The 143065-nt window shown below is 41.4% G+C and overlaps 4 protein-coding genes and 1 long non-coding RNA gene across 14 annotated transcripts in view; 1 reads left to right on the top strand and 4 right to left on the bottom strand.

The window, feature by feature from the left end:
* The first annotated feature begins 176 nt into the window (after positions 1-176).
* Positions 177-7816, top strand: LOC129181695 (uncharacterized). The gene is made up of 4 exons (XR_008570479.1): positions 177-260; positions 5271-5308; positions 7562-7637; positions 7744-7816. It is a non-coding gene; the product is annotated as an uncharacterized LOC129181695 (long non-coding RNA).
* A 16388-nt stretch (positions 7817-24204) lies between these two features.
* On the bottom strand, positions 24205-59241 carry LOC129181582 (filamin-C-like). Of its 2 annotated transcripts, XM_054776954.1 has the most exons (46): positions 58578-59240; positions 54222-54470; positions 50595-50692; positions 48795-48945; positions 48536-48654; positions 48390-48467; positions 48142-48304; positions 47320-47520; positions 46422-46559; positions 46141-46267; positions 45933-46069; positions 45660-45853; positions 45471-45584; positions 44773-44916; positions 44521-44644; positions 44149-44309; positions 43976-44066; positions 43713-43882; positions 43505-43622; positions 43066-43328; positions 42390-42987; positions 41967-42140; positions 38863-39025; positions 38452-38780; positions 38246-38369; positions 37242-37398; positions 36982-37171; positions 36601-36624; positions 36271-36512; positions 36092-36191; positions 35885-36025; positions 35347-35475; positions 35103-35276; positions 33230-33394; positions 32946-33149; positions 32720-32872; positions 32511-32633; positions 31709-31957; positions 31351-31620; positions 31154-31291; positions 30911-31026; positions 28947-29079; positions 27616-27792; positions 27324-27542; positions 26812-27048; positions 24205-24782 (listed from the first exon to the last, which is right to left on the bottom strand). In XM_054776954.1, exons 1-46 carry the CDS (start codon positions 58945-58947, stop codon positions 24595-24597), a joined length of 8127 nt encoding a protein of 2708 aa, XP_054632929.1. In that variant the 5' UTR covers positions 58948-59240; the 3' UTR covers positions 24205-24594. The 2 variants fall into 2 exon arrangements, with proteins under 2 accessions (XP_054632929.1, XP_054632930.1); XM_054776955.1 differs by lacking the exon at positions 36601-36624 and having other exon boundaries at positions 58578-59241.
* Positions 59242-64304: 5063 nt separating this feature from the next.
* LOC129181339 (coiled-coil domain-containing protein 136-like) lies at positions 64305-105914 on the bottom strand. 6 transcript variants are annotated; one of them, XM_054776413.1, is made up of 11 exons: positions 105791-105914; positions 105359-105454; positions 105183-105251; positions 85327-85620; positions 82080-82154; positions 80338-80640; positions 78904-79021; positions 78013-78274; positions 77811-77942; positions 72206-72318; positions 64305-69039 (listed from the first exon to the last, which is right to left on the bottom strand). In XM_054776413.1, the coding sequence occupies exons 4-11, from the start codon at positions 85580-85582 to the stop codon at positions 69027-69029; spliced, it is 1272 nt and encodes a 423-aa protein (XP_054632388.1). In that variant the 5' UTR covers positions 85583-85620; positions 105183-105251; positions 105359-105454; positions 105791-105914; the 3' UTR covers positions 64305-69026. The 6 variants fall into 6 exon arrangements, 5 of the variants coding, with proteins under 5 accessions (XP_054632388.1, XP_054632390.1, XP_054632385.1 ...); XM_054776415.1 differs by lacking the exons at positions 105183-105251; positions 105359-105454; positions 105791-105914 and adding an exon at positions 97783-97950; XM_054776410.1 differs by lacking the exons at positions 105183-105251; positions 105359-105454; positions 105791-105914 and adding an exon at positions 96105-96461.
* A 1335-nt stretch (positions 105915-107249) lies between these two features.
* LOC129181460 (transmembrane and coiled-coil domain protein 3-like) lies at positions 107250-130665 on the bottom strand. Its single transcript, XM_054776703.1, has 4 exons — positions 130448-130665; positions 110762-111708; positions 110503-110638; positions 107250-110429 (listed from the first exon to the last, which is right to left on the bottom strand). The coding sequence occupies exons 1-4, from the start codon at positions 130514-130516 to the stop codon at positions 110127-110129; spliced, it is 1455 nt and encodes a 484-aa protein (XP_054632678.1). The 5' UTR covers positions 130517-130665; the 3' UTR covers positions 107250-110126.
* Positions 130666-132908: 2243 nt separating this feature from the next.
* The window catches only part of nr2c1 (nuclear receptor subfamily 2, group C, member 1), a 10863-nt gene continuing 706 nt past the window's right edge, over positions 132909-143065 (bottom strand). For 3 of the 4 annotated variants that reach the window (XM_054776698.1, XM_054776700.1, XM_054776699.1), the window contains 13 exons: positions 142404-142542; positions 140852-141046; positions 140654-140732; positions 140390-140569; positions 140152-140302; positions 139960-140056; positions 139334-139518; positions 137789-137942; positions 137581-137702; positions 137366-137511; positions 136693-136830; positions 136514-136619; positions 132910-134271 (listed from right to left, as the gene is read on the bottom strand). In XM_054776698.1, coding sequence (XP_054632673.1) covers positions 134100-134271; positions 136514-136619; positions 136693-136830; positions 137366-137511; positions 137581-137702; positions 137789-137942; positions 139334-139518; positions 139960-140056; positions 140152-140302; positions 140390-140569; positions 140654-140732; positions 140852-141046; positions 142404-142478 — 1800 coding nt within the window. In that variant the 5' untranslated portion in view covers positions 142479-142542 and the 3' untranslated portion in view covers positions 132910-134099. Of the gene's footprint in view, positions 134272-136513; positions 136620-136692; positions 136831-137365; positions 137512-137580; positions 137703-137788; positions 137943-139333; positions 139519-139959; positions 140057-140151; positions 140303-140389; positions 140570-140653; positions 140733-140851; positions 141047-142403; positions 142543-143065 lie in introns of all 4 variants that reach the window. The other variant, XM_054776701.1, reaches the window with a different exon arrangement.

Here is a 143065-nt window from a genome sequence, read left to right as displayed (position 1 = left end):
CTGTTAAAAGTCAGATTTTCAGTGCCTGCTTTTCTTTATTTTGTTTAAACACCAGCCTTGCTCTTTATTGTGATGTTTACACCTGTTTATCGCCCCCTGCAGAGCGGAGGAATACTGCACTTCTCCAGTTAGACTGAATGGTTTCATTGTCGGGGTGATGTTTGGTGGGCTAAATGAAAAGCATCGGAGAGGCAGATGTGGCCTGCGGTCTACCTATTGAAGATCCTGCTCTAGGAACATTCAGAACTTATTGTCCTGAGGTAAAACCTTATTGATTTTGAATGATATTATCTAACACAACATGCATCTCACTAAATATTCCTGATGTAGCTGAGGTCAAAGGTCCTTGCACTCTAATTTGGACTGGTACAGTATATGTGGTCTATATGATGGCTATATATTGAGTAACTCCATCACAATACAATCATGTGGAGAAAATATTGATAATATACTGTACAGTATATATCTGTTAATTAGCAGTAGATTGACAATGCACTGACAACTGCGACAGTTTCATAGTTTTCGAAGTGCTTTTGATCACAGCTGTGCACAATTTTGTGCTTGTGCAAGCTTTTACTGATGATGTGTCGCACTTTATTACTGATGCATCATTTGATGGCTGACTGTGGCTGCAAGGAAACAGCACAGTGTGGCATTCTGCAGCATAAAACCAAGTCTCCTCGATGTCATATTGCGCTTTCCTTGGTGTGTGATGCTGTGAGGCACCGACCTCCCTTTAAAATGAATCTCCAATGTAAGTTTCATGAGTGATTAAATATTCGTGTACCTCCAGGAGCGAACTGCAGTTGCTGCCAAAGCGAAGGCGAAGGTATATGTACATAGAATAACTGTGGACAGACAGAATTACTGTAAAATCACGTAATAGTTACAGCCAGCATTGCGCTCTTGCCCCGAAAGCTGTCACATGTGACGCACGTAAGCATGCATGTGTGAAGCTTCACAGTGAATTGCCGTGTCTTTTGATGTGCAACTTTGAAATACTCACTTCCATAAATAAAGCTGCCACATTAAATAGCAATCTTTTCGTGCACTAAGTCGTGTGTTTTCTTACGCGCTAAGGAAGAAAATGCTAGAGGGCGACGTGGCGACTTTGAGTGTAGCTCAGGGGTGACGCTGTCAACACCACACTCAAATATTTTTCCATTTTTTTCTTTTTTTTTTTTTCCTTGTTGTTGACTGGAAAGGACGAATATGGCAAGAGCTCTGCTGACGATACTAGAATTATGAACATATTTGGATGCTTTCCTAACTACACTTCAGAAGATCAGAGCAGCTTACTGACACCCTAAACTAGTTGCTGACACTTGCTAGCAAGTCAAGCTAGCCGGCTAACTGCTGAAGTTTGCCTAGCAACAATGCCAAACACAATGTGAAATGATACTAGTCCTGAAAATGCGGATTCAAGTTCAGGAACTGGCCCAGCCTGGCTGTCGAATGAACGACGATAACTCGCATGTAAAAACAGTTTCAGAATTGGCAAATATTCTCGACAGCAAAAATGTTATATTATTACACGCCTTGGAGAAGAACATGAAAGAGCTAAAAGAGCGAACTGCAGCACAAATAGAAGAAGATGGAAAAAATACAACAATGAAGTGCAAAACAAATAGATCGGGAAATTAGGTGCCTGAATGTACAGTCAAACTTGTCTATAGCGGCCACTAGAGGGAGTCTGCCAAAGTGGCCGCTATAGACAGGTGGCCTCTATAGACAGGTTGGCGTCCAGTTTGAATGTTGACCAGTCGAGGAAAAAAAAGAAAAAAAGGGGGAAAAAATAATAATAATAATAATAATGTTGACCAGTAGAGGGCACTGTGGACTGCTGATAAAAGTTGTACAGCACTACTAGGCTTGTTATTATCATGGTTCATGGTTCATGGTTTTAATCCTGAACATGCATGAGTCAAACAGTAGCACATCACATAGTACAATTCACAATTTTGCATGTCCAAAAAGGAGTAGGAAGAAGCAAAGCTTATTTAATCCTACCCCTCATCAGTTTCACATCAGTTGCAATACATTTATTCACCTCTTGTTCTTCCAAGTGTACTTTGTAGGTCTACATGACAATGTAGTGCAATCATAGCCAAGGTTTTTACTTACTAAAAGGAAGCTAGAGGCTTAATAATAACTGATAGAATATATCCACGACCCACAGAACAAATCTGTGCTAGTAATGTCTTACGCTTGTTTTTTATATTTTACTTTTTATACGGCAGAGTTGTCATTACAGCTTTAGTTCATCAGGAAGTGACGGGAAGTGACGGTGAGCGTCCCGAGCAGGAGAGCTAGGCTCAGTGCTAGCTGTGAGTTTCGAGAGAGTTGGGAAGTGTGTTTATGTTGGCGTGGATGTAAAGTCCTGCAGTGTTCTCCGCTGTTAATAAAGCCATTAAAGTGTGCATCGGCGACGTGAGTCTCTCCTTCCCCACAACAAGCGGCATTACAGTATTGACCAGTGCACACCAGGAAATAAACGGTGTCATTTCTTACAGGCATTGGCTGGACAGCTATGTAGTGGGGCTTGTTTAACCTTTGCCTTGTGGGCAAGCAGGAAGGAGAGACGATGCTGAGAGATGTGTGTGTGTTCTGAGCTGCTGTCTGGTGGCCCCGTTCAATAAATAAAGTTGGCCGAAGAAACAAGTTTCCTTCTTTGCTTCGGAGCTGAATAACACTGTCAAGTTAACAGACTATTAGCGAACGGAAAAGAAGACGGCTTTTTTTGTGTTGAATACAGAAGATGAGGACTTTGATGGATTTGTGGATGAGGATTGATGAAAAATAACGTGAGTACATTCTAAAATACTTCAATTAAGTACAACCGAACTCAGTTTTGCTCCCGCTGCCGCATGCATGCTAGCGTATGTTTTTTTTATTGTAGCGTCGCTGGGAGCACGTCCTGTTCCCAGCCTACTTTGCGGTAATGTTTTGGTGCAAATGCTCTTAAAGTTACATGTTTGACCAGGAAATAGCAAGCTCAAAAGAAGACGGCTTTTTTATGTGGAACAACTGACAGTTTGTGTGGATCTTGTGAATGATTGTGACTGAGCTAGGACTCAGTAATTAAAGTCTACACACGACGGCTTCATTGATTGAAAAACGAAACTTTTTCGTGCATGAAGCTTCTACTTGAGTTGGTAATTTGGCCGCTATATGCAGTCAGATATTGACCAAGGGAGACAAAATGGGTGGCCGCTGGCCGCGTTGGACAGGTGACTGCTATACACAGGGTCTATAACATGTAAATTTGCTGCGGGGGATTTTTCAGTGGCTGCTATAGGCAGGTGGCCGTTCTATAAAGGTGGCCGCTAAGACAGGTTTGACTGTATAAGGAGGAAAATAGATCTCTGAGCAAGGATACCAAGGCACTAAGACAACAAAACGTAGAGTTGCACGATGAAACTGCTGCCTTGTGCGCTGCTCTTAAAGAGGTGCAAAACCATAGGGAAGAAAATTGATCATTATGCAAGGGTTCTGCAGGATGACATCAAGGCATTATTGGAAGATAATGTTGCCTTGTGCGCTGCTCTTAAGGAGATTAAAAACCCTGTGGAAAAAAATAGACCATTATGCAATGATATCAACGTTCTTCGGGACGATATCGAGGCACTATTGGAAGATAATGCTGCCGCGCACGCTGCTTTTAAGGAAGCAAAAAAACCTATAGAGGAAAATAGAGCATTATACAATGATATCAATGTTCTACAGGATGATATCAAGACATTATTGCAAGATAATGCTGTCTTGCGCATCACTCTTGAGGAAGAGAAAGAAGCATCTGACAAAACGCAACACTGACATCGCCAAGAAAGCACGAGACTTGAGGAAGCAGGGAAAGATACAAAGCACTTGGAGCGCCAACGGAAAAATGGACACCAAGCTGAATGGAGGACCAGGAGAAGCAAGATTTCTTGTTGTCAAAGATATCAATGATCTGGATAAATATTAAAGATCATATTATTGTGAAAACAAGGAATATAGAGGATACAACTCATGAAGAAAGATCCATGCAGTTAGAAGGATTACATTCAATAACGTTTGACATTTGATATCATTGTTGCAAGGGCCTGCTCAACAAAATCACCGGAATGATATTAACTGCTTTGATTGTACAGAAGAGGCCGCACGGTGGCCTAGTGGTTAGCATGTGGGCCACACAGTCAGGAGATCAAGAAGCTCTGGGTTCAGATCTCCATTTGGGCATCTCTGTGTGGAGTTTGCATGTTCTTCCCATGCGTGTGTGGGTTTTCTCTGGTTTCCTCCCACATTCCAAAAATCTGCCTGTTAGGTTAATTGGAGACTCTAAATTGTCCATAGGTATGAATGTGAGTGAGTGTGATTGTCTACATGTGCCCTGCGATTGGCTGGCGACCAGTCCTGGCTGTACCCTGCCTCTCCCCCAAAGTCAGCTGGGATAGGCTCCAGCATACCTCTGCGGCCCTAACAGAAAATGGATGAATGGATTGTATGGAAGAATAAACAGTGAATTAGTGTATGTTGAGTACAGGAAGTGAACATATGTATTAGCAATTAATGTGATAAGGAGAGGGGGTAGGATTAAATAAGCTCTGCTTCTTCCTGCTTCTTTTCCGACATGTTTCATTGTGGATTGTAATATGAAGCACTCAATGTAAACTGTATGCATTTCTGAAATGAATTAAACCATAACCATAAATAATAAGGGGTGAGCGACCTGATCTGAGCTGCTGATATTTGCCACGGTTTGAATGCAGTGTTGCAATGTTTATAGTAAAACCACCCCACCTCTTTAATTCTCTATTAGATAACCATTGTCAGACCGTGCAATGCAACATGTATTCACCTGTGGCGTTTTGTTTCTCCCGCTAGCACAGGACTCAGCACGCCGTTGTCTAATCAGCCCCTTTCACTCTTTCAGCTTGTTACCGCCTAATCACGCTCATTTAAAAATGACTCACATGAGTAATTACTGTCGTCAAGCGGTCCCGAGCTGAACAGGTCAGCTTGCTTCGAGGGGCCTGGGCCCATTACGGAGAAGTTATGATCATCGCTGTAGGCCAGCTGTGGTGATACAACCCGCGGGAACATGCGTCAGCCCTCCACAATGGGGAAATAAGGTGTTTGTTTAACATGAAAGAGGCGGGTATAAAGACACTACCATTAGCATAAGTAGTGGCCGTCATTTGCGGCTTGTCGGTGGCAGCTGTTTTGTAGCCTGACCGCTTCTGCAACACGTCAGTTGTGACTTTGTGCTTATGTTCTTCTTCTTCCAGTCATTTTCCATGCCACTTGTCCTCACCAGGCTGCACAGGTGAGCCCGCACCTATTTTTACACATTTAGCCACATTCGGTACATCATACAGCCACATTCACACCTATGGACCATTTACAGCAGGGGTCTCAAATTTGCACCATATTTTGTAGCCTCCTACTTGACAAATCCTTGCTGGCACTCTCTAGGGCAAGTCAAAACTAAACTCTCAGTGAGCTTATCACACAGCGAAATGAACAAGGGAACAGACAGGCGGTCACTCGACAGAACACTAACTACAATCATAGTGCCAACACAAAAATGACAGCACATACAGTATAACTGGTAAGTACACACGCATAGGGCAACTACTACTACTATGGGGAATAATAAACAACAACTATGTCAACTCGAAACACAAAACTTTAGCAACTATTTACAAAACAAGCACCGCAGAGCATGCTGGAAAGCTGAAGCTCTCTCTGGGACAGGAGTGATGCCAGCTCCCGACTTGTTTTGTAAATAGTTGCTAAAGTTATATGATAGGGTTAAGTTGCTTATTATCCTCCACTAGTGGTAGTAGTTGCCCTGTGTATGTGTTATCTCCCTATTTTTATGACACCATGAGTCTGATTGTTATGTTGAGTTGAGTCATGTTAAAGTGAATTATATTTTGTGAGCTTATTAGCTTGAAGAGAAGGATATTTGAGTGATGAATGGTTTACCTTAGCCAATGTCTATTTGTTGTACATTGTGTTTGTTTTTTATACACTGAGGTCCATTTTGTGTTGAGCTGTTTAAAAAAACACCATGTTTAATAGACAAAAAATTCCATAAAGCAAACATATTATCCAGTCCCATGTTGATAGGTGTATTAAAAACTTTAAAATGATCTTTCAAAGTTACACTTATTACAGTATATATAAAAACTTCCTTCTATCTGCGATTGATTGTAACTAGTTACGAGTTAACTATAGACAAAATGCGATTTATCACGATTAAATGTTTTAATCGATTGACAACCCTAGTTAAAATACATTTAAAATACTAAAATGTAGGTGTATGTACTGGATACATAGATTTGCTTTTGCAATGTGGGAGGAAGCCTGAGTACCTGAAGAGAAACTATAGCCACTAACAAGAAATTAATAGGGGCTGGCCTTATCACGTTTTAATACATTCCGGGACATGAAGCACCACTAATTGTACAGTGGAACCTTGGTTAGCATTTCCACGGTTAGTGTGTTTTTCAGTTTATGTTGAAGAGTTACACCAAAATTTTGCCTACATTTTCTACTTAGCGTACGATATGGATATGGTGCGTTGGTCTTGTTGCGTTATTAATACACTACGTGAGTCCAACTGTGTTCATAACGGATTTTTATCACAAAACATTCTTGTTAGCAGCCTATTAGCATGCTAACAAAATGGAACCCACAACTAGAAGTCATTGTCCCCCAGCTCCGTTTCCCGTCTATGATGTCATCAGCAGTTTACTGTAGTTACTTGGTGACTAACACAGTTCCTCGACAAGTCTCTGTTTTTAATATTGATCACGGCTGCAAAAATATCCACAACGGAGCCAAACAAAGTTGGAAGTGCCATTATTTTGATAAAGAAGGTGAAAAACAAGATTGAATTTAAAAAAATAACTAAAAAAAAAACACAAAGGTGTTGTCCATGTGGATCTCTCTTCTCCTCCTCCTCCGTGCCTCATAGCCATCTCTGTCAACATTCAAGGTAAAAGTGATGTTATGTTAAATGTTCTTTTATCTTTTTCATTCGTCATTTATATGCAATATATTTATATGTATTTTGAAATGTTTTCTGCATGTGTAAAACTGTAATTGTAAAACTATAAAAAAAAAAACTGTTTGTGTTAATATTTTTGGCTTTCTGCAAAAGATTAATTGGATTTACATGATTTCTTATGGGAAAAATTTATTTGGTTGGAGTACGTTTTGCTTTGAGTCTGATCTTCTGGAACCGAATGACAATAACCAAGGTTCCAATGTAGACTTCTTTGTCTTTTTTTCTTTCTTCTTCTTTCCTCTACACATAAGTGTGTTGTTGAAAGCTAATGATGACAGGAAGCTCATGCATTTTTCTTTCATTTTAACTTGGGGGTGGGGGGATGGTGCTTAAGGGATGGATTTTGGAAGTGTCTCGGCATACCTTTACAAAGACACTTCCTACTTGGGATGCAGAGAGCGTGGTGACACTTTAGGGGATTAGCAGCACCATTTTTCCATAGAGCAAAAGCCCTCTCAGGATACCTTTAAGTCTCACTTTCTCTATTCCTCTCCCTTGTAGTTCACCTCATTGCCATATACCCAGCAGCAGAGAAGAGGAAGAAGAAGCACTTCATTGATGAAAGACTTGAAAAAAGGTGAAGATCCACACATTTATAAGGTGTATGTAGAGTGGAACCTCTGAAGTTGAACACGATCTTTGGAGAAATATTTTTTTTGTCTGTAGTTTATTTGTATTTCTAGTTCTGGTCTGACTGTTTTGAGTTGCTGTGAAGGCACCAGGGGTTGGGGCGTGTCGTTTTGGGCATCAGTTGAGGAAGAGCCTCGGTTGCTGGTGTGCTTTTGGTGGCGTGGTTATGGCCGACAGCAGCCATTATTGCTTGCAATAAAAAGCTTGTTGATCAACCACCTTCTAGTGGCTTTAATAGCGTTATAGTAAACTGTATATTTCCAATTGATTTTTGCTCATATTATTGCACTGAGCAGCCAGACCCTTTCATAAGTTGCAGTAAGTTCCATTTCTAGTTCTACGGTCATCATCACACTTTTACTCTTTGCAGTCAGTGGTACAGGGATACAAAGCACCCCCCCAAAAAAAACAAAAAAAAGCAAAATCCACTTGTGGAATTAAATTGACGCATACTTAGGTGAAGTTTCACGAGATCACACATTTGAAATCCAAGTACTTGGAGACAGAACATTTCGGTTGAACTCCAAATTGTACCACTTCTGAGGCATTCTGCTGTAATTTGTGTGTGTGTGTGTGTGTGTGTGTGTGTGAGGGAGACAATGGCCAGATTCCTGCGGGCTTTAAAGTGTTAGAAAAGCGAGCATATACCTGCAACTGGATAGAAGCCGTATTATGTCTGCTTTATGGGCTGTGACCATCCAATCAAAGCTCTAATTAAAAAAAAAGGCTGCATGAGTGTGTGTGAGAGGGGTGCGAGTGCAGCGCCTCATAGCCCCCCGCCGATCTATTGTTGTTTACAAGAGTAAAAAAAAAAAAAAAAACGACGGCCACGCAATGCGGCTGCCTCTGCGTCGTGTTGACACGGCTGCGCTGTTGATGTTATGAGCAAATACGCTTCCTCCTCAGCTTAAAAAGAGACTCGGCAAGGTAAACCCAGGAGGCTGTGCTTTCTATTTCTCTTCCATTTGAGGAACAGTGTGGAGGAAATGACAAATGTGGAAGGCCTGGTGAGGAGCCTTCAGGACAGCAATGGAAATTACAGATATGAATCCTCTTTTTCCCAAACACGTGCGCTAGTGTGTGCGTAGTTCAGACACCGTCCTTTGAGCACAAAAGGGTGCTTGGAAATCTGCAGTTGAGTAGGCAAGCATCTGTGTGTGTGTTTGGGTTGGGGGCTTTCCCTCTGAGGCGCCACCAGCTACTCGTAGCTGACAGCAAATAGTTAAAGCAGAAGCAATTTGAGCTTGTTTTGCAGCCCAGGTTGATATACACGCCACATAAGCCAGTACTAACCCAGTGGAAGCAGTCACGACAGCTGTGCCGCACACAAACAGAGGGAAATATGATAATTACAATGTGTCAATTCAGACTTTATCAGCATCATGGGAAGAAGTGTGGAAGCCATACACATCTCGTTGCTGGTCTAATCACAACCAGGGAAACTAATTTGCAGCTTGGAAAAATACGACCTGACAATCGATCCACCGTTTGTAGGCACAATTAATGGACAATTCCCTCTGATGGGAACAACACACAAAATAAAAGACAGATATTACTCTCTCACATGTCATAAATGCCACAATTAAAAGCAACGAGGACCTGTGTGTACATTACATTTTCTCTCAGGGGGCAGCTTGACATTTGGACAAACATGACGCGCTTTCTCCCCGTGAAAGGACATAGACAAGATGTATCATTGGCAGCACTAAGAGCTTACGCATTGCAGCTTTTATTTGTTCGCTTACAATAATAAAGCGAGGCGGCACACGCATTCATAGCAGCCACAGCCACCAATGTAGGCTTTGTCATTGACAGCAATCCATACATAGAGCTGATCTGGGCTGAAGTGATGCTGGTGGAGGAGCACACACCAGCTGTCAGCGCCAGGAACGAGGAGAAAATAGCTTTCATGGCAGAAGGGAGGCGACTGTCAGGCCACGGGGAGGCTGAGGCTGAATCAGTCATACGGTTTCAAATAAATTCACACGGGTAAACTGGAATGTGACTGCGGGGATGCATGCTTATACTCGCAGAAAATCCGATGCCGATGAGAGTAAAACAACAAATTCTTATTTTCAGCTCACACAATTTCACGGTGTCTAAACCTGATTAACTGGATCATGGCGGAGTCCATAGTGGGGACTCCTGGTTGTTTTATACAGTGGAACCCACTTCAGTTGGTCCCTCTAATGTCGACAACTTGTATATGTTGACCAACTCATCATGTCCCGGTCCACCTGGTTGTTCTTATTACTAAAAAGTGTTACCTTAAGTTGATCAACATACGTGGTTGACACCCAGAAGCCTCATTTCTATAAAAAATGTTTCTGTTTATTTTGACATGTGTTGTAGTATTGTCAACTTCCTCATTATCACGAAGCAGCATGACACGACAAAAGCAACATAAATACCGTCATCCCTCATTTATCGCAGTTAATTGGTTCCAGACCCGACCGCGATAAGTGAATTTCCACAAAGTAGAATTTTCTTAGTTTGAGCAAAGAATACCTGTTTCTGACTTTCCAAATAAGTTTTTTTTTTCCATCATTAGAATCCTGTAGACATGAACTAACACCCATATAGTCACCTTTACACTCCTTCTTTCTTTACACCACATAGTGCTACTATTATGTGCATGCTATGACATCATGGTACAGGGACACAAGAGACGGCCACCACTTTAAGGACAACATGCGACCGAGCTAACAAGTTAGCCTCCACTTTATTTAGTCTAAACTTAAGAAAGGGTTTCAAATGGAGTGGAGAAGAAGGACTAAGTAAGAAGCCAAAAACGTACCACTTCCACACGGAATGGGAGGAGAACTTGTTTTCACTATGTTATGTTGTACATAACATGGCTGACTCCATGTAGTGTTTAGGTAATGTTTCATCAATGTAAGATTACTGACACATGGTGATCAGAATACAGCCCCTCGGACTGGCTCACTGATGTCGACATAGATGGGTAGTGGAATTGGAAGTGACTGCAGCACTGCCTCATACTGAATCACCGCCACTGCGTTAACATAAGCACCGCCTTGTCGCTTAACTTATTGTTGATGGACAAAATTACAGGATTTGACTAAGAGGATTAAAATGACAGCGGTTAATGAGACACAGCTGGGACTGGATCACAGCAAACAACAGTGTAATACCCCATCCCCCCACATCCCTTGGAGTTATAAATCCATAAACTCATAAACAGACACGCACACACGGGTGTCCACATGTGCTCTATCTCGTCCCCCCGCCCGCTTTAAGGTACACCAAGAGGCCAGGCGGCAAGCTGCCACTCACTTGCATGCTATTACACGCACTTTATGAAGCAATTCAAATGAACCCAATTAATTCACATCTTTTCATCTGGATTTGAAGCTTTTAGCCCCAACAGGACGCAGCGGGAATAATGGCATAATTGTAAGCTCCCCCTCTCTTGTGTCAAGTGGGGAAACTGTGCCTTTAAATGCGGGTTAAGGAGGCTATGGGTGTTATAGGCGCACGCTAATGAGGCTTCTGATGGAGTAAATTAATTTCAAGGTTGATTCCCGTCACATTACCGCGTTGAGGATGTGGATTTTTACCTTTTGGCTAGAAAATGAATAGGAGTATGTTTCACTGCAAAAAAGAAAAGAAATGACAGCATCTTATCTGCGGTCTGACATTGATTTATCGCAGATGCTTCAAGCAGTTTTTATCGACTTCGTTGGCCACCGCGAGGCATCGGAATAACCTGTATGCATTATGTATAATTTATCAGGCAACAGATAGCGATTTACACATCCAGTAAACAGAGAGAAATGTTGGCAATCATGTGTTTTAGACTTCCCGGTAAATCCAATAGTTACTTTTAACTTGATTATCTCGGACTGGAGGACATCACTGACAAAGCAGCACTATCCTCCATGTTCTCCATATCCAATATGTCGCTAACTTGCTTTATGTCCACCCTGCGCCACAAATAGAGGATACGCTTATGGCGACAGAGGCAAAAGTGTGAATTTTTTAACAAAATGCAATCAGTGTTGTGCAGTCAGGGGCAGCAAAGCCTTCTCTGCTGGCCTAACCACTACCAGAGGCACTGACCTACAGTTACAACATAAATTCTAGTATTGTTTCATGACATTGTATTCATTTATACTCAACAGTATTATCTTCACTTCGTTTCATTTGTCTCTTGACTCACTGCTTCCAGTACACGTACAGTAGTACCTTGGTTAATGTCCGCCTCGGTTAGCGTGTTTTGTCTTATTTATGTCTTAAATGGCTTATTTTATGATTATCTCTACTGTATTGGGTAATTTGTGTTTAAAGGTAACTATAGGGGTGTTATTCTATATCTAGAGGTCTCTAATAATATTAAAAACTATGGGTCATAAACACGTTTTTTATGCTCTAACTACCAAAATATTGTATTTATAAATAAAGAATCCTGCTTCGAGGGATTATTGTGTATATTTTATATATGTCAGCCTGGGAAAAGGTTTATTCTCCACTTCCACAGGAAGTCTTCCAGACCAGTGCTTACAGGTGAGTGGTGCGTGTGATGTGTGTTAGTTCATTTTCGATTTTTTTGTCATACTATTAGATAAATATTGATTCTGCTCCAGATGATGTAGTATAGAGTTTGGAGTTGTTAAGATAAAAAATAATTTTCAAAAAGAAAGTTGTTTAGATGTATTAGATAAAGGGTTAACTGGGTTTGTTGCTTTAGTGATAATGGTATTCATCCCCAATTCTGGAATGCCATTGCATCTGAACTCTGAGCATCAATAAACTTCCTCATCCCCCTGACAGACACACATTGTTATTTAGCATTTTTGTATATTATTCATGGCTTATATAGTTGTGACGTGACAGTGGTGGTATTAAGAGGTGGATTGGGTCGCTTAAGTCCCCACTGAAGGCCCAGGTACCAAATACACGACCCACCACTGAATACAATGTATGGACCAAGGTATTGGGACAAAAACTGAACATTTATGTTCAAAGCTCCCACTCTTTTACGAAGGCAATATTTATCAATATAATATCCATCCATCCATGTTCTATGCCGCTTGTCCTCATTAGGGTTGCAGGTATGCTGGTATATACCGTAACTGTTCCAGTTAACACCCCTATTCAATTAAAAGCAGTTTTTCATATAGTTTTTTGCACAAAAAAAGATGGCTGGACTCACCCTAAGATAGAGGTTGAGGAGCTCAGCCATCCGGGAGGAGCTCAGAGCAGAGCTGCTGCTCCTTCACATCGAGAGGAGTCAGTTGAGGTGGTTCGGGAATCTCATCCGGATGCCTCCCTGGCAAGGTGTTCCGGGCATACCCAGCTGGGAGAAGGCCCCGAGCAGACGAAGGACATGCTGGAGGGATCATATCTCACAGCTGGCCTGGGAATGCTTTGGGGTCCCCCGGGTGGAACTGGAGGAAGTTGCCAGCGACCAGGAAGTCTGGACCTCCCTACTGACACTGCTGCTCCCTCGACCTGACAATGGAATGGAATGGTTTCTTATAGTTGTAGAGTGCATGGTTTACAAATGCACATAACCGCCAGGGTCTCTAATGAGCAAAAAACATTGGCATTAACAGCTGTGACTGTAGGCAACCTCTTGATGTAGTTCCCACGAGATGGCAGTTTCTGCAAATATCAGGAGAAGTCAGCAACCAGTAGCTTTATTTACCTCTGCATGTGCTTTAAAATGTCAGTCAAAGTTTAAAATGTCAAATGTCAGTTGCACTGCTCAGCTGTTGGTGTGTAATGCTTGCGTGTTACACTTGCCATACTGCTGTTTACAATAAACTCGTCAGCTCTATTAATGCTAGCACCTTATCGCTATTACAACATTGGTTCTGTTGCTGCTGTGTTGTGCAATGTACTTGTTAATAAATAACAGTGTGGTCAAAGACCATAAGTCTATATAGACATAAAGACCATAAGGAGGAGACTCACATCCTCATTGTGGAGGGCTTCCTGCTTTACACCTACCAACCATTGATCGACGTGCTGAACCAGCGTTACTTTATTTCCATCCCGTATGAAGAATGCAAAAAGAGGAGGTGCTCAAGGAACTACATGGTACCAGACCCCCCGGCCTGTTTGACGGCCACGTCTGGCCGATGTACTTGAAACATAAGAACATCATATGTTTATCATATGTCTATATGTTTTCCTTTCCACTTTCTCATGCACTCCAAATTATTACTAAAGTTAACAATTTAAGTTTTTATTACAGCTGTCAGTCAATCAAAATATTTAATTGTGATTCATCCCAATTGATTTGTCCATAGTCAACTCATAATTAATCGCAGACAGAAATACGTTTTTATCTGTAATAAGTAAGGATGTAAATCTCTTTGTGGTAAACGATTCAACTATAATAACTACATCAAATTTTATGTAAAGGGATATCGATTTTGAAAATATGGGCCATCGTTTTATTCAAAAAATAATATACATTTAGAAATCCCTCAGTTTTTGCATGTTTAATGCGAGCGGCATTTTGTCCCACTTTGTTTAACGGGCCTTGAACGCACCTTCTAACGCTGTACAGATAGACTACTCATATTTGGTCCCAAATGCTGAAAAGAAAAGACTTTGACAGCCCTAGTTTATATATATATATATATGTAGAAATAACAGCTTCACTCCAGTTATTGTTGGCTTCCATTAAGCACCCTGTCTTCTTTACAGTTTTGGTAAATAAAGGCCCCAGGTAAAATGACAGCATTCATGGTATATCAATATGAAAAGCAAATGTGGTGTAGGTTTAATGCTAAGGTTACATGTACATTTCTTCAGGCATATTGTGTCGTGTTCTCTTCTAATGTTATTTTCAGCACAGCCTATGGAGAACCGCTGGCTTTCATTAACTGTTCTTGAAATAGTATCCTACAGTAATGAAAACAATGATTATTTCTGTCAGCGAATACTGTATGCCCTCCAGTTTTTCCCAATAAGCCAGTCTTTCCCTCTTTTTCCTCTACTGTATATCTTTGTAGCCGCCAGTAATGATGGCTGCACTGTTTACATACGCCAATGCAGGCTATGTAATGCATATTTCACATTAACGACACGCCTGGACGGGACATCCTCGTGTGAAGCCTGCAGTAAATCGCATACCTCTGCACACACAGACAACATGCTAGACTAAATTCACACAGCGCGTGATGCAGACCCGCGTGGTGCTAATGTGGCATCAGCATACATGTAAATGCAATATTAATGTTAATAAAGAGGAATCTTGTTGTTGCAAGTCTAAATAATATAAGAGAGACATTATTAATCATGGCAAGGGGTGCATGGAGAGAAGGCTAAGTGGCAGTGAGGTGTGCGGCACGGAGCTATCTCAGCGCATCTGGATGTATTGTATTGGCGTGGGTGTGCGTTGCCTGTGTGCCGTGTTAATCAATGCACACCTCAATGATACAATGATACATTACATTAAAGTGACATTGCAGGTGTCATTCTGCACTGATGCATTGATTGACTACGCTGGAGTCTCTAAACACAATCCGTAGCAGGACAATGCTCAGCCTTCAGATTGTTTCTGTTTTTTCCTATAGGAAATGAATAGAATAAATATTAACTGTACACACAGCTTGAAAGTAAGTGTAAGTGTAAAAATAAGTTAAGTACTGTTGAAACATTCAAGCACAACGTTAATGATGCAGGCGCAACACGAAGGGGGATGACATGTACAAAGGGTAAAATTCTACAGCACGATTCTGGTCGTCCTTCTCACAATCTCCTTACAAAGAAGCCAAAAAAAAAGCAAAATGTGGTTTGAACTTGTGTGAAGTTGTGTGAGACTAGCATCAAAACATACATACGGTGTTAAAGTACAACTCCAGGATGTTTGAATGCGATGAGCTTTGGCTACTTGGTGCAATGCAGATTGGAGCTATAAGCTGCCAAACTCAGGAGGCTAAAGCATCCGTGTGTGCGCGTGCATGTTTTCCGTTGGTCAAGCCTGCAATGGCAGCGTTCAAATCCCGCCATGCTGCGTCGTGCCTGCTGGTCGAAGCTCAACAGCTGAGTGGAGTACTTGTTTTGACTGTAAATGATCGATCTGCTCAAATATTTGGAAACACTTTGGCCCCTTCCCAGCTCAAGGGACACGTATTTAGCATAGCCCACTGCTGTGATGAATTAGTGAATTTTTTTCGGGTGTGCTCTGAATTCCATTACGGAAATATCAGCAGACGGCCCATCTGCGGCGAGAATCAAATGAGATGTATTCCTGTCCAGCTAGTTCTACCAGGTGGTGCAGGGATACAACCACCTGTGCACAATAATTAAGATATATTTCTTCCTAAGAACTCACTGAGATGTAAAAAAAAAAAAAAAAACAAAAAGAAGAAGAAAAACAATGGGTAATCTCTTTTGTTAAAGTGGGTGCAGTGACTTTGAATCCCAACAGGGATCAAAATAAGTTATGCTTCCATTTCAAAACAGCCAAGAGTCTCAGCTCCCACACACGACACGCTTCAGTGGTCTGAGAAATTACAGGATACCACCCCTTCCAATTTCCCCATCAGTGGACCAGGCTGTTGCAGCCTTTTTGGAACGATTACCCCAAGGGGACCACGGTAACCTTGTTTATAGCTCATTGAGCAGCCACAGCTCCTGATAAACACAGGTAATTACAACCGTCTTATTTCCACCTAAATCTTCTACCAAAATTGGTGTCTTGGTGTGGCCACATCAGCCAAACACAGCGTCAGCATGCCCTGGCATCTCCCAGGTGAACTTTACAGTATGTTCCCTCTCCAAGGGTCAGTCAGTACGTTTAAACGCACTAAATTAGTTTGCTTTCTCCATTTCTAGTGAATCTGAAGTGGAGTTTAATGTTAGGTGATTGATTTCTAGTCCCAGTTTACATGCAGTCTCTCTTTTCAAAGTTCCTCTAATATGCTAGGGAGCTACTGCATCGTAGTCATCTCAGCTCATTTAGCTATGAGAGTAGAGAAAGAGGATGCTACATGCCGTCAGAGGCATCAGATCTAACATAAGTTTCCACAGCTCGTGCAGCCCCAAAAGCAACCTTTACGGTCTTCTTCTTTACTTTTCAAGATGACTGTTGAGTCATGTTTTGTTTTTGAGTGTAACATTGTATTGATGTTTAACATTGTAGTCATATTGAGAGAGTAACATTAAAACCTTTGTTTTGAAAGAAAAATTGGGACCAATTGGTGAATCCTGTGTGTGTCGTGGAAAATTTCCGTTAGCACTGGTGGGGAAACGAAAAAAACTGCTGAACGACAGAGCTGTCTTTTTGGGTATTTATTTATGTAAGACAGTTGAAGCAGTTATACAAACATTATCAGGACTTTATTAGGTGCAAGGACGTATCCTGGGTTAATCACAACCTGTTGACATGGAAACACCGTTGAAGAAACTTGTTTTTAGAGACAGAAGGGCTCCAGCAATAGTCAAGCAAGTAGTCACAACACAGCATAGTTTGTTCTGCTAGAAAATCAATCTGGCATTAATGCATATGAGCAGAAATACTGTATTTGTTCAAATCAATTGACGCTAAATGCTAAAATACAGTAGACGCCCCTACACCGCAAACAATCCGTTCCGAGAACGTTTACGTTATAGGGTTTTTATGTTATACGAAGCGTAAAATACATGTAAATAGCCTAATCCGTTCCAAGATCTTCCCAAACTCACCCCTTTGGCCCTTCAAAATATGGTAGGAAAATATAAGAAAACGTTAGCATAAACATAGTAGAGTAACATTCCAATATAAAATAAGGTAATAAATAAGATTACTGTAAATGAATATAACTGAAAAACAAAAACAATCTTACCGTTCACGAGATGTCTTGATCAGGAGCACGCAAGTGGAGGCAGGAGTAGGAGAAGGAGGAGGAGGACTAGTCTGAGTCGAAACGCGACTCAAAGAGTCTAAGAGTCAGCTGGTCTCACAGACAAACGCACACGCACTACACGATAATGCTGTGTGCAAAATTTTAATTTGTTTTCATTTTAAGGGCGACTAAGAAGAGGAAGGGAGGTTGAAGGGAGAAGCCTGTCTCTCACACAAAGTCACGGACGCGCTGTGTAAGTCAGCCAATGAGATGAGAGCGTAGGCGGTGCCCCGATAATTAGCCAATGAGAGCGTGAAGCGTCAGAAGGCATCACCAAGTGTACTCTGTTAGTCGTGGAAAATGTTTCCCTCTCTCTGTTGCTTGCGCTATTCAAATCGAATTTCTGAACTTGCACCGACTTGACGCTTTACATTATATGGAATTTCTTCTGTAATACGATGCAAAAACTTTACATAAATTCTTTACGTTCAGTGGAATGGGTGGGGAAGGCGGCCCTTCAGGATTCTTGTGTATAAGTGGCCAGAATTTAGTGCTAAAACCCTGCTTATTACTTACTAACGGAATACAGACGTGTGATTTTCATCTTTTGTAAGTCAATCCTGAATACTAACTGAAGTTTGGTGTTAAAATACGATTGTTTGATACAGTTCTACCCAACAGGGATGTGCTCAGGAATCATGTCATGTATTAACACTGGCTGTTTCTGCCACTTATTAAAGAGGTAAGTTTTTATAGTTTTTATGATATCCATATAAAGTCAAACCATGTTTTTGTATGCCCCAGTTTTTGTATGATTCGATTTTTGTCTAAAATTGTGTCTCGGTTTTTGCAAGTAACAAACTAATCCGTTTGGCCTGTACTTCCGATTCACACTTCGTGCATTCTGTAGTGACTGCTAAATAACCCGCCTGGGTGCCAAAGAAACTTGCAAGTGCCTTCAATTTGATAATTCAAAAAAGGAGAAATATTAGAGCATTTGATCTTGCCAGGATGTCCAACCCGGGAACTACGTCACTTTGTAGATGTCATGTGACATCAGTCAGCTGACATTAAGCGCCCCTTCTGACTCGCATTTGGCAAACATGAAGTGGTGAGCAGACGTCATAAACTACACACGGAGATGCAACGTTCATCTTTATTATTCCGATGGCTAAACTAACTGAGCGGTAAGATGCCTGTATCTATAACAAAAGTTATCAGTTCAATTGGTGCAGCTATTTATGTAGAAAAAAAGTCAATTTGCGTCGTCCTGAATTCCACTACAGAAATGCGTGTTTTCTGCACTTCGGTTTCTTAAAGTATTTTTTCATGATTAATTGGAAAATGTGCCCCTTGCTGAAACCGTTTAATCCGTTGCCTTGACTTCGGCTGCATTGTCTTTGGCATAATCATTTTCATTTCTTGTATATTTCTAATGTTTGATAGCAAATGCTAATACATAAACTGTGTCTAATGAACACTACGTAGCTGTTTTGACTGACATACTGTATTACCGGTACTCAGTTTATGTACACAACTATTGAGGAATTGTTTGTAATTATCTTTATTGCCACATTGAATTGAATTGTGAATTACTGAATGATATTAAGTACTTTGATTACCTGTAAACTTTGAAACTGTGAATGTGAAATACTAATCATGAATATTTACTATACTGTAGTAGCTTCAAAGTTTACTGGTTAGATTTATATATATGTTGGATGCTTTATAGTAAGAAGCAGATCATGTTGACTCATAACTTGCATGCTGAAAAAGTACGTGCACCTCTGGTATTTATGTACAACGCACATAAATACTCATATGTAGAAATATATGTATTTTCTGTGTTTTAAAAGTAGCTCGCAGGCTGAAAAAGTGTGAGCACCCCTGATATACAAGCACGAGGTTGGTTGGTTTCCAATCGCATAATCTGGGTATGTTATTCTGATCTTTCATAAGTCGAACACGATCTATTTAAGGTGTTTACAATACATGTGTTTAAAAAAGCTGGTTTCAACCAAATTCATGCAATATATATATATATACAGTATTATTTTTTTTGTACATGTAAACGTACTGATTGACCCATCATGGCCCGCTCGCCTGGAACACATCAGTCACACTATTGCACATCTGTCGCCCGGGTCCAACCCACTCCATCAAACCACTGCCGGTGCCTCTCCTTGAAAAGTCCCACCCCCTGCATGAAGAGGACAAACAAGCCCTCTGATTTGCCTTTAATCTGCAGTCTACTCTCAGCTTGGGCCAACGACATCCCGGCACATCAAGGACGAGCTCACGGCAGGGGGGCCCATCCATTAGCACGGCAACCTGCTTTCGCCGTAGTGTGATGGGTGCCGGGGCAGAGGGATATGCTCCAATTAGAGACGCCAACACTGAGACGTTGGCCCCCGACATGTCCCCGCTGCTCCGCGACAGGATCAGGAGCAAGGCTCGTTCGGTCACTCCGGAAAAATCCTGGCTTGTCATTCCTGCTCCCTCGGGCTGTCTATTCATTGCTACTCATGGAGCCAAGCCATTTCTATCATGCTGCTCTTCATGAATGTGAGCCTACAAGCGTGAATGACTGGTCAAGATTATGTGACTGCGTCCTTGGGGAAATATGTTTGTGAGCTTTTGTATGGGTGTGTTTGCTTGCTTGCACCTTAACGACAGAGTGGAAACGCTGCCTCGACCTTTTGGTATGCACTTCTCACCCGATCCACACAAACCCATCTATCTTGAAAGCACACTAACTTAGATACACTACACAGACAAAAATATTAGGACATGTAGTCATGCTATTGTTATAGTAGTAGTAGTAGTAGTAGTAGTAGTAGTGTTATGGTGGGATTGTTTACCGTAAATGCCGGTGTATAAGCCGCACCCATTAAATTTAGAGGAAAAAATAGAGATGTTCATGTAGGAGCCACACGTGTCCACATCATAAAATGACATATTGTAGCACGCACAAGTCCGTGAGGACCAGGCAGCTCTTTATTGAGCTATAAAAAAAACTCACAACGAGCTTGTCAACCCGTTGGAGGTCAGGAGTCTGACTTACGGTTTCCTCTTACAAACAACATTAAACTCATCACACAGCAGCTTAACACTCAAAAGGTTTTGAAAAACCTTCAAATATGTAAAAGAATTGGGATTTAGCTTTGTAGTGGTGGTGCCGTGGAGAGAGGTTTCATGTGGCTGAGGGCTGAACTCGTAACTAGCAGTTCTCTACTAAAGTGCGAGGGGGCAGTGTTTTCCTGATAGTGAGCAATCAAAGTTCTTGTTGACTGTTTAGTTTCCTGTGTAGCAGTAGTGACACGTAATTCATTATATTTTCAAACGTTACAACGCTGTTGCTGTTACCTTGCATGCTCGTGTCTACGATGAAAAATGTAAGATTCATAGGGTGATCTAAGGCGTCTCGTCAACCCCTGATTGATTTGCAAATTGATTCTGAGGTGTGTCCCATGACATTTGTCCGTATTGTAGGTTGGACCCGCCTCATGCTTCAAGCATCCGCATGCCGCGTGAACGCAATCTGCTGACACCCACTGGGAACTCTATCCACTCTATCCATTTGCATTGTTTTCTTTACGCTCCTGTGCGAAGGTAACCAATTTGCAGCCGTCACCACTCTTCGCTTGATTCTTAATCAGGATTTGTGCGCATGCAAGAGAGTTGAGCTGAGCTGAGCTACACAAAATGAAAAAAAAAATCATTCACAACTCCACTCTGTTATGAATATTTAATCATTGTTCTATATGAATAAAACACAACATGACCCTGATTCCGCCACAGGACAGCATACTTTTCCCCGTGTCCCATGTGTACGAGGAGGGATGAGGGCTCAGTGTGCTCGTCCATTAAAAGATGCCAGACTGCACCGTTGGCCTGTAAATGTAAGTGCATTGATCTACATAAACACAGAAAATCTAGTGTATTTGTTTGATTATAGGCTGTATCAAGTATGCATGAAGCAATTACATAGCAGGCCCAAGGGCACCAAATGAATGAATTCCTGCAACAGCTCTCTCTCTCCGCTCTTTCAACACGTCCATTCATTAATCCAGCCAGGCAGCCATTTGTTTTAGCTGTTTGTTTGCCCACGCACTCAGGCATGGAAGTTTTGCCTTCTTCGAGAGAGGTCGGCGTCTTGTAAAACTCTCTTTAGGGATTTCCATTTGAGCTGAAGCGAGCGACTGCATTGGCGTATAAAGGTCAGTGGCAGATGCTACTGCTGCTGCTGGGATGGAGTAGGGAAGGCGCTGAGGAGTGAGACGATGAAAATAAAGCAGCGGCTGTGCAGATTGATCGGAATTTAGAGAGGGTGAAAAAATGAGAGACGATAGCGACAGTGAGGACAGCGGGTGTCGGAATGACAATTTTGCCCCACAGACTTCAAAAGCTCACAGTTTTTACACTTGACCCTGTGTGTGTGTGTGTGTGTGTGTGTGTGTGTGTGTGTGTGTGTGTGTAGTGTGAGAGCGAATGACAGAGATGTTAGAGGGCAAGGCAGCCAACCCCCACCCCGACATCGATCCCCTGTAGTGCAGCATTAATAACGCCATCACCCGTTGCACCAACATGTGTGATTGCTTTGAAGGTTAAATTGCACGCTGCATTAGCATGCTTTCATTGCCTGTGGAGCGGTAATGACTTCATATGCACAGTTTTTCTTTTACACATTCTTCCATCTGGATTCTTTTAATCCCATTCTCTCTCTAATCCACCTTTCTCCCACTATTCCTCCTCCTTCCGCCCCTGTATACCTGAACATTTTTACTTCTCCAAATGGCTAATCTAGTGGTAAATGAATAGGTTTGCACTGGTTAAAGATCCTGTATATGAGAGAAGTGCACTAATGTTTTTAGAGACCTACGACAAAAAAAAGCCCATGAAGGATCCTATATTTGACAAAAGTGCTTTGCTGTGTTTTAGAATCTTCTGCAAAAACGCTTGTCAAAGACCGTGTATGTGTTCAGGAGCAGTCCGCTGTTTTTAAAACCTTACTGGCAAAAACACTAGTCAAAGAGCCTCTATATGACAGGAGCACTCTGCTGTTTTTAAGAACCTAAATCCAGAAACGCTAATCAAAGATCCTACTGTATATGACATCGTTTGTGGTGTTTGTAGGAATCTGCTGCAACAATGCTCCCACGTTTTGAACTGAAATCACAGGTTAGTCTGATGTCATTCCTGGTCCGGGTTTGGCCCGCAGGCTGTCAGTTGAACAGCCCCATTCTAGAAGAACACAATCTCTGTTGTAGTTCATCCACACCAACATGTGACTGCTTAGAATGTTAAATTGCACGCTGCATGAGCATGCTCTCATTGCACGTGGAGCAGTAATGTATTGTTTCTAACCCATTTTTCCACCAGGATTCTTTGAAGCCCATTCACTTTCTAATTCACCTTTCTCCCTCCATTCCTCTCACACTGTCTTCCCTCTGGTTGCCCCCATTTTCGCCTCCCCCCCACACGCCCAATCCTCCTTGCGTCACGCCAGAAGCTGCATCCTTCCACGCCGTTTTTTAATTCACTTGGCAACATCTCGGGATAAACATGCTGTGGTGGACAGACGCCCGACAGACTGCAGGAGCAGGACGGTTGAGGACAGACTGACGTGGGCGGGTTGTGCTCTGGACCAAACGTCAGCAGTGGGCCTGCGCCAGCCCATTTAGCCAGATGGTCCTAAGAGTGGAACTCTCACCACTGCTCATCTTGCCTCGTAATGGCCCCCAGCATCACATCACAGTGGAACTGGGGAAAATTAGCACCTAATTATAGGCTCCTCTCCATGAAGAATGGGGGTGGGTGCTCAATGCTGTGCGTCAGCATGGCTTAAGCTGGACTCACAGGTCTGAAGACCAGGCAAAGGATGCTCAAAGAGCAGACAGGTTACAGAGGAGACACAAGTGAGCATGCTGTAGATATATGCAAGGGACCACACACTCACACACAACACTAAAGGCTGCATCGTCCTTCCTTGTGGTGCAGCCCCTTGAGGATGCAACAATGGGGGAACAAGCGCCATTTCCATTACACACCCAACAGGATTAATTATACACACAATAGAAGGTGACTCCTCCTGTTTTCTCTTATCTGCAGGTTCCCCTGTGTGAAAGGTGGTGTAGTTCATCTTCATTGGGGAACAATGGACGCTTGCCTCTGGTATGTAGATATGGAAGACAGCTTGACTATGCTGCCATCTTGTGATTGCATTTAGACAAGTACAAGATGTAAATGAGATACTGCAGTAGTCACGCTCCGTTCCCGTCACGTTCCTCTGAGAACCTCTCCTCATGAACACTGAGTCCGAGTCTATTTGAAAAGTGCTCTGGGCGTCTGCTATTAAAAGAAAACTGCATTGGGAGAAAACCACGCAAAGGTTGTAAATCACTGTGCCGCTTCATTCACCATCCATTTTCTATAGCACAGAGTCACAGGTGAGCTGGAGCCTATCCCAGCTGACTGCTGGGTGAAGTGGGGTACCCCCTGGACTGATAACCAGTCAATCACAGGCCACTTTTAGACAAACAACCACTCACACTCACATTTACACCTATCAACAATGTAGTGTATCCAGTTGTCCTAACGCGCATGTTTTGGGGATTTGGGAGGAAGCCAGAGTACTTTGAGAGAAGATGCTGTCAGCCTGTAATAAAATATGTTCAATGATTTGCATCTGGAAAGTTATCATTTAAATCTTTATTAGGTCTGCAAAAATAGGTTAATATAACAAAAAAAGGCAATCGTTCCTTCTTAAATCATACAAAAAAGACTTTGTGCCACACACACACTTCAATACTGTCGATTACATTAGCTATTGCCTATAAACATTCACAGATGACACCTACACGACAGGAGGCGAAAAAGGAAGGGCCAAACAAACATCACTCATAAACCACGCTGTTGCCTTCACATCCCTATGCTATGCATATGCTGTGCTTACAGAATTTGGCACACGGAAACTTTAGTGCAGTAATTTGTAATCAGTCAAAAGTAGAGGAGCAGTGCCATTAACATGGCAGTGGTAAGGAGGGAGTGGTTGACGCCTGCCATAGGGTGAAGGGGCGGAACACTGCTTTGGTGCTTTCAGGGTACAGCCACTTTGTAGGGGCTACCAGGGACGTTGTCGTCGCCCCATTTGACAATGAGGGTGTAGCTGCCCTTGTCCTTGACGGTGTAGGTGACGTTGTAGAGCTTGTTGCCCATGTGCTTGACGTATACCTCCTCGCATGGAGCTTGAGGGCCGTGCACGCCCACCATCAGCATGTTGCTACCTATGCAAAACAGGCAAGATGGGGGGAGTTAAACTGTTGCTTCATCAAGGTAGATCAGGCTTAGTGTATGTTTACATGACATTTTGTGATCAGCTATTGTTGTTTGGCTGTGACATACATTTACATGGAAATGGTAATGCTACCTCTTTGGAGACCCCCAGATACTGCATTTGCAAATCCCTGTTTTGAAAGGTGCTATCACTCCGTGGCTCCAAATGACAGAACACACCACTGGCTGGCATATGTTACCAACAGTGGTTTCAGAGAACAGAATGCACAAAAAATATCTTTATTCTTCACAATTATGAGTTAAACTAAAGGAGAGTTGTTGTTTGGCACGCAAAGGGGAGTGGCCTTAATGGAAAACATCATCCACAATCCTTATGTGAGACATGAACACACATCTTTCTCTTTTCTGTGTGTTCTAAACATATACAAACAGCTAAAAAGAGGCAGCTAAGAATATAATGTATTGGAGCGCAACTCTTCCACCTAAAAAGCCTTCTGAAAAAACCTCCAAAAACCACAGACAACGCTCCATTTACATAATGTGACCTGCGTATTCACCAAGCTACAGCCACATCGTTATTATTATTGTCATTAACATTGTTACGGCAAAGAACTACGTTACTGGCGTATTGACACCTCTCCGCTCTCCGCGACTAGCTTCATCACACACTCGCCTGCATACATACAGTACAACACTACATACTGGAGATGCCACCACTGCTGCTGTCTTTTTGTTTTTGAGTTTGAAAAAGTTAACACTTTGTTTCTATGTTGCTATGTGAAATCAATGGAAGTTCTGGTAATGCTTAAAATGACCAAAATACAGTGAAATACTGCATTACATGTTATTATGAATGTACCTGTTACTACATGGTTACGGCGTGTAAGCATGTATATAAAACCATAAAAAAAAGGTTTTCAAGGTGTTTGTGATATCCACTAATATTTTTTGTTTTAACTATATGATATACCTAAAAACTTGTCTGAACATATAATCAATAAGAATACAAAACAAACCTATTCCAACTGCCAACTTTGAACACCAAGAGACAAGCATTCATACTAATACCACTGTGCGTCAAAAACATTCTCGGCTTCAAATAAAAAAGTGTGTTTCCTCCAGGACGTGTGTTCCAATTTCCTCCAAAAACATTGGTACCAAAAAAAAAAAAATTGGGACCTAAAACAAAAAGCCTTAAAACAAGGATGTCCCAAGTCTGCAGCTCCTTTACTCTTGGCTCCACTGCACAATCCGCAAAAACATGGAACACAACAAAGGCATATTAGGGCCGTGATGAAAAGACATCATAAAATGTTAAAAGAAAAACGCCCTTGATCTGTGTTGCTTTGTCTTTGAATAGATTTTCCTGCTTTGTATTTTTTAAACAGGTTAAGAATATCAAAGTAGCCCCCGCATCCTTCAGTTTTTCTGAATGTGACCTTTGGTGGAAAAATATGGACACCCCTGCCTTGAATCAATCAGATCAACCACTATTGGGAAAATTGATCTTCTATCTGTGGATTGCTGTAATAGACTGCTGATGTTCAAACATTCCCAAAGAGGCAATTTCTAGTTTGTTAAATTATGAATTATGTGTGTCCTCACCCCGCAGCAGAAAGGTTTTTCAATACCACCAAGACCTTCTATGAGAAATTGGATAATGTTTACCTGTGCTAATTGGAAACAGCTTGCAAGGAGAATCATTTTCAAACATAGGCGCAAATTGTGACGCCGACTTCTCTTAAGAACAAATCCACTAGATTAATGAGGCCCAATGAGCTCATCTTTGCTCATCCGCTTCCTCGCTTTGTTTGCGTTCAAGGACCTGAATGTGCAGTTCACTAACAACGCCAGCCATAAACTTGCTTCCATCTGTAGCAGACAGCTGTTTTCATAAAACACACACACACACACACAGACACACACTGGAGCAAATGAGCCAAACGTAAGTGCCTTCTGAAATTTTGACTTCTTGATGTGTGAGTACAAGATCGGTGCCTGTGTAGGTGATGACCTCACCTGCTTTGCTGCAGTCGACTGTGAAATTGTTTTTCTGTCCCACCGCAGCCTTGCTCAGACCCATTCCGCGACAAACCACCTTGCTGGCGTCTGATGTCAGCTTGGACGTGGTGGTGGATGTAGAAGAGGAGGACGAAGTGGAGCTGTAGGCGCCGCCCACCTTGGAGGATTTGGTAACGGTTTCAACCAGGACAGATGATGTCTCGTGGAGGCTGTGCCCGCCTGAGAGTCGGGCACCTGCAAGCCAGAGATAGCAGGGTCAGCTAATGTCATTATGGGTCAGCGCAGATGTTGCGCAACCATGAGAGAGTCAAAGGTGCAGCTGATCCTGAAAGGTGTTTCCCTAATTCCTTTTGCCAGGTACTACTGAAACTTAAAACTAACTCTAATTTCTAACCCCATAACCTTAACCTTAATTATATGGTGTATGAATAAAGTATAGTACAAATTGCTGCTCAACAAAGAGAATTGTTGGAAACACTTGTCATCCTCAGACGAGCTGCTAAACGGACCTGTGACTTTAGCTTTGAAAGGGCTGCCCACGATGTGCTGAGGCCCGCCATATTTGATGGTGATGAGATAGTTGCCGGGCGCCATGGGGATGTAGGTGATTTTGTAGCCTTCGGGACACTCGCAGCAGTCCATCTTCACCTTGGATGGCCCGTCGATGTTGACCGATAAGGTGCCAGGGCCAGCGTTGCAGGTGTTGACCACAAACTCGGAGGGTACGCCTGGATAAACAACGCAGAGATGATTAAAAGCCTGCTCACAACTTGGTCACATTCAGTGGCTGGTTATACCCACCTGTTGTTCCGCCCAGCAGGCCGGGGCCGTGTGCAGTTACCATGCCTGGATCTCCAATCAGCCCCGGGTCTCCAACCCGCACATTGAAGGGACTACCAGGAATGTGGCATCCATTGAACTTGACATCTATTGAGTGAACGCCGTTCTCCCGTGGAATGAAGCGGATTGCGGTTTTATCTGGAAGAACAAATGGACACAATGTCAGCTGAACATGGCTCTCTGAAGAGGATTCACACTAGAGATGGATATAATTGGTGTGTCTTTAAGCTGTTGAGGTAAAATGGAGTGCAGTTCTTAGCTACAACCAGCAGAGGCGCTGTTAATTCTTAAGAAGAAGAACATGACGTCAGCGATGGGAAGGTGAGCTACGTCCACGCTATGGCACAACTCCCCCGGCACCAATCCTACTTGCCAAACCCTGAGTTGTCTCTTATATGTCCCGATTTTTTGGGTTGACACATTTTTGGATTTCAAAGTGTGAATTAGCAAGCTAGACTTTTTTTCCTCCGATGGCCCAGCTTCATGGCAAAAATATATGGCATCGGATATCCTCAGGTCTGGATCAGGTATTGATCTTATGTGGATAAAAATCAGATATGAATCGGATATATGCCAGTGTGAATGTGTACACCTTGTCTTTGTAATTTTTCACGTGACTATAAATTCTGGTGCCTTTGATGCGCTGTGCCTGAAATGCTTAGGAAGACATGTTAGCATACATGTGATACGGATATCCTAAAAGTTGTATAATGATTAGACAAATGTTCAATGACTTATGGCCACTTAATTGCAAAGTCTCGCCCGTGCCCCTGTAAAGATGTTTTGCTTGATGGCGGACATGTTTTTTGACCAATCTAGCTAAAATTTTGCAGACATGTGCATGTCAATCCCCTAAAAGAGTGTATCAAATTTCATTTCAACACCCGGAGGTCACAGAGTGTGTTTTGTAGAGTGTATTGAGCTGTGTGAGAAACTTCAAGGAAATCTGACTTTATGGGGTCACACCTTGGGGCTTAATAACAGCGCCATCATGTAGAGTATTTGTCAGAAAATAACAGCACAGGCAACACTGTAGAGGTGCATATTTTGACCTATTTTCACCCCTTTGTGTGCAGCGGTTCAGGAGGAGAAGAGTTGCACCACGCACCAAGTAAAGCTTCAGCCAGACCATCAAATGGGGAAAAAAAATGTCCTACCGTGTCTCTTGTTGTCACTTTCATTTTTGGTGATCAGTAAATGCAGCAAGAATATACATGTAAATCTGATATAGGCACTAAATTGGCATTGGAAAGTTGAAAAAGCTGGAATTGTGCTTTAACTGTTGTGCTTACCACCATCCAGCTCAGTGACATAACATTCCTCGGAGCAGCCGGAGGGGGTGTGCACTTTGGCGTCCACCACGCCACGAGCCCCGTTGCGCTGCACCATGAATGATGCTTCTTGGTTTACCTTCAAATCCTTCTCCTAAAAAAAGACAGGTAAAAATGTGATCATATTATATGTGCGTATGAGTGTGCATGTTTTGTGTGGCCCTCAGGGACGCAGAGTGTGTGATTCATCACGACCGGACGAGAATAGATCAAGCAGTTGGGCGTGAGAGGCAGAAAAGGTCAGAGTTTATAGTGAGGCGTTTAGTGTTTGTGCCCTGCAGGCGGACGAGCGTCCGTAGCAGACATGAGAGGTTGCCTGACATTTGAAATGTTGGTCTGATATTGCGCTTCACCCAGCCTGTAGTGGCTGAAGTGGTGTTTTCTTTCTAGTTGGAAAAAAAGTGTATTTTAATATTGCTGGCAGTGTGAAAGCAAATAAAATGACCATCTGTGAAGTGAGTAGAGCAATATGGTGTGTCACAGGGACCTTTTAAGATCACTCACACTAGTTTTTTCTACATATTTGCTATCTTTACATGGACATTGGTATTCCTCCTCCAAGCTACAACCCTGCAAACTACACCTGCAAACTGCAACTACAATAATAAACATATTACATTTTTGAAGAAGCTGTTGTAGGGGTGTAACGGTACATCTATTTGGAACTGGATCTTTCAATACGGAACATTCGGTACGGTAGAGCTACGTAACGACTTCCTACACGGTACACATTACAAAAGGGACAGGAAGTGAATAGGAATATTGGAACTGCCTTCCAATATTGTTACGCCTCTACTCAGTAAACTAATTCAGTGCAACCCATGGCTAGCAATAGTGCCAAGGGGAAGCCAGAGCTTGAAAACCCTCTTCCATTGTTAAAGTCTCCTGTTTGGGAACAACTAACATACAAAATGTTCATAAACTGAACTGTGACCTCGAAACCGAGGTACGTAACAACCATGGTTATGCTGTGCTTAGACCCTCTGCAGGTAGACCCAGTGTTGGCCAAATTCATTTGAAAAATTATCTACAGTGACTAGTTACTTTCCCCAAAAAAGTAATTCTTTACAAATGGAATTACTCCTTCATAAATGTAATTAGTTATCATGGAAAGTAATTGCGTTACTTTAAAAAAATAATCAAATCTTCAAATATGTCAAATAATTTAGATTTAGCTTTGTAGTGCCATTGAGAGATGTTGCTCACAATGGACACAAACAAACATTTGGCTCAGGGACATAATGTACACTTCACATGTATGTTCTTGCATTTTACATCAAGGACGTTGAAGTACATTACATCCTGAAAAAAACAGTTTTAACTCCACAGACTACTCCGCGTCTCACCATTGTGTGGCTTAGAGATGTGATGTGATCGAGTCTTTTAAACGGCTCTTGTAAGTGAATGATGAGAACCAATTTGCAGATAAGAGTTTAAGATATCGGTTCTTAATGGTCACTCAAAACTCGTTCACAAACGTCACATCTCTATGAGCGAGATGACCTGTTAGTGGAAAACAGTAACACCATTACTCCCAACACTGGGTGTAACGCTGGGTTTGACAGGTATTACAGGTAGGCAATAACAGTGGATTACAAACGATGAAATGCTTTATTGCGCCACAATCCGAATAAGGCTGCGTTGTTGTTGTCCTTGTATCCACTGACTAGCAGAAAGTCCACACATAACACAGCCAGTGCTGCTCCACATGAGCAAGGCACAGTTAATCCTGACCTTCATTATTGGCCAGCTTCATCGTATTGCACTGGTAGACTCTGGTTCATTACCACTTCAAGGGCAAAAGCAGCAGCGACAGCCCTGCATGCAGTGTTTTACACGCCTTTGTCAAACCCTGACACTTTTTCTATATTATTATTTTCAGCAACAAATTAAAATTCTCCATGTGGGTGTGTGGAAGTTCTCACCTGCAGGCTTGTGAACGTGAGCCTGCGGGCTTCGTCTGACAGCGTCGCGATGGGAACAATGAAGGGGCTGTCAGGGATGTGCTCGTTGTTGAACTTAATTGACACCTCATAGTCACCTGAGGGGAACAGATGGCTTATTCACTTTCACTACCAAGTAAAACTGGGGCAGATTAGAGACAAATAGGAGACGGCCACACTTGGATAAAAAATCCAAATAAGGACCATTTAACATGCAAGTTCTACCTGGTTCTTTCACAATGTATGAGACACCACAGGAACCATCCTTCCTGTCCTCAAAGGAGATTTCTGCCTTGCTGGGCCCCTCAACGGCAATGGAAAGCCCTCCAGCACCGGCCTCTCTGGTCCAGATGCTAAATTCAGCTGGAAAGACAAAAAGATTACAACTCTTCCCATCGATCTGGCTCCACACTGTGACTTACAAGGTGCTCCAGCCACGCCTCTCTCCAGGCCAGGACCACCGGCGCGGACCTTGTGTGGCCCTCCCTCCCCCATAGGCCCCACAGTAAACTGGAAGGGGCTTCCAGGGACATGCTGTCCCCTGTACTTGACATTGACAGTGTGCGCTCCCATTTCCTGGGGGATGAAGCGCACGCTGTAGGTGCTGTTTCCTCCATCCACAATATCGGCATCCACTGTCTTCCCACTGGGGCTGGTCACCTGGGCTGTCATGGCCTGTGAGCCCCCCTCAGCTGGAAAGGTTGAACAGGGTTAGAAAACTATTAGTTCAAAGATATATTCTCAAGCATAAGGATGTAAGAGAAAGGTGGGGTGTCTCACCTTCAGGTCTGGCAGTGATGCCGGCGAAGCTGCTAAGGCTCTCTCGGCCCAGGAAGTCTCCAAACACATCTCTGAAGGGGCTTCCCCCTCCACCCACCTGGGTGCTCTCCTCCACCCGAACCTCCCGCTTGGTCTCACCTCCGCGGGTTTTGCTGATCTCTGTGCGCTCGGTGCGGGTGTACGTGTGGCTGCTGCGGGTGAACGTCCTTGTCAGCCTCTCCTGGGCTGACACCATCTGGAACCAGTTTCCTAAAACAAGGAGAAGGTTGAAAGATGACTCGTTTGCAGTGTAGATCGGTTCAGCTCAGTACTGTACATATTTTTTGTGCATTTGCACTCTGTTACATTGCTAGGGTACGAATATAACTGATTTGTACTCCACTATTTGCCGGTGTACTGCAGTGAAATGGTCCCAGGGTCAGTCCAGTCATCACTTCAATCAGCAGGAATGGAGTGAGGACAAATGCATGTTTCCAACAACTACTTCAGTTTGGTTCATTACGGTACACAGTTCAATGCGGGTTCCATCAACAAAAGTTGTGGTACCAAAAAATAAACAGTTTCATACCTGACCCTACCCCTTACCCCCCCTACCCTATGAGTATCAATCAGAATGGCACAGGAAGAATCCAGAATCCTTTTTATTAAACCCACTACCACGCTATCATCATACTACACACCCCACAATGAAAACACAAGCCAGATGTAGTCATAGGCCCAATCCATACTTTGGTGAACTGAACTTTACTCTACCTTTGGGTGGAAACATTTGGTGCAACTTCTCATTGGCTTATGTGCTGACCTGGAATCTTGAGGTTGAGTCCGCAAGTGCTTCCCACTGAAGCGATAGAAGACGCTTGCCTCTTCCTGGTTATACTCTCCTTGATCCTTCCTTCGCCGGTTACCTTAACTGTGAACGGACTTCCTGGAAGGACATTATTTAACAGTGTTTAAAAGGGCTTATTAGTCTTTTCCAGTAAAACATTTGCCAAGCACCCGATTCTATTTTACCTGGGATGTGCTTTTCAGCAAACTTGATGTTAACGGTGTAATTTCCAGGCTCTGTCGGACAGTAGGTCACTCTGCACGTCCCGTCCTCCATATCTTCACAGTTGATATCCACTTTGCTCGGACCCTCAATTGACAATGCGAGTCCACCATAACCTAAAAAGACGAGACTCATAAAGCATTTTTTCAGACTTGTGTTGCTGTTTGAATGAATGTACGGGGCACATACCAGCGTTCCTTGTGTCCACAAAAAACTCTGCCATCTCAAAGGTGTGTGCCTCCACCAGGCCTTTACCAAAAGCCTTAACCCGGCTGGCCTCGCCAATCTCTGACTGTCCAACCATGATTTTGAAAGGGCTGTTGGCTACGTGCACACCGTTCTTTCTCACGCTCACTTCATGCTCGCCAACCTCTTTAGGGGTGAAAGAGATACCTAAGAGAAAAACAGAAGAAAAGTCAAGCAAATGCAAAAAGCTAGGTTGTTACTTCAAATGTCAGTGAATTTTTTCTCACCAAGATGTCTGTTGGGCAACCTTTTGAGCAGGCAGGGTTCCTCGTTGCCCGATGGTGCCCTGATACTGGCACTGAGAGAGCTCAGGTCTGTTTCGGCAATCTTGAGAGACACATCGGCAGCTGTGCCGACGTTTAGCTGGGAAGTCCTGGTAATGGAGTCGTCCCCTTGACAAGACCATAGATGTTTTGTTTAGATGTTTGCCAGATTTGTAGCAGCAGATAAACAGAAGATCTCCGATTTACAATCCTGAATACCAGCGAATGGCAAAAAAACGTGAGTAATTGATCCATAAAAAAAAATGTTGTTTTGACACACAGCTCGCTCTTGCCCCTCCAAACCCTCCTTCTAATCTTGACATTCTCTAAGGATTTGGGATTGATATTTGCAATAAATTGACTGTTATTACATCCAGCTCTTCAATTGCCATTGTTCACTTGTGACACAATCCAAGTTTAAGTCCTAAATATGCCTCACACACTTATTAAACACATTAAAAATATAAAATCTATAGGTACTCACACTAATGAATGATAATGTATGAACAGAATTTGAGTCATGGAGTAGCCTTTAGCCGAGTCGTCAGGCTAGTGGTGGTGGCTACCAGGTTAGGGAAGATGTTTCTCCAAGCCGCATCTACAGTACATAATCCACACTGCTTCTGAGGCCGGATTGACTGTCGAAGGTGGTTTTTCCATAGCCAAACAAACCTTTGTGTCTTACAGTGTTCAAGGACTGCCGAACAAAGTGGAAAATCTCAACACTTGATGAAAAAAACAGTGAAAAATAAAGACATAAACATGTAAAAACGAGGGCTTTCTAACTGTGGTACATGAATGCTATACATTGTACCTGTATTATTGCGTGTTTATATTTGTATATTATTACCGACTTATTATTAGATATTATTACAGGCCTATGGTCAATAAGCTAAAACAGCCTAGTTAAAAAAGCATATACCGTAAATTATATAAATATAATACCGGTGTATTAGCCGTACCCACTAAATTTTGAGGAAAAAACAGATTTGTACATATACAGGCCGCACCGGACAATAAGCCGTACATGTCCATGTCATAAAATGGCATATTGTGGCACGCATGAGTCTGTGAGGACCAGGCAGCTTTGACAGGAGTCCGTCATGAGCTATGAAAAACTCACAAGCTTGTCAACCCATTGGAAATTGCAGGAGGTCATTACTCAATATAACAGTCTGACAGTCTGATGGCTCGTGAGTGGCTCCTGCCAAACAAAGTGCTACCGTTTCCTCACTGACTCGCAAACGGCACAGTATTTAAACGATTAGTAGTAGTTCTGAAGTAAAGGAAATGTCACGACATTAGAATTGAGCCATAAATTAGCTGCACTTACGGCATAGAATACTGTTTACGACCTTCTACATACAGTTTTTAACATTATTAGAGCCCTCAGACATACAATAACACCCCTACAGTCACCTTTATACTCATATTACCCAATATAGTATATATAATAGAGAAAATAAGCCATAAGTAAGCCCTCTGCTCATGTGTGTTTAAATAAATGTGCGGACAGGAAGTGACATCGGCAATTCAGAGTTGAGTTTTATGGCCACAACAATACCCTGTGTTATTATTATGATTGTGATGATGATTATTGTTATTTTTGTGCCTGTTATGAGATAATTAAAATCTGCAAAAATTGTTGCTTGTTGTTACTTGTTGCTTAATTTAAAAAATGTTTTTAATATTGCTTAATATGCATATATTTGTACTGATAATAGGCCATAGTCAACCACAAAACAGTGTTTGAACAGCTATGATAATGGGAGGGCACGATGTTCAAACCGCAAAGACTGTATATGACTGGAGATGACTGTATATCGATTTCCCTCACCTGTAATCTTGGCAGTGAAGGGGCTGCCGGGAATGTGCTTGTTGTCAAACTTGACAATGATGTTGTAGTCTCCGGGCGCCGTGGGAAGGTAGGACACGGTGCAGGTGCCGTCTTTGTTGTCCTTGCAGGTAATCTCTGCCTTAGAGGGACCCTCCACTGCTAGCGACAGACCACCTGACAGAGAAAATAACCAGTTTCTCACATGCACTTTCACTTTAACTAAAGGAGTTAAATTTGATTGTACCTTCCCCTGCGTTCTTGGTGACCACCGTGAAGGTGGCCGCTCTGTTGACCATGCCATAACTCAGACCTGGACCATAGGCTGACACTACTCCACTGTTCACAGCGTCCACATAGAACTGCAGCGGGCTTCCTGTAGGCCAAAAAATGAAAGCGAAGCAGTTTAGAATGACTGTGTTATAATTTTCATTTGTTAATGAGCAATAAATTCATTACTGTTTACTAATGTCTCAAGTAATCATGTTGACAAAGGCATGAAATTGTTAGTGACGCTGCGTTAGACAGTTAATTAAAACAACATTATTACTTAGGTAACCGTTGTTTTATCTTATGCTAATCACTATACCATTTGATGCTGATGACTGTCTTGTTTAAAGTAAAACTGTATGTTAGATATAGAGGTTTTACACTTTTGCCCAAAATATGACTGCAACGTTTTAAACCTTATCTGAGGATGATGACCTACATCAAAACCAGCCAAAAATAACCTCCTCCCTGGTGTAGATAATCACATTTCCCATGACTTTATAGCTTTTGCTGACCGGGAATGTGGTTGCTGTCATATTTGATGTCCATCTCGTGCAGTCCTCGCTCTGTAGGCTGGTATTTGATTGTGATGGTGCCGTCTTTATTGTCGGTGATGTGTGGACGGGCAGTCTTGCCCGAGGGCATCCGCACCTCACCTAAAAATGGCACTTTGGTGAGTACGTGCCTGAGGTTTACTTTTCTTTGGGTGTTGTTAGTCACACCTGATATGTCTCCTTGCTGTGGCGTGAAGGGCACGAGGAAGTTAACGGGTCTGAAGAGAGGATCCACTGTGTCCCGCGGGGCCACTGGCTCATTCGAGGCCTTTCAGAGAGAAGAATATTAGCTGGAATTGTGTGAAAATCTCAGTTATTAGAAAACATTCAGTGATTTGTGCACCCACCACCACATGGAAGGGGCTCTTGGGGATGTTCTGCCCTCCGAAGCGAATGGTGATAACATATTTGCCAGGTTCAGGGGCTGTGTAGTAAATGTCGAAGGTTCCGTCGTGATTCTCCACCACGTCCATGTCCAGCTCCATCCCTTGTGGGGTCAGTACCTTGCAGGTTACCTTGCCCTTGCCGGCAGCCTTGGCGTCCACTGTGATTACTGTATCCTCTGAGGTCTGCAGTTTCTGAAGGCCCGCTGTTCCAAAAAAAAATTAAAAAGAAGTGTGAACGCAAGAAAGATAAGGTTTTCTAGCAAAACCACAGTAAAATCAACGGCTACTTACATACACCATGTCCTCCTATTGACACTGCAAAGTAAAATGTCATGGTAGTAAATCCAGAAAATCTGAAAGCCATCTCAAATAGTATTCATTGAATTCCACCAGGGGGATACAGAGTATTCATTGTTGTCCGTTTTATTTAGATCATGTTACAATTCTGCATGTTTGTAAGTATACTCAAAATGGACCAAACTTTTTCACTTTTTCTTCAATTTTGAGGAGATTCATAGATTCAGTGCCACTCTAAAGTAAATTTCATCTGAGCTGATCATATTTTTTTTGTTGAACAGCTTTTATTCTGCACAGACAATGTCATAAAGTCTTGGAGGATGCCCAGTGGGATACATTGTGGTCGTCTGGTTTAAGATGAATCAATCCACTCACCTGTGAGTCGACACTTGCTGGCGTCTCCTGTGGGAAGCGACTGAATCCGGTAAGGGGAGTAAGGAATCTCATCCCCTCCGTATTTAATGGTGATGGTGTATGGGCCAATAGAGTCCGGCACATAGGACACAGTGTAGGTGCCATCCCTGTTGTCCTGGATGGTGGCATTCTTTGGCTTGCCCTCTGGGTCCTGTCAGTAGATGTTGGATTATTTTTGGATTTTCGTTCAACAACAGTATGTTGTGTGTAGTTTGACTGACCAGAATCTGCACAGTGAGCAAGCCCTCTCCAGCATCGCGAGCATCGATGGTGAACTCAACAGGAAGGCTGGCTGATACACCTTTGCTGTCCAGACCAGGACCACTGGCACGGACTTTGCTGGCGTCATGCCCAGGCTGAGACATTACCTTGAATGGACTGTTGATGGCAGAGATAATATGGAGGGAGATTAATAAACACAACACTTCTGCGTGGCAGAGCACAGACTACAAGCTAGGAAGGCTGCTGCTGCTGATGACAGAGCGTGCTGGAAAAACATACATTAAAGTAGCAATAAGGAACAATGGACAGACTCGACACTCTGGACGTGTTCTGCTATTCTACTTTGTAGAAGCTGATGTACAATCGCAATGTTTTTTAATCTGTTTTAAAGGTCCCTAGTATGCAAAAGTGACTTTTTAATGATGTACTAACAGTAATATGTGTCCCTAAGACCTTATTATCGCTCTCTTGTTTACACCACTTTTGAGCGATAAGATGCTCAAATGATCGCTTTTGCAGTACCTGATTTTCATGATGTCATGAAGGAAAAACCTCCTTCATCACGGACATGATGCCGCCTCTGACCCGACCCTAGCTAAATGACCGACCTGTGTATATATGGCCACTTCTTCACGGAGGACAGCTTTGTAAAAAAGTAGGCTTTGCTACACGTCTTTAAAAAAAGCCCAGAGCTCTGCCATCTATTATCATTTACAGATGTGACAGCTATAATTTTGATCATTTTCATTTCTTAAGTGAATAATAATATTCATGTGCATTGGTTTCAGCACCTCGGCCTGCTTGTTCCATAGAACAACGGCATGGTCATCTCATTCAAAGACATCTCATTCAACCTCAGTCTGTAAAAATCTCTCAATACGTGATAAGATGTACAGCATACATTTATCACTGTTTAAAAAGCCCACAATTTTTACACGTTGATGTCTTTATGCTTCACTGATCAAGCCATTTCCCACTTTTGTTTTCGTAAATTTCCGCATACCTATGTGGGACCTCCTGCTCTGCATATTTGACTGCCACAGTATACGGTCCATCTTGGGCTGGTGTGTAGTGAACTGTGTGGGTTCCGTCGCCATTGTTTTTAACACCGACTGGCTCCATTGTACCTTTGAAGTAAAACGTGGTGAATTGTTAGAGGTGCAGATATATCATGAAACTGCTACAATATTTGGTGTGTTCTTTCATTACCTGTTGGCCCATAGAGTTTGACATCCAGCGGTGCCTGTCCAGCCTGAGTACAGTCCACTGTGAAGGTTTGAGGGATGTGGGCTCTTACTCCAGAACCCAAACCAGGCCCAGAGCACTTCACCTTGCTGGGGTCCACAGGGTCCCTCACTGGCACCTTGAAGGGACTACCGGGGATGGGATGTCCTCCGTAGTTAATGTTGACATCATAGTCTCCGGGCGTAAAGGGGACGTACTCCACACTGCAGCTTCCATCTTTGTTGTCTTTGCAGGATATTTGGGCCTCAGATGCGCCCTCTATAGTCAGGCCCAAACCACCAGTGCCGGCTCCCCTGTAAAAACAACCAACATGATTCATTTAATCATCATTTAATCATGACAACAAGACACCACTGACGAATGAAAGTTAGCTACCTGGTCTCCACTGTGAAACAGTTGGGTTTGTTGGTTACCCCTCCCTCCAGACCTGGTCCATAGGCCCTCACACGGGTTGGATCACATCCCTCCACCACTGACACTCTGAAGGGACTCTTGGGAACGGGCACATCATCGTACAGCACCTCAATCAGATGCATGCCTGCACACAAACACATAATCAGTCTAAAAAGAACATTTCTATTTGCGTGAGTTGGATTTGAATACAGTGTAAATACTCCCTTTGAGGAAGACAGACATCTGTTGATTTAAAGAAATGCGTCAGAGCTCGTGGTGAAAGGCGTCAATTGTGTTCATTATTATTCTGTTACAACATCTTCCTTTTCACTCCATAGGCCTGGGAGAAGAGAGCGTCATCTCTTTATAGATCTCTATTAATAAACCGTGTCATCCCCCGACTGTAGAGCCGGTGTGCTAGCAGCCTTCAGCACACATACCTGCCTGCTTGAGAGCTTCTGTTCCAGAACAGACTATTTATAAATCAGAGCTTGTCTGGCTCCCTGCTCTCTGGCCCTCACATCATTGCACCACTGCATCATTTGGTATTTATACCCTCCCCAAAATCTCTCTCCCTTTCTCCTCATACTGACTTTTCCCACTCTCTGGTCCCCCAATGGCGCACAATACGAACACCTGTTAGTGATTTTATTTTACTCTGTGTGACTGCGTGTACTAATTCGAGCCTTTAAACTGTTTCACTGTAAACATTGGCCACATATGAATCATGGGCAATGTAATGATGGATAGATCAATTCAGTTTTTATTGGCTAGTAATTTAACAATAACCTTATTGCAGTTTTTCTCCATTGGTTTGGCTCATTCTCAAAATTCTAAGATCATTTGGCCAAACAGTCTTACAGTTCAGCACAGTACCATAGCTCACTCACCAAAGCTCATATCTCTCCTAAAACTGTTCATTCATGCTTCAAAGCTAATTCCATTCCCATATAAATAGTCAGTGCCACCAAAATGCAAAGATCCTTCTTAATTGTTTTGCCTCATTTCCTGAAACAGACCGGATTTTATCAACACTCTTGGTTCTTTGAGCAAAATAAACTTGGATGGTTCAAAACAACATCATGTGTCAAAACTAAATTTGTTCTATTCAATTGGAAATTGTGCTAAATGTAGGTTAACTGTGCTAACTGTGGTATGAATGAGAAATTAAATTCTGTTGTGAATAATTGCCAGGTGGTTTGGAGGTTTGGCCATGTTATTTTGAGAATAGAATTTCGGTTTCAAGAAATGAGCCAAACCAATGGAGAAAAACTGTAATGTGGTTGTAGTTTGCAGTGCTGTTGAACTACACTGTTTCCATTCTAGACCATTTTTGGTTACAACTTTTTTAGTAGAAAATGCAGTTCGCCTATACAATACAGCTATACCGTGCAAAAGTCATAGGCCACCATTAGATTTCCTGTTTTTACAATGCTATAATGACCATTTAGAATAATAATAACCATAAAATAGTCATAAAATATTCCTGTTTCGGCAACTTTATCCAGATCCTCACTATAATTGAATTTAATTTAGTTTAATTTGTGTAATTTCCTCCCCTACAAAGTTCACTGCAAACTCCAACACTGTGCAAAAATCCTAAACCAACATTAGATCTATTGTTTTAGCAATGCTACAGTATAATGACCATTCATAAAGACAAACAGCCATAAATATTGTCATAAAATAATTTCCTTTATCTGCAGTTTTTCCAGATCCTCACCAATATTTTATGGGTTCTTCCTCTGCAAAGTTAACTGCAAACCACCATTAGAGTTCTTGTTTTTATAATCCTACAATTACTATATATAAGAATAATGGGCCTCATTCACGAAGCGTTCTTACGCACAAATGTGTTCTTAAAGCCTTCTTAAAAAGATTTTTGGCACTCACGAAACGTGTTCTTAACTCACAGTTCTTAGATCTAAGAACAAATTCTACGAACACTCAGGAGGACTCTTACACACAAGCAAAGCTTGCACTTTCAATGCGCAATCGCCCTCATGATGGATTTTGCAACCTGATCTCAAAAAATGTAGTGCAAATAAAATATCCCAACAATTATTTATCATCAAAACAACTAAAATATACTTCATCGATAAATATATATTCAAATCCCAATTCATCAAAAAAAAAAAAAGTAGCTGGCTGGACGTGCCCTGCGCAGAGAGAGAATGTATAGGGACCATGTAGATTTATTTGCTGAAAGCCACGAATATTTGATGTCTCGCTTCAGGCTTCAGGCTTCCCTCTCCATTGTTGCAGGTGTGCAGGATCATCAGAAAAACATCGCAATGAAACGTGGTGTGTCTATTGCGCACGTAGCACCCCCAGATAACGACATGCGCCCCCAGCTACGTCTTGAGCCAGAGCACGGGGCTGCTGTATTAATTGGACAGCGTCTAATCAAATGTAACCACAGAAAAAATAAATTGTCACACACAAACTATGTATTTTGACTTTATTTTTCCATCATGATTGTGTAAATATTTTCTAGAGTTTCCGAAATGGTTTGGTTTCTGATTGATGGCCCACCTCCCGTTTCCTCCAGATCCCTCCGGTGCAGTTTAATCTTTTTTTTTTTTACGGCATTTATGTTTCCTGCAATGGTGCTCCATGCCGACTCTTTTTGGATGGCCTGATGACCGGTGGATACACTTGGAAATAAGGTGTTCTTGTGTTCGGTCACTCCTTGTAAAAGCACCTCTATTTCAGTAGAATTGAAGTTTTTCTTTCGTTTGTTGTCCAGCTGCTTCTCAGTCTTGCCCTTGCGCGTTGCCATATCCGCCTCCAGCTGCCTGTTGCGCACGGCACATTTTTTACCTTATATAGGAAATAATAGGCGGTGACCTATGCAAATTAGGGCTCACATGCACGGGCATCGCAGTTGGCATTCATCAACCTAAGAACACCGGTGCGAACGATTATCCCTACTTAAGAACGTGTCGTGAATGTGGCGCAGTTTCCAACCCACGCCTTCTTAAGTACACTTCTTAATAGTTTCCCCCTCTAAAAAGTAAACTTTATCTGTCCTACTCATGTAATGTTTTACTGCGTCAAAATGTGAAAATGGTCATTGACCCTACCATCCTCAAACGGCGTGTACTCCACTCTGTAGGTGCCGTCGCCCTTGTCGGTGATGTAGGCGTCCGTGCTGGTACCCGAGGGGTTGGCAATGTGTGCCTTCACATGAGTTCCTCCAACCTTGTTGAGGGCCCTTGCGTCCACAATGAAGTGGGTTGTGACTTCTCTGAGGACGCCTGTAAACAAAAGGGCCCCTTAAGGTGATTTGCCACTGGGTATAAGGCATCGGCATCAGAGCAAAGCCATTGTTTATCTTCTGAGCGATGTCCTTAGTACTTACAAGATGACATCCGAGAGAAGTAAGTCAATATCCTCATCTACTAAGACGCCAATTATTTTTGGATCATGTCACCACACCAGGCTTATTAAAAAGCTAATGTCATGTGCTAATTTAAACAAAGCAGCTATTCTTTGTCTGTTGTTACCTCTTGGCTCCACTCCTGGCCCATAGACATGCACCCCACTGGTGTCCACAGAGGGGTCCACCTGCAGAGCTTTTGGGAAGTGGGGGATCATGTGACCTCCGTACTTGATGGTAATGGTGTGTGCACCGTGGAACGGCGGAATGTACGTGACGGAGAAGGTTCCCTCTGCCGTTTTCTGGATGTGTACCTCAGCCTTAGCCCCGTTCTCTGAAATAATCTCAATGGTGAGATCTGCGTCACCGGCGCGTGTGCAGTCCACGGTGAAGGTCGCAGCTTCCCCCGCCTTGGCCCTCTCCAGACCGGGACCGCTGGCTGTGACCTTGCTGGGGTCGAAGGCCGGGCGCACTGCCGCCTTGAAGGGAGAGCCTGGGATGTGCTTTTCCGCAAACAAGATGTTGATGGCGTACTCTCCAGCCTCGGTGGGAAGGTAAGCTACTGAGCATGTGCCGTCACCGTTGTCTTGGCACTCAATTTTGGCCTCACAGGGACCCTCTACTGTCAGGCCTAGCCCACCGGCACCAGCACCCTTTGTGTCAATGGTGAACGGAGCTGGTTTACCCACTACGCCTCCTTGAAGACCAGGGCCAAAGGCTCGGACCTGCATTATAAAAATTAGCCTATTAGATGATAACTGTAATATCACTTTACATATTTGGTTATATACGTTTACATTTACCTTTGAGGGATCAGCAGGCATTACCGCCTCCACCCCAAAGGGGCTTCCCATGACAGGATTGCCATCATAGCTGACGTCCACCTTGTACTGACCCTCCTCCGGGGGAATGTATTTCACGTTGTGAACACCTTTAGCTTTGTCCGACTCCAGCTTGCAGGGGATTGGTCGGCCCGTGGGTGAGGTCATCTTCACACCTACGTTGCCCTGACCACCTGCACCCTTTGTGTTCACAGTAAATTCTTGGTCCCTTCCTACTTCTACCTCTGAGAAAAAAGGGGAAAACATTGCAAATTTCAAGTACAATACAAACTTTCTGCAACTCAAAATTCAATCAAATTACTTGCGAAACAGCACAAAAGAAGTATTTATGGCCATTTGTTGGTTAGTTAAGGTCTGTGCCATTTTAATCATCATGTTGTTTTTTTGTTTTTGTACTTACTCGTGTCTAATCCCTCCACTTTCACTTTTCCAATATCCAGGGCAGGTGCAACTGTGATGTGGAAGGGGCTCTTAGGAATGGGATCACCTCCGTGGGTCACTGTGATTGCCATATTTCCCTATACCCAGAAACACACCAAAATGATTTTCCCCCCACAGTGAGTAATCTCTGTATCCAGGTCTAATACAAATGGACTTGAAGGCTCTACCTGTTGAAGAGCGGTGTATTTGACTGTGTAGGAGTAATCATGGTTATCGATGATTTCAAAGTCACGGACCGCCTCTCCTGGGCCCATGGCTGCAAAACATACTTCTGGCTTAGCCTTGCCTGCTCCCTTTGTGTAGATGGTAAAGTGGGTTGGCGTTCCCACCTCCACTCCTGTAACTCACATATTGTTTTTTTCAGTCCAACCATCATTTCTATGACAGCGAATTGGAGTCGGTGCAACTAATAGCCTGCTTATAACCTCACCTGTCTTGTTGAGTCCAGGGCCCTCTGCTCTCACCTTGCCGGCGTCGTGGGAGGGGTCAACTTTGACTTTGAATGGACTGATGGGAATTTCCTGACAAGGTAAATCATGAGAAAATTCATTAGTAATCAAAAAATAACCTCTCCAGAGGTGATGTTGCATAAGCTCGTCTTACCTGGTCAGCAAACAGCACCATGATGGTGTAGCGGCCCGGGCCTGGGGGAGTGTACTTGACAGTAAAGGTGTCATTGTCATTCTTGATGATGTCAAAGTCGATGTCTGCCTCGGCAGGGCCAACCACCCCCGGAGCGCACTTGATTCCAATGCTGATGTCTCCTATTAGGACACGACAGTGAGAATAGATCAGGAAGGTCGTTGCAAATCAGATGCTATGAATAAAAAACACATTTGAGCTCATTGCTTCAGTTTTGTCAGTGCAATTAAACAAAGGCTAATTCCGATGTCAGCATTTAGCGCTCTGGTTTCATTAGGATTCACCTGGGCTGTCAAGTGTTTTTATCACCATCATCGTCTTGTACACGCTCACCTTGACCAGCCTCACTGCAGTCCACAGTGAAGTATGTTGGCTCATTAGCCTTGAGGCCCGTCTTCTCCACTCCGGGCCCATAGACCTTGACCCTGTCTGGATGAGAACCCTCTCCGACCAGCACCTAATGAATTCACAGTGTACTTGAGGATAGGGAAGTTAGCTTAGGTAGGACTGCCATAGTCCTTTTGTTAATACAATTTAATTCTCAGAGTCTGTGTGTGTGTGGGAGTGAATGGCCACACGTCTTACCCTGAAGGGGCTGTTGGGCACGTTTACACCGCCCCATGCTATGATGATGGTATGTTTAATGGGCTTGGTGGGAGTGTACACACATAGATATGTGCCGTCGCCCTTGTCGGTGATTTTGATGTTGATGGCGCAGCCTTCAGCATCCTAAGTTGATGCAAAAGCATGTCAACATCACAAACACATACATACAGCAGAACCACTAAAGTTCAATTCAGAACATCAGGCATCTAAAAACAAGGAATTCAAAAGATTAACTGTTTTTTTTCTGTGAAAGCAAATAGGAAAAATACAATGACAACCATACAACTGGAAATGTATGTATACTATAAAAAGACATCTCTGTCCTGGCTGATCAGTACAATATGGCTACAATCTACAGTAAGTCAACAATAACAAAAGAAGAACAGAATGTACACCGTGACGCGACTCGCCTCACAAGCAGTCATCAAAGGGTGAGTAGACAATTTATCATTGTAAGGTTTTCATGTCAACTTATGTTTACACTTTTTTGCATGTACTGTGTTGCGTGTTGTTATTATGTGACTTAAAACATTGCTTGTAAAATTAATATTGTGGGCATGCATTGACACTAGAATGAAACAATTCTATTGGTGTTTTTATTTCTGGCTTATGAGAAAAATGAGGTTCCCCTGTCCAAAATTTCAGTCAATATTAAATAAATAGAAAGTTATCCTTACCTGGGCATAGAGGGTCAGCTGACCTTTCCCAGCCATGCGGGCATCAATGGTGAAATCAGTTGGTTTGTTGACAGTAACACCAGTTGGCTGCAATCCTGGACCATAAGCTTTAACCTGAACGTTTGGATTTATTTATTAATGACGTGAATGCGTCGTGTCATGCAATATCCGTTATGTGGGAATGATTACCTTCTCTGGGAAAATGTCATTGGCTGCGGGGAGGATGTGCGCCATGAAGGGGCTGTCCTTGATGTCTTCATCGTCGCAAATGACGTGAACGGCGTAGTCGCCGGGTTCAGTGGGCCAGTAGCGGACGTCACAGGACCCGTCACCCTTGTCATCGCACTCGATCCTAGCCTGGGAGGGGCCTTCGATGGAGAAGCCTTCACAAAAAGAGAAGGAATATATTCAAATGTCATATTTGCAGTAATTGTAAAAGACTTGTGTTGATGACAGACTTACCCAAAGTCCCAACATCAGTGCCTATGGCTTCTACCACAAAGTCAGCAGATTTTCCCACCATTCCCGTCTTCAGGCCAGGACCCCAGGCCCTCACCTTCTGGAAGCCTGCTTCCTCACCCACCTCCACTTCAAAGGGGCTAAAATAATAATGCAACATGAGCTTTATTGTATTATTTACGACTTCCAAAACACAACAGTAAGTTCTTACCTGCGTGGGATGGTCTGCCCTCCCCAGGTGATGCTGACTGTATATTTACCAGGCTTAAGGGGGTAATACTCGCACTCATACACACCGTTCCCTACATCTCGCACTTTCACTTGCTCCTGTGCTCCAGCTGGGGACAAACAATGCAATATGGATTCTCATCAAGATAACAGTTATTTTATGCATTTGTGTATTTTGCTCAGCATGAGCTTCTTGCAGCACCTGCTGCCAGAAAGAGAGTGAAGCCATCCAGAAATACAAGATGAGAAAGCTGTCTGACTCACTGGGTCCTTTGACCGAGACGTTCAGTGCTCCGCTGCCAGCTCCCTTGGTGAAAACTTTGAAGTCTGCAACCTCCTTTACTCTCACGCCTTTAGGCTGAAGGCCTCTGCCTGTAGCTCTGCAGGCGTTCGGATTCATGGCTGAAAGGAATACCAACGAGGATGAGCAAGATGGTATTTAGTAACTGTGAGAAGCCAGCAGTTGGCAGCAATGTTAGTAGCACGATACGCATATACAGCCGGAATCCCTTACAGCTTGACTGACAAAACCTGTAACTAAAACCTGTAATGATGTCTTATTGCAACTTCATAACTGTACATACTGGAGACATACTGAGCGACATTTTGACAACAGTTCAGTCCGTCAGTCAGAATTGTTTGCAGGCTGATTGATGCAATGTATGTGCGCTTCAAGCAAACAGAGCAAGCTAACAACGTGGACAGGAATGCAAAAAGGGACAGAAGGATGCAGAACATTGCATCTCAACTCTTTTTAAAAGCTTGCAGGCAGCAAGAAGTTGGACCAAGCACTGCTGTGCACCGTGCACCCCCACCATAGAGAAAGCATGGTGCAGACAGTTTGTTTTTTTTTTAGGCTGAGTAATGAGCAAAGTCTCATCCCAGCATCTCGGTGAGCCATACTAACTTGGACGGACAGGTTTTTTAGGGGGGGGGCCCTTCATTCCAGGAGGAGTGCGCACTGACTGAGGGATTATCTGCAATGGAGCTCCCGTGGGAGGAGCAACAGGAGGTGCTAGAAATGACAGATAAGAAGGGTTATCGTCTAAACTTGGAGGCTGCTCCCAGGGAAACATAACGGTGATGGAATGGATCACCCCACCAGCCCACTAAAAAATTCGATTGTCTAAAAGAAAAATAGCGAGTATAACACATGACTCACCCTCGGCGATGTTGACAGCGAAGGGGCTCTTTGGGATCTCGTGGCCTCCAAACAGGACATGGATGGTGTGAGGACCCTCCATCACGGGGCGATAAGTACATCGGAACACACTGTCACCCTTGTTCTCCAGGATGAGCTCTACGGTGTCCTTTTTCCCCTGAGGATCAACAATGACCACGCTGACGTCGCCATTGCCAGCACCTGTAGGGTTGACAACAAGAAAGATTGTAAGCCTCTTTTACACAGAGAGCCAGCAAAGGTGTCGCATCTGAGAAATTAACAAGCCTTTTGCACAGAACTCATTGAAGCAAGATGTGTCTGCAACTTTGATACTACAGTCCGACAACCCACAATTACATAATTAGATGTGCGAACGTCAACGCCAGTTAGTTTGATGCATAAAGTACTTGTCACAACAGGGGTTGGGTATTACACTTCGCAGGCCAGTCCTGGCATGGCAGAATTCCCTTCCACAGAGGCATAATCCTGCCTCCGATACAGCTCTGATACTACTTCTAAACGTGGACATTTGCTGAGATGAGTTGAGTTCTGTCCATGTCGGTGACATTTACACAGACAAACAAAAATGAAAAAGTTGTGGTGTTGTTTTCTGTCCTCAAGAAGCTCAAAATATATATACGATTTTAGAAAACAGCAGTGTTCATGTGGCTTCAGAATGTAGACCAGTCATGTATCTCACTATCGCCCGAGTAGTGGAGCAAAAGGGTATTACAAGACAAAAACTACCCTTGATGGCCTTTAGGCCTTTTCATTCCTCAACCTCTCATCCACTGTATTCATTTTTAATTTTAACATTCTTACCAGCAGTGTAGATGTCAAAGTAGGTGGGTTTGTTGGCCACATTCCCCGTGCGCTCCAACCCGGGTCCTCGGGCGTGGACTTTGCTGGGGTCGCCCATGTCCTTTGCCACATTCACTGCATAGGGGCTCTTGTCAGTGTCTTGGCCTGCAAACAACACCTTGACCTGATGGTTAAAGGGGGAGAAAAACACCATGTCAGCAATATTTTTTTAGAGAGCTGTTATAAATATAGAAGCAGCTTGGTCTAACCTTGTGGAGACCCTCAACTTTAGGAACATAGGTGACGGTGTAAGTTCTGTTTTTGTCCTTGTTGGGTTTGACTTTAGCCTGCAGCCAAAGAGACAAATGATGGGAGAGTTGTGAACTGCACTCTTGCATCTTTAAGTATAACTTACCTCTTCTTTGTGTCCTTCTGGATCCTCCACATAGACTAAGACCTCCCCACTGCCCGCTTCCAGAGTATCCACAGTGAACACAGCAGGGTGCAGCACCTTGTTGCCATGAGGCTCGATACCTGCCAATGAAAACAAAAGCACCACTCACACATTTTGATTCAGGTTGATTGAAGCATCTGCTACTGCCACAAAGTGACACGAAACCCATCCAGGATTGCCGTATTGACTGGTGTGACCTTTTCCCAGGCAAGCTACCCACCGGGTCCATAGGCTTTGACTTTGTGAGGGAAAAGCTGCTTTGCTTTGAGAGGGGCTCCTGGCTTGAGTTTGGCTTTTGGGAACTGAGACAGGTAAGTCATCACCGAGTGCTCGTCCACATCTGGGTCCACTATCTCCTCAGGTGCGATCACCTAAAGAGCAAACAGATTAATCGGCATAATGAATCTAACAGTATTTACAGTCAGTGAATTTTTTTTAAATGTTCATCTCAACCGTTGGGCGGTCTACATGTCAAGCCTTATACGCAGTTAGATTGGTGGTGATGTCACTCAATAAAACACAGATTCTTTGATGTCCTAACCAACCTCACTTTCAACACTCTCTATTATCATTTGCCATTACCTGAAGAGCAAACAGATAAAACACGATACTAAATCGAAAAGTATTTACAGTCAGCTAAAATAACAGATAACGCTTTGGAATAAGTTGTTGGGTGACCCTTTTAAGACCCCTCTCTGATAACCCTAGTGCAATGGGATTTAGCAAGAAATAAACATATCTATTAGCACCACTACTGACTCTTCTCATCCCTCTAGCACTTTGTCTGTCAATCATTTGCTGGCACAAAGCTGTGCCCCAAGCTGGTTATATTTAACCCCAGTCCTGTGAGGTTAAGGATTGTTGCCTTCAATAAGCCAGCCAGGGGGATTTATACTTAGATACTTAGCTAGACCCTCTCCCACATCTCCTTAACACCCCACCCCACCACCACCACCCCGGAGCCGTCAGTCCCATGACATACAGCCTCCAGCTATCTGGCCAATGCGTATAATGCATTACGATTAGCTAGCCTGCCATTTCAACAAACAACTACAGTAAACAACACAGGGATGGGGCATTAAAAATGGACTGCATGGAAGAATGCACCCTTGATCTGTTTACATCGTTATTCCAAGGAACACCGACATATTTACACCTTTTGTTTTAGAGGCTGGCACGAGAAGGTGTTTAAAGGGTTCACATTTCTGAAAGCAGCGAAATAAAACTCCTACACGCTCACTACTACACGTCACCATAAAGCATTCTCTGCTTGTAAAAATCTTCCATTTTAAAAGTGTCTCCTGGTTTAAACAGCTTAGGTATGACTGGTGCTCTTTTAATTATATCAACAGGCTGTAAAGTACAGTGCTTTGCAAAAGTATTGGTCCACCAGTAGCTGTGTTGCATTAACAAATTTTATTTACATTAGTTAGAACAAGCAGACATCTTCTTCTCCCCAAATATTCCTACTTTTTGAGACCTGCAAAACCAGGATTTCACTGCCTCAGTCGCTATGTATTCTTGCCTGCACTGAGGGTTGTGCTTCTGTTCAAGTACTGCCTTCCTGTAGAATTTTAATACTATGTATCGTCATTTATCAGCTTTTCAGGCACTGTTGCCGCAATTATTGGGCAGTCTACATGTCGACTACGCAGAGCACTTTGTAGGATCATGATGTCACTCATAATAACACAGATTCTTTGCTGCACTCTAATTTTTGTTTAACTCCTGCCAGACTTTCAATACGCTCTGCTGTCATTTTCAGTCACTGTTCGCTCAATCATTGGGCATTATCACAGATTCCTTGCTGCCTTATTTACAATATGGCATTGTGGTTATATAGTAATTTAGAGACTAGGAATAAATTAAATGTGCTAAAATCCCAACTCTAACACTGGCTGAAAGTGTGTGTGTTGCCAAACAAAGGAAAAAATCTCGCATTTCCCACCTAGACAAGCCCCACCCACCTTTTACCCAGCTGTGCTTCAGTTAAATTAAAGTTGTCTATCATGTGTCTTACCTGAGGCACTCCCAGCCAGTCGTCAGCCTGTTGCATGGCTTCCCTGGCATTCTGCACGGGCTGGTTTGGGTCCCACTCGGCCCAATCAGGACACAAACCTAACGGAATGCAAAGAAGCCATTAGTCGAAGGCCACTGCACACACACACGTCTGCAGGCTGGCTTCCACCTCCACTGCCATAATGAGGCCCCACTTGGGCTGTCGCCGCTATCTCTACAACACCTCCAGCTACAAGGTCCCATGACCTTACCCGCACACTGCTTTGCTGCTGCACAGTTCAATATGTGCGACAATGAAGGTGTCTCTTGGCTTGACAAAAGTAAACAACCTCGACAGGCGTCCTGAAGCTAACCCACCCCTGCGCTTCTAATAACTAAATTGGATTAGTGGAGAGGGCCTCTCACTGAAAGGCCAGTGCAACCTCAGAATACTATTATCCAATTATTATAGACACAAGAACAGAGTATTAACACTGCTGACTTGCATGTGCTGAGAGGTGGTAAGGTGTAGAAAGCATTGTAAAAGCAATGGGAGTAACGGTATACCAAAACAATCCTACACCAGCCTGTTATTTACAATATTGATTTTATTTCAGTGAAGACAATTTAAAATGTTTTGCACATCTGACTGTAAAACAGAGCTGCTGTGTGTTGTGTCCCTGCTTCACAGCAGAACCTCAGCACGAGAAAGGCTGATGAGACAACACAACCTTGTATGGGCAGCGTTGCAGTGCTGAAAGATGCGTCTCCTCGCCTCTCATGTAAACAGAGTTAAACAAGGTGTTCTGCTTGCCTGCGGCTACCCGTCCGCCTTCCACTCGCCAAAGGGATTCACGAAAGTTCTGTGGGGCGGGGGCAGTCACTGGCGGTGACTCAGCCTTGTATCTCTGTGGCTTTACACTCCTCACTCTGTGACATATCCCTGCCTGGCCAAGCATCCCTTCCACAGAGAAGGAGGAGGAGGAATGGTGGCCAAATTTGGGGGTGTACTTGCAGCAGCTAAAGGCAGTAAAGTCAGACTTTGGCCTCACTCATGCTGGATGACAGCGTCAGTCATTGTGGGACAGCTGGCAGAGACGTGGTCCAGCCATGAGCAACCCTCTCCACAGCCCACTGACACTACCTGGTCTCCAGGGATGGATCACACACAACACAAGCTGATGTCTCAGTGTGTGTGTGTGTGTAGTCACAAGAGAGATGCCAAGGAAGCAAATTCTCTTTGAAGGTGATAATGTTCTAATCTACTGATGGATGCATGCTTGGCCCTGCCTCCATAGCAACCAAGGAAAACTAATACTGTGCAGAAAGGCTGTTGTCACACTTCACACTGTCACAGTGGTTCGGTACCCTGGTCTGGGCCAAACAATTTTTAAAACTTGGTGCGCACTTTGATGCCGCTGGGATAGCGGTCACAGGTATGTTTGCCATGGGACTCAAGGCTGTGCAGCAAAGAACATATGCATAAAGTAAGGACTTGATTGGGCAGCTTTCATAACATATTACATGACGTAATTCAAATATTCCAAACTACAATGTAATCTACTTGGTTGAATTCTATTTTTTTATCTGCTATATTTACCAGTTTAGATTTCATAAAAGCTTGTAAAATATACTTTTAAAGAGCAGTGTTGTCTCACACACACACAGAGGGAGAGAGCAGAGCAGATAAATATTACTTCCAGCACTTTTTCTCTTACATTCTCTTTGTCATTGGTCATGCTTTTTGTTGTTTTTTTGACAATGGTCCGTGTAGCGTTCCCATTTGAGCTCACGTGAAGCGAACCAAATGCACTTGAAAGTGGATCTGTCAAGCGGTCTTGATCCGGATGGGGTTCGAATGTTTGCGTTCAAACTTGACCAAATGATGTGTACTAGCAGAGCAAACGTGCAAAACAACGTGAACAACAGCCACAACACGAGCTGCATCTAGTGTGTGTCGTTTAATCAACATAAACACGTAGTGTGTCAATCCTTATGATGGTGATGCTGTCACATGGGTCTCCTATCTCGCCAGGTGATTTTGAGCAGCTCACCAAAGGGTCAAGGAATATTTCTTTCAGCTCTTCGGAGTTTTTTATTTTATCTGTTGAATTCAGAATTTATGCCTTTATATAATGACAAAGGAGCACAAAATACCATAAAGACGATGGTCACGCTTTTTGAGTGGGGTTCTGCTTGGTAAATAAAGTAGAGTACAATTTAAATGTTGCCAGTCAATAAAACACAACTGGTTGACAGCTATAATAGTGGTGGAAGTTGGAGACCCCTGCAACCTGGACACTGAATTTACTCTATTTTAAGTTGAGCAGGACAGATTTCTACGTAATAAATAATTATATACCATAATAATGCATAGCTCCTTTAATATGTCATCTTTCACTGTGTGAAGTTGCAGAATTGGCAGTCACTTTCTGTGGACGCACACCATTTTGTGCCATTCCATTTGTATTTACTCTGCCGACCAAACGTCTCAGTGAGTATTGACTGGCAGAACAAAGGCTCTGTGTCGCAATGTGTAGTTTTTTCCCAGAAGGGAATACTGGGTAGGGTGGATATGTTTGAGGTGGGAAGTTCGTTTTGTTGCCTTTCATGTTGCTACCACTTTCGAATACATTTGACATACTGGCTCGTCCGTGTTGATGGACTCACTTTGTTGGCTGTGGCATTTGACTTTGCATCTTTTTCCTTCCTCACTTCTACGTTACCTTACATTGCTCCCCACGAAACTCCACTCTTTGGCTGTGTGTGTATGCTAGCAGCCCCGCCTCCCCCCACAGAGACAAAGCAACTGCATGACTGACAAGAGGTCTAACTCTGTTTGCCGTCGTTATATGAAGCATGTAGGTGGTGAACCAATGCACAGAGTGAACCCTCTTCCTGCCTGTTTGGAGGTAAGAGATGAGGCAAACAGACACGCATGCACATGGCAATATATAGAGGCTGGCAAAATGATCTTGCGAACTCTTGCGAGATCTCGTGACACCCGTATCTATGAGCTCATGACACTTTTACTGTATCCCTGTAATAGTGGTCAAGGAAATCAGACCTAGGATCCCTTGGTTACAGACCACCACATCATTGATAGCGGCCTCTGTTTATGATTGTGGCTGTAGAGAGCTGTTTCTACTATTTTGTCCCTGTCGTGTAGTTAAATATAGTGAACAAAATATTAGAAATGGATGAATGAGGGTGAAATGTTTCTGGTACATTACTATACATTTTGTAGGATGTCTACCTGGGAAATATCGGAATTAAATGTTCAACTCAATTTGCAAAAAATGTGTTTTCACCAAGATTATGCTGCAAAATGTTTTTCTCCACAAAATGTAAGTTACCTGTTGTAAGTGTCACAAATATAAAATGTTTAACTTCCTTGCAATAGTGCCCATAAATTCCAATGGAAGGTTTCCAAGTTTGAAAATACCTGTAATTTGGCATCCTTAGATGCAGTACAGCTCTCCACCCACTGCAAGCGTCAATGAGAAACATAGTTAAATGCATACCTTTTGATAGTGGGAATGAAATTTCAGCCGTATTATCTTTTCTATTGTATTCTTTTGTATTTTTGTATTGTATTTCATTTGACTGTGCAGGTGTACCTAATGAAGTAAACGTCTCTCTCTCTCACCTGGAGCACAGTTGTCCACCAAAGCTCCGAGGGCTTTGCCATCCCTCCAGTCTCGGTTGAAGTTATTGATGGGCAGCTGCGGCACTTTGTTCTGTATCCAGCCCAGCAGGCGCTGCTTGGGCGTCATCTTCTTTGTCTCCTCGTCGTCCTCGTCGTCCCACATGGGCATGGATATGGAGTAGTGCAGGATGAGAGTCCAGATAAGACCCAGGATCAGCTTTAAATTGCCATCAACAATGGCCTTGCTGTCTGTGGAGTGGGAGCACAAGTGTAAATTATTACACACAGAACTTGAAAGTTCGTTTTTTTTGCTTTTCAGCTTAAAATCAAGCCATTGAGATTTAACAGCTACACTGGGCATGTTTTATCAGTTTAGCACAGCAGAGTTGACCAGGCTATTCTGAGTAGGTATATAAACAACCATGATTGACTGCTGAGGGGACAGCAATCTAATGCGTCTACACTGCCCACCCCCCCTTGGCCTGCGAGCCCCTTTCTTCCAGACAGCTGTCTGGCAGAGGACCCCTAACAATCTGTCATGCGGTCACAATGCTACACTGAAGACAGTGACAGCTGAGGATATGTGGAAGTGGATCCCTCTCTGCATAAATACCACTTGGATTTCAATTACCTCCCAAAGTGGGAGAGCCGGCGTGCGATAAATCAAAGGGGTGGAGATTGCTCGCATCGACGGTAAAGCGGTGCACTTTATTTCCTCCCAAAGTTGCCTGGAGGGAAAGTTTGCGGAAAGAGACGCTTTAATTTAGGGGTGCCATCATTTAACCTCAAAGAAGTGCTTGCCTTTTTTTAATGTGGTCAGCAGAGAATTGCCTGTTGATTACCTCAGCCAAGGACGCTATATATTTTTATGTCCGTTTGTTCGTTAATTAACCTTATTAGGCAAAGCTACTTAATTGATTGATTTCCATGAAACTTTAAAGAGGGTGGAGCATGGACCAAGGAACAACTTATTCAATTATGCTATGAATCTTTAGCTGGATTGCTTTTGTTAACAGTGCAAGGACTTTTTTCAACAGTTTTCCTTCATTTCTTAGTGAATAAGACATTGCTCTGCCTTTTGTTTCTTTGGTAGCAAGATTACAGAAAAATACACAACAGACTGGCACATGAGCCTAATAGGAAGCCATTGCATTTTGGTGAGGATATGAATAAAGGTTTGAATACAATATTTGATTTTTACTTCCGGCTGTTAAAGTTCTCGTTCAATGGGGCAGTAACTAATCAGATCCAACAGTATGTCATTTGAGATGGTGCGAATAAATGTGTGGCTATATTAACTAATTTTTTGAGGTTTGCTCTAAGTGTCATTTAAGTTTAGCATGAATTTCTGTGGCTAAGCAGCTGCTTTTCTGTGATCTTTTCATGTGTTGGAGGCTAGAGGCTGTTTGAGTGGCACAGTCAGGTGGGGCAAAAGTGGCACAGTGTGACTCAGCGGCCAACTGTGAGCGCACACAGGCACATATGTGTGACTCGTGGCTTGTGGCTTTTACTGCCTCTGATAGTATGTGCACGGATGAACAGGGCGTTAGGTCAAACAATTCCATGAGCTTTGTTGTCCAGAAGGCCCACCAGACCATTCTGTGTGTCTGGGCAACACACATGAACATGATCCAGTACATTATCCTCAAAGCCTTGTGAGCTGCTGTTGTGACCTTTGCCCTGATCTACTGGGACACACCCATGTAGAGTTGATGTGGCCTTCACAGTCAACCAAGCGAAGCCTCACTCATACTGTTAATTTCACTGAAGTATGGGATCATTAATCACCAAACTATACTTTTACATCATGTTAAACCTTATCTTGTATCTATGCCATAATACTTATGTAATTTGCCAGTGAGTTCATGCCTGTTTGTTAGCTACAGTCATGTCAAAATATTATACACGACTGTTCTGAAAATGCTATGACATGCTAGCATGCTAATACATGCTAGCATACATGTAATACAGATACCCTCAGCGTTTTATCAGCATTATGCCAATGACAAATGATTTATGGACAATTACCTGCTAAGTGCTGCCTGTGCCCATGCAAAAACGTTTTGCTTGATGGTGGCCATGCTTTTCAACCAATGTGTGCTTGTTGCAGTCCCCGAAAGATATGCCATATTTCATGTTGATTGCGCTAAATACCCTCATGTAAGGTACAGTAAGTAAGGTGGTTTTGTAGAGCTCATTGAGCTGTGTGCCAATCCTACTTGGGGGGCAAACAGCACCACCATCGGGTGTATTTGTCAGAAGATTTGATTTTATTTAAATGTGTCAGTTATAAAAACCAACGTCATAAATGTTAATATAAAATCAGTTTTGCTGTGAATGTTCTATAATAATCAAATTAAGACTGTCTGAGACTAACTGCACCCACCTTCAAAAAATGCTCAATGGTTCATTCCACCTGGTAAGGCTGCTTTAAGGGTTGCCATTGCAATCTATTGCTAAGCGGCTCATTCATACACATTGTTCAGCATCATGTCCCCCGCAAAGAAAAATCAGAAGAGAAAGGCCAGACAGGAGTGGGAACAGAAGCTAAAAGTAGGCAGCCAAATGTCAAAGAATGTTAAAGCACATTATGAATGATGAAGTAGCATGGTTTTAATCACAATTCCCAAGTTTCATGACAATTGGGCAGGAATGTGTGTTTGTGGCAAGGAGCAGCTCACACAGCCTCTGCTGCTGTTTGCTGTTACTTCTCATCACATTCTCTTTTCCTCTGTTGTTTATGATGCAATATAGATGCAGAGTTCTAACACTGAAACCTTAAAAGTTCAAATCTTTTGAGACAATTTAGTTTAGGCACATGCAGAATGTTGATATATGCAAAGGTGTACAAGTTGGTGCTGATTTGGTGCATAATAGTGTTTTTGGCAACTACAGGGCTGCTGGATGGCCATTTATGATATGGTGATATGGTAAAGTTGCTCTAAAAAGTGCAAGTGGACGCTCCAAAAGGGCCACACAAGTGAAACCGTGCATTTCTGCATTGACAAATATAGTCACCATTTTTTAATAACGCACTTCCAAATCCAATCCTGAAGCCCCCAGCCAATACATTTGACCCCTGACCTTACAGAATGCACACATCCGGGCTGTGTTTGACCCACTTGCACAAAGTTGTGTCAGGCTCATTAGCACGACCTCGGTGAATTTGCAGCCTGTGATGAAACAAATCGTCGAGGAGGCTTGCGGTAGTGCTGCTCGGCTCTGCTGACCTCAGTGACACCCTGGCGGTAACTTTCCAATAAGATGCTGACCCCTCCCCCTGACCTCCCTTCCTCAGTCATGTCTCACCGTAACATGGCATGTGTTTGTTTAGGTGACTGGAAGAAATACCACTTCTGTGGTCATTATTATGGAATACCTGATATATACCAGATAACCTGAGCATTATAGCCTTTGGAAAGGCGGAATTGGTTCCAATTGTTCAGATATACCTAATATTCTGACTCATGGCTGTATATTTACGAAAATAGAGAAATCTGTGCCCTTAAGGTACGGTAAAATCTACTCTTATTTGGATACGTACTGGATTCCAGTGTGACTGTTTGTACCTACTGCAGGGCCCAAATGGTACAGGCATGTTTTCTGGTTGCATAAATTCAATAAAACACAGTTACAGGGGAAAAAAACGCTATAATTGTACATTAGCTCTACCTATGTGTTCTAAAAAGTACTGTAATCTATTAGTACTCAGCCTTAAGAGGTACTTTAATGTAGCTTGTACCTTGGATTTCGACTGTACCAACAGAGCAGCATGGGGGTTCAGTGCCTCATTTGATCCAGCAGTCTTTTCTTTCTTCTAGTATCTATTTTACATTTAATACAAAGCAGTCCTAGTTTGGCATTTAAAGAACTTCCAGCATCTAACAATTGTTTCTCATTAGGGCACGGGGGCGGTCGTAATTTGGACCTGTGAACTTTGTACGCTGCATCATCGTGAAATAAATAAACATGCCTTTAAATTAATATACAGGTTAATAGATAGATGAAAAGGCCATGAAATCTTTCCATCAGTCCTGAAATGAATGTATTGGCCATGAAATAAATAATGAATTGTTTCAGTAGAATTATTTAAGAATATAGTTGACAATTTAAGTAATTAGTGAAAAGAATTACATGACATTTTACATTGGTAACATTTTTTTCCACCATATTTAAGAATATGTAAAATATTGATTTGGAAAAAGTCTGGACACACCTGGCATAGATCTTTGTTGGTCAAATTTTTCCGGTTGAAAAAAAGCAAACCAAAAAACAGTAATGGCTGAAGCCCCCAAGATAATGGACCACTTTAGGTTAAATCCCCCCAACCTCACGCACCCTGTGGAACTAACTCACCAATGGAGACCAGCTTGATGTGCTCCCTGTCCAGGAACTCCAGGGCGACGGAGACGTTCTCCAGCTTCATCTGCCGGAAGTTGGGCCTGTTGTGATGCTTCCTGTACATCTTCTTCTGGCTCAGCACCTCCAGCAGCGATATGAGCTTGAGGCCGTCGCTGAAATCCCTCTGCAGGTCGCCGATGGTCTTGTTGACGCACTTGAGGTGCTCGTTGCACCACCTGGTGAACGTGTTCTGCTGGATCTTCTTCCACGGCGCGTCCTCGGCCAGGTCCTTCTCCGTGGCCGGCATCTCTTCGTCCTCCTCCTCGCCAAAGTCGGCAGCGGCCTGGTAGTACTGCGGCTCCTCGCTGTAGTTGTTGCTCATCATGGTGGAACTTCTTTTTATTTTACACCTCGCTCACACTTATGTGTTGAATGGCGCGGAAAAACAGTTTAACGCGCACTGGGAAAAGTTTTGAACTCGCGAAGAGAACAGTGCTGTCACGACGCTGATTGATGCAAAAATTCCGAATTCGGACGTCCTCCTTGATTCAATTGGCACCTTCTTGACAAGTCGCTGTGCAAGACCGGTGGCCCCTGCTCGCAGCGTGTTTAACTTGAATGTCCAGAGAGATAAGTGGTGCTTTTATATAGACCCCCCGCCACCACCCGGTGTGGGACACGTCATTCAGACCCTGCGATCATGGTGTATGTGCTCATCCAGAAAGCGACCGGGGGTCCGGCTCGGTTTACTGTGCTTGGGGGGCCCTGATTGGTCCGAGGACAGCAGTCAAAGCATGCAGCTTATTTTTAGGCACTCTTGTTTGGGAGTCTGTGGGCGTGTGTGTGTGTGTGTGTGTGTGTGTGCGTGTGATTGTTGACAGTGTGTCCCTCCTAGCCCCCAAGAGGCTGAACAACCCAGCTCAGAAAAGAAAGTGAGATACTGTATACCTATACACCCACAGGTCACTTTATTAGGCACACATAGACAATCTCATGCAATGCAGCACAGCAGTGTCCTTTACTTAAAGTATGTCTTATATATTCTTTTTTTTTGCATGTTTGTCACACGTAAATAAGTTTTTAAATGAAACGTTTTATTATTAAGGAGGAAAAAAAATCCAAACCTACATGGCCCTGTGTGAAAAAGTGATTGCCCCCCTGTTATAACATAACTTAACTGAAATTAATTGAGATCTATCAGTCTGGAAAAGGTTATAAAGCCATTTCTAAAGCTTTGGGACTCCAGCGAATTCGCAAATGGCGAAAACATGAAACAGTGGTGAACCTTCCCCGGAGTGGCCGGCCAAACAAAATGACCCCAAGAGCGCAGCGACGACTCATCCAAGAGGTCAAAAAAGACTCCACAACATCGTCCAAAGAACTGCAGGCCTCACTTGCCTCAGTTAAGGTCAGTGTTCATGACTCCACCATAACGAAGACACGGCAAAAACAGCGACATTAAGGCTCCTCTCAAGTTTGCCAGAAAACATCTTGATGATCTCCAAGACCTTTGGGAAAATACTCTGTGGTCTGACGAGACAAAAGTAGAACTTTTTGGACGGTGTGTGTCCCAAAAAAGAACATCATACCAACAGTAAAATATGGTGGCGGTAGTGTGATGGTCTGGGGCTGTTTTGATGTTTCAGGACCTGGAAGACTCGCTGTGATAAATGGAGCCATGAATCTGCTGTCTACCAAAAAATCCTAAAGGAGAATGTCCAGCCATCTGTTTGTGATCTCAAGATGAAACCAACTTGGGTTCTGCAGCAGGACAATGATCCAAAACACACCAGCAAGTCCACCTCTGAATGGCTGAAGAAAAGCAAAATGAAGACTTTGGAGTGGCCTAGTCAAAGTCCTGACCTCAATCCTATTGAGATGCTGTGGCATGACCTTAAAAAGGCGCTTCATGCTGGAAAACCCTCCAATGTGGCTGAATTACAACAATTCTGCAAAGATGAGTGGGTAAAATTTCTTCCACATCACTGTAAGAGACCCATTGCAAGTTATCACAAACGCTTGATTGCAGTTGTTGCTACTAAGGGTAGCCCAACCAGTTATTAGGTTTAGGGGGCCATGTAGGTTTGGATTTTTTTTTCCCTTAATAATACAAAGTTGTATTTAAAAAACGCATTTTGTTTTCAGTTGTGTTGTCACTGATTAATATTTAATTTTGAAATGCAAAAAATATCAAATCAGGAACACTTGTATGTATGTTACGTTTTTTTTTCAACCAAAAAATAGAACATCATCACCAGCTAGCATATGTAACCAATGGTGATTTTAAAGAACAGATTGTACAAAAAAAGTCTAGATTTTTCACAATTACAAGTTAAACTTGATCAAAATTAGAGTAAATTGTCATTTGGCTCGAATAATACAATTGGTCACTAGAGTTGTCTGGTGTTCACGTCCATGTCCGAAGCATGTGCACACACACAAAAGCAGTCTCTGAGCGGTAATCAAAAATGTTCAGTCACGCTGTCGTCACGATTACGGTCATACGTTCAATGATAGCTAACATTGGTATCTAAAATTTGTCAAATCGCCACCATTAGCTGACTGATAACGTAACTAGTGCATGTGTGTGTGTGTGTGTGTTACGTCTGGCGTAGCTTACGTACAGACAGGAAGAGGGCGGGATATCATGTTGGTGTATGTGTTGCAGGTTGCATGAGTGCTCATGCTGGTGCAGTGACTCAACAGACAGCACATAAATGCCTGCTTACATATCCATGAAGGTAAGAATAACTGTGACATGCTTACATAGGCATTTTTTAGATACATACAGTATTTTCAGCATACGGGCACATCCAGGTCACCATGTGTATGTGACAACATCTAAATATGCAAATATCGTGGTTCTCTTCCTGTTCTTTATTCCGTCAACAAACTAGGGAGAATGCTTAAATGTGTCTGTACTGGAGTCCTCCATGTCAACGAGTGTAGAATTTTAATAACTATTTGTCACTTTTCTCTGTAAAAGGGGGGGAAATAAATATATTAAATTGCACATTGTGTTTTGAGCAGGTACTTTAACAACTATTAAAAAATCTTTTCTGCAAAAGGAGTACAAATCAAAAGATTAAATTGTATTTGTCATATTTGACCAGGTGAGTTCTATATTTTAAGAGAGGTGATTCATTAAAATCTATTCATATTCAGAGGTGTTCCAGCCTCTTGCTTAGTCTATATTCTCAATTTATTTATACATTATGCAATGTTTGTGTCAGTTTTTTTTTGTATTTATTTATGTATTCATTTTTTGGAAGCTTAAAATGGAAAAATGGTTATTAATACATTCATTAACTTTAATAAGCAAGGTCAGGTAAGTGAAAACAAAGAGATTCAATTGTATATTTAGTCTCAGAGGTGATTCCTTTAAATATATTCACATTAAATAGAACCTGACAGTGGAGATGACCAAATAAACGCTAAAAGAACGCAATCAAATGTCACTCAAACTGAACATTGAATGTATTATAAAGCAGGGGTGTCCAAAGTACGACCCGAAGGCCATTTGCAGCCCGTGTCACGTTTGTTATTGGCCGCCAGCATGTTGTAGAAGTCAAATTAAACACAACAAAAAACAGCAAAAACTGAAAAAATACAGCAAAAATGCACAATGTAAAGAAAAACGCTGAAATGTGTCTACTAATAAATAATAATAATACATAATAATAAAAAAAATACAAATATTAAAGTGGCCCTCGACATCCTTTGATTTTTCTGTATACGACCCCCTGTCACAAAGCCTTAACAGCTGTGAGGCGGCCCTGATGCTTGCCAAATAGTGAGCCCAACTTTTGCCCTACTTGTTTTGCATGCTAATAATGGGAGGACAGATCATTATTTGATCAAGATAAGTCTTCACACACACTGATGCTTCTTTTTGACACTTCAACTATAACTAGAATGTTTTAAACTACCTTTGACCTTGCCAATTAGTGGTCCAACAGTTACAGGTAATTATTCACTAATATGTATTAATGAAATTGTCATCTTCATAAAAGCTTGATTCCTACTGTGTTGTTTGACCTGTGTGGTATTATCTTGGTAGTGTATACAGTACATTATTCTTTTTTATTCATTGTTTAGTTCAGTAAATTAAATATTCCAGGCATGTTTTGGGGAGTAATATGCTGCACGGATACAGCCCAGTGTGACATTTCCACTATTACGTGTCGTAACTCTTAAAGCGAATGAGACAGACATCATTTGCGCTACCAGGCACTGATTCAGCTGTGGTTCATGTAGCAAAACTTCACAATGATTATACCTCCTGCTACTTTTGGACAATTTGCGTCTCTCTTAGTCAAGCCGGAGACATGACAGTGAATGCACCACTTCCCGGCATGCGTAAAAAGGGCCCCCGTGTTTTTGAGCTTATGTCACACCCCCACAGTGAAGGTTATTAATATCTATACAAGCCACGTAACGTGACGCCGGCAGCGACAGTTCACACTCAGCTGGTAACTTCATGAATGGGATTATGCGACATCTAAACCTCCATGAGAGTACCCTAGAAAAGTCAGTCGGTGCTCAGACATCATGAGAGCACATGGTATATTTATTTTCCCAAGTCATTGACGGTAAAAATAGACCTTCAAGTAGTCACAATTATGTCAAAAACAAGTTGGTGAAACTATCAATTCATGGATCAAAAATACAGTGGAGCCTCTAATGTTGGAACACACCTCCAATTTGGAAACTACGATCCCATGAAATAGGGATAATCTGTTACAGGGTCAAACTGTCGCCATACTGTATGAAGTAGATCCTGACTATCCGTGTCAGCTGTTCTGCGATCTCGTTAATAACCCTTTTTATTATTTCCATTCCTATTGCGTTACAGTCGGTTGATGTTTTTGTTTTACATATCGACGATTTCCTTTTTGTTACCTCAGTGAGGAACATGGAGTTGAGATTCCTGTCTTTGATTTCATTCCTTTCCTCTGCTGACAAGGAATTTGGTATCTTTTCTTCCAATTTTGGTCCAATATTTACAAAGTAGATATTGAACCTTTGGACTACCTCGTTCATATGGTCATATCTAATATTTCCCTCTGTAAAATAGTGAGGGTAATCACCTTTCTTAGTACCATTCCTGATAATACTGTTTAGAATGTCCCATGTTGCTCTAATATTGTTTTTATTCTTGTCTAATAATTGACTGTAATATTCTTTCTTCATGAAAAGGCCAAAGAAAAAGCACAACACACATGCAGAGTTAATCTAACTTGTTCCTCGCTTAACGGAACTCTCGCGAGGTACGCTAACATAACGAGTGACGGTGTACAATTTTACTGTAACTAATCAACAAAAAGCTAAAGAAAAAGCAGCACACAGACACAGAGTTAATCTGATTTGACACTCGCTGAACAGGCCATGATAGCGTACTATCTTACTGTAACAAATGGTTTTTATAAAGCCAAAGAAAAAGCAAAACACAGTTATTCCTTTGATGCTTGATGAACTGAGCTCTCAAGAGGTACACGGAGATGACTTCATTTGGGACAGCGTGCCATGTTATTGTAATGAGTGTTGCCAAACAAAAACAAATCACCAAAGGAAAAGCAAAACACATTCAGATGTAATCCTTTCATGCATTTTGAGCTGAGGCGAAAACATTTTTTTTGCAATATTTTCCCCAAAATATGAGTTGAATTCAGGTTTTTCCAATGACCACAGTGGCATTCGACTGTCATTCAAAATGAGCTCCCAAATAAGACGAGACCCGTGTTCTATTGCAGTCAATGGCATGTTTAATTCAGAGCTGATCAAGTAAATACAATATTCTGTTGCAACGTTGTCTTTTCCTAGCTCATGAACACTTTTCATGACAAACAATTTGAACACAGTTTGCAGAATTGAACAGGCAAGACATGGAGTCATATTGCTGGCATCTAAAGTTCAGATCTCAATGCATGCAGCCACAACATACAACTTCTTATCATTTTTATTATTATTCTTTGAAACAAAGTCACCATAAATAGACATTTTACATCAGACTATATCAAATATATGATGCTCTTTTCAAAATAGAACTTTCTACAAAGCCAGTACAAATGGAATTTAGGAAATAGCTCTCCCAGATATAGTAGTACCATATGTCTTATTTACAGGAAATATATAAAGTGACATCATCATGACCTGACATGAAGTGTACTTTACCACCCCGTATGTTTGGACTTGCTCAAGCATGCTTAAAAGAAAGTTCATGTACGGTACATGTATTTGGAATAAGATTGAATACGATTTTTTTAGTACGGAGTGGAACACACTGAGTGAGGAACAGGAAGTGTAACTGCCTCGCGATATAGTCACGCGTCTGCTCCGGAAACAAATACAGTGCAGAGAAGCCTTTCGCGGGGAGGAGGCATAGATAGCAAGGAGAAGCAAGACTTGAAAACCCTTTTCTGTCATTGGCCTTGAAATACGTAACAAGTGTGTAAGACGGAAGCTGTGTGCAGGCATTGTTCAGTAGAGATCGGGAACGTGGCTGCAAGCTGAAACTTGTTCGGCAGTGCTTCTAAAATAGTGGGGCGGGCTACCCCGGGGGGTGAACTTTTGGGGGAGCGTGAGGTCTTTCACTTTTAGTGCAGGCCTGCCAGCATGTATCAGTTTGTCGTACTCAGCATGCAATTTGACTTTTAAATACGCTTGCATGCTTCGCTGCTCTCCATTTTGTTGCATTTCCCTGGTTTCAGTTTCGAGTTCAGTCCGTACAGTGCAGATAAATAGACAGATATTATCAGTTTCTCAATAGTATTTCAAATCGGGGCGGCACAAAAACATTTCTGTCCCCTGGTGGGGGCATGACAGAAAATAACTGAGAACCACCGCTATACAGAAAATGAACGGTGACTTTAAAACCGAAATACGGACCAAACGGTGATTGAACTGATGACACAAAGCTAAGATGTGGATTTCTTCTGATAGCATATTTCGACCTACACTGGATTGGGTTTAGCATCTTCAGTGCACAAAATGTGTCCAAGTGGCCCCACACATCCATCAATTTTCTTGTTGCGGGAAAAAGTTTTGACAGTGTGTTTTGTCATGTGTAAACAGTAGCCTTCCACAGAACAGGTGAACTTACAGTATGTACACCTTTGCTATACGGAAGTTTAAAACCGATCCATCTTGGTTGGTTTGTCTAAAGCAGCTTTTTTTTTTTTTTTTTAAACGCTGAGTTGCCACTAAACAAGTGAATGCAGACTTTCAGCATTCTCCCCAGTATGTACCTGCAATAATTACAATTGTTAACAACGACAGCACACTTAAGCGAGCCATTTAACCCCTGCTTGCGCCGTCAGAACGTTGTCAGGCGTGAAATTAGAGCCCAAAGTAAGAGAAGTCTTAATAGTCGGTGTAAGGCATTAAGAGCTTCCATCCGGCCACAAAGCTGCTGAGATATTTTTCTTACACACACACAAACACACAAAATACTGTGCCCCGAGAGCAGACAAAATTCATCAGAGAACGCCACGCTTACTGCGATCAAGTGACAATTATTTTGGGAGTGGGAGTTGATGATGAGACAACAATGGCGTGAAGGAAGTGAAACAGCCTGCAGCTAAAATGAAACAAAACAGCGGCAGGTGTTTATCCTCACACATACACATTGGGGGTGTAACGTTACATGTATTCGTAATCAACAAGTAATTCAGAAGACCCAATGGAGAAGAACTTTACAAGAGACCCTACCTCACCCGAATATGGGACACCGAGGCTTCACCCTAGAGGAAAGCACGGGTACCTGGTGCTAGAAACATCACCTGCCTGATGGTGAAGGAGCCTGACCTCGTGCGAGAACTTCCGACAATGTCTCGTCGGAACTTCTCAACTCATCTCGATCCACAGTTTATGCTCTAGAACCAAACTACTCGAAAGGAGCTGGACCTTGTTTACTCTGGAGTTTCTGCAAAGGAGCTGGCGTGGGCTTCGTGCAAGGGGTTCAGAGGGTGTCTAGTTTGGGGGCCTTAGGATCTCATTTCTGCTATTTGCGGATGATGTGGTCCTGATGGCCTCATTAAGCTGTAACGTCAACGTTCACGAGTGTGAAGCTTCCAGCATGAGACTCAGCAACTCCAAATCTGAGGCCATGGTACACAGATGTAAAGGGTGGATCGCACCCTTCTAGCTGGGAGTGTGGTCTTGACCCAGGTGGAAGAGTTCAAGTATCTCTGGATCATGTTCACTCGTGAGGGACGGTTGCAAGGGATCGCACCGTCTACAGTAATGTGGTGACTCTACTAGACTGGCTACTAGCAAAGCTCCTACCCTCACCTATGGTCATGAGCTTTGGGTAGTGACCGAAACAACAAGATCATAGATACAAGTGGCAAGAGGATGCCCCGGAATGTCTTGGCATCCCTGGGAAGTCTGGGATTCTCTACTGAGACTGTCCCCTCATCCTGGGTCCAGATAAGCAAAGCAAAATGAATGGATGGAATGGAGGTAAACAATGTCAACAAACTGCTATAGGTTCAAAAATCCTATATTATCACTTATTGTGGCTGCCAGGTGGCCGAGTGGTTAGCATGTTGGCCACACAGGGTTCGAATCTCCGCTTGGGCATATCTGTGTGGAGTTTGCATGTTCTCCCCGTGCGTGCGTGGGTTTTCTCCGGGTACTCCGGCTCCTCCCACATTCCAAAAACATGCATGTTAGGTTAACTGGAGACTCTAAATTGTCCATAGGTATGAATGTGAGTGTGAATGCTTGTTTGTCTACACACTAGGTCCCCAACTAACGAACACAATTGGTTCCAGACGACCGTTCTTATGTTGAATCGATCTTAAGTAGGGGAAAAGGTAATATTACCAATGATATAGGTACTACATGTACGTGTATACATATACAGTATATGTGTATGTATGTAAATATGAGTTTGGATACAGTAGTAATATTAAACGAGGATAATTAATGAAAAAACAATAATAAAAGTGATATAATAATACGTAATGATAAATGTTATTTACCTTTGAAGAGGAGTCGCCGAGCATACGTCGTTGTGGAGGAGTTGGCGGAGATATTGAAAAAAAGGACAAGTCGTCATCGTTAGACTCTTCTAAAAGAGGTAGTGTTCTGTGGGTGGTGTAGAATTAAGCAGGCCTATTAACTCTTCATAAACTTTAATCACACGCTCTGTCCGGTTTGTACAATTTAGCTTTCCATTTAGTTTTAACTCCCCAGCGTCTAACTCTTCCTGTGTTGATCTCATTAGCTCTAAGGCTGCATTAGTAGTGTCACAGTGCCCTCTATTGGTCAAGCATGTACAGTAGCAGTATAAATACTGATTGAGCGACTGACTACAAGGCAAAATAAAATAAAATATAGACCAGTCGGCTTGTGTTCGTATCCGCGAGTGTTCGCTAGTCGGGTGTTCGTAAGTTGGGGACCTAGTGTGTATGTGCCCTGCGATTGGCTGGCGACCAGCCCAAAGTCAGCTGGCATACCGCCGCGACCCTAATGAGGATAAGCGGCATAGAAAACGGATGGATGGATCACTTATTGTCCTTATAGCTGTGGCCAAGGTCACATGTAAATGTGCAATTCGTGGCTACTTTAGATTTTGGTCAAATTGACAGCCGCTTATGTCAACGTCAGTCAGCCAGTCCGAGGGGTGTTGACATAAACAGATTCTACTGTATATTATTTCTTTTTTTAATTTGATAATTGTATTTATTGGAGAATGGCCTTTTAGCTGTTTCATTTTTTTTTTTTTAATCGTCAACACAAAAGCTCAGCAGTTTTGCATTTAGGTTCCCTGTCTGTACCGAAATGAACTGAACAGTGACCTTAAAACCAAGGTATCATACCAAATCGTGATTATGGCATACCGTTACAATCCTAATACATACACATACATGCAGAGTTGGGCGCTTTGTTCGCCACAACTCATCATCTTTGACAATTACAAAAACATTATTATATAGAGCAGAGCAGTTAATGATGGGTAAAGTCTGCCGTCTTTTGCATTTATTGCATTTTGGGGCAAAAAAACATGTTTACGATCCATCAATGAATATGTACACTTCAGTGCATTAAATGCTCACTGCATGTATATTTTCTCACAATATTTAACCAAGCAAATCAATAAATAATGGTTTAACAAAAGGATCTGGTACACACAGAAGGCTAAAATAGAGATAATATTCACATACGAGGAGTGGCTATGTCCTCAGCCCGTCGCCATGGCGGCATCCTCAGCCTCCTCGGTGTGTGCACGCGTCATGTCGTACCTCCCCCAGCCTCTTAACACTTGGGGCTCCGTCATGTTGAGAGGATTCCAGTTGAGTCAACGGACAAGGACGGGAGACAAGCTCTCAGGCTGACGTCCGTCTTTTTTAAAAGTGGCCGGCCACCCCAGTCAACATCGGACGAGCGCCCTCAACAAGCTAGTCATCATTAGCAGCACGGCGGCGGCCGCGGTGACGGTCAAGATGGAGTTCCAACCTAGCTCACTCCCCTGAGGGAAGACAGGGAAAGAACAGTGTTTAAGTGGCATAAAGGACACCTTCCATGTTGGTGCGTTTCCCCTAAATGGTTCCCAGATAGAATGAAAGCCATTTACAAGACAGTCAAAATGTGTAAGTTTGGCCCTAACATTAGGTACACCTGTGCAAAGCAAAATTCAGTTGTGATTGACGCCATCATAGAGTTATTCAGTTAACAATATGCTTATTACTGTGGTGTACAACCACACTGCATCAAAGCTATGAGTGCCCCAAACGTGATTGGGAATTCAGAATTCAACCAGTATTTTCAGTACAAACTGCCAACGTGAAACTTTAATACACAAGAGTGTTTTGTCTTTTCTTTGGCTTTTGTGTCTTTCTTTGTGATGCCAATACAAACGGGTACCAGTGATGGCTAAAAAGAGTAATGTGATGATAACCGTAGACTGTGCAGTTTAATTAAATAACATTTCCATAAGACTGCAATAAGGCAAAAATAATGCAATGCAGTTACATTGAATGTACAAAATACTGCATTAAAATATTACAATACTACAGTACAGTCCGAAGTTTTTTAGTCTAAAAAAAACAAGACTGAAAAATAATAACACTACATTAACAATAGAAACTAAAAAATAAAAATGCTGTAATAATAATAACAGATCTATTGATGAAAATCATGATGACTTTTTGAGACATTTTTACATCACTCATGTATCATCAGAGTTAATGCTGAGTTTTTTTATGCAGCAGTTAATGTCTTTTTACGCTCGCAAGACAGTTGAACGTTTTAAAAAGCGTGATTTATTCAGTCTACAACCTCTCTTTTTTCTGTACTACATGTCCATCACAGGTCATCACAAGTAGTACAGTAGGTTCATATTGTTTTAGTGCTTCTTTTTACACTTTTGTGAGAGTAGGAGTGTTATAAAGTTGCATGAAGTCTACACCAGTGATTCCTGTCGCAGGTAGGGTTGAGCATCGCGTCTCAAGCAATGGGATGGGAATCGGGACTAACATTCCGATTCTCCCGGGATCGTTCAGATGTTTTTGTTTTGATTCCTAGTTCCGATGCCCACTTCTCTGACCGGAAGAAATAGCCGCAAACACCAGAGAAGAAGAAGTGGCTAAAAAGTTTGGTTTAACTTCATTAAAAAAAAAGTGTCAATGCAACATAATCCTATCATGCAAAGGAGGGTGCATGATCAACATGATTAATGTTCACACATTCATAGCATAGAAATAAGATAGTACACATTGATGCGTTACATCGGACTTCCTCTAAGCAATCAGAATCAAGGAAGCCAAACAATAAATGATGTCTGTCTCATGCCAATGTAATCAAGGGGTTCAGCATGCTGGCTGATGTGGAATTTTGGTGTAAATAAAGGATGGGAGCTACGGCCTGGCAAGTTTATTCATTTGCACAGTCAGTCTCTGTTAGCAACAGTCAAGGGGCATTCTCAAATCATCAGGGTGTCATAAAAAATAGCTTACACCAACACTGAGGCAGCAAACAACTACTTTTACAAAAGTAAACATCGTTTGTGAAAATGTACTTCTGTAAAAAGAAACTTCATAATATTTACAGTACAGGCAAAAACTTTCATCCAAAAAGAACTGTGGTTAGCGCCCTCATTTAACCCATGCAAACCTTTATGGCCCTGGCTCTTAAAACCATCAGAATCGAGAATCGTTAGGAACCAGAATCGAAATGTGAACCGGAACCGTTCCAATTCAAACAATGCCCAACCCTACTTGCAGGTCTTTGCCTGAAAAAAAAATCAGATGAAAATCATTTTCTGCTTTTATTCTGAAAGTGTTTTTTTAATGCAGCGGGATGTCGTCTATTAGTACTTGATACTAGATGGCAACAGTGCTCTATTTCTATTTGAAAAATGCTTCCATAGAAGAAGACCAACAAAATTTGTTAGCATATGCTAATTGAGCGGGCCGCACTGTGGTCTGGTGGCCAACACAGTAACAGTCTGGAGATCGGGAAGACCTGGGTTCGATTCTCCTTTGGGCATTTCTGTGTGGAGTTTGCATGTTCTACCCGTGCGTGCGTGGGTTTTCTCCGGGTACTCCGGTTTCCTCCCGCATTCCAAAAACATGCATGTTAGGTTAATTGGTGACTCTAAACTGTCCATAGGTATGAATGTGAGTGTGAATGGTTGCTTGTCTATATGTGCCCTGCGATTGGCTGGCGACCAGTCCAGGGTGTACCCCGCCTGTCGCCCGAAGTCAGCTGGGATAGGCTCCAGCATGCTCCGCGACCCTAAAGAGAAGCGTTATATAAAATGGATGGATGGATGCTAATTGAGCATGGTGAAACACTGGTGAGACACAGCCTAAAGAAAATTTGGATTTTCTTACATTGAGGGCAAACGAGAACAGAAACCTCAAAGTGTTGTGGTTACTATAATTACTATTAATTTAGTGGCACTAAAATGAGGCCAAAATGAGTTACAGCTACACCAAGTTTAACTGTCTTGACGGTGTTACGCTTCACGTAAGAAGTGCTCAGAGGTGTGGAGGTAAGCCTCTCTCATTTCTGGTGCAGCATTGTGATGAGGGAGCATTCTTCATCAAAACCAAACCATTAGAAATAACTCTCAGTGTGTGTTGTACACCACTACAAACTGCAACCACAATAACAACATTAACATTATTAATACTGCTCATAAAAGCTGTCTTGGCAGCAGAATTTTTATTGTTTAATATCTTGTTTGGGGTTTTTTCATTAGCATGCAGACTACAAACTAACAAGGCTGATCACTGATAACAAGCACGTCCTTTAAAAATCAATAGGGTTCTCGCACTGACAAGATGAAAAAGGTTGTGTTGTGCTTTGACAAACTGCCCACCCGGTCCTTGTCCCGCTTCCTTTTAGAACCCACACACCAAATACAATCACATATATAGTAAATAAACAAAAGAAAATGTTTCTTACTTTCAGTGGCATCAAACCATGCAGATACTCAAAATAAATCCAACAAAAATGCTTTAGAGCCGCTTGATACAATCACAATTTCTATGAAAAGGAAATGTGCTACCAGGAACCAATTTCCTTTTGGGTCAATAAAGCCAATGCTGCAGTATAAGTGCATGGCAGAGTACCCCTGGAAGCAATCCTTCTATTCTACGTGTCTGCATGGAGATAAGCTCCTCCCATACCTTGCTCTCTGGGACGCCAGCTCCGACAACCAGCACCAGACCACAGCCACTATTACAATCATTCCTATGAAGGGGATGGAGAGAACAGGGTGCTCAGATGGATGGATGAATCTCTGAGGAGGGAATAAAACAAACACAAGGACCATGGGGATGATGGGAATGAGTGCATGGATGAAAGGATGCAAATAATCAATACAAAAAAAAAAGACACAAATAGGTGTGAGGACCAAAATGGGCCACTAATCCCAGTATCAAAGCGCAACATGATGTGGGAAAACAGAAATACAGTAAAAGGGAGTGGTTGTGATGGAGCCACTGATTAAAATATACATTGAGGTTGCCAGAAAAGAAGAAAAAACATAAAGCGTGAATGTTGAAGTATTTTGCCTCTATCCTCATTCCCCTCCCAACCCCCCCACCCCACCCCACCCCCCACCCCGGCTGAGCACTCATGGACATTCATAGAATAAGGACAGCAGCTGAGACAGGCACGGGTAGACAGTTTGACACAACACAAAGACATCTCGTCACAGATGTTGCAGACAAAACACACCTATGGAACATAGCGCTCCCGTTGCACTGGTTTGAACCCTCATACCCCCGACAGTCACTGGCTAAAAAAACACAGACAGAAGTGCCGACCCATCTCAAAGTTTGCGTCTTAACGCTGACAATGTGAACAAATTGTCTTTGCAGGTCTGTTCAGCCACCGCCAACTGTGCAGGTCTGTGTGTGAAAACGCAAACAAAAACACGTTCTCATCTTTCCCAGGTTGATATTATGGAATCTCACTCTAAATCTGAGTTACAATGTTTTGCATTGTTAGTGTTATGCTGCTATGTAAAATTTGAATATGACATTATAATGTTATGCTATCACCTTTGATATGAGACATTAGTACAGTTCATATTGTTTTGTTGGCTCTTACTTACTCGTTATATCACGTTTTATGCTACATTGTCAGTGTCTAGCATTGTATTTTGTTACATTATAATACCTCATACTAATGTGCAGAGGTGGAAGTAAGTCTCAAGTCTTTAATGTCAAGTCTGGTGTCAAGTCTCGAGTCAAGACGATCAAGTCCAAAGTCCAAGTCAACTCTCAAGTCAAGACAAGACAGGTCAAGTCATGCCCTAGGCTTGAAATTTTCCAGACCTTACAAGTCATAAGCACTGTTTAGTGTCTCCCAAGTAAAATGCTGTTTTTAACAATGTGACAATCCATAAAGTTTGACAAATGCAAATACTGCAATTTCAGTTGTTTAATTTTTGAAATAAAAAGAGACCAGTGTGACTTAGACTTAAGACTTAGTCACAGAAAAAGAGTGCTGACATAACATTCAGGATTTAAGTAATCCGCACATTTGTTGTTTGTTCTTAATCCTGATTGGACGTTAACAGATGCATTTAATGTGGAAGAATGGGAAAATATGTTTTCTTTCTGGAAATCACGTAATAACGATCACAATAGTTAAATACTTTGAATGGGCACACATTTTACTCAACACATTCACTGAAAATCTTAAGTATTTTCAAGTCATCAAGGCAAGGCAAGGTTATTTATAGAGCACAATTCGTAAGGAAGGTAATTCAAAATACTTTACAGAAAATCATTCCATAAAACATAAAGTCATTCTAAAATCACTATATAAAATTCCATAAATCGTTCCCTAAAACAAATAATTAAAAAATGAATAAAAATTGAAGAGTGCAGATAAACTACTTTCACTTGTCATATGCACAGTTGAATAGAAACATTTTCAGCCTTTGAACACTGCCAAAGTTGAGGATTGTCACACATCTTCTGGAAGACTGTTCCAGATTTTGGCAGCATGAAGCTGAAACGCAGCCTCACCGTGTTTAGTCCTGATTCTGGGCACCCATAGGAGACCACTCCTGGAGCTTCTCAGAGCCTGAGATGGTTCATGTGGCTCTAACATGTCAGAGATGTACTTTGGCACAAGTTCCATTAAAAGACTTGTACACAAGCAGAACTGTTTTAAAGTCTGTTCTCTGACAGACTCAGGAAGCCAGTGCAGAGACCTGAGTACTGGACTAACATGGTCATATTTCCTGGTTCTAGTCGGGACTCGAGCAGCAGCATTCTGGATGTACTGCAGCTTTTTTACTGCTCGTTTAGAATGCCCGGTGAGAAGGCTGTTACAGTAGTCTAGCCTGCTGGAGACAAAGACATGGATTAATCTCTCTAAATCTGACACTATTCCCTTAACCTTCGCAATATTTTTAGGTGGTAAAAAGCTGCTGAGTTACTGATTTAATGTGGCTGTTAAAGTTCAGATCCGAGTCTATTACTAACCCCTAGATTTCTAAGCTGATGATTAGGTTTTAGAGAAAGAGTCTCAAGGTGACTAATAAGACTTTCTCTTTGTTTCTGCTGGGCCACAGACATGATTTCACTTTTGTCTGAGTTTAGCTGGAGAAAGTTGTTTTGTATCCACACACTGATCTGTTTGATGCAGTGACAAAGCAAATCTGCAGGACCATGTTTACCTGCCGTCAGCGACACTTAGATCTGAGTGTCATCTGCATAGTTGCGGTAGGACACATTGCAACTGCGTATTAGTTGCCCTAAAGGAAGAATGTACAGATTGAAAAAAAGGGATCCCAGGATTGACCCCTGGGGAATCTCACAGGTCACAGCCATTGGACTTGAACCAGTTGAGAGCAGTACCAGAGATTCCCACCCAGTTTTCTAACCTCTGTTATAAGATCACAAGCTCAACTGTGTGATCAGACTAAAGTGCGAGTCAAGTCCCAAGTCAAAGTCCAAGTTGAGTCCAAAGTCATAAAAATTGTGACTTGAGTCTGACTCAAGTTCAAGTCACGTGACTTGAGTCCACACCTCTGCTAATGTAGTTTTATGTCGTTGTGATACATTGTTACGTTAGGGTGTCACTCATGTCATGCTACGTTACATGTCATGTTTTTATAAGACATTCTAAAGCTGGGTTGTTTTGTCGTTGTGTTACACTATTACGTGAAGTTTGTACTTTATATTATTTCATTACTTTGGTGTGTTATGTATGTTGATATACATTGTTAAATTGCGTTTTAATACTACAGTACATTGTTAAATCACGTTTTTGTACTGCATTCTATTGTTATGGCGTTGTCATTGTTACATCAGATTTATACTCGGTAGTGTTGTGTTACTTTGTCCCAATTCAGTGAACTGACGTCACAGACATCACAATATGTTTCATTGCTTAATCCAGTTTTAATGTGACATTGTTAAATCACCTTTTTATACTACTTTCTAAAGCTGGAGTTAGGTTAGGTTGTTGCGTTACATTGTTACGTTAAGTTTGTACTTGATATTGTTGCGTTAGTTTGTCCGATTGCATTGCTGTGTTACATTAGGTTATGTTACATTATTAAATCTGATTTTTATACCTCATACTAATGTTGTGTAGTGTTACATTAGCTTTATACAGTATTACATGATATAACAAATTATTTTGTCTCATTGTATTGCTATGTTACAATGTTACACTTCACCTTAAACTAAATGCTAAGGTTGCTGTGTTGTTGATGTGTTACATATCACGCATAGGTTTGTATATTATTACTGTTATTGTTCCATTGTGTTGCATGACATTACATTACATTGTGTTACATTGTTAAATCACATTTTATGCTACATTTTAGGTTATAGTGTAGCGTAAAATCATTTTGCGCACATTAAGGTTTTTTTCAGCAAGCACAATAAGCTAGCACAATATTCTAAAACAGTGGTTTATGTTACATTATGTTACATTGTTAAATCTCACTTTTATGCTACATATTGCATTGTAATGTTGTAATCTTATGTCTTTGGGGTTACTTTGCTCCATTAACTTTGTTTGTACAAACTAAGTGGTTGTACGTCTGTTGTTAGGCTACTTTGTCCTATTGCCCTGTTACACCATGTTTTTATAGCAGATTTTAATGTTGCCACTTGAACCATATCCTTTCAATGAGCTGATGATTTAATTTGAGACACAAATAAACTAAATGATGCAGAAATAGCAATCAATTTAATATTATGACTTTGTGACTGTTAATATTTGTGTCCAATATAATGCACATCTTAAAATGATTGTTGTGAAAAACAGTGTGGCGGTATTGATACTCTTTTTGGCAAGCCCAGTTAATTAAGACAACAAATTATCCTTGCATAATTGTAAAGCATGATGATGCATTGCAATTGTTTCTAACTGGAGCCAACATAAGCCTACATTGGCACAGCACACATTCCTTCGTTAATGCTCTCTTGAAGATTTAATGTTTATTGTGCAGTACATTCTAAAGCTTCGCTATCTTACAGAGATTAGAACACAGACACGACGGTGGTCGTAAGGCGTGTTCCTTGTGCTCTGCTCTAGAACGTGACAGCAGGCCGAGCCGGTTAGAAACATACACCATCACCACAGCATGAAACACACACAACAGACAGGAGATACAGTAGGTGTGATGCAGATTTGTGTTAGTTGACGGGTTGTACAGAAATTCATTTGAAGACAAGAAAATGTAAAGACAAAACACAACTTGTTGCTAGGCAGAATTCAAGCCCAACTGGCATGTGGCTGAATGGCAAAGTGCAGCGTGAATGAGCCTTGTCCATTGACGGTCAGGAACAGGAAGTCAGGCAGGCACGCACTAAGGCAATGACTTAAAAAGCAACATTAAATTATTTACTCACACTCATTACGTTCACTACTCTGTATTAAATATAAAATGCACATTAGAATGAAGGAAAACACTGACATCTGCTGGATCTGGTAGGGTATTGTTATCCCTGCCCCTACAAAAAGTTTGAACATTTTACATTCACCTCTACATTGTTTTGCTACTCATTTCATTCACTTCATTAGGTCCCAATATTGGCGTTAATTAGTTGTCAGCATGTCCTGTTATGACATTCAATTTTTTCTCTTGTTGCGTTACATTTTTCACGTTAGCGTTACATTGTTTGTAAACTACAGTCTGTTGCGATGTTGTTACATTCCATTATTACTTTAGGTTCAAACTTTGTATCGTTATCGTTACGTTAATTTGTTTCATTGCGTTGATGTGTTACACTGTGTTAGTTAATCAGAGTTTCCGTGCTTTGCGTAGCACAGTATGTTGGATTTGTACTTTCAGTATATTCTTGTTAGTTTGTCCCATTGTGTTGCAGTATGTTATTGGTTTGTTACATCAAATCCAATTTTCATACCCCATTCTAATGGAATTGTGTTACATTAGGTTTGTACTTTATATGGTTATGTTATTTTGCGCCATTGTGTTGCTATGTTGCAGTACCTTGCGTTACTTTGTTACATCACCTTTTTAGAATGTAAACTAATCTTGCTGTTGTTGCGTTACATTAAGTGTGTATTTTACTTGGTTACTTTGTTCCAATGGGATGGTCTGTTGCATTACATTTCATACTACACATGTACAGTATACTACATTTATGTTGCAGTGTTTTTGTGTAAAATGCTTCTACTCCCAAAAAGGGCATTGTCATGTAAATGAGGGACTTTTTTATGCACGAGCACATATTTTAAAAACAACTCAGGGATTGTACTGTATTGGAAGGAGCGTGACCTAACGTAGCTTACCTGAGCCCCCCCAGACAACTTCTCCAGCTCTTCCTTGCAGCGCTGAAGCTCCTCCTCCAGCTCGTTCCTCTCCCTCTGACTGCTGTCATACAGCTCTTGCAGCTGCTGTAGCTCCTGCTTCAGTCCGTCACACTGGGACAAAACACAAGTTTGTCTTCACCACCACTCCTCCAGCGTACTCAAAATGTAGATGTTGCCTCACCTCTCTCTGAACTTGTGAAGCCTTCTCCTCTGCCTGCTTCAGCTGGTCCCTCAGCGAGAAGATCTCACCGATGCCACCGCTCCAGCCGGTTGGCGTCATGGGCTTGCCGTCAAAGGAGATGTTCTTCTGGATGGAGGCATCCACCAGGCGGCAGTTCTCCGACTGGGCCATGGTCATGTAGCTCTCTGTCATGATGTCGTCTGTGCCCGTCTCGGTGCCCTCTCCAGCATCCTCCTCTTTCAGTGACAAGTACACACTTGAGCTGTGAGGAGAGGGCCAAAGAGTTGGGTTCAATTTTGTGCAAAATTTATCGTACCACAATATGCGCCTTCGAGTGGTATGGTGCACAATGGCCATAGCGAGACACACTACTGTATGTTGATTGACTACCACAGAATCATCAGTGATCATGTAAAGGAAAAAGGATTCAAATAAATTTTTCCCAGCCTCAAGTTGATAAAGCTCGTACTCCAAACAGCAAAAGGTGCTAACAATGTGAGTCTGCTAGCTTATAAATAATGGCATCTCGTGAAGAGACTAGCTTGGACGTTGCTATTGCAGCAATTTTATCAGACTTGGACTTCTTCTTGATTTGACTGGTAGCTAATGAATGTGACACACACACAACTTCCTCCAATCAAGTACCTATCCTTTTCCAAACAGTTTCTATTGACTCTTTGGTGCAGAAACTCAGTATCGATGTACAGTATTTATGTAACCCTACTCATTGGTCCTATCTGTTCCTTCAAACCACGCTAGGTCTCCAGCACCAACGCTCAATCCCTGGCCTAGTGTTACGACAACATCACAACAGGTGGCCGGTGTCGAGGGTCTCCAGTATCCTGGCTAAGCACAGCTGACGAGTGAGGCGGGCGGTCGTTGACCTCTCACCATGTCCTCTGTCTCTGAAGCAGCTGCAGCCTCTCTGAGAGGCGCTGGTTGTCCTCCTTCAGGGTCTGGCACTCATCCCTCAGCATGCGGCACTCCTCCTTCAGCAGGTCCACGTCACCTGGCCGGGGAGGACAGGAGAGGTCAAAGTGGAGGAGGTGAGTCACGGGGCTCTTTACACCAAAGTTAGAAACACACTGTTGGTGATGTTTTCAGTGATTAAACAAGATTAAGTGTATTCCCTCAGTGTCCACTCTTGAGCCCAGTGGTGACATCATGTAATATAAACACACACACTCACCTTCCTCCCCCTCTTGACTTAATGGGCCTGCTATCTTAATTGTGCACACTCCCTGGACACAGCAATCACACTTACTTATTAAACATCCTAAATGATTTATGCTCGACTTTGGAACGCTAATTTGATGTGACAGTTTTTATAAATCAACCCAATGTGTATTGGAGTGTATTGGAAGTGTGCTGTCCAAAATCTAGCCTCGATGCTGGAATTTAGACAGTTTAAAGGTAAACCCAACAGGGAACACGCCGTTTTGTGTGTCTGTAGCTTTAATGCTAATGAGCGGTGTATGTCGGCACCTGTTTCAGACAGTGCGTCTCCAAGAAATGCTATTGTGGGCTTTATCCACTTTTTACATACACACTGTAACTCTGCACTTGTCCAACATAATGGATGCCATATATCACATACAACAAGGACTGGAGTGGGACAGGAGGACACAAATGTAAGCAACACTAACAAAGCTTTGTAAGCTGCAGTGCTAACATTACAGGCACATTTTAACAGCAACATTTGCTAGGTTAGCTTATTCACTGAAGAAAAACAAAATGATCAAACTTACAACTCCCTCATATGTAGCTGACTGAAGGATATTTAGCAGAGCTTTATTTTAAGATATGTAGCAAAGCCTGCTTTTTTACAAAGTGTGAACACATATATGGGGCAGGCTCACCTAGCCAGGGTCGGGTCAGAGGCAGTATCATATCCACAAGGATGCAGATTTTTTCTTCATGATGTTGTGAAAACCTGAACTTCTCTTCTTCAAAAGTGACAGTATGAGCGTCACTTCTCTCAAAACTGGAGCAAACAAGTGAGGCAGCTAATAGATTTTTCTCCCATTTGGCTATAGAGACACATACGGTATTACTGATCTTTGTAAAAATAGGAAACCTTTAATGTGGGTACTCTGCTTTTCTACCACTTCCCCAAAACATGCACGTTAAGACTCTAAATTGTCCAAAGGTGTGAATGGTTGTTTGTTTACATGTGCACTGTGATTGACTGGTGACCTGTCCAGGGTGTACCCCATTTCTCGCCCAAAAGCCAGCTGGGATAGGCTCCAACTCAGTGGGGGAAGTTGACGTGTGTACCACAGATAGAGCTCTAAGCAATGGCCTTCATCATGTCCTCCTCCTCACCCTCCCTCCTCTCGGCCTCCCTGCGCTGGCTCTTCATGCTGATCTCTGCCCTCAGCGTGGTGATCTCCAGCTCGTACTCCTGCGTCTCCTCACTGAGGCGCTGCAGCTCAGCCCGTCGCCGGCAAAGCTCCTCCTGCAGGGAGGCAATGTCGTTCTCGCGCTCAGCTGCCGCCTCCTCGGCCGCCTGCTGGAGCAGGAGCACCTCCTCCTGGGCCACCCGCAGCTCCTCCTGCGCCTCGGCCAGCTCGCTCTCCTTTTCCTCCTCCAGGCTGTCCATCTCCTCCTGCACCGAGCGCAGCTGGGCTGCAAGGGGAACAAAAAATGCATGTGTGTGTGTGTGTGTGTGTGTGTGTGTGCATGTGTGTTGGTGCTGACCAATTTTTTTTCTGGTATTACTGCCTATTTTTAGGAAAACTGAATATTTTCTATCAAGCACAATAATAGCAATACAGTATTATACAAAAACTCCGTCTGTCAGCGAGCATCTTGCAGACTCTTTTTCAGCGTGTAACAATTCATGCATCTCTACAGTCACTAGCTTGTAAAAATTCCCCAAATCCATCCACTGTCAACATGCTCATGCAATCCATCCAAGTACAAACACGCTGGGTCTGCTAATGCCGACGAGATGGTAGTTTTTGACTGGAAATTCTACAAAATGTTTGTACTATTTTATGTATGGTATTGTAGGATTTATTCATTAGAAAAATACTTGATTTGAACCCTTTATCAGGCAAGAAAGCTATTTGGGAACACTGCTTGGTGTCCATTTAGGCCTCATAATATTTAAAATGTCTTTAGAATGGTGTAATCACTATAACAGGGGTCACCAACGTTTTTCCTTGTGAGAGCTACTTTTACAAAATGAAAATGGCCAAGAGGTACTCATTTTTGTGACATTTATTTTCAGAGCTTATTTTAAACCCAAACAAAGCGAATATGCTTGTTTTACCAGAACATTAACAAAATGCTGGTGTCCACAACTCACATTTTGTATTTCAGAATGCATTTCTTTCTACTGTTCTTTCATTATTAACTGATAACCTGAATGAAAAGCAGGCTTGCGGGCACCTCATGTGGTCGTGGGGGGCTACCTGGTGCCCGCGGGCACCACGTTGGTGACCCCTGCACTATAATGTCCAATGATAAACGTTTATGTCCTCATTTTCTATTTGTAGATTTTACATACTCGGTGTATGTGTGTGTGTGTGTGTGTGTGTGTGTGTTTCTTACATTTATAATTATAATTTTATTTTTTTCATTTAAAAATATTTAGACAGTTGATATATTTAAAACAAAACAGCAAAACAAACTAGGGAGAAAAATGTAACTAAAATTCAATGCAATAAAAACAGGGTCATACAGTACGTGATGTTTTTCTATGATGTGTTCTTATTAAAATTGTAATTAGAATTTCATTTATATCATTATTACATTTTTTTCCTGTAAAAATATGCTGACAGTGTATTTATTTTTTGCCAAAAAAAAAACCAAACATTAAATACAGGGAAAAATTCAATATTTTAGTGACGCTAAATACAAGGAGTAAATAAAATTTAAAAAATAATAATAATAATACAACAAAAGCAACAAGCCCGAGGGCACGTGATGTTGTAATTTGTCAGAAATATTGAATTTGGTTAGTTGAATGTACATTTTTAGTTTCAGTAATTATACTGTACATGTTGTTGAGACATTGGTTATGAATTGTTATTAAATCTAAGTGTCTGTTTTGATGCTACCTTGTAGATTCTGGATCTGACGAGTGAAAGCTTCGGCCTGATGGGCGCTGACCAGACGTTCATCCTCCAACAATCCTGCAAGGGGTGAGGAGAGGAGGGCAGGTGAGGAAGTGGGAGAGAGGAGATTTGGGAAATAGAAAGAGATAAGAGAAACATGTCAATTCAGCAGACAGATTGGAAGATGACAACTTGATAAGCTGTTCGCCCTTGAAGCAAAACCAAATGACACAAGCAACTTTTGTGACTCTCTCTCTTTGTGTGTGTATCCATTTATAGAACTGTTACACAAGCGACACACAACCTGCCCTTTCCCATAAGGATCAATGCCACAGTTGTATGCTAAAGCTGAATGTGGTAATACAACATTGTTGTCTTGTTTGTTTAGTCATATATCCAACACATTATGTACTCTTAATAGCAAAACTGATTGACATTCTATTTATCACAAATAATTACTTCAACTTACTTGACCCTTAAAAGGAATGTTTATATGAGGCAAAAGCTGAAATGCAGTAATACAATACAATTGTATTTTAGCAACAGTCACAAATAGCGTTCATATAATCATTATGCTTAATTTGATTAGACACAAATATGCTGATTCGTGTGTTTTTTTCTTGCAGTCTTAATAGCATTTAAGCCAATGGTGTCCAAAGTCCGGCCTGGGGGCGATTTGCAGTTTGCAGCTTGCTTTTTTTCTTGGTATGCAGCACATTCCAAAATTTTAATTTGGCGCAACCCACACACCACAACATAACAAAGCAGGGTTCAGGCCATGCTCAGAAGTCAAATCATGAATAGATAAATGCTGAGATGTAGATTGTTTTTTTAAATAAAGCTTAATGTTTTGGTTTACAATGTTCAATTATTATTATATTATATATCCATCCATCCATCCATTTTCTATTTTCCATTTTCTTGTCCTTACTAGGCTTGCAGGGTTTGCTGGAACCTATCCCAGCTGACTTTGGGCGGGGTACACCCTGGACTGGTCATATTATATAATATATTATTATTATATTTTCGTTGGGCATCTCTGTGTGGAGTTTGCATGTTCTCCCCATGCATGCGTGGGTTTTCTTTCCGGCTTCCTCCCACATTCCAAAAACATGCATGTTAGGTTTATCGGTGACTCTAAATTGTCCATAGGTATGAATGTGAGTGTGAATGACTGTTTGTCTACATGTGCCCTGCGATTGGCTGGGATAAACTTCAGCGTGCCCCCGCGGCCCTGGTGTGGATAAGCGGCGTGAAGGATGGACGGATTTAAACCCCACCCCCAATAGCCGGGATAGCTGTCACCTGCATGCAACATACATCTAAGTCATCCCCTGACAATAAAAAAAACAACACCCCCCCACCCCACCCCCATCCCCAAGGAAGCCCGACAGTTGTCGGCAGGGAACAGCTGAAGTCCACAGTGGGAAGTCTGGAAGCTTCTCTGGAGTGTGCACACAGTTGTCTTGAGGAATGTGCTGCACTGCAGGCCACATATAAACAACTGAGCTCAGCACATCAGAACGCCTTGTCTGTGAGCATGACGCATAGGACGCACGCTGATATCACTACCAAACACTCAAAAGGCCTTGCCCGCTTATAGCCTCCCGAATACTCATCACCTTAAAGAGGTGATGTCAGGGACAACATATAGATGTTTACTCACTGACATGTCTACGTTTGTGTTGAAGAATTGTTGCTTTTACACAAGAGCAGATGTGTTTTTATGTGGGGAAAGTAAGGAGCATGAGCCACTTGTGTATAAGCTACATGACAGGAAAACTACAATACTTTCCTCTATATTTTATTACTACAATTTACAGTATCTTCCAACAGCAGCTTTACAAGTTGCACAAACAACACAAATCAGTGGATTCATTATAAAACTTCACCAATTATAATTAGCAAATGTAGATCAATATACTGTAATTGTTGTCCATGGTCAAGTCGCATGTTTGCATGGACACTTGTTGCTAGGCAGAAATCATGTGCTCCTTCATAATAGGCCTATCAAAAAATAAATGGCATACATGTTAGTTTGGATGACACAGCAGGAACTGACAATACCACATTTAAGTTGGATATTTTCCGATGGAATTGATGGAAATAAATTGAAAATTTGTTAAATTGCAGGTCAGCCCATGACAGGGACATTTTAAAAAAGAAGTAAAATACAAAATCGTGCTTAATCTTGGTTTTCGATAAAGATTTTGCACATTTTGTTGACTATAATGGGATGCGTTTTGCATCCCATACACACTAAAGAAAAACAAACAGCACCAGCTTGTGGGGCACTGCCCCTGGATACCCTACAGAATACAGTGGAACCTCCAAAGTCAAACACAATCCATTCATTGCTGCTGGTCGCCCAATCTGTTGTCATTTCAATCCAGTTATGCCATTGAAATGATTACATGTACATATATTGTGTGTACTGTATATTGCATTAATCCATCCCAGGGTCAAGCTGTGGCCATCATAATATGTTTATTAACTGCACAGGCATTATGATAGCAACATTTCAAAATTATAAAATGTAAAAAGACGTTAACCACAACACTATATTAATGCAATAAAACAAGAAAACACTCATTACTCATTGAGAAGGGCGTAACAAAAGTCTCATAAACTGAGAAAATGCTGACGTTTTGTGCGATATGCAGACGCCACACATGATTGAATTTTGCGCAATGCATATTATGACAAAAAATTGGGGTCAGACTCTAAATTGTACTACCTTTAAGGCCTTGGATGTGGCCCATTGTTGGAAAGAACACATTTTTGAATTGAAATGATTGTATATTGAATTAATCTGTTCCAGGGTCAAACTGTGGCCATCATAATATGTTTATTAGTTATACACGCTGTTTTTGAGTTAAAAAGAACTACAGTATAATATCAATGCAGTCAATAAACTGAGGAACTCTGGTGTCTTGTTTCATATGCAAACATTCACTTATAATGATTCGTGATCGGATTATTCGTTATATTTTGACCGGACTCCAAATTTTACTAGCTTTACTAGCATTGAAGAAAACATTAGTCCCATTGAAATGAATGTATATTGCATTTATCAAACTGAGATGATCATTAAAATCAAGCAATGTTTTTGGTAATAGTTTAACATCTTATACAAGCTTGATGGCATTTGAGCTAGAGGGTCCACTGTCAAACACTTATGGTGTAAAGAAAGATAAACAGCGCCATCTAGACTGGATGTTGTGTATAACATGTGCACGGTGTCTCTCACCTTGGAGCTCCAAAAAGCTCTCCTGATGTTTACTGGACGTCTCCCTGGCGTCCTCCAACTCCAGCAGCAGCTGCAGCACCTGGCCCTTCAGCTCCTCCAGCTCCTGCTCTTCTGTCAGCTTCTTCTCTTCGTCTTCGCCTCCTTCCTCCATCAGTTTCTTCTCTTCCTCCTCCTCCCGAGCTCTCTCCTGCTCCATGTCCTCCTTCTCGTTGTTCTCCTCCAGGACGCCTCGCTCCTTGGCGGTGATGTGCTCCATGTCGGGGCCGCTGTCTGCTTTCTGCTCGCTCAGATCATCTGAAGAGCACATGAAAGTGATGAGCATCTGATGGAGGGAGAGCTCACAGGTGACAAAGCCTCCTCTCATCAATTCTTTCATTCAGTCCAGCTTTGGATTCAGCCCCCATTGTCTTGCTTCTTCTTTTTAAATCAATAGCACCCTCTTGTGATTAAAGACTCTTTTGTGCCGAGGCCCAGATTTGAATATTCAAAGTGGTTGCCACCTTTTCATCATTTGGCTGGAGCGGAGATGTTTGACAGAATGGAGCCAAGAAGGATGCAGCAAAGACACTTTGTTTTGAGTCACTGACACAAACGCACACACACACACACATGTTGTTACATTCTAATAACAAGACTTTTTAACCCCATTCCCCAACCTCCTCTGTGCAGCCTGAGTCATAATATCAGCCCAGCAGGGGGTGTGAGTGAGCTGACAATGCGGAGAAGGGGAAAAGGGGCGAGTTTACTGTGAGTCACCATTCAGCAATGCACCCCTAAGTCAATAAGAACACATGCCACCATTCATAGACCACATATGACAAACACAACCAAAATGTAGATGCCTGAGGAGTATTCAATCAAACGTGACCTCACAAATCGTTGAGGAAAAACAAAAAATCAAGGCCTAAATTTCCGCCAGAGGTAAGGAAAATAGCTTGCTGTATCAGTAGGCATTGATTGAAAAACAACAAGAGTATAATTTAAATGGAGAATATGTTGTGTGCTGGCTGCCAGGGGCACAAATCACTGCAAACTGGCAACAAAATCTCCAGCCACAACACTTTGCAATCAAGCTAAACTCATATAGGCCGTGGCAGTTCTAGCTTGTAACACCGTGGGCAGACCGCCTCCCTGACACCCCACCAAAAACACAAATTCACACACCTTTTTTTTAATTAAAAACATATACAGTCATACATATCACAAACGGTACAAAATAGAATAAGCATAAAGACTATTACCTCATCCTTACACACTCACACAACCGTTGTGTTTACAAATGTGTATTTTTTTCAGTTAAAAAACTACATTCGTACTTCGCTACATCGCAGTTCGAGCATCGCTGCCACACTCTATTGCGGCCTTCCACACATGAATTAATTAATAAACAATCACTGTTTCATGGTTGACATCAGCCTATTATTAGTCAAAAATATGCATATTTAAGCCCAAATTGACGTATTTCAAGCATAAAAATGACTAAATGAACTAAAATATAAATACAGCATAAGCCATTAAGACCACCAATTTGTGGGTGTAATATTCTACATTGGTCACTAGGTGTCACTAATGGTTCAGTGAGACCGCCACCGAAGCACAAACCAACTTGTATTGCAGGTTTAACTCATCTCACAACACGCACAATAATAATAACACCATAATAATAACACAAGTTACTGTTGCGACCATATCACACAAGCTAAAATTCAACCTTGAACCTCCGATGTCACTTCCTGTCCGCCATCGATTCTGCTCCCCCACAAGGTAAACTATCTTAAATGACTTATTTTCTCCGATTATATCGAGAATATTGGGTAATATAAATGTAAATGTGACTATATATGTGTTATTTAATGTCTAGATGGCTCTAATAATGTAAAAACGTATTTAGAAGATCGCGGGTTTTCTACCCTATGAAAATATTCCATTTATAAAGAAGGAATACTACTTCACTTATCACGGTCGGGTATGGCACCAATTAACTGCAATAAACGAGGGCTCACTGTACAACTATAAATAAGCATTAAAAAAACATTCTTTTTAAAGCAAAATAACAGAAAAACTATAAATAAACACCATCCATCTATTTTCTATGCCGCTTGTCCTCATTAGAGTCGAGGGGGTATGCGCCTATCCCAGCTGACTTTGGCCGAGAGGCGGGGTACACCCTGCACTGGTCGCCCGCCAATCACAGTATGAATAAACACACACTAGAAAATACAAAAACGATTTAATACAACAAAGAAAGTGCAGTACACAATCTTTCAAATTCAAACTAGTGCACTTAAATCAACCTGCTAGTCACATACTTTTTTACAATTTGAATGAAAAACAGATTGCAAAGGCAGGGGTGTTGGTACAGCTCTCCGTTTCATTAGATTGTGCATGTACCCAATTTTGTGACCAGTGATGTCTTTATCTCGCACATATTCCCTCAGTTTGCTGAGAGACTGGAAATAGAAAAGATGTGAGGAGAGTTAAGTGCAGCAGGGGACCTTGCAGAGGATTAACTAAAAATCTGCCTAATTAAAAGTGAGTCTCACCGATGTAATCTCGGCTCAGGGGATTCTTGTCTTTCCTGGCATAATTATTTTTCTACCTTATTGTCACCCCCTCTCTTTTTGCAAGATGTAACTTATTTCCATCCCAATTACGCTTCATATTTGCTTCACGTCTTTTGCAGACTTTCCTTTCTTCCAATTGCATAACCATCGTCATTAAACAATGCAGCCCTTGAGAGGCTATGTGAGGTGTTTCATGGGCACTGGGCTATTTTGTCATTAAATTTTCATGCTGGTGTAATGACTAAGTCATAAAAAAAAGTGGGCCACGTGACGGATGGAGAGCCAGAGCTGCGTATACAGCCGGCGGCAGCTGAGAGCCATCAAGATACCAGTGATGAGCTTCCCACTGACTGATGCTCACTTGCCAAGAAGGCTTCAAAGTGCAGCTGAGGGACCATCAAATTCTCCATTGTCACATTGGACAAAATAGCTTCACTTTTTAACCTTTTTTAATCAGTAAGCTTGTAACTTGCGCAGCTACCAAACATAAACATTCAGTACCATGCAAAAGTATTAGACATTACATTACATTACTGTTGGTGTTCTTTATAATGACCTGTGTCAACATAGTACAATAAATAATAGGACACTTAGCAGGATTACACAAAAAGTACTGAACTGAAATTTGTTGAAGAGTGGTACATTGGCCATGGAAGAACCAATTAGATGTTGGTGAAAGTCCAGATAAAGGTGCCGATACAGTAATTTGAGTCATAATGGCATCAATGGAACTAGGGAGTCCCGATCCACATTTTTTGGCTGATCCTATCTGATTTTTTTTTTAGTCTTGATGAGCCGATCCTGATCCTTTTTTTTTTTTTTAATAATATGCTTTTGTTACAAACATGAATTTGTGGAATTGATTAGCTCTTCAAAGTATTAAAAATAATGCAACCAAAGTATTGCTGAATTTACTTTTTTATTACACAGCTTGTTCAACAATATTGTTTGGCTTTTGTAACAAACCTCTGTGAGTCAGGTCCCTAATCCAATAAAAGATCCAATAAGAGTCCATCCAATAAAAGATCAAATTGAAAAAAAATGTGTGTGCAAAATACTTTTAGGGTAGAACTAATCATTTGACATGGTTATCGATAAATTTGTCGTGTGGTTTAGAATATATGACATTTTTTTAAAGAAATTCTCTTCAGCACAATAGTAATTTATTGACTGTCCCTACTATAAACAACTAGCGGTTAGAGCAGCACTTCCCATGCAAGCTCCCCGCACGATGACACAGCAGTCCGGGCACAGTGAGGGGGAACTGCTGCTGTAGCTTCGGAGCCAAATATCCAACGTGAAACTAACTTCACCACGGTACGCGGCGGACATGTCTGCATGGTGGTGTTGCATTTCGTTCTTCTTGCGGGCGGCGGGAGTCAATTGGCAACCACCTTTGAGTCACATTAACGCACCTGCCATGTTGGAATGTGGTCCAGAGTTCCGAAACTTATATGACAACCGGATCGGCCCGATCTCATGGCCGGCGATGATATGCACCTAATGCATAGTCATGTCAAAAACCATCACCTTGAGACACATTTCATAATGTTAGGTTTAAAAAAACGACTGTTGTCATGTGAACGAACAGGCAAAACAACATAGTTTTTAAAGTTTCACAACTGTACACGTCTCAAATAGACGATCATGGATAATTTGGGAAGTCCCTCCTGGAGCGAGGCTAGAGAGAGGAGCTTTGTCCCAGGAACATTCTTGTACAATCTCGATATACACATTGACGTAGCAAGCAGCCAAGAAGCAGCGTTCTTTGTCAAACTCTCTCACAATAGTTGTCTCGGATTAAATTCAGACATTAATGAGGCCAGAGAAAGCCTTTTTGTTAGCTGAGTGTGTGTTCATGTCATTTGCACCATTGTGGATATGAGTAGATATGAGGTTATATGCAAAAGAGTTGTAATAGTTGTGTTTACTCAATTATATCATGACAATAGATTGCGCAGGTGTACCTAATGAAGTGTCCTGTGATTGTGGTTATGCACGAATCCTTGTGTAATACAGTGACCTAGTATTTTAATGAGCCTGTCCACAGTGCAGTGCACAGTGTGTAATGTACGCCGTGTATTCCTTGTGTAGGAGGTCATGAATAATGCACCCCACACCTTTGAAGCCTGCACACTAGTGATGGAGATGCACACTGGCACACACTTTCACAGCAACGCATTATACACAGTGTTGGGGGAGCAAAAAACAGGAACAGGAACAGGGAGAGGGTGGGAATAGAATAGCAAGAGAATGAAGTCATAGCTTGGATGCTTCATCTGCTGCTCGTAAAACTGAGAGGAAAGGTGAAGTCATATCAGTCGCCGTGGTGACGTGCATGGTGCACAAGAGGGGAAAGTCACCCTGGTACAAGGTTCTCTTGCTGTTGTGTGACGTTGTTTTCTCCCCTCCAATCACCCACTCAGGGTATCCACTTCATGAGGTCATTTATGTAGAGGCATATCATGTCTTCTTTGAGCCAAAAAATGAAATGTAGAGTTACAGAAAGGTTAGCGATATTCTCCGATGGAGAATCCATATTTGCACTTCTAAAAAAAAAGTGGGTCAACTGCATCAAGATGCATGCTATCATTTGGCCTCATTAGATGAGAATGCACAAATAAACACGCGTGTTGGCACATAATGTTATTCATCTCACAAAATACACTTTCAGTGCATTCTAGACGCTCCTGATGCAATGTTATTCTGTGTGGGAACATATGAATAGCAAGAGAACAAAGCTGGGACACAAGCTATGCGGTAATAATCCATTTGATCGCAAATCAGCACCTCCCACCTGACACCAATCTCTTTGAAGCTTTTACGTCACCTGTGTGGAAAACAAGGACAACACGAGCGTGTCAAATCCTCAAGGGGAAAAGGGCACAAGAGGAAAAATTAATAGTATTTAATGTGTTTCATATTATTTACAGTGGCGTTGAACTGCACTGAATCACACAGAGTTCTTTCTATTACGGTGGAGCCTTCAGGTTAGGGTTAGGGTTAGTGCTTGGGGTTAGGGTTAATGCCCACACTGACAATGCTCTAGTCTATAGCATTCGAGCTTTGCATCATTCACATGTGCCGTCACGTCATTATACTACATGGATACTATGTGTGGATTATTTTTAAGTCATTCTGATTATTTTTTACTATGCAAAGTGCCGTTTATCATTAATAACTGTCATGGAAAGAGATTGCAATGACAATATGGCATGTACTGTATGTTGCACATGTGCCTGTGCATGTACTGTGGACTTTGACTTAGTGGATTATTTTGAGTGATTCTGTTTACTTCTATAATTCAAGGCAGTGGTTGTCATTAATATCTGGCTGGAAGAGCTATCATATTGCAATCATCTGTCCTACTTTATTAGCGTGCACCCTTGTAGTAACATGAGTGGTTCTGTCCTGGCTTGTTGTACAAATGGCTCAGGCTGACATGCATAATAATTAAAGGAAGAAGCAAATATAGCCTGGAAAAAATGTGGTGTTTGTAGTGTTCATGTAACGGTCTGACTTTCCAGGCACAATCAGTAGCCTCCCTCTGCATGTCAGTTAACTTCTTTTTACACTTGTATGACAGTTAAGAATGTTACAAAGTACAAAGCATAAAGTTGACTGCATTTAGCAAGCTTTTGTCTCCCTTTTCTTTTATGCTTTGCTTGGTGTCCTCAAAAAGAGGGTAGTTATATTTAGTTTCATAAAGTCTTATTATACAACTTATCGTTACACTTGTAGGACAATTAAGAATGTTAAAAGCTGCATGACGCTGACTGCTTTTGGTAGAGGTTTTCGCTCTGCCCTTCCTTAAACGCTATGCCTTGTGTCATAGAGGTCGTGGTTAACTTCTTTTTACACTTGTGTGACTGTTGGAAAATGCCTTGCCTTTCAGTTTCCTATTTTGAAAATTGTTTATGAAATTTCAACAAATCAGAGGTGGACAAGCGTTCTGGAATACATGGACCAAACTTTTGATGGCGCTTGTGCATTAGATCTCAAGACCATAAAAAAGACGAAAAGCCCCGGGGCCTTGGAGGTTTATTTTCACTTGAGCTCCGCTCCATGAGAATCTCACAGCACTGATGTTTTTACAGATTTGTGCTGCTCCCACAGCTCCAAAGTTTGTCCATGGAGTGTACAAACTCTGCTGCTGCTGCTGCTGCTGCTTATTAGTTCCACAGCACTGAAAGAAATTCTGTGTGTGTGCAGCCTCTGGGGATGTCAGCGATGACATGAGTCTGTGAGTCTCACCGCACGAGGGCACACTGGAAAGGAGAGGATGGAAAGAGGAGGCCAGGAGAGGAACAACAGTGTGGGCTGAAGCAGGTGAAAAGGTTGGCGTGAACTGCGTTTGGATTATGTTTGCGTGTGCGTGCGAGTGTGCATGTGTGTGTGTGTGTGTGTGTATGTGTGTGGGCAATGTGGAGAGATGCTCAGTGGTGCTGCATGGTTGCTGGCTCATACACGTAGGAGGTGCAATATGGTGGCTGAGAGCTGTGAAACACAACAAACAGCTTGCAAATGTAAAATCAGCACATTGGCAAGCAGTTCCCAGTTAGATCCAGAAGATGGTGCTGTTTTATAGCTCCTTCTTTCCAAAGTGTACAGCGGTATCCCAGTTTTTGTTATTTATTTGTTCCATGAGGGCTGGCAAAAACCGAAACAACTAGGGATTTTTTTTCCCATAGGAAAAAATGTAAATCCAATGAATGCTTTCCAGGCACCCAAAAATATTAACAACTAATACATTTTATAGAGACGCATTATTTACATACACAAAACAATGTGAAATAATTATAAAGGACGACTGGATAAAACGTATTGTTGATGTGAACATCCCGTACATCCCGGCAAGATAGAATGCAATAGTGTTTCTCATCTTCGTTATTAAATTGCTGGCATTCGCAACTTTCTTTTGCCCCATGGCAGGTTATTTTAGCAGTCGCACTCAATAAAAAATGCACACAGTGAGTCAGCAATGCGTGGGGTGCTTTGTTTGGAGACTCAGTTTAGCGAAACGATACAGTAGAGGGCAAATGGACTATTTTGTCACATGCAATATTGTACGAAAACTGAGACATGGTATGAAAACTAAGGACAAATTTTGTTGAGAATTTTCAGCATCATGCAAAAACTGGGGCATACAAAAATCGAGGTTAAACTGTATTTTTTATTTAACACACACTAGTGATTCAATTGCAATGTTACATATATAAATAAACATAATCCTTATAGTAATGTGTAACCCATAATAGCCATTATTGACCCACAAATTCTGCCTAACAACAAGTAGCCTGGCAAATGTCTAAATAATGGCAGCAATTCACAAACATCACAAAGAATGCAATGTCACAAATAGCATGCTTGACATCATGTTCTTCTTCAGACCAAAAACTGTTTGAAACTGAATCAACAGAGCCTCTACTCCTCGTAGACGAGTTATCACAGTAGTTGCACTCTATTTTGCTTCAACTGATTTACTTTTAAGCGAAGGGGCACTCAAACAGTCGCTTTTGAAGTTGTCATTTTTCATGACGCCATGAAGGAAAAACCTCCTTATGGACATGTGTATACGGCCACTGCTGTGTTTAAAACAATGTTTTTAAAAAGCAGGCTTCGCTACACATCTTAAAAATAAAGCTCACATAGCTATGCTAGTGTTGCTAACGTTTATGTCCTCCTGTCCCACTCTTTAATTCCGGGATGTCCAAGATGTGGTCCTGGGGCCATTTGCAGGTGCAGCTTGTTTTTTATTGGTCTGCGACACATTGTATAAATAGAATAAAATGTAACCAAAAAAAACAGCAAAAACGTGAAAAACAGAGAAAAAACAAAGCTTTGTCTAAAAAAAATATAACGACTTTTTCTTTACCCTTTTTACGAAATTCATTCAGTCATTTTCTCTGCCGCTTGTCCTCACCAGGGTCACGGGGGTGTGCTGGAGCCTATCCCAGCTGACTTTGGGCAAGAGGCAGGGTACACCCTGGACTGGTCACCAGCCAATCGCAGGGCTTTCTACAAATAAAAAAATATATTAAAATATCAAAGTGGCCTGCTGCATCCTTTGATTTTCAGTATGCAGCCCTCAGTGGAAAAGGTTTGGACACCTCTGTCTTAATGTTATGTTGCTGTATGCAATATATGGCATATTGTATATAAAAATGTGCAAATAGACAGATTTGGCTTTCAGAAACAAGGGCTGTAGTTTTCCTGTAATGTAGCATGTATAGTATCAATCAAGTGGTTGGTGCACAAACGCTATATTTTTTTTTTCATTTAAAAAAACCACTGCAAATTCGGCAAACCAATGTGACCACATGTGGGTTTTTTTCCTTTCCTGGCATTTCTTCCACTGGTTCAATCCAAAAACAAAAGAACCCAGCATGCACTTTTTTTTGGCTGCACATCTGTTCTTGTTATGTCACTCACTTAAACGTCACACTGCATTAAGACAGACATTTGCCACATCCCATAAAGTTACATCTAAAAAGAAACCAACCTTGGGCATAGACTGAAAGAGGGTGCCCTGGGAGTTGGGATAACAAGATGAAGCTTGTCGGAAGCAAAGAATTTCTCCTCAATGTTATGAAAATCACAATGGAATTAAAGCAATTAGACCCAGCAAAACACAACATGTTTGTGACAAGTTCACTTACAGGACACCAGTGCAACACAGGAAGAGGAAGCCACATTCTGGACACTAGTCAGAAGGTTACTGACCTGTGAGTTTTTTTTCCTTTTGGACCCTCTACACATACACACTAATAAACATCCTCCTGACACACTCGCACACACAGTCACATAAAGACCCACTCTGTTTGCATGGCTATTACAAACAGATACAGTTACAGCAGTTCCTCATTCACTTGGACCTAAATACAACAACATAGTATGCATTCTTAACTTATCTGTTTATCAGTTGCAAGCACGCACACACACACACACACACACAGTGCGAACTTTATGACACACAAATATGAAGCATATAAATATAGCGACAGAGTAAATTCATTCAAACTTAGTAGCCGAAGCTGGAAAATAATCATTTGGATGAATACCTTCATGAATAAACACTGCCTGCATATGCCTGAATTTTCATGTTTTATTTACTGAGGCAAAAAAGGAAAAATGTTGGTTGTATTCTTACAAAATTTATCAGATTATCATGCACCACATTTTAATATAGTATTGGTTCACTATGTGCCCCCTCCCCGGTATGAAGTTAACTTAAAATCGCCCAAGGCATTTTTGTGCAACTCTGCTACCAAACAAACAGCTATGGAAACATGACGAAAAACGTACCAAAATGCACACAATACCACTGCAACACTCTGCCACCTTCAGATGCACCACATTTTAATGTACTCTTCCTTCATCTGTGAACCTTCCCTAGTATGAGCTTAAGATAAAATCACCAAAGTAATTTGTATGTAACCCTGCTACCAAACAACCATTACCAAAAATGCCAATAAAGTACCAAAACACTCAATAACACTTCAAGAGAAAACATTTCCCAAATTCCCAGATTTGTACCTAATTTTAATAGATTATTTATTCACCTGTGACCCCCCCCCCCCTCCCCCCCCGACTTGAACTTAAAATCAGCTATGTCATTTCTGTGTAACCATGCTACCAAAAAACAAACGGCTATGAAAACACTACCCAAAAAAAGTACCAATACACTCACAATAACACTGAAAGACTCTGCTACATGCATGCAACCCTTACCAAACAACAATTCCCAGATTACCAGCAAATTTTAATAGGTTATTTCTATACCTGTGCCCCCTCCCATGAATAAGGTTAAACTGAAATTACTTAAATTGTTTTTGTGTGCCCCTGCTACCAAACCAAAAAACGACTATGGAAACATGACCAAAAGAATACCCAAAAAGTAGCAAAACACGCACTTCCAAAACACTTCTAGCGCTCCCCGCTGCATGCATTCAGCCTCCATTACCTGCAAGTGTGTTGCCTCCATCAAACATCCACACGTGTCCCTGTCAGCAATTCAACTAGTCTACATCTCCTCATACAGATGCACTTTCACTGTAATCTCCCCACCTCCTGACCACCTGACCTCCTCATCATCCTTCCTCCTCCTCCACCATCCATCCTTCACTCTCCAACAGCAACACTCGGGTGCTAAAAATAGCCAGCGCAATATCACATCGCACACAACAACACTCACGGTGACGAAGCGGTACAGACCTGTAGAGTCCAAAGCCTCCTCGATGAGTGGAGGTAAACGCAATCCATCCATAGCCCGCTTAAAAACAAACGAGAGCGTGTGGGCGACAGAAAGGGTCAGATCTCTACCACCACCACACGCCCACCCCAGCTGCAGGGAGAGAGAGAGAGGGGGACAAATAGGAGGTGCTGAGTATCAAGCACTCCCTCTCTCTCACACGCACACACAGTTCCATAAGCTGCACCTCCAGAGAAATGGGGAGGGATCTTGGGAGCTGGAGCGTGGGAGCGATGCCGAGAGGGAACAGGAGGGTAGGAGCGGAGTGGCGGGAAAAGATGCTGTTTTCCAGACGGCAAGCTCCTCCGTCTTCCTGCTCTCTCTCTCATACACACACTAACACACTCCCTCCCTTGCAGCATGCTATTTTTTCCTTCTGTCTTTTCAGTCCATTTTCTTACTGTTTCCTATTTTTACCACCTGGTGTCTTTGCACTACATTGCTATTTATAAGATGCAACATGACAAAGCATTTCGGTTTAAAGCTATTATTTACAGGTAAACTGTTGATATACGTTGTGACAACCCACCCCATCACGGGGATGGTTGTCACACACCATGGGGTTATTTGTCACAATGTAATTTTAATGGATTTTTTTAAAGGCAAGAAGTAGAACTATATGTGAAAGTTTGATTTCATTGATAAGTTCACAAATACGTAACGTAATGCATCTTAACACAAGACATAGAGGGAACATGACCAGTCAACACATTTTTAGGCCAGCCTACTGTATGTGTGAGGGGCATGAGCAGGACTAATTGTCCAGAAACTAATTGTCCATAAATCATTGCCCATTTATCTATACAGATTATAAAACTTTGGGTATATCTGTATTACATGTATGCTAGCATGTCTTCCAAAGCATTTTAACCACAAACCATAGGAGGCACAGCAAATGCCATTTACCCCATTCAGTCACAACAGTTTGTTCCAACACACTTTGTTTGCGTAAGATATATCTTATAATCCTGAAGCACTGCACACAAAAGCCTGCGCTGTTATTTTTCTGACAAATACACCAGATGTTGGCGCTGTTATTAAACCCCAAAGTTTGACCCCACAAGTCAGATGGACTTGAAATTCTGTATTACATGTATGCTAGCATGTCTTCCAAAGCAGTTTGAGCACAATCCACAAATGTCATGTCAGGTCTTGTGACAAAAACCACCATTGGATGCACGAATTGAAGTTGCTGTTTTTCAACTAATCTTGTTCAAATTTGATAGACATGTGCTTGTCATTCCCTTAAAGGTGTGTACCTATTTTTGTGGTGTTTAGTAGATGGGTGTGAGAAATTTCAAGTCAATCCAACATATGGGGGTTTAATAACAGTGCCATCAGTGAGGTTTCCCAATTTTTCCACATGACTGTGCATGTTTTTGGAATGGGATAGGAAGAAAAGAACCCACACAAGGCCCAACACAAATTCAATGACATGTTGACTTCTTACTGTGGCCTCCATCTTTGATTTCCTGGACATACAATGAGAGCCTATAAGCCAAAATGACTTTAGTCTACAACAATAATGACTTCCACAGCAGGCTGGCAGTAGCAGAAAAACACATTTTCCCTCTCTAATAAGTAACAGCAGCCCGAAACGACTCCATTCAACTCTAACCTCCTTCTGGTTGCTTCTCTCACCTCTTTCCTGCTTTGTAGCTCTGCTCTCCCACCCCTCTCCTTGTCACACATCTGGAAACTTCTCATGAAGGACGTCAGGAGGCAGAAATGTGAGTGAAAAGCCCAAAAAGACGTCAGTGAGGAAGGAGTGTATTTGCGATTCTTAGCGCCCTAGTAAAGAGGAGATTCATACCACAGCAACAGTCAGACAGCAGGAAGTGCTGTATCGACACGTTATACATCTGACAAGTGTGCCACATCTGAAAGAGGAAATATAAAAAAAAAGAAGTGTGACACTTAGTAGCTTGCACCTGAGGTAAAAGCTTTGCTTCTAAATTTTCCACCCCTGTGCAAGCCCCACAAGATGCTAACAAGCACATTGCTGACAAGGTGTTGATAATCAGCTGACAACAAGTGGCTCCAGTGTTAAGGACTGGCAGCAGAGGAATGCAGATATCATCACAACCAAGGACCACCTTGTTACCATCAACTCACTATTTAAAGCTGCACTAGATCGCTAGCAGACAATGTACTTGCACTGGGACAGCTCATATTTCATCAGCTATGTGCCATTATAAGAACCCTAAGCAAAAATGAAAGCATAGTTTCTAACAACAAAACCACTCAGATGAAGTCTTCACACTGTTAGAATAAAGTCGCAAATGTTAAATTTTGCTAAATTTCATTAGACTCCACTGGCTACATTGTCCTCACAGATTGCTGTGGCTCAAGCGTGGATACTGTCACCATTGTCACCTGCGGTAGCAGAGATTTTTTTGATGAAAACACAGGAAATTTACAGGCAACAGGCAACAGGTTTTTCTTACAGGCCAAGAAAAACGGGAGGGTTGATAGGTACTGGGTTCAGCAAAGCTAGGGGAAAAGGTTGTAATGCTACAAGAATAAAGTCACAAGGGTGCACCAATAGACAAGACAAAATTATGCATAAAGACATAAGGGAAGATAATAAAGCTGTAATATTATAAGAATAAATTTGTTATAGAATTAGAAAAAATAATAAAGAATATCAAGAATAAAATGGTTCTACAATTAACTGTAAATTGTCCATACGTATGAATGTGAGTGTAAATGATTGTTTGTCTATATGTGCCTTGCAATTGGCTGGCGACCAGTCCAGCATGTACCCTGCCTCTCGCCCAAAGTCAGCTGGGATAGGCTCCAGCATACCCCCGCGACCCTAGTGAGGACAAGCAGCTTAGAAAATGGATGGATGGAGGGTTCTACAATTAACAAAATTACTAAAAAGTTGTCATTTTAAAAAAAAATGGTACAACAATAAAGTTGTCACGTATGGGGAAAAAGTTGGAATGATACAACAGAAAATCATGTTACAAAAAAAGTTGGAATGTTAGGAACTCGCCAGTCATAATGGTTCTAGAATTTACTTACAATGGTGTGAGAAAAAAGTTAGAAATAGACAATAAATTCACAAGAGTAAAAAAAATGAAGGTGTAATGTTACAAAAGAAAGTCATAATGTTTCAATAAACACACAATGGTACTAGAAGTCCTAATGGTTCTTAAATTGCACAACTTACTGTTTGTGGTAAAGTTCCAGCTTTATTGCTTTTTTCACATAACAGTACACCTTCGCTCCTGTTACATTAATGACTTTTTGTTGTAAAATTACAAATTGATGCCTTTATTCTAGCAAAATTATGATTTTTTTTTTCCTTTTTCTTTCTCGCTCTCTCTCTTCCCAATGTAACCCAAACATTTCTTGGTGTTAGAGACTCCATGTTGCTTCACAACATGGAGTCGTCCAGCACAATATGAGGTCATTCTCTCCTTTTCACTCATAGTAGAGTCTTTGTTTTGTCCGCATTGTCGAAGTCACAGCCCCGGCACCCACAGCCGTTCAGCGTCGGCCTCAGGAATGTTTGTTACATGATCACATTAATAGAAAAACGAAAAATGTCTGCTCTGCCATTCAACATCCCCTCAGTCACACACACATGAACCACTAAATGCTCCCCCCAACCCTCTGTGAAGTTTTGGTTTGCATGCTTGTGTTTGGACATGGTTTAAGTTACTGTAAATATGTCTTTGTTACACTGTGATTATGTGAGGAATTCTAGAAATGTCCTGAGGGAGTTTTCCCTCATTCTTCCCATCGCTTTAGCATGACTGTGACTTGTAGAAAAAGTTGACTGTTCGACTGAGCATTTCATTGTATTATTATAATAAATACTCCAATTAATGACTCTATTCAATTCACCACAGTTTCATGTAGTTGCCAGGTATGTATTATACAAAAGCTAACAACCACCTTAGCCTCTAATTAGCACTGGGTCAAAAACATTGGCATGAACAGCTATGGCTGTAGGCAACCTCTAGATATAGTTTTTTATTAACTCAACAAGATGGCAGAAGCTACATTTGAAGTATGAGCAGCCATCGCAATTCAATATTAATAAATGGATTTCTTTCATTAAGCATAGAAAACCTGATTATGACTTCCTAAATACGCTTTTATCATTATTAGAGCACTGTAGACATGAAATAACACCCCCATAGTCACCTTTACACTCCTATTATTCTTTGTTTACGTTACATTGCTAATGCGCAGGCTACGGGATCACTGCAGGGACACAAAAGACGGCCACGGCTTTAAGCATAGCATGCTACCGAACTAACTATTTAGCCTCCAATTTATTCTAAACTTAAGAAAGAGTTTCAAACAGAGTAGAGAAGAAGGACAAAGTAAGAAGCCAATAATGTACCACTTCCACATGGAATGGGAGGATAACTTTTTTTCAATGTCAAGCAGTGTTAAGGTAATGTCATCTAAGGTGAATGTCTCGTCAATGTTTTGTGTCATTACTGATGCCTGGTGACCAGAATACTACATACAACTTGTCTTTCAATAGGCCATAGTCAACCACAAAACAGCAATCATTTAGTAATTAATAAATTCTTGAAAAAACGCGATAGAGTGAGGGAGTGAAGTTCAAACCGCGATGTAGCGAGGAATGACTGTATTAACGTTAGAAAATTAAGTTGTATGTATAATGGGATATATACACTGTGTGTATGTATATATATATATATATATATATATATATATATACATACATACACACACATATATACATACATATATACATATATACATACATATATACATATATATATACACACAGTATATATATATATATATATATATATATATATATATATACACACAGTATATATATAGGAAATAACATTTCCACATGAAAACCGGCTTTAACACCAGCGTTTATGGTGCAAAAAAAAAAAAAAAAAAACAATGAAAATGTCATTATTAATATTTCTAACACAACTTCTTTACATTGTGGGTGACAATGTAAACACAACACAACACACATTTACAACACAACATTTACAGCTAAATGACATCAGATATCAGTCATTTCTTGCTATGATATGAATAATTTGGGGCTTAACTGACCTCAAAGACCTCAGATTTGCAAAGTTTATTAAAAAATATATACAGTATATATAAAAAATGGACAACCCTATTCCATTTAAATCTCTAGTTAGCTGTGCTACAGCATCATTCACATAGGATGACTACACTATGAAGTCACTGAGATGATGCACCACCCTGCATAATTACTCTGCAGTGGCAGTGTATCATTGCCACTGTCAGCTGGCCATGTAATGGAACCTCAGAGCCATAAAAGACAGTGATTCACCCCGCCATCCCCTTCACACGCCAGCCAGCCAGCCTTTAACTCCGAGCAGCATCACTGTGGCGCACTGCGGTTGCCTAGCAACTAAAAGAAATCGCAGGTGCCTTTTATAAAAGGTGTTTGTTTTTTTTTAGGTGATTTATAACACATATATACATCTTGACATTTTGTTCATCACTGGAATGTTGCACGCAAGCAGAGAGGTATTACTCGGACTCATTTTGAATGCAGCACAGTTTTATATAGTGTTGGAGGAAGGGATTATGGCCAATTGCCATGGCACTATAAACACGAAGTAGGAAGAGAGGTGTCTATAAATCAGACTGGAAGTTGCCGGAAGGGGTCAGAACATTCCCATAATAACCTTTAATATACAGTAGCCCAAAACAAGCACACATACCCGTATAAAAATAGTTAACAGACTATGTGGAAGGGAAGAGTGGGAGGCCCCTTTTTGGTGGCATGCTCCCCCAACCATCCCTCTATGGTCACCATGCCAACCTGTTTGAGGAGGAGGCTCCAAAGAGACTGTGAAGTCCTGGGATAATTAGCCGCTCATTAAGGCGCACAATGAATGGGTGCTCCTTGAGCCACAAAGGAAAAGATCAAAAACACTTTTTACTGTGTGGAATAAAGTAGTGAGGAGGCACATATTGGGGGAAAAAACCCCACAAACAGTTAAAACAAGATACTTTGTTAGTGTTCACACTGCTATTTTTGTCATGTGACCAAAGGCTGCACAGGGTAGAATATATGCATAAAGTAAGGACTTGATTGGACAGCCTTCATGACATTAAATGTGACATAGTTCAAATATTACAAACCAAAATGCCTTCTGCTGGGTCAAATATGTACAGTAGCTTATTTTTAGATTCTGTCTTATATCTTATAACTCCTAGGTTCCCAAAGTGGCGTACGTACGTGAATAAAAACAACAATTAGCGCCCAACCCTCACAATTACAAGTGTGCCTGAACGCCTCACGGCGCAAGGAGAACTGTGCAGAAAGGAGAGAGAGCATTAAGTTGTTCATTGCTCTTTGTGGATCATATGAACAAATAAGTATGTTTGATGATTCTTTTGTGCATTAAGAGTGTTTAATCATGAAGATTTCATTTATATTGGTGTTACAATCCTCGCACGGCGCAGCGGTGAAAACCTGTCACTGTGAGTGGGGATTTCCACTTAAATGACGTGGTGTCTTTGAACAACACTCCTCATTGCTCATAATAAGAATATTCTGCTATTAAAGCAACCAGTGTTAGGTAAATTGATTTTCAGACATGTGTGCCATCTCTTAACTTGATTTACTTTTTAAGTTAATTTGCCGCTGTTAATACACACAAATATATAGCATCCTGCCCTGTCATTTATCTTTCTCTCAATAAAATACAGTAAAAATGGGCATATCTCAGACATGATAATGGTGACGGTAATGGTTTAATTTATTCTGAACATGCATGCAAGTTACATTGAAGTGCATCACATAGTACAATTTACTGTTCTACATGTTCAAAAAGGAGCAGGAAGACGTAAAGCTTATTTAATCCTACACCCCCCCCCCCATCCGTTTCATATCAATGGCAATACATTTGTTCACTTCCTGTATTCCAAATATACTATTTGCTAGTTTAAAATACATGGGAAAATGATAAGGTAATCTAATAATATGATAATGTAACAGTGTGACATGGTGATTAATCATGATTAATTCATTTGAAAACTGTGATTAATCTAATTTTAAACAATATATATATTTATATGTGTGTGGGTGGCTGTGTGTGTGTCAACATCACACCAATCTGGGTGTTTTTCTCTCCCAAGAGATCTTCACAGCTTCACAAATGCAAAAAATCCTCCCTCCCACACACACACACACACGCACACACACACACTCTTAGAGGCTGTATGACATATTGTGTGCACGATAACAAAGCTAAGCTTGCATAAAGCTTGCATAAAGCTTGGAAAAAAAAACAGTGTGAGGATGGCAGATCCCCAGTTAATCTGTCTATCAGATAGTCAGACAGTGAAAAAGAATACACAATTCTCTATAACCAGGTGACCCATGCATATTAAAAATACAAACTTCAGTGTGTGATAGTAAAGTGTGATATTTTCTGTGTCCTTGCAAGTTTTTTAATGTGTGATCTGGAGGTGACTGTACGCCTGTATTCCTGTGGTGTTCTCATCACCCACCGTTGTTTTTGTTGTTGTTGCGGTGTCTGTCACAGGTGGATGGCGCTGTCCCTAAATTCTGCACCGTTCCACATTCAAAGCAGGAAACAATTGGAATAGAAGTATTTTACAGACGCGTGCGGATGACATTTCAGTAGGTACTGTACATCTGCACAGTCTATTGCAAAGAGCTACAGTAAATTGAAAATACTACCTTTATAAAGATAACAGTGGCAACAAAAACATGCTACAGTGGTGTAGCGCTACAATACATCTTACTGAAAGTTTTTTCTAATATTTGGACCTTCTCCTGTAGCTAAAAGAGGTACCGTAAAGCACTGTGTATAAACCACACCCTCATTTTCAGGCTCATGGCGAGGAAAAAAAAATTTTTAGTTCATAAATGCTTGCCAACTCTTTAATCTCAAATCAACATGCGTAACGGTACTAACCAATTTCAAAAAGAAGAAGAAAGGAGAAATCTGCCGTCCATCAATTCCTCTGCAATGGAATTCATGTAAGAAAAGTTTGCTGTCAACTTGCCGATGATGTCCGCTCTCCAACGCCGGATGACTGACTCATCCACACCGTGCTGCCGTCCTGCTGCCCGGTTCCCAAACTCTTCTGCATACCGGCAGACGGAGAGTTTGAACGCTGCGGTGAAAGATCGTCGTGGCATTTTGAGAGGGTACAGGCCCGGTCACCCCGCCTGAACTTTGCTGTAGCGTCCCTTGAACGGTAGGAAGAGGGGGGCGAAATTCGACAGAGCTCGTCACAAAATGGGAAAAAAAAACCTAGAAAACACGGGCGTTGTCCTAGCGGTGCACCGCTGAAGCCGGCATTGCTTTAGCCTCGATTTAACGGTAGCAAATGTTGGTTTAGCGGTGACGCGAGCGGTGACGCAAGCAGTGATAGAGCGGCGTTCTGTGCATGCGGATCAGTTATCCATGTATTGCTCAGAACACAGCATTGCTTCAGTGTGAATTTGAATAAACTCCAACGTTGTATTGTATTTTACATTGGAAGCTTAGGTTAGCTTCAGTGCTATATAGAGATCGTTTCACTGTGTGAAAATACAGACAGCCGTCAGATAAGTTAGTTGCATACACAAGCATTTTCAGCAACTGTACAGCAGAGGGCGCTAAAGTCAAAGCAACTGTCTGACCCACAGACGGCTATTCTAAAATTGGCTTCTCGTCAATTTCTGCATCTGGTCACAGACCTGTCATCGTGTATAAACTGCACACCAATATTTTGCTTCTTATCAGTGGAAAAAAAGTGTGGTTTATACACGGTGCTTTACGGTAACTAAAATATTACAAACACCTCTCGCAAGGATGCAGTGCAATTGTACTTTATTGAAAACTACAAGCACAACAATTCAATTAGATTTTTTTCGTTACTTTACTAATTCTAATCCCACAAAGGGGAAATTAACTCGTAGTAATACACGCAAGGGTCTATTTAGTTATTTTGGGGCCCAAGGCAAACCCAGTCTCGGAGCCCCCCAAATCCTTGTGCTGCACTGACCAAACTTTTATTCTCACCTCAACACAAGGTCTTCCATGTGGGCAGCAGCAAATAGGTTCAGCCTGGAGATTGCTGGTCTTCTGTTGCTTAAAAAAAAAAGACACCACAAAAGATAACAAGGTCAATTATGAGAACCAACAGGCCATATTTGTGCATGACACACTTTAAATTATCACGCTAAAATTTCACCTACCTGGCCTTTGTCTGAGCAAACCTTGTCATGAGTAGCTCCATATCCAGTGACTTTCTGACGTCCTGCTCAGTGGAGATTAATGCACATGCTGACAGCCTGTCCAGGGACACAGTTGGCCTCTCATAAGTTTTAATCATTTTCAGTTTTGACAACAGGGAGTAAAGTTATTGTGAGACGGGGCTGCTACTGACTGTTGTTAAATCTGGTAAAAAGGGGAGGAACAACTGCTTCAATAATACATGCTAAACATATACCTGCACTGATTAAATGTTGGTTAAAAAGGAGTGTGATGTGGCTAACACTCTGCTAGCTTATTTCATTGTGGGCATTAAGCTAACAGGTTAATTTCCACGACACACAGACTGGCTAGGCTACAAAAGAACAGGTCACATAATGACATCCTTGTCATTTCATTTGCCTCTCTTCGCTCACCTTTCCCTCTTTTCTTTTTTGGCTCCCAGACTTATTTTAGTAGGCACTGGAACCATAGTTTGACTCTGCTCTGCCCAACTGCCGACTGACCAGCAACAGGTTGCAGCTTTGAAGCAAGGTGAAGATAGTAGTGGGCAAAACCATTTCATGTATCTATAGAGGGTCGGCGAGTCAATAGGGAAGTTTACTTTTGGTCAATGTGGATACTGTTACTACCAAATACAAGATATTGTTTTAGTCGATTTCTGATCAGATAGCAAATATATTTCACCTATTTACTTGGAATTGTCCTCACTTTTACCCCTTTACGGCGTCCTGCGTCACAAATGTCTTATTGTGAATTGATGGGCTCAGTGTATTTTTGAAGTACAGCCTTACCGCCAGTAGAGTGCGCTACTTTGCCACTGTGTTTAGTGATATATACGCGCTGCTTTTTTTTTTTTTTAAGTCTTGTCTATTACGGTAATAGTGTTACCACAGCTGAGACGTCGGTGAAGCAAGCGTTTCTTACTTTCTGATGTCAAGATACTCGCAAAAAATAACATCACGAATACAATGTGGATGTCGTGTCACATCTGCTTGGATAGGACGCAACACTGAGGCCCTCTCGTGGACGGTGGAGGCGAACCATGATGACGTTTTTGACGTCATTTTGTTGCGTTCAAAATCTACTCACCCAAAAAACATTAACCATAAATACCGAAATAATAACAAATCCAATATGTACGCTGATTAAAAAGATTTAATTTAACCATCACTGTAAGACAAAGGCACGTAAAATCTGTGGAAATACAAATATGATTGGTTCACAGTGTACCGGAGGTGAAAGGTTAAATGTAAACCTGGTACTCACACTCGCTGGACACTTTAGGTACACCTCACTGTTATTGTGTTTGTCGTTGTGGATCTTAGGAACAGTTTCTAATATTTTGGGTTACTGATAATTATCAGTAGATCAAAATATTAAGAACAGCGCTTCAGTATGCCATGCAGTTCAGTATAACAGCAATCCATAACAGAGGCAGAATACTGTTGAATACTTGTGAGACCTTATTTTCTATAAAGGCAGTGTGTTTCATACACAGCTTGTGTACTGGATCTCATTTGATTGTGCTGGTGTACCTAATGTTGTGGCCATTAAGTGTGGTTCTAAAGGCAAAACATATAAACAAAAAACTAAAGATTCAGTCAGTAAACCAACATGGACAACATTAAAATACTTATTATGACACTTTCAAAGTAAACAACTACTCCAAAATCTGAATTATTATTAGTGTTTAATCGCTAAGGTTCCGGAATGTTCTCCCATCATTCAGTGGAGTACATAATGTTTCTTTTTAAACACAAAAAAAGAGAAAAAATCACAGTTGAAACCATCACCTCTAAGTCACATGGTCGTAAAAAATAGCAACATTTTAAACTGACTGACTGAGCCACAGTGTTGAGTACTGTATTTATGGGGGGGGGTATCGTTGTTTTTTTTTGCCCTTCATAGACAAAATGGTCTTATCAGAGCTGAACAGAAGCTTCAAGTGGTGATACATCTTTGACGGCAGGCACTTCCTCCCTCCAGCACCGTGTCTCTCTCACACACACACACACACACACACCCCCACACACACGCACACACCCCGACACACACACACACACACACACACACACACACACACACACACACACACACACACACACACACACTCTGTTAAGAACGCATCGAAAAAGTTATATTGCACTTGAAAACATTAGGAAAAAACTTATGAAGAATCACTTAAAAACAGAAGCTTGACTTCTTTATGTGAAACAAACATTTTTGAAGAATGATGGTCATATTCCATGCTTCGCTTTGCATTTAAATATGTGCAACTTTGACAAAGGAAGTACACTCACTGGACGCTTTATCAGGCACACCTGCACATTCAAATGAAATGCAAATGTAGCTTTTACAAAAATGATAAGATTCCTTTGCAAACTACAACCACAATTGTAAACCAAATATTAAATGAACATCTAATAGGATCATAATAATGCAAGTACAGTAAGATTTTATTGGATGGTATTGGATTGTGCAGGTGTACTTAGCGGAGTGACTTGTGAGTGTATCGAAAATAATGAACTTCAAATATTAGTGCAATACTGTACACAACTGAGCTTGTTGTTTCTTCTTGTTTCAAGTCTAAGATGGGTTTTAGCCGACACTTCTTTGTAAAGGCAGCACTTTTTTAGGGGGGATGGCATTCGATTGTGCATGTGTACCATAGTGAAGTGTCCGTTGTGTATGTACAACACAAGTGAGCTGTTTCTTCCTGTTTCAAGTCTTTAAGATACACTAGCGGTCAAAAGTTTTACAACACCCAAATTTCTCTGTAGGAAAAGCCTACATTTTCTGTATCTCTTCCATTGTTTACTGTCTTTTTCTTGCCATTTTTGTAGCAACACATTACTTTCTGCAGTACAATAATGTTCAACTGATGCTCACGAAGGTATAGTACCACAGTGTGTTCCTTTTATGCAAAGAGTGGAGGGCTTAAGTACGCCAGAAAACTCTTAAAAATTGTAGGAATTAGTAGCACCAACACTCAAGGCTTGATCAACCTCCATTTCTGCAGAAAAGCTTTAAAGGAGAACTGCTCTTTTTTTGGAATTTTGCCCATCGTCCACAATTCTTATGTGAAACATGAACACATTTCTTTCCCTTTTCTGTGCGTTTTAAAGAAAGAAAACCAGTTAGCATGAGGGAGCTTACAATGTACATCATGGGACACACCTATTTAGACTACAAAGGCCAAAAAAGCCTAAAAAAAACCCGCCAATAATGTTCCGCTTACATACGTAACTGACTTGTATATTAACCATGCTACAGCGATAGTTATTACTAACACAAAGCTATATTTTTCTGGCGGAGTAACACAATGGATCAATCCACTGCCGAGCGGTACACTACCTATTGCCGCTGCGGATGTGTTTCTGAGTTTTGCAAGTTAACGCTAAGTTATAAATCATGCCTGGCACGTGTATGTAGAAGGTTGTGGCAATAAGTCAAAAAAGTTGGCCAACTTTGAGATTCCACACGCTACCAACTAAACAACGAGACAGATTGAAGCAGCGGATACCGGCTCTCAACTTAGACCCGACGATATCGCTATGAAGACTCCGTGAGATGCTCCTTTGCTGTCAGCATTTTTTCCTGAGGACTATGTTGAATTTACCAGCTCAACAGGGAGCACAAGAGCTGGAAGATACAGCCATCCCAACAAGAGCAGACATTGTGAGTGACTCTTTTCATTATACTGTTATTTTTTCATGAAACATTTAGCACTAGTGCTACCCTACATGATAACACTATGCGAATGCCTTAGTGTTTCACTATAACTGAACCTGCCTAGCACCCAGCAACATTATTGTCTGCCTGTGGGGTTGTCCAAAGGTGGTACGCGTCTGTGGGGTTGTCTGCCATGATTAGTAATAGCTTAACACCCACTCTTTCTATGCTGCTGTTGTTGACGGAAGCAGCATTAATACCTATCGGCTATGTGAAATCAATGTGCCTAGGAAAGAAGTTCTGGTAATGTTCAAAATACAGCAAAATGCTGTAAGTATTACATGTTATCATGAATGTACTGTACCTGTTAATATGATCACAGCATATATAAAACGATAAAACGTTGTTAGAGGTTTTTTGGGGGCTTTATAGTCTAAATACGTGTGTCCCATGACGTGCATTGTTAGCTCCCTCACGCTAACTTGTTTTCTATCTTTAGAACGCACAAAAAAGGGAAAGAAATGTGTTCATGTTTCATTGTGGATGGTGAACAAAATTCCCCAAAAATGTCAGTTTTCCTTTAAATTATTGACCCATTTTGTGTCCCTGCAAAATACATTTTTGTATAATTGTGAAATTTACATTATATTTCAGTTTTGGGTAACCTTACCTTTTTTTCTTAACCTCTTGCAGTTCACTACTTACCCCAGTACCAATTCAAGCGATTCACTGGACTTGAACAACTTGAATTGCAATAAATAACTGGAAACATTAGCCTACTTGCTGGCAAAGTCATGTTAATATTATTATTTCATTTGAAACTTTTCCTTCCAAGCTGTTGTGATTTTAGTGATTTCAAGTGAAATTTTTTGTCACTTTTTTGGGGAGGTCCTTCCTGAGCTGGTTAAATCCATTCGTTCATCTTTTCCATAGCAATAATTTGGGGTTAAATATAATGTTATAAAAACAGCAAAGTAAAATCAATTTTTCAGTTCAGTTAATAAAAGAGATGAAGAGAGATGTGTTTGTAAGACAATTGTACAACCAATCGCCTTACAGCGTCCATGACGACGTCTTTCAGGCAGGCACCAGCACCCTATCTATGGCGTACTGTAAACGCTCCCAGTTCCTCCAGAAAACGGTCAAGAAGAAGACCCCCAGGAAGGTGGCGACCACGTGGTTCCGGCTCCTCATCAACGGTGCGGCGAACTTGGCGGCGGTGGATACGCACACAAGGATGACGGTGATGATGGCCAGCATGATGTTGATGCTCCTCCCCAGCAGGACTCTGGCATCTCCGCTCTCCAGCTGCACATTCTGCTGCTGCTGCTGTTGAAGCTCCAGCTTGGACACCCGTGTCTGACACGACTCTAGAGCTTCCTGGGAAACATGGAGGACAGATGTGGCGCATGTTTAAAGGGGCTCTTCACAAGCCAACAACATCGGGGTCTACCTGAATATCACGGGCTCTCTCCTGGGCCTGGTAGGCCACTCGCTCCTCGATGCTGGCCAGCTCTTGCTTCAGGTCAGTCATCTCATGTTGGTGAAGCTCGGTCAGGTCGTTCAGTTGGTCCTCCAAACGCTCATACCTGAAACACATACATATTTTTTATGTGCAGAGGTAGATACTAGACTTTTTAATGATGTTGTAACAAAAAATACATCTTCTCCCTCACTTGTTTGCTCCACGTTGATACACACTTAAAACTGACCTGTATCGCTCCTCCTGCAGTGCTTGGTTGATGACTCCATACTCCCTCTTGAACTGAGCTTTAGCCTCCTCCATGTCCTCTTCCAGCTGGTTCTGTGCTTCTTTAATCTCCCTCACCTCCTCCAGGCTCATCATCAGTCTGCTCTGGGCCTCGCCCCCCGCCTGCTGGACCTGACCCCGCATCCCTGCCAAGACCCCATTACTGTCTGCTGAGTTGGAGGCGCTCCCTGAGGAGCACTCGTCATCACTGGGGTACTTGGGCTTGCCCACCAAGGAGGTGCTGCTGCTCAGGCCCTTTCCCGCCGCCTCGGCGGGCAGAGGCGTGGAAGCGTCCATGGAGGTCTTGAGGTGAGCGATATTGTCAGCGCTGCCAAACTTGTTCCTGATGAGGTTGGCAAACTCTCTGGGTTTGCTGAAGAAAAAAGGAGGCGAGAGAGAAACGCCTGGGCCGATGGTCTTGATCTTGTCCATGGTAGGGTGTCGCCCGCTGCCTGTCATATCCCTCAGCAGCTCCCTGCGGGACTCCCTGGGTATAGTGCTGTGCTTGCCGCTGGACGGGTGAGGTGACAGGTGGAGCTCGCTGTCTTTCATCTTGCGGTGATACTGCTCCAGCTTCTTCTGCATTTGGGCAATATTCTGCGCCGATTTCTGGTTCTTCTTCTCAAAGACTTGCTTGATGCGGCCCACCTGTAGCTTGTCGGCGCTGTTCACCAACTTCAGGTACTCGGCCACGTTCTCATCTCGCGCCGTCTGCTCAATCTTCAGCTGCTCTGTGACTTTCAGGATCTTCTGCTGGAGGTTGTCCACGCAGGAGCGACTCCGCAGGACCTCTGAGCCCAGAGAGGGGGAAGTAGCGCCGTCGCTCAGGTCCAGATCCAGATTGTTCTCAGAGGATCCTCGACGCATGGAGGCAGGAAGGCTCAGAAAACTGCCATCAGAACTCCGGTCCTGCATGGAGGGACAAACATCACGTAGTGTCAACAATGTAAGCAATGCTCATCAGAAGTATTTCATCATACAAGCACTATTGTTGTACTGACTGTACCAGCTTTAGAATCTAATGAACTTCAACTTTTTGTTGTTGGAACTGTCGCCCCACCCCAGAATACAGATGGTAAAGTCTTTCACTTGAAGCAACTTTTTTGACATTTGAGTTACAATGAAAGCATCCCCCCACCTCCAATAGTACGGTACGATCATCTACTGCCTCATTCTGGTCAGAGCACATACTGCTGATTGCAGAAATACAGGATAAAAAATGAATAAATACAGGAATGATATTGCCCATAACAGTTTACTAAATTTGACAAAAGCAAAAACTTTGGTTCTCATTCAAATCCTTTGGCTTTTTGCCCCAAAAGCCCTCCTGTGTCCAAAAACATATTCTATGAGTTTGTAAACAATATATAAATATCAATATCAACAAACTAACAGTATGAACAACACAATGTGAAAATAAACTGAAAAAAATCTCATCACGCAAGTATCAATCCGATACTAACACAACGATTAGTATCAATATATCAACTATCGATATTCGGTGCGACCCACCCACCCTGACTTGTCAGAGTGCACTGTGCCGATTGCAGACATGACCACTTGAAACACAAAGACGGCACTTCATGAACTGTTTTTTGTCAACAAGTCTCTCGTCTTCCGTCTAGTTTGTCTTGCTTTGTCAACTTCAAGTCCTTATCTTAACCGTATTCAATCAGATAAAAGTACTAAACCAGATTGCAGCGACACTCGTATAAAGAGATTGTCCTTCATGTCCACGCAGCAAGGTTATTTGAGTTGATAAAAAGTCAGTATTTTACACAAAATTGAAACATGTTAGCTTCAAAGCTTTTTCACATTTTCATCACAAATGTGTTTGTGTTTTAGCAAATTCTATCAGACGGGTAAAAACCTAAAACGTCTTTTCATAGCATTACCTCATCTTTACTTCCTGAGAGACCATCAGGTTGAGTACGTAATGCTCTTACTGGACACATCACTGATGACAACGTTTCAGATAATGGTGATTATTAATGTGTGTGAACCAAGTAGAGCGTGCACATCTAATGTAGGTCAGCCATCATGTCAACGCCGCTTGTGAAATCCCTTTGCTAGACAATGTCCTGCTTGATGGTAAACACGTATGTGTCAATATAGTTGACCAGGACACAGAGATGGAGGAAGTGAAAGCAGATACATTTAATCCCAGTAAGCAAGTCTGGCTGAGAATGGAATGAAGTAAAACAGGAAGCAGAGAAAATTTAATGAAGGGTCATGCATGCGTCTGTCCAAGCTTGGGTGTTACTTGAGGGCACAGTAATAGACGTTCTTGGATGCTTACCGGTGTAACAAACACGGCGGTCTAATCTGATAAAAGTGTTGTACAACAAAAAGCCTCACACAAAGCTGCTGAAATCCTCAACAACAATTGTGCTGTTTTGCCAACCAGTCGCTGGGACTTAAGTACTCAGTGGCTGTATTGCAACATCATATCAATGCGGCACCATGATCTGGGGTGCTTTTTCCTTCAATGGAACAATGGCGCTCCAGGTTGTGCAGGGGCGTCAAACGGAAGCTATATATAAATATAACATTTCCATAAAAGGTAAAGGCTGCTGAAGTACAAGCAAAAAGGACTATTGTTATGACGTATTGGCGATCCAATTACATCTTTTTGTGTTTAATTGATGTCATTCTCACACTTTCACAACAACTTGCCAAACTGGATGTGGGTGAGAAAAGCGGTGAACGATCTGGTTTGGCCTTAAACGCCCGTTCTCTTATATTGTCCTCTGGCCCTCTCCTCTTGGCCCTCCTTTCACACAAATATGCCTATCTACTAGTTGATCCACTGCATACTTTCTTTACTGAGACTTTCTCCAAGCATGCCTCAGGGATTTCAGCGTCTGTCTCCATCCCACAGCCCCACCTCTCCGAGAACACTCAGCTCTTTCTCCTGCTCAGCAGAGACACAAAAGGCCCACTTTGTCATATTCCACCTCTGACCAACAGCTAAGCTCTCACAAGTGCAGTGATGTCATGCAGACAAAGCAGCACACTGGCCAATGAACAGCTGCCTCCTACCAGCCTGCACACCACAGCGCTGGTCTAGACAATCGGGTTCAGGCGTTCAAGTTCCTTTTTGTCAAACCGGTTTGGTTATGTGTCACATGAGAGCTCATGTCTTCCTTCTCCTTCAAAACCAGCTCATCTCATAAGTTAATGTTTACAATTTTATAGTCGTTTTTGGAGGTACCTAAATCAGAAATACACTACCTGAACAGTACACATCAGGACCGTACTTTTTTTTTTACACCTTTCCTTTAAAGAGGTGTACTGTATGTTACCATACTGCTTTTGTCGTAGTATAGTACCTAAACTGGTACCAAATTAACTCATTAGTATCATTCCACCTTTTGGCAAGCTTCAATAGGGTACCAAATGCATTAGTATTGTACCTAAACTGTTGTGAAAGGTACCAAATTTACTGAATGGCTTTTTGGCACAATTCAAAACGAGTACGTAATGCAGTAGAACAGTAGCTAAAAGGTTGTAGAGGGTACCAGTTGCATGGTTCTGTACCCACACCCTTTTTTGGCAGACTTCAACAGAGCACTGATTTGTACCAAACCAAGATAAGAACTTTCCATGGCGATAAATGTCCAAGAAGCAAAAGAAAAATAACACTGGTCTACACCCAAAATGCTTCTGAAATGAAAGTAGTCATTCTTGGCTAATTTGGGGTCACTGAGTACAAAAATGATGTTTAAAAATGCTCATTATCTTTAAAGATACACCAGCCCTGTAGTATACCATATGCCCACAATTGGCAATGTATTCACTTCACAAGAAGTAAGGGACTAAGAAAGTAGACAACCCTCATTATTTTATGGTTAGAAACACTAATATTGATGATATGAATGAGGTAGTTGAAATGTTTAACAACTCCTTTGTAAATATTGGACCAAAATTCGAAGAACAAATTTCAAAATTCTGGACAATGGAGAAAAGGAATGAAACCATGGATAGGAATCCTAATCCTAATCCTAATCCTCATTGACGTAACAAAAAAGTACATCACTGACATTGTCAATAATTGTCAAGCAAAAGCATCAACTGATTGTAATGGAATCAAAATGGAAACAATAAAAAGGGTTATCAATGAGATCGTACAACCGTTAACATACTGTTTATCGGTAACTTATCATTTCAGACTGGAACATTTCCTAATAAAATGAAAATAGCTAAATTAGTTCAAATTTGAAAAAATGCAGACAAACATCAATTTACAAATTACCAAACAGTTTTCTTATTTCCCCAATTTTCTAAAATAATCGAGAAGCTATTCAATAACAAGTTGGACAGATTTATTAATAAGAATGAATTACTCGCAGATAGTCAATACGGGGGCCACACGGTGGTCTAGTGGTTAGCATGTTGACCAACACAGTAACAGTCTGGAGATCCGGAAGACTTGGGTTTGATTCTCCCTTGGGCATTTCTGTGTGGAGTTTGCATGTTCTCCCCATGCGTTTTCTCCGGGTACTCCGGTTTCCTCCCACATTCCAAAAACATGCATGTTAGGTTAATTGGCGACTCTAAATTGTCCATAGGTATGAATGTGAGTGTGAATGGTTGTCTATATGTGCCCTGTGATTGGCTGGCGACCAGTCCAGGGTGTACCCCGCCTGTCGCCCTAAGTCGCGACCCTAAAGAGGAGAAGCGGTATAGAAAATGGATGGATGGATAGTCAATACGGATACAGCGCTAACATTTCAACCACCATGGCACTGATTGAAATCACGCACAAAATTACCAACGCTAGATCACAGAAAGTGTGCAGATGCAGTATTTATGGATCTCACAAAAGCCTTCGTTACAATTAATCATGACGTCCTAACAACAAAATTAGAAAGGTACGGAATCAGAGGATTAATTTTGAATTGTGTTCAAAGTTACCTAGCAAAGAGGAAGCAATTTTTAAAGCTATGAGAATACACATATGCAAGTTTAAATATTAAGTGTGGAGTACCCTAGGGGTCAATATTGGGACCAAAACTTTTGAACTTGTGTTTTACTGACATCTGTAAAGTGACGAAAGATTTAGAGTTGGTATTATTTGCGGTTGACACTACTGCCTTTTGTTCTGGGAAAAACACACAAGAGCTACGTAATTGAAAAAGTCACGGATGAAATGACCATATTAAAAAGATGGTTTGATAAAAACAGATTATCCTGGAACTTAAGTAAAACTAAAATAATGCTATAAATTCCTGTGGATCATAATAGATGAAAACATTTGCTGGAAATCTCACATCAAAAATATACAACCTCAGGTGGCCAGAAATACTTCAATATTAAATAAAATTTTCAAAAATCACTCCACACTCTACTGTTCTCTGGTATTACCATATCTAACTTATTGTGTGGAGATATGGGATAATAACTATAAAAGCAATCTTCACTTGCTAAATGTACTGCAAAAAAGATCAGTGAGGATAATTCATAATGCCGTGTATAGAGAACATACAAATCCCTCATTTTCAAAATCACAAATATTAAAATTTGCTGATTTAGTACATTTCAAACCGCTAAAATAATGTATAAAGCTAATAATAACCTGCTACCCAAAAATGTCGTACAATACTTTTCTACAAGAGAGGAGAAATATGATCTTAGGGAAAAACTAAACTTCAAACACTTACATGCGAGAACAACGCTAAAACCCCACCGCAGTTCAATATGTGGAATTAAATTGTGGAACGGATGAACTCAAACAATGCACCAAGTTGAGCGAATTTAAAAAACAATACTTGCAGTTGATGTTTGCAAAATACAAGGAAGAAGAGTCTTGAACTTGTTTTGTTATGATTATCTCTATTATTTATTTATTATTATACTGATTATTATATCTATTGTGAAAGAAATCTTAATAATTACATCACCATATTGTTACATTACCTTATCATTATTCCATGCATTAAAAAATCACATATGGAATACAGGAAGTTAATAAATGTACAGCACAAGATGTGGAATGGATGGGTGGTAGGATTAAATAAGCTTTGCTTCTTCCTACTCCTTTTGGACATGTGGAGCTGAATTGAATTGAATTATGTAATGTATTCCATAGTAAACTGCATGCGTGTTCAAATCAAATTAAACCAATACCATTACCAAAGGTACCAAATGTACTGATTGGTACTGTTCCACTTTTTTGGCACATTTTAAAAGGGTACCAAACGCTGTAGCACAGTGCCTTAAGGGCATGGAAACCAGTACCTGAAGGGTACCAAATGCATTTGTGTCAGGCTGTTGTGAAGGTAACCAAAAGAGCTGATCTGCATTGTACCACTTTTTTCAAACCCTTCCATTCGGGTGTCAAACACAGTTTACAATAGTTAAAGAGAACCAAAGCACGAGGGTGGCAAAATAAGTAATCTGTACTGTACCACTGTTTTATAGAGTAAAAATATGCAGGTTATAGTGGAGATTGGACAAGATGTTATTTGTGCTGTAGTAGAACTAAACTGTCTCCTCAGGCTCTCACTTCTGAAGAGCTCCATATTGTTCTTGAGGAGCACTGCGGTGTGTAAACTCATTGCTGTGAGCGCTTGATAACACACAGATATGAGAGGGTGAGCATGAAAAGAAATCAAACTGTGAAGTGGCATCTAATGGTGGTTCGCTGTGAGGGTCTCAAGGTTGAGAGCATGTATGGGAGAGGCTTGAGCAAAATGTATATGTAATATATACAGTATATGTATGCTGATGCAAGCTGGTGAATATGTTTTATATGTAGTAAATGAAAGTCCCCTATTGGCTGAAGTGCAGCATAAGGGACTATCCACACGGAAACCTTTTCAGGTCAAAACGGTAAGTATTTTATCATTTCTGCCTCTCATTCACACGGAAACAGCGTTGTGGCTGCCCTGAAACGGTATTTTTTTAACACGGCTTCAAGCGTGAGAAAATCTGAAAACGTGGGCTCGTCGTTTCTGTATAGACGAGCAATTCGCTTCGGTTTGAAAACTATGACGTCCGTGACCAGAAGTGAGCTTTGACAACAAGTCAACATAAGATCTAAATATTCCCAGTGTCATGACAATATGGGTTTTTCAGGACCGATACCGATTATGAGTAGTTAAGCAGGCCGATAACCGATATTTGGAGCCGATATTGATTTGCAGAAAAAGCGCAGAAATTGCCGTAAAAATGTTGAACACTTAACTTCGTTCAACTGCCCAAAGCATGTTTATTTAACTAAACTAGAAAAACAGCTCCAGAAGAGCTCCCTGAAATGTTTCCACAGTAAATAAAGTAACATTTATATCTAACTTACCTTTGTTTTAAGTTCAAACACAACAAAAAGTGCAGGGAGTTAACAAGCTCAGCAGCAACTCTTGTAAAGTTAAAATAAAAACTTATATCATAGCTCCCTGAATTTTTTCAGCCTTCAGCTTTGCGTACTTCCCTGCAACACAACAAGACTGAATAGAATTTCTTAACTCTCTCACAAACACACACAGAGGTTTCTACAATCACGGACTGTTTTCACATTGATATTACCAACAGCTAGCAAAGCTCCCGTTTGTGTTTACTCCGCTCTTAACGTCACGTTGTTGTAGTAGCCGTGAGTTGTACAGTTTTTCATGTGACTTTTAAGCAAACACACACTATTTTCCACATTACATATATTCTCCCCATTGCTAATACATAGTCTGCTGAGCCTTTAGAGCCAGACCGGCGAACTAATGTAATGGTACGCTAACCAGCCTCCACCTTGGCATGCCTCCCTCCAAGTTCAATCACACACATGCATCACGGACTGTTTGACTGTCGACATTATCAGCAGCCTTCTTTCAAGTAATTCAGACATGTCGGGAGGTACTACGAGCTGGCAGAGCTGCCACTAATGTTTACTCCGCTCTTACTCTCTCACAGTATTCTGCTGCTCACTGTAACGTTAGTAGTAGTTGTGAGATGTAGCGCACTGGGATGTTTATTACAATTTCGAGAGAGTTTTCTGCGTTTTCTGCGAGAAGACTTCCCTCTCAGCCACGTGTGTGTGAGAGCACAGCGTCCGCTTGAGATTGGCTATGCCACTAACGCGTGCCGTGGGTGGAGCAATGCTGGAGACAAAAGTGGCAGGAGAGAGAGGGAGGCGCGGCTGCCTCTTAGCCAAAATAACCCAGTTTTAAATTGAGCAGTTGAGTTAAATAAGGCCAATATCGATATATATCAAAATTCCTAATAATTCTGATAACCGGTCATCCACTAGTAATGACTCACTGCAGTCGACGTTCTCCCGGTATGTTCTTGTCCTATACTCCCAAAATGACGCACATGTAATTCCACTTTGTCATAAGTGTAGACGAGCCTTGCGAAGCGGAGGATGACAGACTCATGCGCATGCATTCTTTCTTCTTCTATAGTTTGGTGTGTCACGTGGTTCTGTCTGCGTATCTGTTCACAACACCACACATAGGTGTGTCTTGTGTATTACATCCTTTTCACTCAGTAATCCATTCCCATCTGGATGCAACTATTTAGTAATCCGGCAGAGTGGATGCACATTTTTTTCAACTGGCCAAAATAAAAATCTCTGTGTGGACAGCGCCTAAGTAGTTCCAGCTTGTAACCCGGTTCTCCATCTATACTAAACAATGATGGCACACTACTTTCGTCTTATCCATTTGTCTTTGTCTGTTTACATCTTTTAGCAGGAAGTGTTCTCAAACAGGAGACTTTAAACAACAGAAGAGGGTTTGTGAGCTCTGGCTTCCCCCTGGCACTACCGCTAGCCATGAGGAGACACGTGACTGTATCGCGAGGCAATTAGGCTTCCTGTCCCTAACAAAAACTCTTATCACAAATACAAGTACCGTTACACAACTACTTGATAGCCATCCTGATTGATTGTTTAAGCTCAATGCGAAGGTCTGTGCTTGGAGCAGACCTTGATAAATCAATTAGCTGTCCCACTTTTCATTCTCACCATTCCCCGGGGGAGGCTGAAGTTGTGGGGGGTGGGGGGGATGCAGGCCAGAGGATTAAGAGGTCTTTGGGGAAGGTTGGAGACGGCAGAAGGGGATGAAAACTGAGCGACTAGACTAGAGGACAGCAAGCAGATGGCGGTTAGCAGCAGTATGATATCAAGTGTTTGGGCCAACAGTTAGGAGGGTTCTCAAAGGTCAACAAAACAGGGTCGGCGTGTTAAAGGTACTTTAATCGCTGCAAAGGTTTCAAAAATGTGTCAAAAGTTTTGACACATTTGCATGAGGAGATGCGTCGGAACTTTTGACTAGTACTGTAAATCTAAGCGCCAGCCGGTGGCGGTACTTAGCTAGAACTGCAGATGTAAATAAGTGGGTTTACATACATTTTCCACAGACTGACGTGTTTTTAAAAATATAAAATAAAAATTACATATACTGTTAAGCCCCACATTATTCATAGCCCGGACAATTTATTTATGTGATTCTATTAGCTTTTAAATAGGCTGGAAAATGACACAAGTAATTACACGAAAAAAAAAAAATTATGAAAAACATTCACAACTTCTTTGGAGCACCTTATTGAGCATTGAACTTGTTGCACTATATTTCAAATGCTAAATATTGTAACGCATTCTTGCCATTCATGTCATTTCATTTATGATTTTTTTTTTTATTCATTTAGGAGATTTGGACTACATCTGAGTGTTGGCTAAAGCTACAAAGACATTTTGAACAACACTAAAATTCTCTGAGAAACACTACTTCAAAATCTTGTAGAAAGTCCTTCCAGAACAGATCTTTAATTTTCTTTATGGATTTAATGGAACAATGATTAAGTCTGCTTAATTTAGCATTTTTAGTTGGCATAATAGCTATTAAAAATACATACTAATAAGACGAAACTACTCATACAAGTCATATGCATGTCCGTGTTAGTATTCTAACAGAGTAAAGCCCTCCGGTGAAACCAAAACAGAAGGCTGGCACAGAACAAAAAAGAAGATACTCCCCAAACACATCATCTCCACCACCATGAAGCTTTACAGAGGGGAGTGTGGGGGACCTCCCTCTTACCTCATCCCTGTACGAGCCCCCAACAGTCCCCCCATGCTGCCCTACATAGCCCACAGCGTCTGTCCGCCAACACCGTGACCCAGTTAGTGCGATCTGCAAGGCGGGCATAACATGAGAGAGTCCAACTGCATTAGCCTCAATGGTGAAAACAAACCATGAGGCTCAAAACCGCTATCTTGCATGCAAAGTCAGAGCGAGCTGTAAAAGCCACTGCGGATGCTGATTATCTTCACAGCATGGATCACTAACGATCAATGAGCAGCATGAATGCGTCCACTGCTTAAATGAATGCAGCATCGTGAAGGGGAATGAAGCGAAAGCCCCCCCGTCGTCGAGTGTGCACGGAATGTGTGTTAAAATTTGTGGAGTCAATATTTGCAGAAGCTATCAAAATAAGCAGAAACGCTTTCTTGCTCAACTTGCTGTGCGACCTTTACAGGAACCAGAAAACATCAACGTGCAATAACAGGAAGGCCAAGAAGAGGAAACGCAAGATCTTACACAATGTTGCATACAAAAGAGTATGCAATCAATTACCATGCTGCTTTAAGGTCATGGAGGCAATGCAACACCTAACACAGGATAAGGCCCTGGTTTTCTTTCTAGAAGCCTTCCAAAAAGTACTGTAATTCCCGGTGTATAAGAACTTTGAACTTTGCGGCTTATACAGTGATGCAGCTCGTTTATGGCTAAAACTACCTTTCCCATGATGCTTAGAGTGCAGCTTCAGGAAGTAGTGACGATTGAAGTGGAAGCTCATATCACGTTTTGAAGTCTTATGCTGCGCTTGTGTTCAAGTGTAGAATTACTACAGCTTCTGTTTAAACTGCTCGGACCGCCAACCGTCCACTATCACCAACGGGTTTCGAAAGGCCGGACTACTGCGTGATGAAGAGGATGGCTCACGCTAAATGGCTAATTTGCCTTGAGACAAAAGCCACCCAAGAGTGCGACCACGAAAGAGAGAGCGAGAGACTGACAGTGTGTGTCATGAGGGAATTTTGAGGCTGTTCAAGTCTGATGCTGAAGACTTTTGTGGTTTTAGTTCCCAGAAGGAGGAGGACGGTGATGAATGTCTTTTCTGGTACGCTACTGTTTAGCTAGCCAAAAAAACATTCATTTAACCAAAAGTTCAGAAAAATCTTTCTATGTAACATCTTTCTGTCTCCTTAATATCCCATCTTATAAAGTGGACACCTGTCACACCGCTTATAGTCAGGCGTGGCCTAAATATGTCCAAATCTTCTTTTCCTCTTTAAATTTAGTGGGTGCGGCTAATATACCTGTGCACTCTATAACCTGGAAATTATGGTACAGCTATTGTTTTGGTACCCTACACCAGTGGTCCCCAACCTTTTTTGACCCACGGACCGGCTTGTGTTCCCACAAATGTCCCGCGGACCGGGGCTGGGGGGGTTGGTTGGTTCGTACATTATAGCGATCTAATTTATCTTATTTATTATGTATTGTGTAAAACTAAGACATGAATAACATCAAATTAAAAGCACAAAATGAATGCCGACCCACCATCCACCAGTTCAAGTTCCAGCCAAGTTTTTCCAGAGAGATGATTACATCGCTGTTTGACGTGTGTGGTAAAGGCAGTGTGCTAGCATGAATTAACTTGAGACAAATGTGCACATTAGCACTCAATAAGTCATCAAAACTTACCTTTATGCATTCCCACATAGTATCAGCATTTGACACCAAATATGAGGTGAAAGAAAAATGGTAAAAATACAGTAGTAGTCTATCTGTGCGGCATGAGATAAAGTTAGCACACGCACAATGGACAAGCGTCAAGTGAGACGGATGTAACAGAGAAAATCTGGCCACTTTTCAAAATAAAACATCAAAAAAATTAAATAATGGAAATTATTTTTTCTTTCTGTGCGAATGACCAAATGACCCACGGCCCGGGGGTTGGGGACCACTGCCCTACACAACCCCTACGCAACTACTCCATTTAGTACCCCAATGACAAGAGTTCCAAAAAGTGGTGCGGTACAAAGAATTAGGGGACATGGGTCGTCATGAAAGATAGGAGTGATGCATCCTGCAAAAAGAAAGAAAAAAAAAAAGAATAAAGCTCCTGCACAGTGTTAGCCCTTTAAAGTCTGCCTACAAATTAATGACAAGGCAGTAAAAATAATGTAAAAAAAATTATACAAACTAAATGACATTTGTTATTTTGTGTGCTTTACAACAAAAAGCACATCATACAGTACACTGTATGAATGCTGGAGTTTCCTGCATTGTGGCATACTTTCCATATTAAAACTCCTCTGCATCAACATTTGCACTTACTTGAATAAACCGGATCCAAACTGCAGGCTTGGCACTGTCGCAGAGACGGAACAAACCAAGCCGTTCAGGCAGAGAACAAGAATCACAGTGGGGTCTAAAGCTCCACCATGCTTATTGGTATTCCCTACGACTGACAGTCTCCCACTAGGAAGACAGGAACCAGCAAAGAGAAACAACAGGGAGCGGAATATCTTCAGTCACATTTGGCCCAACAAGTACTCCCAACAGCTGGACTGCAGTCTGATTGCAAAACCTCTCTTTTTGGAGGACAAAAAGACAGCATTATCTCAGACGAGCTCAATCAATAGCCCATTAACACAGTCATTGTCCCTGTGGACTGATGGGGATTCAATTCGGAGGTTATAGTCACAGCATATTGACAGAAAACTGGGGGTGTCTTAAGAATATTCGACGATTCGATGCGGAGGAGTCAGATTCGACTATCAAACTTGCCATCAAATCATATAAAAATGTCAAGTGATCAAGATTGTACCATTCTGACTATATGGGGGGTGTCAACGGCTGCTGCTGAGCATATACATTTTCATAAATAATATCTTGATACAGAAACAGCCTCAGTTGTGTTAATAAAGAATTGAAAATGCCGTGTGTATTTAACAAAAGACCTAGTGTATACTTACCAGGCATTTATACAATCACCCGCTTCAGGGGCACAATCCAAAGGAGCTGAGGTGAGCGCTAGCTTTGAACGCTAGGAAGACCGTCAACTATGGACTTATTGGCTCATAATGGCTACTAAAAAAAATCACCCCAAGTTTGGAAGTATTTTGAACAGGTTACAGCAAGTCGAGTGCAACTCGTGTCAGCAGCTTCTTACATATCACACACAATCATATTTAAAAGTAAGGCTGTGATGCCAAATTCATTTTATGTCCCGACAGGCAAGAAATTAGTCCCCTAAATGCGAGTTTTGGAAAGTTGTTTTTTTCAAGGCATGTCCACTTTTATGATGTGTGGCGACAGCACCGGGTTTCGGTTTTGTTCATCTTGCTTTCTGTGTCACTAAATAAATGAGAGTACACCTACCATGTTTATTTGTTTATCTGAGTGTAGCCTGTTCTTTGAGGTGGAAAAAGTCACAAATGAGATCTGTTTTTGTTGGGATCGCCATTCCTTCTGAACTTTAAAGAAAAAAAAATTAATATTAGCCCACTATGGACAAAATCTAACAAATCGGATTTAACAGAATGAAAATCCTTAGTTGAAAACAGCCCTGCAGAAAACACACTCGTTGGTGCCCAAAACAATGACATAGATCATCTATTAAAAACAGATGATGATGATAGCCATACTAACATGTAATTAGTTGGGATGTAACAGTACTGTACACGGGTTGGTATATAACAAGTGTTATGCAAACACGAAGGCTTTTCAAGCTCTGCCCGGTTACACTTCCTGTTCCTCACTTAATGTGCACCATGTGGGAACTCGGTACGCTTCTGTACCGTATGGAAAAATCTGATACATGTAGGGTTCATGTGAGGGCAAGGGTGCCTCGGGGAGTCATGGCGGCAGATGGACAATCTAAAACACAACTGCTTTTTATTTGCGTGTACTCGAGGGCCAACAAATGTAGCCAAATCGTAACAACACATCATTAAAACATCTTCATTTGAGAGGCAAACTCACTTGCTAATACCTCCACCAAGCGCAAACACTAAAATGTTGAATTAGTCTGCTTTTAATACAGTACGTCTTAGTCTGCAAAAATATGCAAATACAGCTTAACCCTTTTTGACTAAAGTGTAGAAGCATGGGGCATATGACAAGGAAGAGTTGTTCAATTTAGTGCAGATCGTTTTTGTTTTATTTCACTTTGAGCAAACTCCCCATAGCAAAGATAGAGGGGACGCATTTTCTTCAACTTGATTTGTTTGGCAGTTGGCAAACACCTTGTGATGCGCAATAGTGCCTCCTATAGGGCTGGGGTGGAACTGTACCCCTGTTCAACTTCAAACATGGCATTACATTTTTATACATTGTGATTTTATTCAGTGATTCTCTATTTGTGGCGGCCACTAAATAATTCAAATGGACACTGATCAATTTAGCGCTACTTATTAAGAATACTCCATGTTTAAAATAAATAAATAAAAAGAAGAAAAGACTTCTCCACGTTTATGTCTATATGTGCATAAGTCATCGTCAACGAGTGCTGATGTTGTATTGATGTTCTGATATCATTATAGTCGGAATGACAGCTGTGTTTATTTAGTAAAATAGCATCTGACTGCTAAACGTTAAACTGACACTTATTATATGCAAGTATATTTGCTGCCATTGTTTATATTCAGTTCAGTTCAGTTCAGTTATATTCAGTTCATACGTGTCCAAAAGGAGTAAGAAGAAGCAAAGCTTATTTTGATCCCATCTCTACCCCCCCCCTCCATTTCACATAAATTATAATACATTTGATCACTTCCTGTATTCCAAATGTACTCTTTGCCAATTTTAAAGACATAGAAAAAATGATAAGGCAGTGTAACAATGTGGCAAAATAGGAGTCAAGGTTTGTAATCACTTTAAATAAATTATATAAGGCATAACAAATAATAAACATATAAAAATAATAACTGATAAAAGGTTAATCGTTGACAGAAACATAGTTGGACGATAAGTGAATCAAGAGTATTTAAGTGTAGTAGTGTTTAGAAATACCTGTAGCATTGTATGGACAAAGTGGTTCAAGACTTCAGTGCATTGTTTGACGTCTTTACTCAATCCGTTCCACAATTTGATTCCACACACTGAAATGCTGAAGGTTTTTAAGTGTTCTCGCATATAAATGTTTTAAATTAAATTTTTCCCTAAGGTCATATTTTTCCTCGCTTGTTGAGAACTGTATTACATTTTTGGGTAGCAGGTTATTGTTTGCTATAGGCTTAATTTTAGCTGTTTTTTGCTTATCAAATCATCACAATAATTGTGATTTTAGGAATAAAGGATTTGTATGTTCTTTATAAGTGTCACTATGGATTAACCGAACTGATGTTTTTTGTAGCACGGTTATCGAATGAAGTGTACTTTTGTAGTTATTTCCACATTTCTCCACACAATAAGTTAGATATGTTAAAACCACAGAACAATAGAACGTTTGGAGTGACTTTTGTTTAAGAACAAATTTTGCTTTATTCAGTATTGAGGTATTTCTTGCCACTTTGTTGTATCTTTTTAATGTTAGAGATTTCCAGCTCATATTATCATCTATTATGACCCCCAGAAATATATTTTCATTCACTCTGTCAACATCCACACTCTCAATTTGTACTTGCGCGTAGGTATCCTTTCTGTGTGTCACGCTTTTTTGTGTTCTCTGACCAGAACTCCTCGTAAACACATTATTATGGGGCTTGTCCGGGTGGGAAATGAAAGAAAATGTATAAAAATAAATAAATAAATAAAACGTGTTTCATATTTTTAGAAAAAGTCTAAAGAAATCCTAGAAATGGTAACATTATTTTTCTCAAGTAGCATTTGATTTATTTTATTTAGCACTAAACAGTGATACAAAACCATCATATTCATAACTACAAGGTTGCTGGACATCTTCCAGTGTTATACAGGAATATAGAAATAATAAAAATACACACTTTACATCATTTTTACAAAAAATACTTTGGAGCCCCACATTTATCCAAATTTGCACCAAAAATGTCATGAGTTTCGCTTTTATTTTTTTCCTCCTACCTAAAAAATATAAACAAATGTGAATTAAACGTTGGTAATTACAGTAATTACAGTATTTGGGACTCATCACTCATGCTTCAAAACGAATCAAATGTGTGTTTTTTCAACATGTCATGTGGACTGATGAGCAGTCCATAGTGCATCCATCTCTGCAATCTTGGTGAATGACACAATGTGATCAAGTCTTCTTCTCATGACACACGCTAACAGCCTCCATCCATCTTCTATGCCGCTTAGCCTCACTAGGGTGGCGGGTATGCTGGAGCCTATCCCAGCGGGGTACACCCTGGAGCCAATCGCAAGGCACATATCGACAAACAACCACTCATTCTCACATTCATACAATTTAGAGTCGCCCGTTAACCTAACATGCATGTTTTTGGAATGTGGGAGGAAACCGGAGTACCCAGAAAAAACCCACGCACGCACGGGGAGAACATGCAAACTCCACACAGAGATGCCCAACGGAGATTCGAACCCAGATCGACCCAGATGTGTGGCCAACATGCTAACCACTCGGCCCATGCTAACAACCTGTTGGGTGATGATGGTCACATTTTTCAGACTGAAAGAGTAAAGAGTTAGGGAGATTCCACCTCTGACTGCAGAGCGTGCAACTAATAATATTTTCATGTCACAACTTTAAGGTGCTATCCAGGACTCTGACACGTGCAGGTAAGTAAAGATTGATTATGGCTGACCCCTCCCGCCCTGGTCACAAAATTTTTCAAACACTCGCCTCTGGAAGGAGGCCGCAGCCTATCAGGACCTTAACCTCGCCACATGAACAGTTTCGTTCCGTCTGACACCGGCTTCATGAACAAGGCCCCCACTGACCTCCCACCCCTCCATAGACAATATAACATGTTCATTAATGCACATCATCACCGTTACTGCTCATGTTGCACCCTTAAATTGTACTCTGCTCTAAATGCTGCTCTGTATAATTGTAAATACCTCAATATAGTCGCACCATCGATATTCCTATAAACTATGCTATAATTCTACGGTTCTTATTAACTCCATCAGTAGTTCTACTGCTGCTGTTTTGCACTGCTACACTGGCATTTTTATTTTTTTTATTTTAACATTCGTATCTTGTACTTTTTACCTTTCTATAATAATTGTTGTACCAACCCACCAAAACAAATTCCTCATATTTAGTGAACTATACCTGGTAATAAACCTCATTTTAATACACTAAAAACAAGGTGCAAACTTGTGTGTATGTTTCTACAGTAAATTATAATTTGGCATTCTGGGCGTACTTCCGCGTCACTGCCACCAGTGGTTGTTTTGGGTGTTTTTTCCCATTTTTTCTCCACACATCGCACAACAGATTAAGACAATTAAACACACAACAGACAAAAAAATAAGCATATCTTAATATTGCAACATTTGGCTTTGGGTATACAGTCAAACTTGTCTATAGCGGCCACTAGAGGGAGACTGCAAAAGTGGCCGCTATAGACAGGTGGCCTCTATAGACAGGTTAGCGTCCAGTTTGAATGTTGACCAGTAGAGGGGAAAAAAAAGAAAAAAAAAGCGAAAAAAATAATGTTGACCAGTAGAGGGCACTGTGGGACTGCGGATAAAAGTTGTACAGCACTACTAGGCTTGTTATTATCCACCACCCACAGAACAAAGCTGTGCTACTAATGTCTTACGCTTGTTTTTAATATTTTACTTTTTATACGGCAGAGTGTCATTACAGCTTTAGTTCATCAGGAAGTGACGGGACGTGACGGTGGGCGTCCCGAGCAGGAGAGCTAGGCTCAATGCTAGCTGTGAGTTTCGAGAGAGTTGGGAAGTGTGTTTATGTTGGCGTGGATGTAAAGTCCTGCAGTGTTCTCCGCTGTTAATAAAGCCATTAAAGTGCATCGGCGACGTGAGTCTCTCCTTCCCCACAACAAGCGACATTACAGTATTGACCAGTGCACACCAGGAAATAAACGGTGTCATTTCTTACAGGCATTGGCTGGACAGCTATGTAGTGGGGCTTGTTTAACCTTTGCCTTGTGGGCAAGCAGGAGGAGAGACGAGATTGGATGTGTGTGTGTTCTGAGCTGCTCTTTGTTGGCCGCGTTCAATAAATAAAGTTGGCAGAAGCAACAGAAGAAGTTTCCTTCTTTGCTGGAGTCAGGTCGCCCTTACTACGGTTCGGAGCTGCATAACACTGACAAGTTAAGCGAACGGCAAAGAAGACGGCTTTTTTTTGTGTCGAATACAGAAGATGAGGACTTTGATGGATTTGTGGATGAGGATTGATCAAAAATAACTTGAGTACATTCTAAAATACTTCAATTAAGTACACAACCGAACTCAGTTTTGCTCCCGCTGCCTTTTTAACATGCAGTATTGTATTGTAGCGTCGCTGGGAGCACGTCCTGTTCCCAGCCTTTTTTATGTGGAACAACTGACAGTTTGTGTGGATCTTGTGAATGATTGTGACTAAGCTAGGACTCAGTAATTAAAGTCTACACACGACAGCGTCATTGATTGAAAAACGAAACTTTTTCGTGCATGAAGCTTCTACTTGAGTCGGTAATTTGGCCGCTATATGCAGTCAGATATTGACCAAGGGAGACAAAATGGGTGGCTGCTGGCCACGTTGGACAGGTGACTGCTATACACAGGGTCTATACCATGTAAATTTGCTGCGGGGGATTTTTCAGTGGCCGCTATAGGCAGGTGGCCGTTCTATAAAGGTTTGACTGTATTTGTACTGTAGTGTTGTAGAACTACACTACGTCATACTGAGCGCTGTTACTGATGTTTGGCTATCCAAATTAGCAAAATGGTTAACAATTTTAGAAAGAGCTCCGGGTTGATTCCATAGTGCAGCACCACAACCACAATACTAAATTAAAAAATGCAATTAAAATTTTTATTTAAAAATATGTTTTTCAACAAATTTCTTTTTCGAAAAATCCATAAGTAGAGGAGCAGTTGTGACATTCCATGTATTTAATATATTCATTATTATGCATATCGTATTAAGGTCATATATGATATTTCCATTCAAATTTCCAACCATATTGTCGCTGTACAATGAAAAACATGTATCATCAAAGACAATTACAGACTTACATGGTTTACGTTGTATGTTTTGGTCAAAAAATGAACACCATGTGGAGATACATGCAGTCAAAGCATCTCCACATTTATTTTGTACTTTTAATCTCAAACAGAGAAACTGCATTTTAGTATTTTTTTTAATTACTAAAAACTCCAGCGGAATAAACAGCAAAGTATGTATCGAAAACAAAGAAAATGCATTGTGTTGTCAAAACGTCAAGATATAAACATAGTGACGATGTAAACAAGGGAACATTATACACTTAAGGGTTTAAATAGTATGTTTTGGTCTAACTAAACGCGTTTTAAAATATGTATAGTTTTAATTTTAATAGTGTTAAGAAAGAACAAACCAAAATTCCAACAACGTTACTGTACTTCCCTGATGTTGCATTTTATTTTGAAGGAGCACTTTGTGTAACGTTAATGATGTCACAAAGGGAGCCTTTTTCACTAATAACTAAAAAGTGTGTAGTGCTGTGTGGTGTTGTCGTGTCGTGGGTCAAAACATGAAAGTCACTCACCATCCTGCTACCGCTGAGGTGTTTCTCCACTTCGGATAAACTCCGCACGGACACGGTGGCGCTGGGCATAGTACAGTAGTACCGGAGTAACAATCCCCACAGCGCCGTTTCGTCAAATGGACACCAATTTACAAGTTAGTCGTCACATGTCTTCCATGTTTGCTCCATTTGCTTGCACCTCCTTCCTTTCCTGCCTCTTTCTGTGTCTATAACTAACTAGTAAACGCTCTCTGCTACACACAAGGGGTGGGCGGGTCGAGCCAAATGTCGATGGTGACGATACCAATGTAGTGACAAATGTTGGGAGATACTCCATTTGGGGCATAGATCCGATACAAAGTAAACAAAGAAAATCAAGTTGACTTATTTTACACGATTACAAACAAAACTACTATTGACTCTTATTCATATTTTTTAGCTTTTTGCCCCAAAGCCCTCCTGTGTCCAAGAGCTTATCTGAGTTTGTATGCGATGTAACAATATATACATTTCACATATTTCAACAGCAAAACTATAAAGATATTTGTGGAAATAAAGAGAATCTTTTTATAAATATATACATACATATAAAATATATACATATATCATCACAATAGTCTGCTACTACCCTTAGTGTAGATATTTGGATCAATCTGCACACCCCCTAGTGTCAGTATCCACGGTTCATACTTACTCATACCTGATGAGATCGATATCATTAGTTCTCTTCTGTTGCTTGTATTATTTTGCCGATATTGTTATTGTTACATTGTGCTGCGATTGGCTGGCGACCAGTCCAGGATGTACCCCGCCTGTCGCCCGGAGTCAGCTGGGTTAGGCTCCAGCATTCCCCCGTGACTCTAATGAGAAGTGGTATAGAAAATGGATGGATGGATGTTACATTGTGTTATACAGTATTGTTGTTTTTATATTTGTTTAGTTGTTCAGAATTTCGTTGATTGAAAAAATGTTTTGTTCCCCTAACATCTTTGTCCTGTTGTTGTTTTATTATAATAATGGTCAACTAATTAAAAGGCAAAAATAAAATAAATCATTAAATGATCTTGAAAAATGTAAGTAAAAAGAATCGGCATCAGTATCGGTAATACTGGTGTGTTTACTATAGAATTGATACCATATTTTGCAGTATCGCCCACCACTACACACAACTAGTACTGTATGTGTTAAACAAACCCCGCCTTTGTGTGTGTTAGTGTAGGAGGGTTTAAAGTGCTTTCAAAACAATGTACACTATGTACAGTGTGTGCAAGTAATCTTTAGCTTTGAGGGCATCATCATCATCTTGTTACTCAAACGGTCGCTACGTTTACATGCAGACAGTATTCCAATTATGGGTGAGGTCTCTTTTTGGCATCCATGGAAGCAATAAGATTCCTGTTTACACGTGAATCAGCATACATATATTGGTAGTAACATCAAAACGTCAAAGCAAACGTGTTGTTTTTCCCGCCACAAAGCAGGACCTCAAAGACAATGTTTCGGGATGTTAGGATTTTGGTTAGAGATGGGGTTGGGTTTAGGATTTTGGTTATGGATGGGGTTCCTTGTTAGTGGGTGAACAATGCAGCGCTTGGTGAATTCTGCTTCACATGATAGACAGAGAGAGGTTGGTGGTTGGGGTTAGCAATATATTTAAAAGTTTGCTTGTAGAATAGAAAGATGATTCTACACTCGTCTCTCTTTTAGACTGTGTTCTGCTGGGGAGGCAGCACCTTCAAGGAGGACTCCTTCAGGCTGGGCAAGCTAATAATAAAGGATAGTTCTGTGATTGGACTCCCTGCTGACGGTTGCAGAGAGAAGATCGCTGGGCAAACTGCTGGCCATCATAGATGCCAGCCACCCTCTGCAGGACATCATCGGCCTGCAGAGAAGACTTAAAAACTCCTTTGTTCCCCGTGCTATCAAACTGTATAACTCCTCACTCGGAGGCAGCGGGAGGAGAGAGCAGGTCATGGAGAGAAGATGGAAGATTATACAAACGTTATCTACATACGTAACTGTTTACTGTGTGCTGTGTTGCATACTCTGTATGGTATTGCTGATACTTGAACCTTAAAGGGGTAGTTTGGATTTTTTGACATTAAGTTGTATGACATCCCTATCAGCAGTGTAGTGCATCAACAGTGACTTACCTCCCACTTTGTTCCGTGAGCGGAGTTCTGGTCGGATTTCGGTGAGGAGGAACATGGTTCCGGTTAGTTGCTGGGGTCACTTAAGTAAAGAGTTTGGCACGATTGCGTTCAAATGCGTTCAATATGCGTTCAAAAGAGTAATACATTTGCATCACAAAACCCTTGCTAACAAAAAAGTCAGACCTTTCAGTCACTCTGGGTTATTTTCTCTTCTCTTCGTATCACTACGGGCTCTGGCCTGTCCATTGTTGTGTGTTTACTTGCACGGATGGAGACTGCTGCGACGGGAGCCTCTCGCATCGCAGCAGTCTCCATCAACTGTGAAATACATACATTTGTAAGTGTAATGTTCCCTACAGCAAAAACATATACTGTACATAAAATAAAGAAGTTGCTTGTGTAATCATTACATTGGAGATATTAGCCCTGCTTATTAAAGCTGCAGCTTTTGTCGCCTTGTTTTGCAATTCCTCCAGTGTTGGATCAATGAAGCCCAAATCCTAGCAAGGCCGTGGGAACGCAGCACCTGGCTCTTTGCTCCAACATTCACTCAAAACTGGAATCAGATAATCCACTGAGTCAGGAACGGCGTGAAAGCCCCGCATTATGTCACAGACTTGCACAAACCTTCAACCTTTATAGTTGCAATTCATTTGGTCTGAAATGTAATAATGAATTGCATGCCAACTCTTAAAAGTATAGGAAGAACCTCACACTGTACACTGCAAACGTCACTTGACCCGAAACACGGCAGGGTAAACACTTATGTGAATAATTTAACAGCAACATGTAAACAATCTGCTAGCTTTATTGGAGCACGACCTTTCAATAGAGTTTTTTTTTTTTTTTTTTTAAACATTCAGGTTTTATTAGTTTCTGGACCAGACCCAGACCGTAAGAATTGTATTTAAGGAGTGCTGTGGTATGTGGCTATGATGTAATGTCAATGAGCTCATTCTCATCTGAACATAAAAAATACAACATAGAATTTATTTTTATTTTCAAATGACAAGACCGTTATAGATATATTTTTTTTGTCCAAAAGACAGGATGTGATCATCACAGAGTGCTCCCCACTAAAACCTCCTCCTCTTTGTTACATTCTATTTACACACTTTACTTATCATCCACAGTGGAAAAAAGCATTGTTGGTCCTATCCTTTGGATTGGCAAACAAATACAGAATAAAGGTTATAACCTTTTAGAACAGCATTTCACACATTATTTCACATTTAAAAAAAAAAACCCAGCATGACCATATAAGGAAATGGTGACAGAAAAAACGTGATCTGCAGAAAGAGCAAAGGCCATAAAATACTACTTTATGTACACTAAAATGCACTCTACTCTTCCAATGGTTCAGTCCTGATTGTGCACATGTTGGCAGGCTAAAGGGTCATGCTCTACTGACCTGATGAAGAGGATCCACATAAATAAGAAGCTGCAGTGACCACGCGGTGGCCGAAGATTCGCTGTTGACGGTCTTTAACAGTCCTAATATTCCAAGCATGAAAGAGACATCACACCCCAGGAACAGACTGGCTGTTGTAGTCGCTGGAGTCCATCTTGAGGATGTAAGGGATGATGCTGTCGATCTGCACATTGCCGATGAGGCCAGCAAAGAAGAGCTCCTCTGTGACAGCTGCACTGATTAGCCGCAGGGCGGGGAGACGCAGCAACAGCTTGGACAACCTGGGAGCAACACAGTATTACATGTTTATTACACATCAAGGAGTATCAACCCTGTTTGCAGACATCAATGACGTCCACTGAATATTACTGGTATTTCCGAAGACATTTCTTAGACTGTGAACGTATATTGTTTGCTGGTCGACAGTGTTTGTAATGAGTGCCTGCTCAAAAAACATTGGCATTAACAACTGTGGCTGTAGGCCATCTCCTGATGTAGTACAGTATTCTACTAACTCCAAACAATGACATTAGCTGCATTTAAAGTATGAGTGGTCAGCATCCAGCTGTCTGTGGGAAACTCACGCATGTTACACTGTCCTTACATTGTACTGTTGTTTAAACTCATTTGAATTCATCAGTGGTATTAATGCTGGCTGAGCAGTTTGCTGCTTAACGCTATTACAACATTGGATCTGCTGATACTGTGTTGTGCAATATACTTGTTAATAAATGACCATCTGGTCAAAGAGAGCTACATTTCCCTTGCCACTTTCTCAAGCACTCCAAATCATTCAAGATCTACTTCCATCCATCCATCTTCTATGCTGCTTGTTCTCACTAGGGTCGCGGGGGTATGCTGAAGAGTATTAAAAAAATCACATTGTTATATAAAATGTTTGTTCGTCTTTGTTTAGCAAAATAAATGCCCCGGCTATAATTACAGAATTTAGGAGCTTTGAAAGGGGCCTGCTAGCTAGAACTGATAAAGTTTGACGGGCTTCTTCCATAACCAAACTCATCCAAGCATGCCTTTATGGACCTCTCACTGCCATTAGAAAAAGGGTATTCCCATTAAGCACATTTCAAAATTGTCCAAAAATGTCCCTTAACCCAACCACCAATATATTAACTGAATTAGAGGTGTGTACTAAATAGCATTTGGTTGTATACTGATACAATAAAAGGACGTAAGTAACTAAGGCTGTTTAGTGCGTCCTAAATCTGTGAAAACTGAAGTTGAACACACTTTTTGACTGTGTTGGAATTTCAAATAAAGCTATAAAAAAAAAAACAACAAAATGTGAACATGTCAAATAAAGCATATGTCAGTGTTTCCCATGCATTTATTCACAGCCCTCAATAGGTAGGTGGCTGTATGGATGGTAACTCTGCTTCTTAACACACCCCATAAGCACCTTGTCTGCCAGATTACAAGATGATGGAGGCAAACTTCAACTTGTATATGGAAGTGCTCTTTACTTGCAGCTACCAGCTTTGCATATACTCAATTATACTGCACAAAGGAACAGGAAGTCACTAACCCAAACACCCACCTCACTCATGGTGTGAACAACAACAACAGAAAGTTTACACATATGGAACACCATACAACCTTATCTACAGCACCACACAGACATCAAAATAAATGCCTACGCATGAACATGTAATTGTAATTTATACACCCCTATCAACACACCTCAAAGCATGCTGAGCAACTGTCTAGATACTCTTTTCAAAAAGGTGACTAGCGACATCTGTTATGGAATATTTTCGTAGTTAAGAGCATAGAAAATCTATTTATGACGTAAGTAGATGCGAGCGTCTTCGTCACATACACATGAATGCACAGGCGACAGTGCGCAGGGATACGGTGGGAGACAGATATAACGACAAGTGTTTTGTGAGGTGTAATTTTTTTGAGAAGGAATTTTTGTGATGCAAATGTATTAATCTTTTGAACACATGAGAAGCCAAACTCTTTACTTACAGTAATTGTCCTGAGCAACTAAGTGGAAATATGTTCATCAAGGAAATCTGACCAGAACTGGCCTTAGGAGACCAAGTGGGGGGTAGGTCGCTGTTATTGGACTACAATGCTGATGGGGATGTCATACAACTTTATGGGGAAAAAAAAATCCGAACTATCCCTTTAATGCCATGTCTCACCAATGTAACATTACTGACACCTAGTGGCCAGAATACTATATAAAACTTGTCTTTCAATATTTTGACTAATAAAAGTCCATAGTCAACCACGGAACAGCGGTCATTAATTAATCAAATTTTTGAAAAACCGCGATAGAGTGAGGAAGCGATGTTTGAACCGCGATGCACGACTGTATGTCCTTTCATAGAACTCCTTGAAGAGTATAAACGAGTAAATCCACTTTAAAGTTATGTGCCATTGTTGCTGTCCACATGTGCAGTGTGTATCAATTTTATGTTCAGAAGTTTACCGTTACCGTTAAATACAGTATAATCCAGTCTTCGCAAATCATGTGAACAGGTGAAAGAGACTAACCGATAAGAGTCCTCTGGGTATGTCCTAGTTACGTAATCCTGCAGCTCGATGTAGGCCTTCTCCTGGAACCTCTCTATCTGTGGAGTATTGTCTATGCCAGGGTGATCTGATACAAACAAAAAACATAAATGAGTCAGTTCATCTGTCTCTGGAACACTGCTCCATTATATAAAACTCACCAGGGCTGAAGAGAACAATGGCTTTGAGAAAGGCGTATTCGTATGCATCAGGAGATAGCTTGGACATGCTGTTACAGAACTCCTGCAACCTCCAGATGTGCTCCATTACTATCTTTACCCGCTCCTGGGATAACTTGTCTGTTGGACACCGTGACAGAGAAAACAAACATGACGAGATGAAAACGTCCATCCATACATTTTTAACCTAAATACCTATTTGGGATGCATAGGAAAGTGAAAAACAAATAATAGCTTTGACCACATTGTCATTTATTTATCATTTAAGTATAAAATATCAGCAACACAACCAATGCTATAATGGCAGTAAGAAGCAAGCGGCTTGGCCAGCATTAGTACCGCTGATGAGTTCCTTGTAAACAACTGTACGGAAATTGTTTCACACCAACAGCTAAGTAGTGTGACACGATAAAGTGCCTACAGAAGTAGATAAAGCTGCTGGATGTTGACCACTCATACTTGTGGCGTTTATAAATAAACAAAATCTGTTAATGCCAATGTTCTGTTAATGAGCCAGTGACTATAGGAGACTAAGGGGTAATTATCAAAGTAACTTAATTATCTGTAGCACTTTAAAATGCCCACATGCCACATTATGTATGATTGTTGAGTAGCAAATAGCTAGAGGTGTATTATTTAAGAAGAAAACTCTTACCTTCCTGCAGGCTGTTCTGCAGATGGCTGATGATGGCACTTAGGATGGTACCAACATTCATAACGTTGGAACACTGGGCAAGACCCAAAGCAAACAGCTCGTTCCAGCAGGCTTTCATCAGGTTGATGTCATTGTCGTCTTGACTGCTGTAACACAATCACAACAAGGTGAGTAGTCGCAAAAAGAGCTGTGGAAACTTACCATCTATGACTTACCCCAAGGCTTGAAATGCAGGTATTGAGCGTGCCCAGTGCATAGACAGAAAAAGGAGGCGTGAAGCTGACTCACAGATGTAGTTGACGTTGAGGTACTCTGGCACGGGCACAGGCATCATAAGCTGTAGGATCGCAGACAAAAACATGAGCACAGCAATATTACAAGAAAAGAACAGTGTCCACGTCAGTGATGATGCTTTTACTGTACCTTGAAGGGAATATGACTGTCAGAGAGCAGCGAGCCTTCCAGCTCCAACACAGGGCCAGACTGGTCTCCCGACATCAGCTGCATGGTGGCCTCCAGGTTGGTTCCTGAGGAGCCATCTCCAGCGTGCAGGACTTTGGCTAGGGTGTCAAATGCTCTGAACAACACACAGGATAGTACCCTTTTAACATTATATGGTGAGAAGTATTGTTGTCTTTGCTATCGTTTTTTTAGTGAGAAGGATTAGGCAAAAACTACACGGCCAATTTCTGTTTAATTTTCTGGATGTACCATTACATGGTGCAAATCCAGGTAAAATGGAGTTAAAATGGAACAGTTCCCCCCCACCCCAGAATGCAAAGGTAGAGTCCCATTTGTCTATTCTATGTCATCATCGAGAAGTAGCCGAGGGCAGAGCTCCAGGCTTTATTTTTAAATGTGTAGCAAAGCATGTTTTTTTTTTTTTTAATTTCCAAAATGTCCTCCAAGACAAGTTGGGCTCATGCACAATGTCAGCTCATCTAACTAGCTTTTTGTCATTTGAGTCACAATGGAAGCTCCCACCTGCACCACAACAAAAAATGGAAAGGGGTTGTTGTCCGTAATCTGGGGTGTTCAAAGTGCGGCCTGATGGCCATAAGTGGCCGTCAGCTTTGTATTTTATCGTCCCGCAACACATTGTGGAAATAAAGTGAAACCAAAAACCCAGCAAAAAGGGGAAAAAAATACAGCAAAAAGGCCGCATGTAATAATACAACAAAGATTTGTCGTTGAGTATTAGTTGTAAAATGATCAAAATTTTAATGTAATTAAATCACAGTTTAAAAATGAATTAATCATGATTACTGATTATTTGCACTATGTTTGAAATATGCCCTTTTTACTGTATTTTTTTTTAAACAAAAAGATAAATGACAGGACACAATTTTATATATTTGTATCTATTAACAGCTTCAAATGAACTGAAAATTGAAATCATGCTAAAAAAATAAAAATTTAAATGAAAATACTACAAGTCTGAAAGTCTAAAACACCAGTCTCTTTAATAGTAGCAGGACATTTTAATACCACTTTAGCTGTGTTATGATCCATGATGGGTTGAGGTTTTTTTTTAATTATTAAAAATAATAATAAAAAAATTTTAAAATACATTTAAAAATTCAAAGCGCACAACCCGCATCCTTTAATTTTCAGTATGCGGCCCTCTGTGGAAAAAATTTGGACACCCCTGTCTTACATCATCCAGTGTGAACCAATAAGTAGCCTGGATCAAACCTTGGCGGATGTCTGCTGTCTACTGAGTGCCATTTTAGTTTAAATACAAACTCACTGATATACCTCAGCACAGCAGAGCAGCCTGACGTTGTCCAAGATAGGGACTTCAAGAAATGTACTAAAAATAAAACCTAAGCACGAGACCACATGGCCCTGCCGAAAATCTTATTACTCAATGACAAAGACAAATGAGCCTCAATATTTCTTCCTCATGCTCGTGTGCATCTCCACTATATGTCACACACCAGACACTTTAAAAACTCCCTTACTCACCGTGTGATATCGCTGGCTGTGTGCTCATCTTCCTGCATGTCCGTCATGGAGCTGTCGCCATTGCTGAGCGTCTCCACGCCGATGAGGTCATTCCCGCCGTCGCTGGCTTCTCTCGTCTTGTTGAGGTGGGCGAGGGACGTCACCACATTGGCTAGCGTGCCAAGGTCACCTTGGGAAGGGTCATCCTGCCGAGGAGGACACAGAAACATTAAACTGCAGCAACAGTCTGAAGAATAATTATACTATTAGATTAAAATCAGTCGCACCTCCACTCACCGAATCATTAGGTACACAATGAATGAGATCTAATACAAGATCTCTATCAACAATTTTGCCTTTATAATAATAATTCTCAATTTTTGATTGGTACATTTAACAAAACTGTTATTAATATGGTTGTGTTTTGATCCCCTCATTTAGCTACACGATGGTCAAAATGTTAGAAACACCTCACTACAAATGAAATTATTCAAATTAATATTAAATTAATACCTCTCTGACTGTGTCAATCAAAACTGAGCATTATCTTTGCAAAGGCAGCTGTTGTACTACAATGATCAACTCTCATTATATGGGTGTACCTAATATTGTGGGCAGTGAGTGTATGGTGAATATACAAGAATTACATTGTCCGGGGAGGCTGGAATCAAGATGGTGTTTTCCAACTTAGGGAACGGTTGTTGGATGTTGAGCAACATGCTGGACTCCAGCAAATTGGCAGACCTGTTTGTATTGAGATTTAATACATACAAAATTACATGATCATTAAAAGTAATAATTTCAAGATAGACATGATTTAAAGTCAAGGTTGTAAGTACCTGGAAGTATCTTTTTCAGTCACAAACGTCGGGGTGGCTGCCAAAGGGCTGCACAAGTTCTTGCGGATGTAGATCTTCTCTGTGGAGGCTGCACAGTTGACAGATTTCTCCCTGGTGGGCACATCCATTGGCTTCCTCTCACACTGCACAGCTACAAGGCAGCACAATAACATCAGTCCTTCTTGTCACATTACAACATACATTTGGCTGTTGTTGACTATATATTGAGGTGTCATACAATCTTGTTTCATGCCCAGTGCGATGCAGCGTTGCAGCCGACAGTACTGGCAGCGGTTTCGGTGAATCTTGTTGATGGCACACTCTCCGGAGCCCCTGCATGTATACACCAGGTTCTTCCTGATGCTGCGTTTGAAGAAGCCCTTGCAGCCCTCACAGCTGACAGCTCCATAATGGCGCCCTGCCAGAGGGGCACGAAAACAACATCAGCGAGATGTGTGTCACTAGAAAAATAGCATTAAGGCAAATTAAAGCTAATTCCAACCTGAGGCCTTGTCTCCACAGACAACACAATATTCCACAACTGGCTTGGAAATAGACTGGTCTGAGCCCTCGGTTACAAACTGACAAACAGAATACTGTTATTAAACCCTTGCAAACAACTTATTGACAACACATGGCTGGCCATGAGTCATGAGCCCTTAGCCATAAATCTGGATCTATCAACATCCCTGAGCAATACCTGAATCTGCTGTCCAGACAGCTCAGGGGAGGCAAACAACAGCTGGTTGACCCCAGAGCTGTCCGGAGTGGTGAGAATGACCTTGTTGGGGGAGCCGTCCTGCCTGGCCAGGATGAACTGTTGCTTTACGGGAGAAGCCGGCTCAAGTGCTGTGACAATCTGGATCTTCTGGCCCGTCTGCGGATCAGTCACGATCTAGAAAGATTAGATTGCAAATGTTAAATGAAGGCCAGCAAATAAGTCAGTATTCATGAGCATTATTTCCATAAGATAACAGTGCAATGTGCTATCAGGTGTTCTTTGACCCTTTGATCTCAATATTTTAATTGTAGTACATCCTATGAAGTCGAATGACCCTGTGGTGCACAATTTGGAAAAAAGTTGCACACAACTTTACAGGAACAAGTGCTGTCACCGTTTAAAGTGGTTAACTTTTTACACTTGTAAGATAAGAATGTTTAAAAATCAGATGCAAATCTCAGCATTACAAGTTTATCTTTTTTTTAGATTTTAACCCTTGGTTAAAAAATTAAATGCAATAATATACCAGTCAATCCTTTAAAACTACTTTAGTCTGGAATATACAAATTAATTACATTTTGGGACATTTTTCTACTTTTAAAAGGCCATTATGTTTATATAAAATACCCAAAAAGGTTTTCTCTGATATACATATCAATATAAATATACATATCAAATTTTATATATTTGTAGATTTTGTAACTCTTTAAAAGGCTAGTACGTTTACACAATCAATAAAGAGACACACATTTCAGCAGAAGCGACCCTTTCAGAAAACCGTAAAAGGTGTGAACTTGACCTTCTGGGTGAGGGTGCCCCACCTGCCTAATTTCATGGCAGGGGGAAAACTGGCATAAGTTTGCGTTAAGATTCAGTACAGGCCAAAAGTTTGGACACACCTTCCCATTCAATGAGTTTTCTTTATTTTCATGACAATTTACATGGTAGATTCTCAAAACTATGAATGAACACATGTGCAATGATGTACAAAGAAATGTGAAATAACTCTAAATATGTCTTATATTTTAGACATATTATTGTTATTCTGTCCTATAATTTTTTTTGATAGCGCTGCAAACCCTTGGTGTTCTCTCAATGAGCTTCACGAGGTAGTCACCTGAAATGGTTTTCACTTCACAGGCATGCCTTGTCAGGGTTACTTACTGGAATTTCTTGTCTTATTAATGGTGTTGGGACCATGGGGGTTGTGTTGTGTGTGTGCCCAAACTTTTGGCCTGTACTGTAGATGTGGGATCCAAAATGGCATTTTAAATTGTTTTCGATGGAACATTTTTTGTTGTTAAGAACAAATGTGTCTGCTACTTTAGGGACCAGAGATGATAATTCTAAAATGTTTTAAAATAGAATATTCTCTCGCAGAGTCTATCGACATTCATTCAACACAGCCAAAATGGCATGAAAATGTAACAATGTCACAGAGTGTCCCCATAAATGTCTAAAAATGTTAATAATATTAAGAGTGGTTAACTTATTTTTCCACTTGTATGACACTGAAACCTGTTGACATTACCTGGATTCGATGTCCCAAGGACATGTTTTTGTCTGTTGCTGACACAAGTTGGATCCTTTGGGTCTGCCCATCCATGCTGGTACTGCACACATCCACTTACAGCCCCACCTCGCCTCACTGCCCCATAAAGTATGCACACCTGGGGAAGAAATATTTATCCTTCATATTTTATTTTGACCATCTGTAGTTTTCAGTGTATTCTGGTTTGTCTTTTTAATTGCATGTGCACATTACTAAAATTATATAATTGCAGATTCTCAAGAGTACAACAGTAGATTTGGGACAAAAAAACACTGAAATGCACTACGTAAATACTTAAATGGGAGTACTTTGTTTATAATTTGTTTTTTACTTATGCTTTCAACATGACATATCCTTCCCGTTTTCTCTTCCTCTAGCGACATCATTTTGGGCACAATTTATCCTCTATTAATAAAGTGTTTTTAATGTAATCTCGGTCACAATTTTAATAGCTCAATCCTCTGTGTGCCATCTTTAGGCTATATAACTATAAACAACTAATGTCTGTGGCGCATGTTAGCAATTCGGACGTAGGCTAATGCAAAACAGACAATTAAATACAGATTATTATGTCAGTAAAGTGGCATCAAAAAAGAGGAATGGGTGTGCAACGCATACAAAAACGACCCTCTGTTTTCCCA

This window comes from Dunckerocampus dactyliophorus, chromosome 5 (assembly GCF_027744805.1).
Source record: "Dunckerocampus dactyliophorus isolate RoL2022-P2 chromosome 5, RoL_Ddac_1.1, whole genome shotgun sequence".
NCBI lineage: Eukaryota > Metazoa > Chordata > Actinopteri > Syngnathiformes > Syngnathidae > Dunckerocampus > Dunckerocampus dactyliophorus.
The sequence above is the reverse complement of the archived record's forward strand: the minus strand, read 5'-3'. Positions and strand labels throughout refer to the sequence as shown.

Coding starts and splice junctions, on each gene's coding strand:
- LOC129181460 (XM_054776703.1), bottom strand. CDS start 130,516: ATGCCCAGCGCCACCGTGTCCGTGCGGAGTTTATCCGAAGTGGAGAAA. Junction 111,709..130,447: donor ACCTCAGCGGTAGCAGGATG/GTGAGTGACTTT, acceptor CCCTCCATGCAG/GACCGGAGTTCTGATGGCAG. Junction 110,430..110,502: donor AGAGAGCCCGTGATATTCAG/GTAGACCCCGAT, acceptor CATGTTTCCCAG/GAAGCTCTAGAGTCGTGTCA.
- LOC129181582 (XM_054776954.1), bottom strand. CDS start 58,947: ATGATGAGCAACAACTACAGCGAGGAGCCGCAGTACTACCAGGCCGCT. Junction 38,370..38,451: donor CAAACTCTATGGGCCAACAG/GTAATGAAAGAA, acceptor TTTACTTCAAAG/GTACAATGGAGCCAGTCGGT. Junction 33,395..35,102: donor CTTCACTGCCAAGATTACAG/GTGAGGGAAATC, acceptor GGTCTTGTCAAG/GGGACGACTCCATTACCAGG.
- LOC129181339 (XM_054776410.1), bottom strand. CDS start 96,156: ATGGATGGATTGCGTTTACCTCCACTCATCGAGGAGGCTTTGGACTCT. Junction 85,621..96,104: donor GGAGGCTTTGGACTCTACAG/GTCTGTACCGCT, acceptor TGTGCTCTTCAG/ATGATCTGAGCGAGCAGAAA. Junction 72,319..77,810: donor AGTTGTCTGGGGGGGCTCAG/GTAAGCTACGTT, acceptor TTCCCTCCTCAG/AGATTCATCCATCCATCTGA.